The 121,896-nt window shown below is 32.7% G+C and overlaps 14 protein-coding genes, 2 non-coding genes and 1 pseudogene across 19 annotated transcripts; 13 read left to right on the top strand and 4 right to left on the bottom strand.

The window, feature by feature from the left end:
• The first annotated feature begins 11,062 nt into the window (after positions 1-11,062).
• Positions 11,063-19,645, top strand: LOC108323409 (histidine kinase 4). Of its 2 annotated transcripts, XM_017555857.2 has the most exons (12): positions 11,063-11,883; positions 12,639-12,999; positions 13,153-13,386; positions 13,475-13,644; positions 14,183-14,401; positions 14,476-14,662; positions 14,751-14,802; positions 14,904-15,133; positions 15,338-15,436; positions 15,636-16,351; positions 16,743-17,240; positions 18,168-19,645. In XM_017555857.2, exons 2-12 carry the CDS (start codon positions 12,679-12,681, stop codon positions 18,463-18,465), a joined length of 3,024 nt encoding a protein of 1,007 aa, XP_017411346.2. In that variant the 5' UTR covers positions 11,063-11,883; positions 12,639-12,678; the 3' UTR covers positions 18,466-19,645. The 2 variants fall into 2 exon arrangements, with proteins under 2 accessions (XP_017411346.2, XP_052731656.1); XM_052875696.1 differs by lacking the exons at positions 11,063-11,883; positions 12,639-12,999 and having other exon boundaries at positions 13,249-13,386; positions 13,454-13,644.
• Positions 19,646-21,265: 1,620 nt separating this feature from the next.
• LOC108323407 (26S proteasome non-ATPase regulatory subunit 1 homolog A) lies at positions 21,266-28,118 on the bottom strand. The gene is made up of 13 exons (XM_017555854.2): positions 27,792-28,118; positions 27,248-27,317; positions 26,854-26,959; positions 26,593-26,704; positions 26,330-26,498; positions 25,473-25,945; positions 25,233-25,368; positions 24,880-25,128; positions 24,575-24,795; positions 24,247-24,505; positions 23,909-24,141; positions 23,320-23,836; positions 21,266-21,963 (listed from the first exon to the last, which is right to left on the bottom strand). The coding sequence occupies exons 1-13, from the start codon at positions 27,935-27,937 to the stop codon at positions 21,634-21,636; spliced, it is 3,021 nt and encodes a 1,006-aa protein (XP_017411343.1). The 5' UTR covers positions 27,938-28,118; the 3' UTR covers positions 21,266-21,633.
• A 1,175-nt stretch (positions 28,119-29,293) lies between these two features.
• Positions 29,294-32,484, top strand: LOC108323384 (receptor protein kinase TMK1). Its single transcript, XM_017555826.2, has 2 exons — positions 29,294-31,771; positions 31,889-32,484. Exons 1-2 carry the CDS (start codon positions 29,548-29,550, stop codon positions 32,374-32,376), a joined length of 2,712 nt encoding a protein of 903 aa, XP_017411315.1. The 5' UTR covers positions 29,294-29,547; the 3' UTR covers positions 32,377-32,484.
• Positions 32,485-34,997: 2,513 nt separating this feature from the next.
• Positions 34,998-55,490, top strand: LOC108323404 (THO complex subunit 2). Its single transcript, XM_052871821.1, has 32 exons — positions 34,998-35,329; positions 35,475-35,600; positions 37,396-37,437; positions 37,569-37,628; positions 37,769-37,831; positions 38,727-38,807; positions 39,005-39,076; positions 39,167-39,214; positions 39,314-39,382; positions 39,476-39,609; positions 40,304-40,379; positions 40,754-40,947; positions 41,447-41,527; positions 43,354-43,561; positions 43,663-43,899; positions 43,976-44,056; positions 44,150-44,269; positions 44,378-44,437; positions 45,174-45,301; positions 47,733-47,829; positions 47,933-48,061; positions 48,647-48,750; positions 48,824-49,004; positions 49,176-49,357; positions 49,518-50,124; positions 50,222-50,326; positions 51,294-51,449; positions 51,529-51,609; positions 51,680-52,102; positions 52,573-53,736; positions 54,320-54,624; positions 54,923-55,490. The coding sequence occupies exons 1-32, from the start codon at positions 35,195-35,197 to the stop codon at positions 54,990-54,992; spliced, it is 5,619 nt and encodes a 1,872-aa protein (XP_052727781.1). The 5' UTR covers positions 34,998-35,194; the 3' UTR covers positions 54,993-55,490.
• Positions 55,491-56,119: 629 nt separating this feature from the next.
• Positions 56,120-57,481, bottom strand: LOC108323400 (putative clathrin assembly protein At2g25430). Its single transcript, XM_017555843.2, has one exon. The coding sequence runs from the start codon at positions 57,479-57,481 to the stop codon at positions 56,120-56,122; it is 1,362 nt and encodes a 453-aa protein (XP_017411332.1).
• Positions 57,482-59,737: 2,256 nt separating this feature from the next.
• Positions 59,738-60,440, top strand: LOC108323395 (40S ribosomal protein S16). The gene has a single exon (XM_017555840.2). The coding sequence runs from the start codon at positions 59,826-59,828 to the stop codon at positions 60,267-60,269; it is 444 nt and encodes a 147-aa protein (XP_017411329.1). The 5' UTR covers positions 59,738-59,825; the 3' UTR covers positions 60,270-60,440.
• Positions 60,441-65,280: 4,840 nt separating this feature from the next.
• LOC108323392 (40S ribosomal protein S16) lies at positions 65,281-65,984 on the top strand. The gene has a single exon (XM_017555835.2). The coding sequence runs from the start codon at positions 65,345-65,347 to the stop codon at positions 65,786-65,788; it is 444 nt and encodes a 147-aa protein (XP_017411324.1). The 5' UTR covers positions 65,281-65,344; the 3' UTR covers positions 65,789-65,984.
• Positions 65,985-68,992: 3,008 nt separating this feature from the next.
• On the top strand, positions 68,993-74,264 carry LOC108323415 (mitochondrial import receptor subunit TOM40-1). The gene is made up of 11 exons (XM_017555864.2): positions 68,993-69,245; positions 69,331-69,412; positions 69,498-69,600; positions 69,683-69,778; positions 70,126-70,176; positions 70,363-70,428; positions 71,903-72,004; positions 72,290-72,358; positions 72,435-72,518; positions 73,689-73,784; positions 73,893-74,264. Exons 1-11 carry the CDS (start codon positions 69,137-69,139, stop codon positions 73,947-73,949), a joined length of 915 nt encoding a protein of 304 aa, XP_017411353.1. The 5' UTR covers positions 68,993-69,136; the 3' UTR covers positions 73,950-74,264.
• A 4,519-nt stretch (positions 74,265-78,783) lies between these two features.
• Positions 78,784-81,077, bottom strand: LOC108323398 (protein RGF1 INDUCIBLE TRANSCRIPTION FACTOR 1). The gene is made up of 4 exons (XM_017555841.2): positions 80,939-81,077; positions 80,224-80,487; positions 79,377-79,568; positions 78,784-79,288 (listed from the first exon to the last, which is right to left on the bottom strand). The coding sequence occupies exons 1-4, from the start codon at positions 80,939-80,941 to the stop codon at positions 79,070-79,072; spliced, it is 678 nt and encodes a 225-aa protein (XP_017411330.1). The 5' UTR covers positions 80,942-81,077; the 3' UTR covers positions 78,784-79,069.
• Positions 81,078-82,755: 1,678 nt separating this feature from the next.
• On the top strand, positions 82,756-82,827 carry LOC128195072 (small nucleolar RNA Z159/U59; annotated as a pseudogene).
• A 1,591-nt stretch (positions 82,828-84,418) lies between these two features.
• Positions 84,419-90,755, top strand: LOC108323379 (vacuolar fusion protein CCZ1 homolog B). Of its 2 annotated transcripts, XM_017555819.2 has the most exons (10): positions 84,419-84,813; positions 84,909-85,002; positions 85,939-86,122; positions 86,223-86,261; positions 86,372-86,481; positions 87,680-87,775; positions 87,876-88,334; positions 89,427-89,582; positions 89,801-90,030; positions 90,557-90,755. In XM_017555819.2, the coding sequence occupies exons 1-10, from the start codon at positions 84,644-84,646 to the stop codon at positions 90,585-90,587; spliced, it is 1,569 nt and encodes a 522-aa protein (XP_017411308.1). In that variant the 5' UTR covers positions 84,419-84,643; the 3' UTR covers positions 90,588-90,755. The 2 variants fall into 2 exon arrangements, with proteins under 2 accessions (XP_017411308.1, XP_017411309.1); XM_017555820.2 differs by lacking the exon at positions 86,223-86,261 and having other exon boundaries at positions 84,420-84,813.
• Positions 90,756-93,611: 2,856 nt separating this feature from the next.
• LOC108323393 (uncharacterized) lies at positions 93,612-96,415 on the top strand. Of its 2 annotated transcripts, none has more exons than XM_017555836.2 (6): positions 93,612-93,755; positions 95,055-95,104; positions 95,229-95,247; positions 95,690-95,770; positions 95,853-95,957; positions 96,030-96,415. In XM_017555836.2, exons 2-6 carry the CDS (start codon positions 95,100-95,102, stop codon positions 96,144-96,146), a joined length of 327 nt encoding a protein of 108 aa, XP_017411325.1. In that variant the 5' UTR covers positions 93,612-93,755; positions 95,055-95,099; the 3' UTR covers positions 96,147-96,415. The 2 variants fall into 2 exon arrangements, with proteins under 2 accessions (XP_017411325.1, XP_017411326.1); XM_017555837.2 differs by lacking the exon at positions 93,612-93,755 and adding an exon at positions 94,419-94,452.
• LOC128195071 (small nucleolar RNA Z159/U59) lies at positions 94,060-94,143 on the top strand. Its single transcript, XR_008246645.1, has one exon. It is a non-coding gene; the product is annotated as a small nucleolar RNA Z159/U59 (small nucleolar RNA).
• Positions 94,362-94,444, top strand: LOC128195070 (small nucleolar RNA Z159/U59). Its single transcript, XR_008246644.1, has one exon. It is a non-coding gene; the product is annotated as a small nucleolar RNA Z159/U59 (small nucleolar RNA).
• Positions 96,416-97,259: 844 nt separating the features above from the next.
• Positions 97,260-100,656, bottom strand: LOC108323390 (uncharacterized). Its single transcript, XM_017555834.2, has 7 exons — positions 99,961-100,656; positions 99,627-99,713; positions 99,447-99,491; positions 99,274-99,369; positions 99,073-99,174; positions 97,716-97,870; positions 97,260-97,623 (listed from the first exon to the last, which is right to left on the bottom strand). The coding sequence occupies exons 1-7, from the start codon at positions 100,519-100,521 to the stop codon at positions 97,542-97,544; spliced, it is 1,128 nt and encodes a 375-aa protein (XP_017411323.1). The 5' UTR covers positions 100,522-100,656; the 3' UTR covers positions 97,260-97,541.
• Positions 100,657-103,713: 3,057 nt separating this feature from the next.
• On the top strand, positions 103,714-105,766 carry LOC128194623 (uncharacterized). The gene is made up of 4 exons (XM_052870166.1): positions 103,714-104,296; positions 104,380-104,603; positions 104,703-104,960; positions 105,055-105,766. The coding sequence occupies exons 1-4, from the start codon at positions 103,769-103,771 to the stop codon at positions 105,626-105,628; spliced, it is 1,584 nt and encodes a 527-aa protein (XP_052726126.1). The 5' UTR covers positions 103,714-103,768; the 3' UTR covers positions 105,629-105,766.
• A 4,938-nt stretch (positions 105,767-110,704) lies between these two features.
• LOC108342980 (disease resistance protein RPV1) lies at positions 110,705-117,078 on the top strand. Its single transcript, XM_052875390.1, has 4 exons — positions 110,705-111,334; positions 111,706-112,771; positions 112,907-113,212; positions 114,953-117,078. Exons 1-4 carry the CDS (start codon positions 110,841-110,843, stop codon positions 116,912-116,914), a joined length of 3,828 nt encoding a protein of 1,275 aa, XP_052731350.1. The 5' UTR covers positions 110,705-110,840; the 3' UTR covers positions 116,915-117,078.
• The last annotated feature ends 4,818 nt before the right edge of the window (positions 117,079-121,896 follow it).

The raw sequence follows: 121,896 nt of genomic DNA, 5'->3' as shown, positions 1-121,896 counted from the left end.
TTGGAATCAACAAAAAAAGTAGATAATCTCTGCACAATATTCTGATTCTTGACACGAAAAATTAAAATGCTTTTTATGAAGTATAGATGAAAAAGATGATGCCAAGAATGGTTTTATTTGCGACAAATTTGGTATGTTATGGAATCTTTCAATCTATCTCGGTACCTTGTGGGAATTAAGCATATAATCTCTATTGCCAACACTTTATGTAGTTTCAAGTTTCAAACCATAATTCGGATTCTCACTCTTTATCGTTTTCTTTTCAACTCACTTTCTGTCTTACATGTATTATGGCAATACGCTACTTATAAATTTCGATGACAACTTCACATCAATTTCTTACTCACTAATTTTATCTTAATTTTGAAAGCTACTAAAATTTAATTGATTTAAAATAAATGTATTAAATTAAAGACAATTATTGTAATAATATGTTTATGTGTCACATGATCCATATTTCGTAATCAAAATTTATTTATGTCCGTCTGTTTATGGTTCTGTTTTGCCGACACTTTTATTGTTTAAACACTATATAATTAGCATCATACCTAATGATATTAAGTACAATTATTTTTAATTTCTTTTTTATTTTATATAAAAAATAAATACACACTCTATATCAAAATTTTAAATTTATTTAATTTAGAAAGAACGTTGAAAAATGAAAAGTAAAATTTTGAGAGTGGTATCTGAACTCGTCAATTCTATAATGGGCCCACTGCCTTTTAGCTCAGAGAGTCCTTTTGATACCCTCCTCACAACTTACACCTCACTATCAATATATTTATATTTTGATATTAAATATATCTTTTGCTTCTTAAATTTATATTTTATTTTTTATTCTATTTTTAAAATTTAGCTTTTATTTTATATATTTTATTTTATTTTATCTCTTGCCTTTCCCTAAAAACATTGTAAAATAAATATTAATGAGGTATTTGACTATAGGAATACGATATCAAAGTGGGTCTCACAAACCATTTGTAATTATCATTCATATAAGTGAAATCTTTGAACTAAACAAGCGCTTTTAAAAAAAATATAATATTATTGTTGTAGCAGTGAAGAAAAGTTTATAATATTATTCAATTTTTGAAATTATAATCTTAATCGTATATCTCTTATTTTATATTTTTTTCACAAGAGTTGTTCTCGTAGTTCTTATCCATATTTATCTTTCTTAAAATCAAAAGTGATTATACGAATATTATGATATCATAATTATAATACTTTACAGTTTTTAATATCGAATTACAATATAAAGATTATTCATCTAGTGCTAACTTAAACGTTAATAGTAAATATTAATCTTTTAAGTAGAAAAATCAAGATAGACTTTTTTTACGAAAAAAAAAAGTTATTAAAAAACATAAAATTTTAATATTTAATTTATTGTATTGTCAATGTTAAGAGATGTTGTGATTTGTACGATCAATTAAAAGTGGATTAATGTATTGAAAGAACAATAAAGTGAGTGGCATGGGTATGAGCAGTCAACATAATCTAAATGTCATTTTACAAAACCATCACCGTTTAGACTTTTGCTTTCTTTTATGATAACATTTTCTAAACAACTTTACTTTTATGTCATAATTATTAGTCTTTTAGTGTTTTACTCGATCTATGATTCAAACTCATTATTTTTTAAGCATTAACCATATCCAACAGGAAGATTGACCCTTCTGAAAATGTTCAAAAATTGTTGAAACTTAATTTGAGAGATTTACCCTAATTTTAGTGATTAAATTCATGGAAACTATTATAAGTTAAAAAGAGAAAATAATTAAAAAATAAAGTGAAAAGCACACTAGCTAGATATTTACTGGAAAATAATATATTAAATGTAAGTATATCTTTGCTTTTTGGGTGGAGTGAGAAGATATGTTGGAGGGATAGTGTTAGAATGAATCTTGACTTAGGCATTAGAGAATATGACCCAACTGGAACTTGGAAGGTCACATTTTCTCTTTCATGTAATCATTAGGACTCCAATAATTTCTTTCTCAACGTTGCATTCGCCTAATCGATAAAGCCACACACTTTTATTTTTTTCTCACGGATTAGGGTTTACTTTCTAAAATATTAGGGTTTTCTTCGATCCTAGGGTTGTAGTTATCATCTGATGAATAATTATTTTGAATAGAGTAATAATATTATGATACATTTTTATATTCAATTTATACACAGTATAAGATAAAATATTATAAAAAAAAATTATATTTAAAAGAAATAAAAATAATAATAATATCAAATTAATATAAAAAATTTATGTGTTATAGTGTTATTTTTCTATTGAATAATAGTATTTATATATTTAACTTCTTTTTTAATTACTCACTGAAGGGATATTTCTTTTTAACTTCATACAACTTGATTGTAATTTGTGATTTCTATTTAAAACATTTATGTAGTAAATTATTTTTCGTTATGTGATTTTACATTATGGTTTAACTTGATAGCTGTTTTTTTTAATGTAAGATGAGTGACATAAATGACAGTGTCACACACACACACGTATATTAAACAAATAAATAATGAAATTTAATATTAAAAATATAAATGATATAATTTTAGCTCTGTAGTGTAATTTAGTAATTTTGTTGACTCTTTTCTTTGTAAAGGTTTAAGGTCCCAGCTTCGTTAAATACATTTATAGTCAAAGCAAACCTGATTGAAGATTAAATTCATGTTAAAAAAAATTAGAAGCGCTTATAGAAAATGGAAATTAAATAATATAAAGATGTTTTTTTTTTCTGTAATTTAAAATTTCCCATGCGTAAATTAAAAAAAATCTATTGAAAAATTAATGAAAGAGACCTTTTTTTTAATCAGTTTTAGTTTTAGAATTTCTTTCGTTTTTTTCCTTCTCCAAATATATACTTATATATAGAAAATCTATCTAAATAAACTCCAAATTACCTTTCCAAAATAGATTTATCCATATATTTACGAGTACATTTTATATGTTCTAACAAGAGATGGAATCAACAACTATAATAATAATAATTATTATTATTATTAATAACTCATTCATTTATCTCGTTTTTTTGAAAAAAAATATTGTTCTTTATTGGTGAAAATTCCCATAAAATTCTTTTTGCTATTTTACCCTAAACTCAAAACACATAAATACATATATTGCGGACATATGGAATGCATCAGAACCATATTCGTATATATAAATTCAATGGATCGATCATTGGAATATATATATATATTTTCATAGTTTTAAGAAAAGGAGAAACATAATTAAAATTGCAATATTAAAACAGTTGATTTAGATTGCATTGAAGATATGATTACGACGTAATTCGTTGGAAGTTCTAGATGAACCCTAACAAATCGTTCTTCTACAACTGCCATCACGGACTTTTATAAGATTAAAAAAGAAATTAAAACATTGCCTATCTAATTGAAAAGAATAATGTCAAACACTTTTAAAAATAAACATTTTGCATGTCTCTCTAATTATATATACAAATTCAAAGCGATTTATCCACTTGAGTTATCATACTATGTTTTAATCTCACCATAATGATTTCATTCCACCAATAGAATATTTTGTCCCAAACAATTGTCCTTGATATTTATATTTTATTTCTATTAAAGAATTGAGAAGAAACTTAGGCTTACATTAGGGGATGTTTGGTTAGAGAATCAGGTGTGAGTTTGAGTGAGAATAAGAAAATTAGAGAACATGTAAGAAAAAAAAATTATAAATTTATTATCTTACAAATTTTGGATTAAATAAAAAAAATTTGATATCGTATAAAAAATAAAACTTACAAACATTGAGTTTTAAAACTTTGGGTTGAAAGAGATGTCTTAACGTGATTTTGACTTGTCATTGATAAAATAAAAAATAATAAGGTATTCCAAATTTTGCAATATAAAGCATAGTTTAAGTTAATTATCAGCATATTGATTATATTTAGTATTTGGTATTTTTCATATGTAAAAATCTCTTATCACACTTCTCAAAAGATTTAAATATATTAACCAATTTATTTAGTCAATTAAACTTATTATACGAATCAAATTTCAATATCATTAAAAAATTCAAGTTGACTTATTTGATCATAATTTCCTGGATTAATAATATAATATTTGTATAAAAAATTAAAGAACGTTGTTAAAGATAATAAAAAAAATTAAAAATGATTGTTTTTATAAAGTAAAACTCGATTAATATAAAATTTTAGTTTTAATTCAACTGTAATAAAATCATAAAAAATAATCGAATATATTTTTAAAAATCATTACTATTCTTAACTATTTTTTATTTCCTTACACAATAAAGTTTATTATGGTTGAAAAATGATATAAAAATTAAAAATAAGGCATACATATACATGGCAAATACAATCATCCTCCAACAAAATTATAAAGATATAGAAAATACGTGTTATTATAATATAAAACTCATATCTTAAACACAGTAAATTTTCTGGAACGAAAGATCATCTAACACGAAGCCAATGTGTCATCAGATGAAAGAAAGAGTGAACGACAGGAGAGTCATGGGACCACAGAAAAGAGAGGGAGAAGGAAGGCATTTGGAGGGCATCACGCATGCAAAAATGTAAGGGCAGTGCCCTTTTTACGGAGGGAACCTAATCTAGCTACCTAAAAAAGAACTCCTAACTCATCAATAATAATAATAATAATAATAATAATAATAATAATAATAATAATAATAATAATAATAATAATAATAATAATAATAATAATAATAATAATAATAATAATAATAATAATAATAATAATAATAATAATAATAATAATAATAATAATAATAATAATAATAATAATAATAATAATAATAATAATAATAATAATAATAATAATAATAATAATAATAATAATAATAATAATAATAATAATAATAATAATAATAATAATAATAATAATAATAATAATAATAATAATAATAATAATAATAATAATAATAATAATAATAATAATAATAATAATAATAATAATAATAATAATAATAATAATAATAATAATAATAATAATAATAATAATAATAATAATAATAATAATAATAATAATAATAATAATAATAATAATAATAATAATAATAATAATAATAATAATAATAATAATAATAATAATAATAATAATAATAATAATAATAATAATAATAATAATAATAATAATAATAATAATAATAATAATAATAATAATAATAATAATAATAATAATAATAATAATAATAATAATAATAATAATAATAATAATAATAATAATAATAATAATAATAAGGTGATGGACATAAACATAGACACAGTGTGGCCAAGCAGAGGAACACAGACACCTGCCCCACACAAACATCATCATCTTCATTTATTAACTCACAAAACATAGACTTTTGTTTGGGAAAGTGCTCCTAAGTTTGCCTATTTTAATAGCACACCACATGGCCGACAACCCCACATTTCACACACTTTCAGTGGCACCAAAACTATATACCCCATTTTAACTACAGGACAACCATCCAAACCAAACAAATTATCGTACCATTTCCACTCTTCACTTCTCTTCTTCCTTCCTTTTCAGATACCTTCTGCTTTCTTTCGAATTACACAACTTTAAAAATAACTAAAATACACTAATCAACACGAGTACGTCGAATAAAACTATTGTTCACTTTGAATTAAATCCTTACGGATTAACTGGTTTCACTTTATTACAGAGGGACTTACTCGTCTAACTTTGGTTTCAGGTCGTGATACCATTTATAGAGATGTTCAACACATTCATAGATCTTTACATTAATAAAATATTATCTAATTTGGATAAATCTTTCCAAATTTGTTTTTAATATTATTCTAAAAAACTTCTTATCAATAAAAGTATTTTATATGTATATAAACACATGATCATCTTTTATTTTATCTGATTTGAGACTTTGTTTGTATCTAAATACCATGTGTTGAACTTCTGTACAAAAACTATTCATTCATTGTATTAAAACAACACATACTTGATGCTTAAACCAATATACTTATAATAATTTGGTTTTTAAGGGTAAAAAAGAATGGTCCCCATGCAATCTTCCCTCTCAAATATTAATTCTTTTTTGCATGTACCAAACTATATATTTCAAATATAATTGCATACATGTAATTATATATAAACTCCTCAGATTAAGAGGGGTGTGGGTTTTGTTGGACAAACACTTTTGTTGCAATTTCAACATCTTCTTCTCTTACGTACTTGTCCTTCCTTCTCCTTTTCCACTTCAGGTAAATGAACACAAAATCTTCTTCTATTCTTACCTTTTATCTCTTCTCCTTCTCTTTTTCCTCACTTCACCTTCATGTCTTCTTTATACGTATACAACCTAATTAGATTTTTGCTGTATAAATAACATACTATGTGAAGGTTTTGTAAGAGATAGTAGAAAATTTGACACTATCAATTTTTTGTGAGTAAATTTATATAAAATATTACAACATTAATTTTAATTTAAAATCTTAAGGTAAATAATGATATTTCTTTGTGTTGTTATTTATGATATCATTGTAAAGTTTTTTTTTTAAAAAAATCTCAAAAAATTTAATATTAATAAACTGTGAACAAATCCAGAATAAGAAGATTAATTCTATATAAAATCTTAACCTAATAAGTTTATGTATTTTTTATTTAAGATTAAATATATTTTTATTTTTTAATTTTAATGAAAATTAAAATTAGTTTTTTTTCAAACTTTAATTCAATTTAGTCTCTTAATTTTCTAAATATACGTAGATTTAATTCTTTTAATAAATTTTAATAAATTTATCTGATATTTTAAGACACGTTTTATTATAGCATATGAATTTTTTATGTTTGATATATTTTTTTCAAATATTAATTAAGAAACACGTTGAAAATCTAAAATAAATTTAACAAATTTAGATTAAAATAATTAAATTTACACAATTTTAAAAATTAGAGACTAAATTAATTTTAAATTTTAAAAATAAATTAATTTTAATTTTTATTGAAAATTAAGGACTATTTCAAAGATTAAAATGACTAAATTTACAAAATTTTAATTTTAATTTATTTATATACTAATATTGTTTCATTTTTATATTTTTCAAGTTACCTAAATTTTGAAAATTTGGATATAATATTGGTTGATTAATTACTTTTCGATGATTATGTTAAAGTTGAGCCTTTTGTTTGAACCTTTTAGCACATTATTTGTTGCAGTGGATGTGAAGCAATGGTGGATATAAAAGACAATACTCTCTGTACGTGAAGAAGTCAGCTTCCTTTCAATCAATCAAACATAACATCAATTATTTTTTCTTTCTTTCTTTCGTAGACACACAAATTTTTTTAAGGCTGAATGTCACCACTATATTTGTCCTTTTCAGAACCATACTGTCACTTACAAAAGATCACCGCTCAGTGATTATTGTTATTCCCAACTTCTCTGTATTCGTGAATAATGTTGTATATGTTAGAATTTTAAATTTTCAGTCTAAGTTTTGTATCCAACAGAAATAAGAAAATAAAATATTGTATAAAATTAAAGATTTATTATTAATTATCTTAAAATTTTGAATAAAAGATGACGTGACTTTATGTAATTAAGCTCAGATCATTTGGTATATCAAATATCATTATAATCATTAATATTTTTGTAACGATTAGAATTTTAAACGTAAGTTTAATAATTTTTGTATTTGATATAAATGAAAAAATAAAATATTAAATTAAAAAATTATTATTTTAAAATTTTGAATAAAAAATAATGTTAATTTCTTATGTGATTGGATTTTTTTTTAATAAACTCAAAAGTATCATGATAATGTTTTAATAATTTATTTTCAATTATAAAATTAATAAATGTTATAAAGCAAGGCATTCAAATCCAAATTATTTGAATGCGATGCAATAAATGGTGCCTTTTGAAGAGAGAAATGTGACAGAAAAAGTACACTGAAGTGAAGAAAATGAAGTATCAAAGTATCAAAGCATATATGTATAATAATAAATAAAAAGGGTCCTTTTGATGACAGATATTGGAGGTTCATGCACATGTTTAGTCAAAAACTACTTCTGCTGTTGTACTTATGACTTGTTTTAAAGAGTAATAGATAACTTATATCTTAAAAAGTAATTTTGGTAAAAAAAATGGTGTGTCCAATTAATGGATAATTATAATTTATAATTATTTAACAAATTTTAATGTTGACAAATGATACTTTTAAAAAGTATTAATATTATTTTTTTAAGAATATACCATATATAAAAATAAGAACTTAATTAAAAAAAGTATAATAATCAAAATAAATCAAAAGTATAAATGTAAAAACTAAAAACTTTATATAACATTGTTTTTTAGATATTAGAAGAAGAAAAAAAAAGGGTTTTTGTTTGGATATTTTTTGTTTAGGTAAAAGGGAGGAAATAAATTAGATGAAAAAAAAATTACTTTATTCTTGTATACATTGTGTAACACTAACCCGTATCATATGTTAAAAAAATCATAAATTGATTATGTAATAATAGTTATTAATTAACATGATGAATCATATCAACTCATATAACTTTTAAATTATTTTCACACACTTGTCTTTCTCACATTTTCTTTTAATTATATAAGACAGTCTATTATTTTTTATATATTTCGAATACTAATGGATTAGACTGATGAAATTGCAAGTCTAAATTTAAATGTATTACGTAGAATAAATTAGTGGATAAAATCACGTCTATCTATTTTAACGTATTTTTTAGACTTAAAATGTATTTTTTCTTTGTTCGCATCTTCCAAATTAATTGTAACCAGTTTATATACAGTTAATAATGAAATGACAAAGACAGTATTTCAAATACATGAACTATAGAAACAAATTAATCGAATTATTAAATTCTATACAAAATAAGTTATAAGCGTTTGCTGTTAACATTTTTTTTCCCTTTTTTAATTTACCATTTTTATATAACATTTTCAATGTCAGCTCTTAAAATTGAAACTATAGTTTTATTACAAAAATAGAAAAGTAAATTACATAGTGAAAATTGATCCCAAATTTTTCCAAGAAAATCAATAAAAAATAATGATTTTATTAATTATTATTATCTCAAATGAGTTTGTTGCCAGCTAGTATCTGCATTTAGAAAGGGATATAACATGTTAATTTGGTCGTATTAGAGCCACATGCACGAGAAGATTAGAACAATAAAAAAACTACAAAGTTCTGTAAAGTAACATGTAACCAAGCTTCTATTAAGGAGATGATAAAATAAAAAAACCAATTAACAACTTTATAATTATCATTGTTAATCATGTGAATCATTTTGCTTTGGTGAGACATGGTTTTATTATTTATAAGCTTCCCATAGTTGTTTACAACTCATTTTCAATAATATGTAACTAGTAAAAACTATCATTAATTTGTGTAATTTTGTAAAATATGGATTAAATAAATAATTGAAACACAAGAAACTTAAGTTTCAATTGACTTCAAAAGAGTCCTGGAAACGAGAAATATATATATATATATATATATATATATATATATATATATATATATATATATATATATATATATATATATATATATATATATATGGAAATTAGAAATCATTATCTTATAAGTGTTTATTTATCTGTATCTAATTTAATTATGTTACGTTATCATGAATGAAACCAACATAAAAAAAATAGTAAAGTAGGTTATGTAAAAACTAAAAATTAATCTTAAATTGTCATCTAGATAAATGAAAATAAAAGAAATATTCTTTAACACAGCTAAATTTTTTACATTTATTTAATATTATTTTATTTTTATTTTTTTAAACATTAAAAAAATTATATTTTTATAATATTTTATTTTTATATTCTATATTAAATAAATATAAAAAATTTCATGATTCCTCATAAAAAAAATTAATCGGAAAGACTATTCATATTTTTTAGTATGAAATTAAACTTAGTATATTCGCAATGATGTAAATCAGAAGGAAATAAACACTGTAGTTGTGATTTGATTAAACTTATTGAGAAGGATGTGAAATCTAATTTTGACCCGCCACTTACGATAGTTGACATTTAACTGTTTGGTGTTAAAATTGAAAAGAAGTTAACAACACATTGAAAATTTCATAAATAAACACTTTATAAAAATGAAAAGAAAAATAGTTCATGTGTTAAATTTCTAAAAAATAAAATGAACATTTTTTATGCAGAAAACTATAATTAACTAATTAGTGCTCTCAGCTATATTTTAATAGTTTTTAATTATTTTTTACGCTTTTTTATCATGGTAAGATAAATAAAATATTAAATAATAAATAAATGTATTTAGTTTTTTTATTTTCATTCACATTTCTTAATGTAAATAATTTTATTTAATATTTTTCTTTTGAAGTCTTTTACTTTCTGTCCTCGCCAAAATATAAAAAATTGCGAATTTCATAATTTTATTAATGAATTAAAATTGCGATTCATTAATAAAATTATAATTCAAATAACAACAACAATATTAGTTGACTTTGACAAAGTTGATAGTGGAACACAGTGGTGGAAAAAGTACATATTGTACCAACCAATTAAACCGATGTTCACGGGTAAAAGACTCTTTTATTTTGATTATTAGTTTTAAAAAATAAAAACATTATTTAAAACAAAATAATTTTTTGACAAACATACAATTTAACGTAAAAATGAAGGAAATAAATATTACTGCATCTTTGATTTTTTTTTCCAACAATGGCATTTAAGCAAAAAGTTTAATCAAATAATCTAAGGCAAAGTAGGAATTTAGCAAAAGTACAAGGAGGTAAGGGCATCACATTTTTATAATATAAGGTTATTTAATAATGAAACATTAACTAATGTTGTGTTAGTTTGACAAAGAAAACCTAAAAAAATAACTAAAATAACTGCTTGTACTGTGTGAAGGTAACATTGGCGTATTAGTCTTCAAAGTCACAATAAGAGCAAAGACAAGCCAACTAATTAATTAATTAATTAAGTAATTAATATGGTGAGGGTATTTCCGGTAATTCAGGCGGGAATAAGATCCGCGCCTTGTCGCCATGTCATTATCGCTCAGATTTGTGATTGCGATTTCCAGTTTCTGGTTTTTCTCTCTCCTCCTTTTTGTTTCTCTCTCTTTGCCGTTTCAATTCCTAACGTTGTAACGCAACAGAAGTACAAGAAAATGGTGAACCGAGAAAGACCCAGGTGAGGGAAAAGATAAAAATGATTCGGGTTGCATGAAAGTGTCGTGCTTGAAGTGAAGATAGTGTGGAGGAGACTGTAAAGTTTCAATCTTTTCTGTCATACAGGTTCCAAAGTTGGAAAAAACACCAAAAAGGTAATTAGTTAACACTTCATTCACTCACTGGTCACGATCCATAATAGTCCATACCAAACGCTTCGTGCTTCGTGGTTCTTTGAATTGGGAGGTTGAGTTTCTTCTAAGCCTGTTGAAAAAGATTACCAACTTGGGGAGCAGACAGCGGGACACAGTTGGTGTGAAAAGAAATTCATTAGCATTGTTGCAAAGAATGAGAGAGAGAGAGAGAGAGAGAGAGAGAGAGAGAGAGAGAGAGAGAGAGAGAGAGAGAGAGAGAGAGGTCTTGACTTGACTGATGTACTATATTTTTTGTGTTGTGTGTGTGAACTGTGAAGTGGAAGGGGGACAACAGCGTATCTGGGAAAATCGGGAAAATTCGATTTAGTTATGTTATGTGCTTAAATTAAGCCAAGAAAAAAGTAAACAAGAGAAAAGAATAAAAAAGGGTATAAAAATTGAACAAGTACATGGTGTGAGAGAGAGAAGGGGGGCACACTCGGATCAAGACCAAACCAAATTGGTTCCAATTGTTCATTGTACAGCCACCTTGTTCTCTTTCCTGTACAGACAGGTAAACATGGTTTTTTATTTTCTTTCTTGCTCTCAAGTCTCAACAACCCTCTTTACCATCTCTATCCCTTTCTCATTGGGTTGTGTGCTTCGCTGTGTGTGTATGGTATTTTTGAGGTCAATCTCTGGCTTTGATTATTATATAGAGGAAAGAAGGTGAACGTGCTGTTCTTTGTCCTTAAGCAAACACTAGTTTCACGCCTACTCAGCATGATTATTGATTATAGTTCTCTTTAATTTTTTTTTTATTCTGATCCTTAAATCCTAAAACGCTGTTGAAACACAAATATTGGCTGTTGGGGGAGGGGAAGGTGGTTCTTTGGAAATTGAGCTTTTTTTTTTTAACAGCTTTTGAGACTCGTGCTTGTTTATCAGATATTTTTCTTTTAAATTCTGGGTCTGTGTGTGACATTTTTTTCTTTTCTTTTTCTTTTTCCTTTTTTGGGTGGTGGATTTTGAAATAGACTTGGTTTCTTTAATAAGAGATAAAACAAAGAAAATAATTTACCCAATTGGTCAATCATTCATTGTGCTTGGTTTGCTTTTGTGTCTTCTTTCTGAGTTTTGAATCGCGCAAAACAATGCCGCAATGATGCCGTACATAGAGTTTTGATTTGTGACCTTTTTGTTGCAACCATCAGAGAAAAGTGTATGATTTTTTGCGAGCACTTTCAGCTTTAAGCTTTAAGCAAAGTGTAGTACTCCTACATAAGCACTAACCACAATTATTTTTGGGTTTCTTCGGAAATTTTATAGATGATGAATAGGGAAGAAAGATAGGGGCAGAGAGAAATTGATGGTGATAGGTCTTGGGTTGAAGATGAAGAGTGAGCAAGCAGGGAGCAATGGAAAGAACACTTTCATTCAGGCACATAGGGCATGGCTTCCCAAGCTTTTGATGCTGTGGATCCTTCTCATGGCTCTAATTGGTTGGTGCATCTATACTAAAATGGATGCTGACACTAAAGTCAGAAGAAAAGAGGTGCTCGGTAGCCTCTGTGATCAAAGGGCAAGAATGCTGCAAGATCAATTCAGTGTTAGTGTCAACCATGTCCATGCCCTTGCCATCCTTGTTTCAACCTTCCATTACTACAGAACACCTTCTGCAATTGACCAGGTTTGTGTTTGATCTTTCATTGTGCTCTGTGCTTAGAACTAATTATGACAAGTTGGGTTTGTTTTTTTCTCATTTCTGATTTCTTCTAATGCAATCTTGTGGTTTTTCTACTCAGATTTTTGCATATCTTGACTATTGTTTGTTGCTCACCAGGAAACCTTTGCAGAGTATACAGCCAGGACAGCATTTGAAAGGCCATTGCTCAGTGGAGTGGCCTATGCACAAAGAGTGGTTAACTCCGAGAGAGAATCATTTGAGAAGCAACATGGATGGGTTATAAAGACAATGGAAAGAAAGCCTTCTCAGGTTAGAGATGAGTATGCACCGGTGATATTTGCACAAGAAACTCTTTCTTACCTCGAATCTCTTGATATGATGTCCGGGGAGGTAAATTGCAAACCTTTTCAACATTTTTTTTTGCTTATATAATCAGTCTATAACTTTCTGACTTTAGTTTATCTGATGCGTGATGCAGGAGGACCGAGAGAATATTTTGAGGGCTAGGGCCACTGGGAAAGCTGTTCTCACTAGCCCTTTTAAGCTGTTGGGTTCTCATCATCTTGGTGTGGTTTTGACATTTCCTGTTTATAAATCTAAGCTCCCTACAAAGCCAACAATGGAAGAGCGTATTAAAGCAACAGCAGGGTATGTCCTTGTCAATACTTTAATGGTTTGTGCCAAGTTTGTTTTCACAACATTTTGCTGTCTGTCTTGTGGCTCACGAGTGGTAAGAGGATGAGGGATGGTTAAAATCTTAGGTGGATTAATGCCTAAGTGATGCATTTTTTTTATATAGTTCAAAATAATGAAAATAATTATAACTCTACTGAATACTTCACCTATTTCAAGTTCAAGACTCAGTTTGTAACCCTTATAATTCCTCTAAATGTCAATACATGATAAAGGACAGACTTACTCTGGCTGCTGTGTCCATTACTACTGCATTTACCTGTAATGAAGACCTAAGACATGATACTCACTTCTGTTTCATATCCATTGTAACAGTTGCTTTTGTGCTACTAGTCTTTTTAATTTCTTTTCTTTTCTGGTTTGTGGTTGGAATTCCATAATTCCTCTATAGAAAACCTGTAGAATTTGTTAGTTTTGGTTCAATCTGATGGCTTTATATTATCCGTAAGCTTCTGAATTCCATGGTGTTGCTGAAACTTTTAATTGGAAGCAGATATGTTGGAGGATCCTTTGATGTTGAGTCCCTCGTGGAGAATTTACTTGGTCAACTTGCTGGTAACCAAGCAATTTTGGTGAACGTATATGACATCACAAACTTTACTGATCCCTTAATCATGTATGGGAAGCAAGATGAAGAAGGTGACATGTCTCTTGTCCATGAAAGTAAGCTTGATTTTGGAGATCCATACAGGAAACATAAAATGATATGTAGGTAGGTGCCTCTGGCTGTTGTACCTTTTGTAAAATGTTTGGTCAGCAGATGCTTATCATCAAGTTTTTAAACAGGTATCACCAGAAGGCACCAACAAACTGGATAGCACTTACCACGGCATTCTTATTTTTTGTGATTCTTTTATTAGTGGGTTATATTTTGTATAGTGCTGGAAATCGTATTGTCAAAGTAGAGGATGATTTTCATAAAATGGCAGAATTAAAAGTCCGTGCAGAATCAGCTGATATTGCCAAGTCACAGGTTCTTTTCCTTGCTTACGTTAGCACAGTTTATTAGTTCCTTTTATGGCTCCATGATCACTAAAACTATTTTTTTCTATAAATATCAGTTTCTAGCTACTGTCTCTCATGAAATCAGAACACCCATGAATGGCATTTTAGGTAACATCCGAATTTTCTCTACCCCTAAAAAGTAACATTCTTTTTTACCTACTTTCTCATTACTATTAGTGATACTATCTTCAAACTCCATGTTACTGTAGGGATGCTCGGTCTGCTTCTAGGCACAGAATTGAGTTCCACTCAACTAGATTATGCTCAGACTGCTCAAGCATGTGGGATGGCTCTGATAGCATTGATAAATGAGGTGCTTGACCGTGCCAAAATTGAAGCTGGCAAGTTAGAGCTGGAAACAGTTCCATTTGACATTCGATCCATACTTGATGATGTGCTTTCTCTTTTCTCCGAGAAGTCTCGGCACAAAGGTTTAGAGGTATGTCTAGTTGCTAAATTGTTGTGAAGGTCATTTAACTTTATGAGTTGCAGAATTCCATAATCTATTTTTGTATTTCTTGAACTAATGATCTCATTTCATTGTTATCTTTGTATTCGTATGTCTTTCGGTGGCAATTTGGCTACTGGGGTTCCTATTCACAATTCTTCTGGCTTGGACTTAATATGGTTTTGGGAACCATAGCTGGCAGTATTTGTTTCTGATAAAGTTCCAGATATTGTCATGGGAGATCCTGGAAGATTCAGACAAATAGTAACAAACCTTGTTGGCAATTCAGTTAAAGTAAGTGAATTTTTCAAAGTTAACTTCTCTAATGTTATGTGCATATTTGCATTACTAACATGTATGTGTGTTCGGAATGTGTTTCTAGTATAACTTTGTTCAATTTTTTAACTGTAGAGAGGATGTTTGAATCGTTATTGTAACAAGTAATTTATTACCATGGTAATTCACGGTAACATTACTGATTATAATCTTGCAGTTCACTGAGCGAGGACATATATTGGTGAAAGTCCATCTAGCTGAAAATAGGATGTCCACAATGAATGGAAAAATGGAGACGTTTCTCAATGGACGATCAGATGAAGTTGTGCATGTGTCTAGCGGTGGTTATAATTTCAAAACTTTAAGCGGACATGAAGCAGCTGATGAACGGAACAGCTGGGACAATTTTAAGCATCTGATTGCCGACGAAGAATTTTTCTTTGATGATTCAGTTAAAAAGGTGGCAAGTGAATCCTATGAGCAAGTCACCTTGATGGTGAGTGTGGAGGACACTGGGAATGGAATTCCTTTCATAGCTCAAGATAAGATTTTCATGCCATTTGTACAGGCAGACAGCTCAACCTCAAGACATTATGGTGGTACTGGGATTGGCTTGAGTATAAGCAAGTGCCTGGTTGAACTGATGGGTGGTGAGATCAGTTTTATAAGCCGACCCCAGGTTGGGAGCACGTTTTCATTTACTGCAGATTTTGGAACAATTAAGAAAAATTCAATAACTGACATGAAGAAACATAACTTGGAAGATCTGCGTTCCAGTTTTAGAGGGTTTAAAGCCATTGTGGTTGATGGAAAACCTGTTAGAGCAGCTGTTACTAGATACCATCTGAAGAGACTAGGGATTCAGGCCAAAGTTGCAAATAGCATCAATAAGGCTGTTTCTTTATGTGGGAAAAATTGGTCTTTGACCTCAGGGTAAGATTTTAGTTTCTCTTATAGTTGTCAATTATGAATGAACTGAATGTGATCACAAACAGCAGTATCAACATTTTAGTAATTCTCATTAGCTTTATAGCATGTGCTTATGAATAGTGAGTTTTCAAATGTTGTTATGGATGTTTTTACAAGCTTAACGTGGATTTTAACATGTCAAACATTCTATTTCAAGTTTCACATGCACTTGTTCTGTATTGTTTTAAGCTCTAATTTCATAAAGAAAATAAGAAACTGTATGGACTGGTTTTCTTTAATTACTCAAAGATAGTGATGTGGTGTCAATAAATGTTGTTCTAGCTAGATAGCAGTTTGGTTGAAGATATTGATGTTGTTCAGTTCATTCACTGCGTAAACTGGTTGTATATGGCAGAATATTTCAGCCTGATATGATTTTTGTTGAGAAAGACTCGTGGATTTGTGGAGAGGATGGGATCTTCAACGTGTGGCAGCTGGACTGGAAACAGAACGGGCACATGTTTAAGATACCTCAAATGATCCTTCTTGCAACCAACATTACTAATGCTGAATTTGATAAAGCTAAAGCAGCAGGTTTCAGTGATACTGTGATCATGAAGCCTCTGAGAGCCAGCATGGTGGCTGCATGTCTTCAACAAGTTCTGGGAACGGGGAAGAAGAGACAGCTAGGAAAGGACACGGGTTCATCTTTTGCACGAAGCCTTCTTTGTGGGAAAAAAATACTTGTGGTTGATGACAATAGGGTAAATAGAAGGGTCGCAGCAGGTGCATTACAAAATTTTGGAGCTCATGCAACTTGTGCAGAAAGTGGCAAAATTGCTCTTGAAATGCTTCAATTGCCTCACAATTTTGATGCTTGCTTCATGGATATTCAAATGCCAGAAATGGACGGGTACGTTTCTTATCATTTCCCTTACAGTTACATATAATTTATACTTAAGGGCCAAAAAATATAGTGCTTTTGCATCATCGGTTTTAATTTCGTAGCAGTGTTAAACAATTATAGTTAAGCAAGATACTTGACAACTGAACTACAGTTAGAACAAAAAGTGTTTCTATGAAGACTCAAACACAGTTTCTTGGTATAGGGACTAAAGTAACAAATTTGGCAAGTGTAAAAAACCCTAATATTAAAAAAGAAAGTTGTTCTATTAGAGATTGAAACATAAACTTCTATTTCGTAGGATCTTAAATCAAAAGGTTTGTGTTAAATACATGGACTGAATGAAGAATTAAATCTGCTTATAGTCATGCAGCATGTTGTATGGTACTATTTGATATTTTTTGTTGTATTATGAGCAGATAACCTAAACTGGATTGTGTACATTTTCTTTTATCAGACACTAACCAATTAAAAGTGTTAACATGATAGCTGCTGTATTAATATGAAATCTTTTTTTCGATTTATATGCATTCAACTTTTCTAGTTGAGGCATATTGACTAGTTGCGTGGAAGTATCATATCTTATAAACATGCTGAAGAGTATCATATCTTGATCCAGTATACCATCAAGCACGATCTATATTCTGGGTTGCGTTTAAGTTATAAAAAGATGCATAACACGAGCCAGGTTTTGATATGGTATGAGATTTAGGTACCAAACTCAACTCAATAATACTAGACGTGAGGAGATTTATTAAGAAAAATTCAAATCTTATAGTATATATAAGTGGGGTAATTCTCATAAGCCAAGCGTTGAGACTTAACTTTTGTGTAGCATGTGATGAAACTTGTTATTAAATGTTCCATGACCAACTCTTGATATTGAGATGGATTTGATGAAGCATCTAAATATGTAAATCATCAAATTATTTGCAGGTTTCAAGCAACTGGGAAAATTCGGGAAATGGAGAGAAAGGCAAATGAGCTTCTGATGAATGGTGAATGTGGTGAAGGAAATGGCTGGAAAAAGGAGTACCATTTACCTATATTGGCCATGACAGCAGATGTAATTCAAGCAACGTACGAGAAGTGTGTGGAATGTGGAATGGATGGTTACGTTACAAAGCCTTTTGAGGAGGAAAATCTGTATCAAGCAGTTGCAAAGTTTTTCAACCCCAAGCCTACCTCAGACAACTCATTACAGAATGGCAACAGAACTGGGAAAGCACCTTAATAATTGGACACACTCTCACTACTGGCATTTTTCATAGTTTGCTAGTGATCTGAATGTGCTTCAACATACAGAAGAAGAGCTTCGGTTGGTTTCAAGACATCTGAGATTATGCAGTATGCATGCAACATTACACACCCATATGCAGTGATCATTTCTAACCACCAGCTGAACATGATTTCAACCCGAAAAGATGTATACCACTACTACCCCAACTAGTGTACAGATCTCCCAAGGGATGAGAAAAATCATGTAAATTCAATATTTTTCTTTGGCATCTCGATACTCCCTATCAGAAGGGTTTCACTATAGTCTCTATTTTTTTAGTTTTGAAATCCTTTTTTTCTGTAAAATTGTCTTGTATAAGATTTGGTTAGTTACTACTATTATTGTTCAGAAGGAAAAAGTTGCCATATGTTTTTTCCTACACTTCCAATTCCTTCCAATGGCGTTTAAATAATTCACTTCATTCACACAATGGAATCATTCATCTCCTATATCAGACTAGTAACTTCGAGAAGCAAACTTGAGAGAGTTTATGCGAGGAAAGAGAAGGAAAAATGCACACGTTCAGCATGGTGATGGTGGTGGTAGCCACGTGGCAACCCCAGAAACAATGTGAAGCAACATTTGTCAACAGCTGGTAGCAAGCATAGTGAGGTGGCAACCTCTCTATATGACATGACATGCATATAGAAAGAATGAGTTAATGTCTGTATCAAGTGCATACATATATAAATTAGGTATGTAGGTGTGAAAATGGTAGAACTTTGAAGAAATAAAAGAAATGAATATGGAACAGTATCAGAATCAGTACGGTGCTGCTCCTACCAGTAAGGATTCTGTCCAGCGGGAAATGGAGACCACCGGAGACACCACCGGAGTTGGGTTTGGTGGCGGCGGCGGTGGTGGCAGTACACAAGTCATAGCTGAAGATTATGTTACCAGCAACAGCAACAGCAGTGGTGAGAAGCAGCAGAAAGGAATCATAGAGAAAATAAAAGAGAAGCTTCCTGGGACTGGATCACATCAACGCAAGTAGCTCTCACAATCATCAACACTGTAAAATCATGTCATGTTATGTGACAAATGTTACGCATGTTGTCTTTCCTACATAATGCTAAATACGATTATGTCCTTCCTTCTCTCACCAAATTAATAAAACTACTTCTGTTTTATGTTCTGTTCTGTTCTGGTTCATTAATCTTCATGGTAACCTGATTAAGTAATATAACAGTTATATTAATCACTTAATAATTACATTACACAGTTAAATGAATGTTTAGTAGATCATAAAAATTTTGTTGAGATTATTGAGTACAGACTATAAGATTAAAGCTTTTTATCTTTATTTATTAGGTACCTAAACTTTAGTTCAACCTATTATTTACTATAACTTTGTGAAAAGAAGGTTTTTAAAATTAAAATTAATAAAATGTTGAGTTTAAAAAAAAAGGATTACACAATTCTCACACAGTATATTTTGAGTTTAGAAGATGAGAAATTGAAATGCATACACAACATTTCTTTTGGAAAATGATGACATTGTATATAAGACTCTAAATTTTTTAAAACAAGAAAAAAGAGTTTTTCTATATTCTCAATATTGTATTATCATAAGTATTTTCAATTCATTGATTTCATTTAGAAAAGAATGGGAGTAAATTTTCCATAAATATAATGTTTGCGATTACAGTTAACTAAATTTAAACACCAATGATAATAATTAAGAGCTAAAATCATTTTAATATTATGTTAAACTGTTTTATCATTTGCTATTTTAAACGCAGTAAAAAAAACTTTTTTGTTTTTTTTCTTTAGAAACCAGAAGCACTCGTAGAAGGCATAGGCATAGGAGCAATTCTGGTTATTACAACAACTCAGTCATAATAGTAAAACGTCAAGTGGGCCATCGGAAACAGTAAGAAAATACTGTAAACATCTAAAGTTTAAATGTTATATAAAACAGATAAATAATTTTAGTATAAATACTGTAAACATATTTAAATTAATATTTATTAAAATTATATTATTTTCTATCATTTATTTTTTATTTAAGAAAAAATACGTCTGCATAAATATCTACTTATTTTAGCATAACAGTAAAAAAATTGGAACAATTCAACTTTCAAAATAGATTATTTTATATTCTTGAAATATCTCAACCAAAATTTATTGAGTTAACTTTTTATAGTCTTAATTTATTTGAAATATCATTATTTTTATCTTAAAAAGTTTATACATTTTTGTTCTTTATGAATATAGTAACTTTTCATTTATTTATGTGATTTGAACTTTATTTGTGTTTTTATTTTATTTTATTAAGAAGTAAGTACTCTAAATATTTTATGATCAATTACGAGTTAGTGTTACAATGAATAAAGAATGCGACACTTTCTATGAATATTCTACGAACCCTTTAATGTGTGTGAACTTTTTGAGATTTAGATTCTTGTGGCCATTCTGGAAACTTCATTTTTCAAATTTCTTAATAAAACATTCCATAATGTGTATTTTTTAAATGGTTACAGAAATCCTCTTAATTATAAAATTTATTATAGAATATTCTTAGTTTGATCAATCTTATTATAGAACGTTCTAAAAGGCTTTTAATAAATTCCAAGTTGCATTTAAAGGGTCATTCATATTAGTCGATTCACTGAAAACTCAAAGAAAACTTCAAAAAAGTAGGACTTCATTGATAGATTTATTGGCCGTTTTATAATTCTAATTAATTATAATTCCTTCTCTAATCTCATAACTATGGAGTACAATTAAGAAGCGATAAGAAAACTTAAATCAATTTTCAGAAATTCGTAATCTCGTGTTCTTGATAGTAAATATTAAAGTTTAAGAGAGAAAAACAGTGCCACTACTCTAGAAATTGGAGTTCGTCGAAAACAAATCGGAGACGATAAAAAACAAATTAACACATCAGGTTGGCCGCACGCTGCTTCTGCGCCGAACTGGTTCAGATATTAACTACATATTGGAGCAAATACCACAGTATAGTGCATTAAGGAAAAATGAAATTTATAGCCCCAGAAATCGACTTAAAATAGGCAACAGTGCAGTTGAGCTGAACCATTCAGGTACCTACTCTTCTCGGACGAACCAATTTATCACAAGCACCATGATGAATATTTGAACTTTGCGGAATCAGGACCAAACTCATGAGCTGTATTCAAATGGTTGAGGAGGTTGAGGTTCCTCATCCACAGCCATGGCTGATGAAGAACTCTGCAATCCAGTTGCTGACCCACCAGCAGCTGAAGTGGTGGTTGATGAGGGCGTATCAGTGAGAGCAAGAACTTCTGGCTCAGTAGGACGCAAGTCTTTGAGAAGCACAAATCCTGAAGGTGCCAACTTAACTGGAACATATCTGCTGTCCTGCAAAAATTTAATAACCTTCTCCTGCGCAGGAACCACCCTTGCAGGATTAGTCAGAATCTCAAAAGATGACTCGGGTTCTGATTTCTTCTCCGTCGTTGGGCTATCAACCTACAGAAAAGTGAAATTTTAAAAGGTCATCAAGCAAACATATACACATGTGATATGATAGGTCATGGATCTAACATTTTCATATCAACATTTTAACAACAATTTCTTGTATTCGTAAAATATAGATTTCAAGTCATATTTGTAGGACTTGTAAGGTCATTTTATATTATAAATTAGTAATATATCTAATTGATGTGAGATGTCCAACAAGTACAGTATCACCATTGCAATGAAGAAAATTTTATGCTAAACTCTGCCTACACACACGAAAAAAAAAGGAGAGACTCCAGCCATGAGCTTTCAGGGTCCATTGGATCTCCAGGACCAATCACAGTTCGATCATTTCTTAATAGCAATTTAGCCACATTCGCCGTCCTTACATACCAAGCTTTAGACCTACTTCATAACCACCAAATAAACAAAATCAGTTTCAGAACTGCGATCCCCAATCCCTATTCCCTTTACTCAAGCTTTCAGGGACCATTGGATCTCCAGGACTAATCATTTCCTAATAGCAATTTAGCTACATTCCCCATCTTTACATACCAAGTTCTAGACCTACTTCATAACCACCAAATAAAGAAAAGCAGTTTCAGAACTGTAATCCACAATCCCTATTCCCTTTGCTCAAAAGCTATGAAACATGGACAATGACCCGGACACGACACAGACCCGGACATGGACACTTTAACACGTGTAATCTCCAAAGTGTAGAACAAGGGGACACGGATCATTATGAATTATTTAAATTAACAATCAATATTAGTTAAATATAATAATCTAAACAAATTGTCACCTAATACAAAAATGAATTTAATTCATCTATATAACATCCAAAAAGTGAAAAGAGGATATAATTTATAATTTAAAATATTTCATCCCCTTCTTGGTCATCATTATTGAAAAAAAAAACACTTTAGTCGAGATTCATTTAAAGACAAATTAACAACTTTAAAATCCCACATTATATGGGAGATATGGTACGAGATTACAATACATATAATCTAAACATTTGTGATCATAACACAATGTCAAAATCGTGTCAAGGACAAAAAAAATGTCTATCGAATTAAACACTTCACTGATAAGTGTTGCTTGAGTAACATACATGTGTCGGTGTCAGACATGAGGACATAACATTAGAGAGGTGTGTCCGATACGTGTTAAACATAAGGACATACCATTTGAAAAGTGTGTCCGGGCTTCATAAGCTCAAAAGTGTTAACTTAATGCTAGTAAAGAAAATTTCTACTAAGTCCGCACACAATAAAAAATAAGTTTCGAATAGTCAAATAATGCTTTGAATTCAGAAACATGAAAGGAAGGCCTTCAATAATTAATTAAAAAACGCATTACCTGCATTGAATCTCCATCCTTTTCACTGGATGACTTCCCTTTTCCACCACTCGGTGCAGATGAAGAGTCAGGAGCGGATGAAATTTCAGCATTTGCCTTCTGCTCTTCAGCTTTCTTAGCCCTAGCTTTAGCCTTAGCTGATGTTGACAGAACAGCAGTGGGAAGCTTCACCGTCGAAGTAGTGGTAGGAACGGTAGTAGGCTTAGGATATTCAAAAAGTGAAGGCTTGGCATGTGACAAGAACTCAAATTTAGGAGATTTCAGGTCATAGTTCAGACCAATAAAAGCTGTGGGGGAAAAAGCCAGGCTTACAAAATAGATAAGAGGGTACCAATACCAAAATTGGCTAAAAACTGCAAGACCAACCACTGCAGTAATTTTATCATGTTTTGTCTTAGAAAGTAGCCTTATGGTCACATTTCTGCCACCAGCATCAAGGATTCCTGAGGCCAAAATTGCTCCCATCTTGCTCATGGTATCCTCGTGCTTGTCAAGGATAATTTTCTCCAACTGTCGCCTAGAGTGCAGGGTATGTCAGAAAATCACAAAATTATTGCCTTGCTGTACAAAATAAATAGGGTGGACTTACCTAAATGTTCCAACTCGTGAGTCACTAGCTTCACTGATCTGAACCATGACCATAGCCATTGCTATAAGAGCACCTTGACGAACAAAATCAACAACATCCGAAGTTAAAGGCTCCAATAAAGAGATAGCCTCACTGAGACCAGTACCAGCACAGGAAATACCCACAGCAAGTGCTGCCCCATATCGAACATGTGGATTGTAAGACTCTGATAGGAGGGAAACAATTCGTGGAGTCTGAAGTAGATAAACATTGCAAATATCAAAAAGATATCCAAAACAACAATAAAGCCACAAAAAGGCAATTCAGAACAAGGGAAAATCCAAAGATATAGAACTAACCTGTTCCGGATCAGAGTACAACACAAAACCTAAGGCTAGAACTGCAGTCCTCCTAACATCATCACTCACATCAGATACAGCAAAGTGCAGTAACTGGCGAATTGCCTTATTGTTTGCTGTTCCCCTGTACGCCAAGGCCAATGCATACATGCCACCATAACGCAATATTGGATCCTGATCACGAGTCATTTGCTCAATCAATGTGTCCGCTTCCTCTTCTCTCCCATAAACAGTAAGTGCTATTCCCAAAGCTAGCCCCCTGAAATTATTGAACAGTCATAAGCAAGAGAACCCAAATTTCACACCTTGTCATGCAAAAACCATTTACCTAATAATCTTTTCATGTTGGGTCTCATGCGCATAAGTGAGCATCTCATTTGCCTTGTCACTACCAGTTCCAACCATGAGTAAACCCATACTGATACCAGCAGCCTCACCAGCAACAGCACTATCAGTGTAGAGAACGTTCTTTATTTCTTCATAGATATCCTCATCAGCAGTTCCCAATGATGCCAATCCAAGACCTAAACATGCACCATGTTGAATGACCTGCCCATGAAGCTTGCATTAATTATAACCACAGGTTATTTCTTATTCTACCAAAAGAACATCATAAGGTTTATTAATGAGCACCTCAACACTGGTACTGCGCAGGCTATCACGAAGAAATTGTTTGATGCCCTCTCCATGGTTAGCATGAATAAGACCAAGGGCATACAGAGCACCGCCTTCTGAATATGGACTACCACCACCTCCAGTCCCACCCTGAGGTAAGTAGGGTGCCATCAGTGACCTTCCCTGCTGCAAATGGCCTCTATGGATAACACCGAGACCAGCAGTTGCACTAAATTTGGCCCAGTTAGTAGCTCTGCTCAACCAATCCTAAGATTTTCAAGGGACGATATTCTTAGGATGCGAAGCAATAAATATATATATGGGAAACACAAGGAGAGGGGATAAAGAGAAAATTAGCCATAATAACCAACCAGATTTTCCCTGAGGAAAGTATCCACAGTTGTTCCAGCATGCATAATTGCATTGGCATAAATTGTGGCACTGTGACAGACACTATTTCTCATCTCCACAGACTGCTTTATTGTCTTCAGAATAAGCAGGTCAGACCTAAATGCAGATTACATAAAAAACAGAATAAGAACAAAGAACAATAATTCAGTGAAACTAAAACCAACCACAAAATGAAGATATGACCATACAAACTGCCTCACTTGTTATGACTGTAAAGGAACTGCAGAGTCAGTTGTATTGAAGTTTCCCCAGACAAAATTCCCTTTATTTTGTTTAACCTCTCAGCATACATGGTTTCAATTGGATCCTCTGGCACATCAACTGTAGGCGCAGAATCACCATCCGTCATTTGAACATCATCCTGTCCACTCGCACTAGCATTTTGAGTAGAATCTGCGTCACTGGGTTTTGGCTGTGCAGCTTCTGAAGGCTGAGACTTAGCTGGTGATAGGCGATCTCTAACATTTAGAAGAAAAGCTTGGTGCTCATTCTCTACCAAATCAAAAGCAATTTGAAATGCCAAAAGAGCATCATCTTTGTTTTCAGAACGTAAAAGTTTCTCTAGTATGCTTGCAACACCCTCCGGCTCATCCAAGAACATAAGACACTGACAAATACTCAGATAATCTGGTGAAGGAAGCTTTTGAAACACCTTAACAAGAAGACGAAGAACCTAGACAACAAGAACAAGGATCAATATCACCCTTCCATCGTAAAAACTATTATTCACATTTTTATAAGTTGGAGGTCATGCCACAACCAACTAGTCATTAAAGAATAAATTTGAACAACTCAACAACTTTTTCAGTTCATTTTCAAGTACTATTCAGCTGATCTTCCTCTTGACCGTATAAATTCATGCAGGAGCAAATATTCATCCCATTTGAGTACACAAATCATAAAGATGTAAAATTCAAATTATGAAACATAGCCCAGAGAGATATTTCAAAGATAACTAAAACCATAATCCACCTCAATGATATACAACCCTCCAAATTCACCAGATACATACAGTGCTTAGGACTTAACACAAGCAGAAAACTTTCAATTCCCTTACCTCCTGTCTGTATTCCCTAAGGTTAACAAAGGAATGAGAGACATAAATGCAATATGATAGAGTTCCTTGAACATTGTCACTCCTTGTAATTGCCTCCTCTAGTTTATCCAATCTCCTGCATTCAATAGCCGTTCCCATAGCTTGCTGGTATTTTCCATCCACGATACACCTAAATTAGACAAAGCAACAAAAAGTGAGCGATTCCCAAGGGTTAAGATACATTTGATTTACAGAAACCAGAAGAATGATTATGGCTCACATACTTATCCAACAGTCTCTCCACAATGGCTTCCAACCTTGGGTCCACTTTGACAGATTCATCACTTGACTCAGCTGCCTTCGACTTTAGACTAGCATATTCATCTATGGCCTTAGCTGAAGATAGACGAAAATAAACAAAACATACATTGGAACTTAGGATGGCATGATTAATCATCGTTAGTTATATTCACAGACCACACTTTATATGTTGCCTGCCGAGGGCCATACAGTTGTCTTATAAAAATAAAGACTATAACTCTCACCAAGAAGTGTGTGAACATAATCAGAATCCTCTGAAACATCAAAAAGAGGACCAGCTCCGAGGGCATAGGATAACGAGTCATTAAGTTCACCCAAGTAATAAAAGACCTGAAGAATATGGAGTGATGCATACATAGATCATTAAGATAGGCAATGAAACTGACTTCAGTATCTAGGGATGAAATTTTCCAGATAGGAGAAAGAAAGCGTGTCCTTTTGGTGACTGCTTTAAAAATTGAGAAAGATAATAAAGAGATGAAAGCCAATACTTATTTTTTACATCTCAAATATTGTGAAAAATTATCCCTTTCAAAGAAAAGAATTTTGCAAGAAAAATTGCTGTCCCGCTAATTTTCCATTCGAAGTTGGTTCAAGATATTAACAGATCACAGATACCTTTGACACCAGAAGAGCAGCAAGTTGCCTTTGATGTTGATCAAACTCCTCATCTTCATGCAAACTCTCTCTGTTCGACACCCATAACAAACAAACAGTTAAATCCTCTACATTCCCACTTCTAACCACGCACACTAAATATTCAATTCAAGCAAACAACTTAGATCTTTGAGCAAAATAAGGACCATATGCATTAATAACAAAGTCTCCAGATTGCAGAAGAAGATGCAGCTAAAAACATTCCCCTTCCTAGAGAAGCCACGCTTTCAGGACCACGTTGACTCATGGATTTTATCACTATATATGGAAAGGGTGACCAAAAAAATACCCCTTTGGCTACTAAACCGCAATTAAATATAATACAATTGAATTACAACAATTAACCAGTTCTTTATTCTTCTTTATTGATCAATACACTCAGAGAAACTAAAAGCGCGCAGCAATTGAAACCATATTACTTTCGTGTAAACAAAAAGCACACGCAAAACCCAAATCCAAATTCGCAAAAAAAACAGAGATCGAAGGAAAAAAGGAGAATGCTCACATCTTAGGCAGACTAGTGGAGATCTCGGGCCAGAAGGTGTCGACCAAGTTGTTGAGGTTGGAGAGCGCGTGAAGCTTGAGCGAGAGGTGGGGCTCGTTGAGCATCGCCAGCATCCCACCTGCGGAACTCACCAAAGTCGTAGCCATGGTTGTGCGAATAGGAACTGAATTGGCGAATAATTGCAACAGCTAGGGTTAGGGTTAGGGCTTGAGAATGGTACTTAACGGAACGAGCGATCTGAGAGGGTTGCAGAAACAATTGCGAAAGGGTTTGGGTTTGGGTAGTTTTGGGAGTGAAATTGAAATGTGTACTTTGTTATATTAGGAGCATCTTCAATTCTTATTCAACACGAAATGGATCAATTAGTCAATTTTCTGTAAAATTTCAATTATTTTTTATCTTTTTATTCGAAAACACCTAATTAGCTAATTTCAGTATATGAGACGAAAATTTGAAAAAGTGGGTTAAGCCTTTATATACATTTATCATCAGACGGTGATCTTGATTTAATTTACTGACAATTTTTTTTTCAAATTTCCTGACAAATAAATATTTTAAAATTCATTATAAATATCTTAATATCTTGAAACAAAACAAAAAATGAATGAAGAAAAACAAAGTTAAGAAATAATATATGTTATTATAAACTACTTTATAAAAATATTGTATACCCAACACGTGTAATATAATTTAACAGACATTTTTAATAAATGGATCTCCTGTTTAACAATTTCAATTTATAAATATGCATTATAAAACATAAAACTTAAATTTAAAAATATGTAATCAAAAGTATGAATTAGAAAATAAATATATAGAGTACTTTTAATAATAGATTCTAAGAAATATTTAGTCTGTTATAATACACAATATATATATATATAATTTTATTTTCAAGTATATAAACACTTTTTTTTTTTCAAAATTGTACATAATCATAAAAAAATTATGAGAAAAGTGAAAGGATTAAAAGTAAAAAAACTGCTTCACAATAATTTATAAATGATATACCACTTTGGAAAGCTTTTATATTGCATCATTGAATTTAAGCTCAAAAACTGATATACTAGTCAATGACTGTCCTATTTAAAGTGTAAAAATAGAATAATTTTACTTTAATCATAAATATTATTTAGTCTCCACTTTGTGTAACAAAAGAAAATAGAATAAACATATTTCATAATTATCTATAAACTGTTATCTTAAATATAAATATAGGTATATTATTTGAAAACCATTTTGTTTGTCAAGTTGAGATCTTCCCATAAAGAAATAATCACTTGTTCATTTTTTTTGTTATACTTTAGTTTAACAAAATTAAGCATTTAACATCCAAATTAGCATATGTGTATAATAATAATAATAATAATTAAAAAAAGAAATATTTAGTGAGTATATAAAAATATGATTTTATTTAATTTTTTAATGTGAATAATTAATTTACTACAAACATTATGTTCAGTCAGAAGAGTGGAACTAAAACATGCAATGCAAACCACTGATTTTTGAAACTTCCAGAGAATAGGGGTCCACACATGCATGTGTCTGTCTTCCACCATTTTCTCCATAACCTAAACAAAACTTCGTCTGCAATTTCTTTCCTTCTGCATTTCGCTTCTTTCTTTGGAGGGCTTCTCCTCCTTGTCCTTATCAGATGCAATGTGATAAAGTCCCCCTTAAACCCTTTCGGGATTCTCCATCATCATTCCGACCCAGCTTTCTTTTTCTTCATATGATTTGAAAAAGGTGATTAAATATGAGGAAGCATGAACTGGGTTTTGGAGGTCTCTTCTTTTATGATCTTCTTTTTGTTCTCTCTTTCTTTGTTATCTCGATTAGATGTCAAGATGCAAACGTAATGGGAATTTTAAAGAGCACCATCAATGCCCCTCTTAGCTTCGAATGGATAGGTCAGGATATATGCAAATGGAAACATGTTGTGTGTGATTCATCAAAACGTGTGAAAGCTATTCAGATTGGGAATCAAAACCTCCAAGGGACTCTCCCCAAAGAGCTTGCGATGTTAACGGCATTGACCCGGTTTGAGTGTCAAGACAATAATCTTACAGGGGCATTCCCTTACCTCTCAAAATCCTTGCAGAAGTTGGTAATCCATGACAACAACTTCAACTTATTTCCCAGTGATTTCTTCAAGGGCATGAGCAGTTTGCAAGAGGTGACAATTGACAACAACCCCTTCTCTCAATGGAACATTCCTACCAGTCTCAAGGACTGTGTAGCACTCCAAACTTTTAGTGCTCAGAGTGCTGGCCTTGCTGGGACAATCCCAGATTTTTTTGGCAGAGATGGTCCCTTTGCAGGTTTGGTTTTCTTAGCTTTGTCTGATAATTTTTTAGAAGGTGGATTGCCTGCAAGCCTTTCGGGTAGTTCAATAGAGAATCTTTTGGTGAATGGACAAAACGGCAACTCTAAACTCAATGGCACCCTAGCTGTTTTAAGCAAAATGAAATCTTTGAAGCAAATATGGGCTAATGGGAATTCCTTCACTGGTCCTATACCAGATTTGTCACACCATGATCAACTTTATGATGTTAACTTGAGGGATAACCAGTTGACTGGTGTTGTTCCACCCTCTTTAGTTGCTTTACCAAGTTTGAAGTTTGTGAACTTAACAAATAACCTTCTTCAAGGATCCCCTCCTAGGTTCAAAGATGGTGTAGCAGTCGACAACAACATGGATAAGGGGAGAAATCAGTATTGCACAAACGTGGTGGAGCAATCATGTAGTCCCCTTGTAAATGTTTTACTATCTATTGTTCAACCTTTAGGGTATCCTTTAAATTTTGCTCAAAGTTGGCAAGGTAATGATCCGTGTGCAAATAGATGGACAGGTGTGATCTGTTCTGGGGGGAATGTTTCGGTTATCAACTTTCAAAACATGGGTTTGTCTGGCACTATCTGTCCATGTTTTGCTGGTCTTACTTCGGTGACAAAAATATTTTTTGCTAACAATAATCTCACGGGTACTATACCAAATGAACTTGCTAGTTTGCCTCATTTACAAGAGTTAGATGTTTCCAACAATGATATATACGGCAAAGTGCCATCATTTCGTGAAGGTGTGGATGTTAAATATGAAGGGAATCCTGACATTGGAAAGAATGAACAAACTAATTCAGGTCATGTAGGTCACGTAAAAAACAATAATACTGCAATAATTGTTGGAGTTACGGTAATGGTTGTTGTTTTACTTGTTGCTGGGGTTTTGATACTTGTTAAGTTTAGAAGAAAGGCAAAGTACGAGGGTAAGCTTCAACAGCAAAGCACAATTGTGATACCTCCTCGTTATGGGGATGGAAATGTTGCAATGATAAACAGTGGAAATATTAGTTCATTGTTAAGTCCTTCACAAAGTGTTTATAAAGGAGAAGCAAGTAACATGTTAATTCCAATTCAAATTTTGAGAGAAGCAACTAACAACTTTAGTGAGGGAAACATTTTGGGAAAAGGGGGATTTGGCACTGTATACAAAGGGGAATTGCATGATGGGACAAAGATTGCAGTGAAAAGGATGCAATCAACAGGATTTGTAGATCAAAAAGGGCAGAGTGAGTTCACGTCTGAAATTGCTGTGCTCACCAAGGTTCGACACAGAAATTTGGTTGCACTCTTGGGGTTTTGCTTAGATGGTAGTGAAAGACTTCTTGTGTATGAATGCATGCCTCAAGGTGCTCTTAGTAGACATTTGATAAACTGGAAAGAAGAGGGGCTAAAACCACTTGAATGGAAGACAAGACTTAGTATTGCATTGGATGTTGCTAGAGGTGTTGAATATCTCCATGGTTTGGCACAGCAGATTTTTATTCACAGAGATCTTAAACCATCCAACATTTTGCTTGGAGATGATATGCGAGCCAAAGTATCAGACTTTGGACTCGTTCGACTTGCTCCTGAAGGGAAAACCTCGTTTCAAACTAGACTGGCTGGAACTTTTGGATACATGGCACCAGAATATGCAGGTAGATTAAACATAACTTTGTTTCTCATGCATCAAAATACAACTAAAAGATACTCAAAATGTCTTTCATGTGTAAATATTCAATGCACTAATATGAGAATGTCATGCAATTGTGCAGCTACTGGGCGACTTACAACAAAGGTTGATGTGTATAGTTTTGGAGTTATTCTTATGGAGATGATAACAGGAAGGAAGGCACTTGATGACAGTCTACCAGAAGAGCACATCCACCTCGTTACATGGTTTCGCAAGATGTTAATAAATAAAGATTCATTCCCAACAACCATTGATCCAACAATTAAGGTTGATGATGAAACGTTACTGAGTATTAGCATTGTTGCAGGGTTAGCAGGACATTGTTGTGCAAGGGAGCCTCACCAACGCCCTGACATGAGTCATGTGGTGAATGTGTTGTCTCCTCTTGTTCAAGTGTGGAAGCCTTCGGAAACAAATGTTGATGAAGCATATGAAATTGACTTTGATATGACATTACCAGAAGCACTCCAAAGGTGGAAACAGTTTGAGGATAATAGCCACACCATTGACATTGATGTAACTTCTTCATCAAGACATCTTAACGCAAACAACACAAACTCAAATCCATAAACTCACTCTTTTGTAATTGCAACTTTTAAGAGTGATCTCAAATAAGCTGTAATGTCAACTTTAACTTTAATGTAGTTACTCACTTTTTTCTAACCTATTGTTTCTCTCCTCACACTCTCTCCTTATTACATTCTAGAAACGATATGTTAAGATAAATATGTTCTCTTTTTTCAATTCAAATATCTTAGAACTTTTAAAATACAAAATATAATTTATTTTTTCATTTATATATATGCATAACTTCATACAATGTATTACACGTTGTTTTATGCTTTAAGTTTTTTAAAATTCACTATATTCCCATTTTAGTAGTATACAACTACAAAAAAAAAAATATCACACAAACCGTTGAAAGACAAATAATTCCCAAAGAAAGTGTAAATAAGACTATTACACTTATCTCATATATAACTATAACAACAAATATACACACATACCAAAAACTTATACCATTGAGAGTTCCCTTACACTAAAACCAAAAGTGTAATGCTAGAGTTTTACAAAGGTCAAATTTATAAGGAAACAGAGACATCCTACTCTAAGCATCCTACTCTAAGCTTTCACCGCACTAACCAACACTTGATCCACCAAGACATCATCTTATACCATTTAGGTGATCATTCCAAAAGATAACACAAGCATTCAAACATACAAAAAAGAAATGTAAGCTAATGTACCAAAAACAATCATATAATTTAGATATATCAATTTCATTTTAACCAAAACAACATATTGTAGGTTTTGTAGGTTTTATTTATTTTTACTGTGCTAGTTTAGAAATCAGTTTTTTAGAAATTGAGTTTTGAACATGCTCTTGGAGTTTTTGTTAAAAAAAAACATGCTAATGCAAAAACATGTTCAAAATTAATCCGAAATATTGAACTAGAAAAGTAAAAGTGTGTTATCTTGGTAAATAAAAACCTATATTATGTTATTTTGGTAAAATAAAGTTGAGAGGGTGTTATCTCTGTGAACAGTTCACAAAGGTAGCCCCCTGTAGTCTCCCTTTTTAAGATGCTATCTTTTCCATTCGAAGTGTGTCCTTTTAGCAAAAGTAGGGGTGTGATGAGCACACTCCCTTTAGCTAGGCCCTTCGTTCTTATATAAATTAACAACCTCGAAAAGGGGATGCCATCAGCAAACCTACAAAATGAACACACCAAATTATAAACTAATCACAAAGAAAAATGGTAAAAAAGCTCAAAGAATGTGAGAAAAAGTCACCCTTTTAGTCATGCCCATAATGATCCTCCTAAGAATAATGTCTTTAGCCTCGTGAGGTGTCATTAAGTTATCAATAGGCAAATATGGATTATTAAGGTAATTTATTGGCAATATCATTGATTGATGAATTATGTCTTCATAATATCATTGATTGGGAGATTATGCCTCGTTAACATCATTATTTGGCATATCATAATTCATTGAATTTATGATTATGTCAATTTTGTTATTGACAATATATTTGATTATGTATGTTTTTAGTTTATATTAAGTCTTGAACCTTTATAGGACAAAACGACAAGTGTATCGATTGCACATAGCAAATGATAAATATCATTATCTTCAAAAGGACTTATACAACACATGATAACTCTTGCAATTAACAACTTAACCAGACAACAAAGTTTGTAAAAACCCAAAACATTTTTTTGTTACAGTTGGTATGCAACATAAATTTAAAGTAGAGTATGTACAAATGTCAAAAATATATTTCATTCACTTCATTTTATGCATTCACAAACACGTAAATTTTACATTCAAGTCAAAATTAACTCACAAATATATTTAAATACTGTTCATAATGATTTTGAGCATGTGATAATTTATGAAGTTCCAATTCATTAAATTCTCTATAAAAAAAAACCATGTATAAAATTCTATAATTTTAAGATTATTAATGAATTATGTTTTACGTCAAGATACAAACTCCATTTAAGTATTTAATTTTAGTTTTAGGTTTAAAGGATATTTTTCAACACCTCAAAAACAAAAGATCAAGTCACGGGATAAAGGCACAACAAGCATTAAACACATAAATCAAAGAATTGAAAAAAACTTCCACTTGTAACTAATTGTGTTATCCAAAGTTTTTTATGGCAATATACTTCAATCTTAACATGCAGAATGGATCACTGAAGTTAAAGATAATATCCACTTATTAAAAAAGTAATACACTTTTAAAAAAATGAAATTTTACATTTAATTTGAGAACTTTTAATTGCTGTTATTAAATTTTTGTATTATATTTAGTCTTTAAAATTTGAAAACTTCTCAATTAACTCTCCATTGGAATACTAGCACATTTTTTGTAATACTTATGCATGGAAAATAAATTATATTTTTATTTATTGCATCGACATGTTCTCATTGATTCTTTTTGCTTTTTTGAAGGAATGGACGTCATATATTTATATAAATTAATTCTAATTTTATTTTTAACAATATTTTACTCTGCTAGCTAAACTAGTTTAAATGATAATGGTTGAATTAAATAATTTTATTTTTAACAATATTTTACTCTGCTAGCTAAACTAGTTTAAATGATAATGGTTGAATTAAAAAAACGCGAAAGTTTAACCGAAATTATATAAATGTTCGTAGCTAAGTTTTTTTTTCTTGGGTAAAATAAAAATTCAATCACAATCCACATTGTTGTCCCAAAGGCTAACCCCTTCTTCCTTCTTTCTTCTCTCTTCTCTGAAAACCCTAAAATGGTCTCAATTTGCATTTGGTCCATGGAAGCATGATTCTTTCTTAAACCCTCCCTCTCGATTCATTCCCGAACCTCGAATCTCACGCTTCCACCTTCGTCCAAATGTCTCTTTCATCCACAGAGTCTGTATACGTAACAGAGGAGTGTGTTCGCGAATGGAGGAGTGGCAACCCTGCCCTCAAGGTCTCCCAAGCTGTCCCCATGCTGCGATTCCTCTACGAGCTCTGTTGGACTATGGTACTAACTAATCACGATTTTCGTTGTTTCTTTATTTTTTTATTTGGGGTTTAAATTGAAATTTTGGAATTTGGGTGTCGACTTCAATGCTACGAATTACTTCATTTTGTGATAAGGGACTGACTTTTTGTTCTGGTTCTACCAGGTTAGGGGTGAACTGCCGTTTCCCAAGTGTAAAGTTGCTTTGGATTCTGTCATATTTTCAGAACAAGCTTCCAGTGACAAAATAGCTTCGAATTTTGCTGATATAGTGACCCAGATGGCTCAAGATGTGAGTTATGCTGCTGCTTTGCTCTTGTGATATAGTTGATTGTCAGTCTTCTTCATTTTTTTTATCTTCCTTCTTTTTTCCTCCTAGCTATGTCTTATAGCTTATATTCTCTCTCTCACAAACACACACTTTTCTTTTCCGTATCAATCAACTAATACGTGCAAACATCTGAATATTAGCCGTGTCATGAGCAACACGAAATCTGCAGGGACACTTTGAAAGTTTTTTGTTTTATAATTATGTACTTATACATTTTAAACTTTTATAACTCTAGGATTGAATGCTGTAATAACTAACAAGCAAACAGTAGCGGCTTGTATTGCTTATATGTTGCTTGGAAATGTCAAATACACCTTTGTTGCATTTTATAAGTTTTTGTTTAATATATATTTTAACTTTTGTGTCAATAAGATCAAATGGCATAATAACTAAGAAACACAAACCCAAGGTTTCATTGTGATCCTTGATCTTGCGGGATATTGTGGACAACAAATGTGACCGAAGTCTGGTCACCAAGATCCCCAAATGTGAATGAATTTATTGTAACTGAGGTCACGGAGAATTCAAAATTCATGATGCTGGGTCACAGCTTTTTTGAAATGTTACATTAACCTTTTTTTTTATAGTAGCTGTGTTGTGTTGGACTTGTCAATTGCTTTAGTTTTGCTTGTGTATGTTTTTTCCTTATATTTATATTTAAACTTTTGTGTCAGTAACACTGAATGCTATATTAATTAGATAACTCTTACCATTTTATTATGTTTACTATGTCTAGTTCTATTTCAAAATATAAATTCTCTCCTGATTAAAAATATTCTTTTCTGTTAAATTTACATTGATTTATAGTCTATAGCTTTTAATTTACCCCATTATTTGGTCCGTGTTACATCTGCATCATGTGTTGTATTTGTGCCTCCTATAGAATTTAGGTGGTTATAACAAAAATGGTATCAAGGGTAATTTGTAACCCAAATTACTTATCAAATTCAAAGGGAAGTTTTATAGTTTTGCTATACAACCAATTAAATTATGATAGTAAATGATTGACTTTAGAAAGGTGAGGGTCGTAGAAATTAAAATGTTAAATGGATTTTGGGCCACTTGAAAAGGGCATGATGTTGAATGGCTCTATACAAAAAGATATTGGTATGACAAGTATCGAGTAAAGATGATAAGAACTTGGTTAAAATGGTTTCACCACATGCAGAGTAGGTTAGTGGTTGGGAGTTTAGAGTACTTGGTTTTTGGCATTTTGAAATGGTGTCAAAGGAGACTAGGAATAACAATGGTAGAATTATTGAGCAGGGGATCTCATGGTGAATACTATTTGTAGGAAGTTGGTTTTCATCTGTGGCCAATGATGTAATTTAATACGTTTAGCTGATTTCCCTTAACGGGATAAGGCTATTGTTATTGCTGTTTCATGTTTACTGTGACTTATTTTCATTTTTAAAACCTTAATTCACACCTGTATCAAGGAGAGTAAGAAAATTGCAATGAAAAAAATTTCCCTGAAAATACCAATTCTTGTTATGAAATCTCAGTTGTGTCTTAGATATATTATATATTATATATTATTTGAGATTTTGAACATTTAGTTGTGGCAATGACTTTTCTTACTTTTGATTAATGCCTTTGATTTTGAATGTTTGTAAATATATGAGCTCTTTATATGTATTGTCGGTGTTTCATTTGTGACTGGAGGGAGACAGTGAATACTGTTTCAATTTCTTACTGTATTGTTTGTAGTAAACCCACTTATTGTAATTATGTGCTACTGTCTCCTTGGTTACAGCATACAATGCCAGAAGATTCGCGTTCTCGTCTTATCAAGCTGGTCAGTATTTGATCTTGTATACTTTATTTGATGAAAACCTTAATTTGTAAATTTTCATCTTTTTGGAGTAAACATTATGTCTCTCTTTCCTTTATAATTTACTATTGATTTTAAAATTTTCATTTTTCCAGGCAAGATGGCTTGTGGAATCTGAAATGGTTCCAATTAGGCTACTTCAAGAACGTTGTGAGGTTGGCTCCACGTATCTTCTGTTTTTCCTGGCTTCTGTTTAGTTTGTGAGAAACTGAGCATAGGCAGAATATTTAGTGCATAGGTAACTTTAGTTTCTTGCATTTGCAAAATATTATTTATATGTGTTGTGCATTTGTAGGAAGAATTCTTGGGGGAGGCTGAATTGATCAAAATTAAGGCTCAGGACTTGAAGGGTAAAGAGGTTAGCTATTAACTTCTTTATATGATTGCTATAATACCAGGGACTTCTCTTTCTTTCCTTCTATTATTCCTATTTCTTGTGTTTTGTTTTTATTCTTAGACACTCAAATTTATTTTTAAAAGATGGGAATACATTTGGCCAAAAGAAAAGGTGGAAGCTCTTAATCTTCACAAAAGGAGAGGAGGTTATCTAATATGTAGATGGAAAAAAATATTATAATTAATGAAGCATCATTTGAAAAAACATCAAAGGAGAATAATGATAGCAAAAAAGAAAGAACTAACTCTCTGCATGATAAAACAGCTACATTTGTAGTCACACTCTTGAACAATCATGGACAGAAAGCAGGAGATATGCTAAAAATGCGATCCTATTTGAAAATATATTTAAAACCATGGCAACAGTCCCTGATGTATTTTTTTCAAATACTACCCAAGCTATGCACAGAATATTATCAACTGTACGCTGCTTGGGAATTTGCCATCTTTCTTTTCATTAAACCAAATATAATAACCCAGCAAGAACTTCTACGTAGTAGGACAAACCCCTAGTTAAGAACCCCAACAGATTATTCTATCATAATTTAGCTGACTTGTATTTCATAAATAAGTTTTAAGGAATGTTATACAAAGTCCTCTGTCTGTATCAATGTAAGTAGCATGTCAAAGTTATTTGCACATCTATAAATTCTCATAACACAGCTGATGAGAGCAGTAAGGAAAAGCCATATATATACAGGTGCAAGTAAGGCATCTAAATGCATAAAATGCACCCACATAGTTGATCTTAAGTTTATTTGTATTTGGTACTGTTGCTTGCATCAAACATCAATAATCATGTATCACCTTGAATTTCAATTCAATTGTATTTAATTAATTTGTGCTGCTGATTTCAGGTCAGAGTTAATACTCGACTTCTCTATCAGCAAACCAAATTCAACCTTCTCAGAGAAGAGAGTGAGGGTTATGCAAAGCTGGTATAATCATAGTCACCAATATCTGGAATTTTTAGGATATTTTCTATGAATTATTGATCACTTGTTACAGCCATAGTGATTTTTGACTGAAGATCATGCCATCTTCAACAATTGTTTTTAGTTGCATGAATTTATTTTATATACTTTGCATTGTCAGATGCTTTTGTATGTTTTATTGAATTTAGTTAATTGTGTAGGTGACTCTTCTTTGCCGGGACTCTGAAGCAACTACACAAAAATCATCTGCAGCAACCATTGGCATTATTAAGGTTTTGACGATTTTAAGTACTATGACTACTCCAGTATTGTTTTTTTCCCCATAAGGATGATCATGGTACTGATTTATATTACTTCTGCAGTCATTAATTGGCCATTTTGATTTGGATCCAAATCGCGTTTTTGATATTGTAAGTTGGATGTTTTTAGTTGATTTTTTTTATTAATTCACATTCCTATCTATGTTTCATTTCATGTTTTATCTAGCTACTGATGTATATTTTTCTCAGGTCCTAGAGTGTTTTGAACTGCAGCCTGATGATGATGTGTTTATAGAGTTGATTCCCATATTTCCAAAGGTGGACAATATACAGTCCTAGGTGATTCCTTTATTTAGTTTATGAAATTTAAGGGACAAATTTTTGTGTAATGGTCTTTTCTCTTCTATGCAGTCTCATGCGTCACAGATTCTTGGGTTCAAATTTCAATATTATCAACGCATGGAAGTTGTCAGCTCTGTTCCATTTGGGCTCTATAGACTCACAGCCTTGCTGGTGAAGCAGGATTTTATTGATCTTGATAGCATGTAAGATGTGTTAATGCACCACTTCAAAATCACATATAGCATTCTTGTATAGAAGTTTATACTAACAGTAATTCAATACTTAATCAATTTTGTCATCAGGCTGCATCCGAGGTTATTTGTAGTTTCCCTTGTGATCTTTTAATTGACAAACAATCATTACCGCTCTTTAATTGGAGTTGTGCTTTTAATTTTTCTGGGAAAATGTTGATGTATAAAATGGATGCACCATATAATAGTGCCAAAGTCTAAGTGGTAAGTTGTAGTTGGTTGGTTGGTGTCTATCAACAATGTCAACAGTTGGGATGTCAAGGTGCCCATTATATTGGTTGGTTGGGATCTTTTGGAGCATTAAGTTTTTTGATAGCATATAAGTTCTTATGTTTTTTTGGTTATTTTATCTATCTCAAAAATAAATAATGTATTTGCTTTTCTAGCAGTTGTGATCGTTTGATACTTTCTCTGTTCATGCATACTGTTATGGTATATTTTTCAGGTTGGTATTCCTTTTGTTTAGAAATGGAGATGTTTGTATTTAGATATTTAGGAATGGGAGAACTAAGCTTGTTGTCTGGGAACTAAGTCATGCTTTAATTAAGCTTATTTGTTTGAATTACTAGGGCACATGATGATTTCTGGACTGGAGCTATGTATCATGTAATATATGAGGAATTTTCTGATTATCATTTTAATGCAGATACACTCATCTACTTCCCAGAGATGTTGAGGCATTTGAGCATTACAATACTTTCTCTTCCAAGCGACTTGAAGAGGTATTCATGCTTTTATTGAATACATGGTCAACTTTAATTACTTGAATTTTATTATTATTTTGGGATGAAAAATGTTTCTTGTTAAGTATTTCTGGCTCAAGAGTGTGAAATTTGTTCTATAAGGAAAAGTGGAAGGAAATGAGCCAAAGTGTCTCGAGATTTCAACAAGGCTGTCTAATTTCCTATATGCTTCTGGTTCAGAACACTATTTTTCTGTGTTTTGAACTATTTGGTTTTGGTATGTGAGGAAAATAATTTTCACAAGCATGTTAATTTCGTTGCTTGAATTGAAACATGTCAGTGTTGAGTGTTGATCTTGCATAATATCAAAATACATGCGGCATTTTTTAAGAGGTTGTCAATGTTAACTATAGGCTAATAAAATTGGAAGAATAAACCTTGCTGCGACTGGAAAAGATCTAATGGATGATGAGAAACAGGGGGATGTCAGTATAGATCTCTTTGCTGCCCTAGACCTTGAAACAGAAGCAACTGAAGAGCGGACAACTGAGCTTCAAACCAGTCAGACTTTGGGCTTGCTCACTGGCTTTCTTTCGGTGGATGACTGGTATGCTTGATTTATGCATCTACTATAGCATGTGATGGGAAAGACTCTTATTACCTCTAGCTATCTTGTTTTTTCTCTTTTGACCTGGTTTGCTAATTGATGTCTTCACAGTGGATAAATTTCCACCTTCTATCTTAGTGATTAATGTTCAAACTGCTTTGTATGATGTGCCAAAGCATACTAAATATATTGATCTATTCGGACAATGAAAATAATGGAATTTCTCGTTGGTTCCGTGTGGTTGAGATATTTACCATTCTTCTATAACATCACCTATTTATCAGTATGTTTTCTTACATGGTAACTCTGTCAATATCAGCTACACTTATTAAGATATATTGCAGCTCTCAAACTATATAGTTTTTACTGAAGTTTTGATTTCACTAGTCCATAAATATTGATTTATGGCTCAAATAGTTTCTGTATAATATAACGTGTTCATATAATTGCTTTCTAGCAAATGTATGTTTTTGAAATTTTCTGCTTTTCCCCTCCCTAGGTATCATGCATATCTATTATTTGAGCGCCTTTCACCACTCAATGCTGTGGAACATAGTCAAATATGTGATAGTTTGTTCAGGTAAAACTGATGTATACTATTTCTCTTTCCCTTTCACTTTACATTGAAAAACTTCTATTTGGGTACATTTTTGGATTTGTGTTTCCAATTTCCATTGAATGTATTTCTTAGAAAGTGAACTTTAAGTCTAATTTAGTCTCACAATCACAAAATCAATTATGTATGGTATGGCTTGCACTTATATACTATAATTTGACCTTATATCTATTTAATGTGGATGTCTGACACACTCCTTCTTGTTGAAGACTGGACATCTCGAACGGAAAATTAAATATTTATTGGTAGTTTGATGACTGTCGAAACCTTACTAGGATAGATTTTGATACCATCATATTAATGAGTTTTAAACCTAATTTAACCTTTAAAGTCGATTTGTTAGGTGGAGTTTGTACTATATACTATAATTTGGTCTTATGTCTAGTGAGATTTCCAACAGTATTGATGATAAAGTGTTCTTTTGGGATATTGGATTTTCTTAAAAATGTGAACCCAGTTGAGGATGTTATTTTTAACAGGGACCCGAAGTCTAAAAGAAAAAAGGATAAGTAAGCCATAGGGTCTGAAAGACCAATGCTATCATCCCAAAATTGCATCCTTGCTGTCTAATGCCTCTGCATATTAGAAACTTAAAATATGCTATCAAAATTGTAATCCTATATAGGATCAGAGGTGTAGAAGAAACAAAATTCATGGGATCATAACATAGATATTAAAATGATACTAAAATACAAAATTATACTTAAAACACACATGGATATAAAGTAACATACAAGAAATTAATCATTAAATCTCAATCAACACTTAAGGTTGTGCATAAAATTGTTTAGTACAAGTGCAAGCATTGAAAATTATTGATTAAAACTCCAAGCAAATGGGGTACCAAATGTCTCGAACAACTTTCCATTTTTTGGACAGTAATCAATGAAGTTTCAATGGAAAGTGAGAGATCAGGAGAAAAAATTACACGATTTTGGCATGGGATAAGAACCACAACATAGGCATCGCCTTGTGGGAATTAACAACCCATACCCAAGAGAGGACACAAAAATGTAGGGAGAGAAGAGAGAGAAGTCTGGTATAAGTTGAGTGAGGGAAAATGTGAATTGTGTAGAGAGTGATGAAAGAGGAATTTTTGGGGAGACCGTTTTTGCTCTTTTTCCTTCATTAAGTCATGTGATCCAGATCTGATCTGCCAAACAGCATGAACCCCCTGGTTAGAGGAGAGTGGCAATCATGTGTTTTAGCTAGTGAATTCAATAATCCTACACTTATCTTATTTCCACTGGATCCTGCTTAGACTTGAGGACCATCTAGCTCCTAAACTTGTTGGACCGTTTGTCTGATCCTATGAGTAAATGCTCAATCTACAACCTTGGGAAACCTCACTTGAAACTGCTATGAATACCGGGCACTTAACGGAAGCCAGAAAATCTATCTTATCCTGAAGCGAGGCCAAATGGGATACCCTTGAAGATGTTATCTTGCATAGCGATAACTTATACCATTGAGTCACATAACAGAAATGTCATTACTTTCTTCCGAAGCTTTTTGAACTGGACCATGATACAGCATATTTGGAACTGTGATTAAACCAATGTCAGTGAGTGTTGGATGTTGAAACTGACTGGAGATATTAAACCAGTGTCAAACACATGACCTATTCCAAATTTACGTCCAATGTTCATGAGAGGCCTAGGTGTTTAAGTATGTGCGTGCATTTAATGCCCTGTATTATTAGGCCATTTACGTTTGAATTTTTATGCGGCTAACAATTTTTCTGAATGCCCGTATTTTCTCTGATCTTATAATATTGGGATCTCATCCAGACTTATTGAGAAGACCATCTGTTCAGCATATGATGTTGTCCGTCAGACACATCTTCAAAATCCTGGATCATCGTCAGGAGGCACTGATGTTATGGATGTTGATAACACTTCAGGATATAATTCTTTCATAGATCTTCCTAAGGAACTTTTTCAGATGCTTTCTTGTACTGGACCTTATCTCTACCGTGATACTATACTGTTGCAGAAGGTGTGTTAAGTTGTTCTGTTAGTTTGTTAACTTTGTCCTTGCTATTTTTTTTAATGCTGATAGGATTTCTCCTCTTCCATTTTCTCTTAAAATATGATTAGGTTTGTAGGGTCTTGAGAGGTTATTACCTTTCGGCTCTTGAGCTTGTAAGTCGTGGCAATGGTGCCTTGAATCCTCAATTGCATTTTCCTGGAAACCCTAACTTACATCTTAAGGAGGCACGGCTAAGGGTGGAGGATGCTTTAGGAGCATGTGTACTTCCTTCTCTGCAGTTAATTCCCGCCAATCCTGCTGTTGGGCAGGAGATATGGGAACTAATGAGTCTTCTTCCTTATGAGGTTCTTTTTATTAATGTTTAGCCTTTTACATGTTTTGTTGTTAGCTAAGCTTGGTTGATGAATGTTATGTATTTAGGTGCGATATCGTTTGTATGGTGAATGGGAAAAAGATGATGAGTGCATTCCTATGCTCTTAGCTGCAAGACAAACTGCCAAGGTGTGCAGATCTATACATGTTATGTACCATCTGCACTGAATGTTGCAAGCTTGATTCTTTGTTATTCTCATTTTCTTTACTCTTTCTGTACAGTTGGACACTAGGCGTATTTTGAAAAGGCTGGCAAAGGAAAATTTGAAGCAGCTAGGTCGGATGGTTGCAAAATTAGCTCATGCCAACCCAATGACTGTCCTCCGAACAATTGTTCATCAGGTGCTAATTTATTAGGACGTTTATACTTTGAGATACTGAAAGGACCTGATTGCTTTTAATGATTTCCATTCTATCGTTGTAAATTTTTTCAAATTATGTGATGTTCAGATTGAGGCTTACAGAGACATGATTACTCCTGTAGTGGATGCATTTAAGTACCTGACTCAGGTGTGCACATGTTTTTGCGTTTTTCTTTCCTTTGTGTTTGCTGAATCCATTAGTGACGTCTTAATCTGTGACCTCATAATAAGCAGTAAGACATGAAACCTATATTCTATTGTGGTAACTAAGTTCCATTAGTGAATATTTAGAATTTTATGGCCCTCAACTGATGAATTAAATCTTTGGAAATTGATTGTATTGTATTTCTGTACTCTTGCACAATGTAGATTCAAATTTCTTTTGTTAAATTTTCTTACTACCTTTTTAAGTGTAGATACTAAGATGTTAGGAGTTTCTAAGGACATGAAACGGTGTCTGTGGGAAGATGGTTAGTTGTAGTTTGCTCCTAATTTTGGAATGTTCTTTTCTAATTTAATCATTTAAATTGAGCTGTTATGCTTTTGTTTTGTTGTGGTCTTTTTTCTAAATATTTTTTAATAGACAACAAGAAAAATCAGTGGTCAAAACTGACTGACAGAAGTGACAAATGGTGAAAATAAGGACACTATTATTATCCTTTTGACACGTTCATGAGAAAATTTCACAATGACTAGAGTGAATAATATTTGTAAAAGTTGTTTTTAGTTGAACATAGGACGAAATAGTATTATGTGATCCATATAGCCGATTTCACTTGGTTGGATAAGGTTTTTGTGCATTCAGTATTTTCTATCGTTTGAAGTTGATTTGAAATTGGAAGATAGTTCTCCACCTGGAACCTTATTTACTTTTTTCTTAACAGCTTGAGTATGATATATTGGAATATGTTGTGATTGAGCGCTTAGCACTTGGTGGACGTGATAAGTTAAAGGACGATGGCCTTAATTTGTCAGACTGGCTTCAATCTCTAGCCTCATTTTGGGGCCATCTGTAAGTTATTTGTTGTTTCCTTGCCACTTTTATTATAGAATATTGAAATTTGTGGTTTGGTTTCTCTTTTTCTTCACATATTATTCTGCTGATTAAACCATCAATTTAATAGCAACGTGTTGTCTTTGCAACAAATTTAGGCTGTCTACAATCTGTTAGATGATTGTGTCTTTCTTTCTCTTCCAGTTTATGCAGACTCTTATATCATTGGAATTATGTATGATGCTTAAGTAATAATGTTGATAATAACATTTATTAGTCATATTTGTACATTTATATGTCTTCCTATAGAATTTAGATATATGCGGGATGCCTTCTATCAAATTCCAGGTTGCAGATCAACCTTAGCAGATGCCGGATTACTGGACATAGCAGCATTTTTATGTCCCTGAGTGGTACTGTCGGATCAAATTCGAACCATTTGCTAGTTGGTGGGCATGCACAGACAGCTGTATGGTGTTCAATTTCTGGTATCTGCTGACAGATTTTTCAGAATCGTTATCTATTGGTTGAAAGGGGTGAACATTCTGTGCTGTGGTTCATTTGTTACGTATAATTTGGTAAAGGAGACTGACAAGGTTAAGAAGTGTCATTTATGATATAGACGTGACATGTGAGCTGCGGTCACTGTACCATGATTGATGGAGAATTATCTCATTTGAATGAGTTGTTCATTAAGTTGGATCTTGGTCTTCCATATGTATCTTGGAATGGTCCGTACTGTGGCCATGTACAATTAGTTGATGGAGATGAAACAATGGGTACTTACAAAATGCAATGACATCAGTCAGAAGTGTTCAAGGTTTATTATGTGAAAGATGGCCTGTGTTGTATGCATGATATGTGTGCTGCACAATGATTTTTTGATCATTTCTAATGTTAATGACGGGATGGTCAGTTTAGTTGCATTTACGCAGTATGATGTGAAGGAGGGGGGCTGGTGCTTGTAACTATACATTACCGTTTTGTCTACACATAGTTCATGATGATTTTCAAAGTAATAAGGATACAAATTCATAAGTTGTTGCCCATGTATGGAACCTGAACTGTTTACCGAGTGATTGCAATATGATGACTAGTCATTCTTGCTAAAAGCCTACTGTTAGACACGAATGGTTGGTCCTTGTTGCTGGGCTGATAACATATAGGTTTGGATCCTTCTGATGAGCCTTCGGTTGTAGTAGCATTCTTCGAAGTTGTCCTCTTGTGATGCAAATGGTGATGAAAAGATGTCAAGGAAACCATTTACTCTTGTGGAAACTGTTCACTGCACAAATGAACCCAATGGACGACTAATATTGATAGATAGTGTATTCTTTCTTCAGAAAAGAGGATGATTGAAATTAAGGCTTTTCATTTGACCTAATCACCAGTAGTTTACTTGATTGGTGAACAATAGTTCATTGCATCAGGATGTTTGATTATCGTATTGACTGTATAGCACTGAGATACCCATCTTCTGATGAACGGATAGCATAACATTTCTAATATCTGGTCTTACTTTGCCATATACCTCAGTAATGAAGAATGATATGCTTGTGGCCACACTATTTTTGCTGGGCATACTTGTTAAACATTGACCAACTTTGGGTGCCAATATTCTGCTAGGAATTTGTTTTGCCTTGGTGGAGGGATGGGGATTGAAATGCCTGGAGCAGTTTGGTTTGGTTGTTCTCTTTCTCTCTCTACAGTGTTCCCTTTTGTTGAATATTATATTGAGTGTGTAATAATATAACAAAAAATTTGTGTTTATATTATGTATTAGCTTTTCTGAGTTCTGTTTGGTGAATTTAAGTATGGTTTTAATGGTCATCTCCTTCAAAAGGTGCCTTAATTATGTAATTAGTTTGCCTCTCAGAGCTGGAGCTGTTACCTACTGTGAACAACACTTGGAAATTGGAGGAATGTCTCCAATCTTTGACAATGCAGAAAAAAATGCTAGCGATCAAAGAAATAATTAGCAACACTTTTTCTAGTTAAAATAATAATCAAATTATATATACTTAATCAAGTAGCGTACAAACAAGAAAAGACAAAATTAATTGGTTGATGTTACTGTTAAATAATGCGAACAAATGTAGGATCCAATTAGGATTACGTCTTGAGTGAATATGTCATATGTCATGGGTTACGTTGTTGAGTTCATTCATCTTTTGTGGGTGGTGAGAGAACTTGATTTCCTTGCCATATGATTCTGCAATTTCATCCTATATGTTGGTATAATTGTCTGGTCTGTGTGGAAATTGATATATACTGACAGATATATGAAATTGTGCTTTCATTTTACTTTAAATTGTTTTCTGCTGATGTTGCCTATGATTGCTCGTTTTTATTATTGCCTCTTTATGTTCTATATTGAGTAGGATTTGTGTGATTACTGCTTGAAGAACAATTTTCTTTGAATGTTTTCATAGTCATTTTTTCATTATAGGTGTAAGAAGTACCCATCAATGGAATTACGGGGCCTCTTCCAGTATCTTGTGAATCAGTTAAAAAAGGGGCAAGGAATTGAGCTTGTTCTACTGCAGGTGTTTCTTCTGTCTCTTTTTCTAATAATGTATAATCTGAGCTATGGCTCGCAAGAAAAATCAAATGCTGGCTGCTAATGAATACTTTTGTGGGTTTGTTTAGGAGCTTATTCAACAAATGGCAAATGTCCAGTACACAGAGAACTTGACTGAGGAACAGCTTGATGCAATGGCAGGGAGTGACACTCTCAGATATCAAGCAACTTCTTTTGGTGTAACTCGGAATAATAAGGTACAAAATCTATGTCTTAGAAGATTCTCTAAAGCAAGACATTAGTGACATTGCTGTTTGTATGGATTGAAATTCTACTCCATATAATGGACAGTTTTTAAGTGTGGCAAATGTCAATTCCCTATGTTAATTTGCATTGGCCAAGTTTTTTTGCATGTACCGATACTGGTTACTTAACATATCAGATTATATTTTGGTTTTTGGAAAATTGTGAGACGTATGCTGAATGAAAATCACTTGATTTATCCATGATAATTGGAGGTTTATAGATTTAAATTCCTGAAGTAGATAAGTGTGAATTAGTTGAATGATCTCTTTTCATTAATTTCCTGTAAAGAAAGCAAACTAGTGCACTATTTTATTTAGAAGTATGCTTATGATCTCTTTATTAGCGTAAAGAAAGCAAAACCAGTGCAACTGCTATTGTTTGAATATTTTTTTGGTTGCATTGTTTTTTCTTTCGTTACAGCAAAATAATGAATTTTCTAGTGTTAATTAATTTTAGTTACTACTTATTTATAAGTTTCAACATCTGACTTGGGGTTGGCATGGTAAGTTGCTTAAGTTATCAACTAATAAGTGCAGGCATTGATAAAGTCAACTAGCAGACTGAGAGACGCATTACTTCCAAAAGATGAACCAAAGTTGGCAATCCCACTGTTACTACTTCTTGCTCAACATCGATCTCTGTAAGCTTGTAAACTTAAAAAAATGTTATAATTGTCTATCAAGATTCTTTTCTCAAAATTTAATGTTTTGCAGAGCTGTCGTAAATGCAGATGCACCCTACATTAAGATGGTTAGCGAGCAGTTTGATAGATGTCATGGAACTCTCCTTCAATATGTGGAATTTCTTGGCAGTGCAGTCACCCCATCATCAAGTTATGGCATTCTTATTCCCTCCCTCCATGACCTAGTCCACCTTTACCACCTGGACCCCGAGGTTTTGTTTCCCCTCTACCTCTATTTATATGAACTTCCTACATGATCTATGGTAGTTGCTACATTTTTTTATCTGCTATTCTGTCATGGTTTTCTCTTTATCTGCATCGGTCTTGCTACATCATTCTTCACTTGAATCTGTATTTACTGCCATTCTTTACCCCTGGACTAGGTTGCTTTCTTGATATATCGTCCCATAATGAGGCTTTTCAAGTCTCAGAGAGATCCTGATATTTATTGGCCCTTGGATGATAAACGTGGTGCTAGTGATGCATCTTCTAACTTTGAGTCTGATCCTCTGGATAATTCTGGTAGTATGGTACTAAATCTTGGCTCTGCCCAAAATCCTATAAGGTTATAACCCTAACCTTTTTCATTGCAAGATGTTTTAGATTCCATAATAGTTAAATCTGAAAATGTAAATTATTATCTGTTTCTGATATGCAATAAGATGTGTAAAGTTTATTTTCTCTATGTTGTGGATTACTATTTACTATTTTATTATTGTATCCAGTTGGTCGTATCTTCTTGATACTGTTAAAACCATGTTACCTCCAAAAGCATGGAATAGCTTATCTCCCGATCTTTATGCAACATTTTGGGGTCTTACGTTATATGATCTATATGTCCCGAAAAATCGATACGAGTCAGAAATAGGCAAGCTGCATGCAAATCTTAAATCATTGGAGGAGCTTTCTGACAATTCGAGCTCAGCAATTACAAAGAGGAAGAAAGAAAAGGAAAGAATTCAAGAATCTCTTGATCGGCTGATTAGTGAACTTCATAAACACGAGGAGAATGTTGCATCTGTTCATAGACGTCTTTCTCATGAAAAGAAAATATGGTTAAGTTCCTGTCCTGACACCTTGAAGATCAACATGGAGTTTCTTCAGCGCTGTATTTTTCCACGCTGTACTTTCAGTATGCCAGATGCTGTTTATTGTGCTATGTTTGTCCACACACTTCATTCCCTTGGAACCCCTTTTTTTAACACAGTCAATCATATAGATGTTTTGATTTGTAAGACCCTACAACCTATGATATGCTGCTGCACTGAATACGAGGCAGGCAGGCTTGGTAGGTTTCTGTATGAGACTTTGAAGATAGCTTACTATTGGAAGGTACTTGTGTTTTTCTTTACCGTTTTATTTTTCTAATATAATTTTAAGGAGTTCATTTTTTTAATGTTTGCTATGTTTTCAATTCCTTCTTTTCCAGAGTGATGAATCTATTTATGAACGTGAGTGTGGAAACATGCCAGGGTTTGCTGTTTACTATAGATATCCAGATAGTCAACGAGTTACATATGGGCAGTTCATTAAGGTAAGTTCTAATCTGTACTGGTTTTAACTGCGATGAATCTCTTTGCTTCCGTTAAGTAGATCTACTTGCTTTTCCACTCTATCTCAACTTGCATATCACCTGCGCATTATACACTAGAAATAATTACAAATATAAAATATTATTAGAAAGTCATTTTAATTGTGGACGCACTTAGCCCACTTTAGTTGTGGTCAGCTTGGAGCAATGTTTTCAAACTCGAGGATCATAAGGGGATCGAAAAGGGAATGAAAACTCGTACTTGAGGATAGTAACTCGACTAGTAAGAGTTAGAGTAAATAAAAAATTATAATCATAAATAGGTGCATCATTTAAAATAATATAAATAATAAAAATAACTCATACATAATTCATAAAATGGGCTCATAACAAGTAAAATAGGTTCGTAAGTTTGGAGAAGCATAAAAAATCTAATAAATTGTTCAATGTTTAATATAAACTATCCTAGGAAATCTTTCATATCAAAAGCAGGATAATCATCGTTGTCCTCTACATCATTATCTTCATTTTCGTTGATATTCTCTCCTCCAGGACCTTCTTCATTATCAATAATTGGAGGAATCTCCAAATCATCCAAAGGTGCTAAACACCACCTCTACTAGCATATTCATTCTCTCCAACTTGAACTAAGATGTCTTCATATGGAATAGATATGTATAAAAACAATTATAAGATATTTTAATTTTTACTGGTTATTAGTATAATTATACAATTAAATTATGCGTAATTTGTTTTAGATGGGTCATTGAAGAGAATGAGGGGTAAAAGAGGTAAAATAAATATGTACACGAAAAAACAGTTATAAAATCCAATTCCCATTATTAATTGTTATAAATTATATAGATTCTTTCTTAAGGCTTTGACTTATTTAATTGTGATCTATTATTAGTCTACTGAATGTTAAATGATGCTAAATGATAGATTTTGGTATTTACTTTTTGGCGGATAGGTACACTGGAAGTGGAGTCAAAGAATCACACGTTTACTAATTCAGTGTCTGGAATCTAGCGAGTACATGGAAATTAGAAATGCACTTATAATGTTGACAAAAATTTCTTGTGTTTTCCCAGTTACCCGGAAGAGTGGGATAAACCTTGAGAAGCGAGTAAGATATCCTTATTGTAAACTTTGCTTGTACTAGTAATTTATAATATTACATTTAAGTCGTTGCATCTTCCATGCAGGTAGCTAAGATTAAAAGTGATGAAAGAGAGGATCTTAAGGTGTTGGCAACTGGTGTTGCAGCAGCATTGGCTGCTAGGAAGGTATGTGTGTCACTTATTATAGGTTTACCTTTATTTTGTTTCAACATACTAATTCTAACTCCTTTTGCAGCCTTCTTGGGTGACTGATGAAGAATTTGGTATGGGTTATCTTGAGTTGAAACCTGCACCAACCGTGACTAAATCTTCAGCTGGAAATTCAGCAACTGTGCATAGTGGGATGAATCTCAATGTTTCACAAAATGAATCTGCCAGTGGAAAACATGTGGACTCTGGAAACACGGCCAAAGATCAGGTAATAAGAACAAAATCTGCAGATGGAAAGTCTGAAAGAACTGAAAGCATGACTGTGACAAAATCTGATTCTGGCCATACAAAAGTCAAGAGTGGTTCAATGGTAAATGGATTAGATGCCCAAACATCCTCGATCTTACCTTCTATGCAATCTGGGGTGTCAAAGTCTATGGAAAACTCAAAGCAAGTGGAAGAATCGATAAATAGATCATCAGATGAACATGGAACAAGAAATGCTGAGGTAGCAATTAGTATTTCAGTTTTAATAGTTTAGTGGCAAGGTTTCTTGCATAGATTTTGGGATTAAAAGTATAATATCGTTGGGTTGAAGAATAAGATTTAGGACCGAAGTTGGATATAAGTATTGATTGGTTGGCCAAATTGTGTAATAGTCAGCGAGAATTATTAAGCTCAAGAATTTTTAATACTGTATTGCAAGAAAATTGGGCCAGAAGGTGATAATAATCCTATCATCATAAAGACTTGATTAATTTAGCCCCAAGTTTTATTACATGATAAGAAATCTAGGACTGAAGTTTAATGTTGAATAAAATAATCAATTATTTGATAAACCTAATTGTTTTAAAACAATGTTTCTTAAATTATATGATAACATAAGATGCCATTTTATCCTTTCTCTTCTAATCTTCAATATTATTAGTTTTCCAATTTTATATTTTATCCAGAATAATTTGGTTCCCATGTTTTCAGTCAAGAGCTTCAGCAAAGCGATCGGTGCCTACTGGTTCACTTTCAAAACCATCAAAACAAGAGCCTGTAAAAGAAGATAGTAGGTCTGGAAAACCTGTTGCTAGAACTTCAGGCTCCTTGAGTAGTGACAAGGATCTACAAACCCATGCATTGGAGGGAAGACACGGTGGAACTACCAATGTAACTTCTTTAGTCAGTGCTAATGGTAACACCATTACAGGTTCTACTAAAGGTTCAAACCCACCAATAAGGATTTCATTGGATGGTCCTGGTAATGAATCAAAGGCTGAGGCTGGAGTTGCCAAGTCTTCTGATAGTAGAGCATCTGTGGTGAAGGATGAAGGAAATGATACCACTGATTTCACTAGAGGATCCTCTTCTCGCGTAGTTCATTCCCCCAGGCATGAAAACACAGGAATCACTTCAAAATCAAATGAAAAAGTTCAGAAGAGAGCCAGTTCTGCTGAAGAACCAGACAGACTAGGTAAACGACGAAAAGGAGATGTTGAGGTAAGAGATTTTGAAAGTGAAGTTCGATTCTCTGAAAGAGATAAGTTGATGGATCCTCGCTTTTCTGATGAAAAATTGGGACCAGAGGAACATGGTCTGTACAGGGCAGGTGATAAGTCACTGGAACGGCCAAAAGACAAGGGCAATGAAAGATATGACAGGGACCACAGGGAAAGATTAGACCGTATGGACAAGTCTCGGGGTGATGACTCTGTAGCAGAAAAACCTAGGGATAGGTCCCTTGAAAGATATGGAAGAGAACGATCTGTTGAGAGAATGCAAGAGAGGGGTAGTGAGAGGAGTTTTAATAGACTCCCTGAGAAAGCTAAGGATGAAAGAAGCAAGGATGATAGAAATAAGTTACGTTACAGTGATGCATCAGTAGAAAAATCACATGCTGATGATCGCTTCCATGGTCAAAACTTGCCTCCACCACCCCCTTTACCTCCTAATATGGTTCCTCAATCTTTGGGAGCTGGTAGGCGTGATGAAGATGCTGATAGGAGGTATGGAGCTACGAGGCACTCTCAAAGACTTTCTCCAAGGCATGAAGAAAAGGAACGGAGACGATCAGAAGAGACTGTGGTTTCTCAGGACGATTCAAAACGCCGTAAAGAAGATGATTTTCGAGATCGAAAACGTGAAGAGATTAAGGTATGGATAAATATTGATTATCAATCCTCACTCTACACTATCTGCTACTAAAGAAGGATATTTACTTTGTGACTTATACACGTTGTAGCCCTATGGATTAGTGTGAACGTTATAATACTTGTCAATTTGATAACAAATAACTGACTGTTATATTTTTAACAATCATGGTTTTCTATGAAGAACTATCGATTTCTTTGTTGAAGTCGTAATGGTTAATATATTTATTATCACCGGAAGCTGAAAGTGAGTGAAACAAATGAAAAAATAACTCAGTTTGAAAGAAATTATGATGATTTTATTGTTACAGTTTTAGCAGGGTTAAGTATTGCAAGAATATAGAATATCTGAATGTAAGATTTATTCCAGCTTGTTTTTCCTTGGAATTTATACTATTTCATTATTACATACTTAAATGTCTTGCATTGGCAGGTTTTTTCCCTTTTCTATGTTTGACTTGATATTTTACTAACTAGTACTAGCTTGTTTTCAACACCTTTTAGTCTCTTCTGGTGTTTGGAAAGACAGGTGATTAGCCGTTCTTTGTTCTTAAGATGTTAAATAGTCTTTCTGATCTGTAATGCAGGTTGAAGAGAGGGAGAGAGAAAGAGAGAAACCTAATGTGCTAAAGGAAGACTTGGATTTAAATGCCGCATCCAAGAGACGGAAACTTAAGAGGGAGCACCTAGCAACTGGTGAACCTGGGGAGTACTCACCTGTGGCTCCTCCACCTCCTCCCCCTGGTATTGGTATGTCACTGGGGTATGATGGAAGGGACAGGGGAGACAGAAAGGGACCCGTCATCCAGCATCCAAACTACATAGATGAACCAAATATCAGGATTCACGGTAAAGAGGTTGCCAGCAAGTTGAATCGCCGTGATTCAGACCCGTATCCTTCACCTGTTGATATGCACGCTTATTATTTTAATTCATGATTTCGTGTCTTTCAATATATTTTTGGTGGAGGGCATCACTAGACTGTTTACTTATGTGCCCTTCATTTGCATGTATTATGTCCACTACGTTTTACATCCTTTTCTTAGGGAATCGTGGTATGGAGTCCTTGTTTGATGAGTTGCCTAAACATGCATTATATTTTATCATTTATGAATGTTTGAATTGCTTAATGTCCATTCACATTTCCATTATTATATTTGTTCAGTGCTGTGACCTTAATTGAGTATTAGCTTGTATGATCGTGAATGGGATGATGAGAAGAGACAAAGAGCTGATCAAAAGCGGAGGCACCGGAAGTAGCAAATCAAAAGGGGCGATTTCGCAACTAAACTTTTTTGAAGGTTGTTTCATTTCATGCACGTGCTATAATGCTAACTTTGTGCGTGAGTTGAGGTGGTGGGTTCACAACACTTTTCACTGTCAGCCCTCACTGTTTTGGTAACTTCTGCCAGATTTCGGCAGAGTTGGAATTGTTTAGTCTTTCAGAAATGAGCATGAAATGTTATGAATTCTCTTATAGACTTGTATATAGTGTTGTATATTCTCGATAGCCGGTGGTCGTCAAATGTACTTCAAAAAATGTGATTATTTTTTTTAAACCTTCATTTACATCAATAGACAAACCTAGGAAACATAGATGTTGTAGACTTGGTGCAACTGTTCGGTGGTCTTTCATGAAGATGGTTTCGTTGCACCTGTGGTTACATATCCATGCATTTAAATTGTTGAACCCCAATACTGGATGTTTGTTTGGTTATTAAAACCAAGCTTCGGAAATTGAGCCTCTTAACATGATTATTCTGTTAGCACGTTCTATTGATGTGTTGTATGTATTATCTATATTTATACATTGGTATTTGTTTGTACACATTATTACTAAATTAAAATTCATTGACATAAACGCAACTTGTTTTTAATCAATGCGAGTATATGTATGATGAATTCATACATACATCTCTACTCAAATTATAGTTTCCTTTGTCAAATTCATTGACATAAACGCAACTTGTTTTAATCAATGCGAGTATGTGTATGATGAATTCATACATACACTTAAATACATGATTATTTATAGTTATCATGGAGTTTGTTCTCTATTTAATTAAACACTACTAATATAGTAGAGTTGTTTTGTGAAAGTAACTGATTTTAGGTTTGCTTGCCATTTGTTAGTAGGTTTTCAACTTCGCTCAGAAAATATATTATATATAACCAACCTTATTTACCTAGTCAATAGGATGATGTCTGGAGTACCTCTATTACCGAAGATATCTGATTTTTTTAAATTGAATGCATGGCAGATCCTGAACGAAGGTAAATCCAATGATAATGGAACTGCGATTTTAATTTCATGAATACAGGACATGTAATGCATTATGGACTTCATGTATTGCTAAGGGCTAGAATGATCTCTTAAAAATATCTCATTAAACTTGAGGGGAACAGCAATATGGTTCGGAGAATGGGTTGTGAGTAGCTGTAGGAGACTTGTGAACGGCGATATTCATTGTGTCGTATGCATGCTCGTGCTTGTGTTCTTTCTTCGCATTAAAGCTATGTTGCTCGATGCCATATCCTCCTTCCCATCCCAGCTGATAGAAGGAGCTGCATAGGTCCCTCTGATAAGCATGGCTAAAACTAACAGAGGATTCCAAAATTGTCTCCCAGCTAAGGTTCTCGTCGTCTTCTCTGTCTGGTTCAATCAAAGGCTTCTCTTCTTCAGCCTCAATCACTTTTCCTTTGATGTCATCAGTATCTCTTCTCGTCACTACTTGTCTTTCAGTGAAATCCGGAGATGCCGCAGAAGATGATGAATGGCTAGTTATTGGGGACGAAGACTCCGTTAACTGCCACATTCCACTCAGAAAACTTTCCAAAGCCTTGATTTGTATGTATGGAATTGGCTCCACCGAAGGATACTCGTACTGTCCACACATACCCTTTACCTTGCACCACTCATAAAACTCGTAAAGTTCATTAGTTTGAACTGCAGCTTTCTTGTATATATTGAAAGCGGCTATGCAGTTTCTATACGGCATCTCAAGCAGATTGTCCAAAACCCCAACTATTTCTCTTCTGAATTTTGTGTAACAAACGAAGCTGTCACGAAGTATGAGTTTCATGGCACACTGCACAATAAAACTTCGTGATGCAACCCCTACTGGATAACATTGCATCACCCTATCTATAAGGCTTTGTAATTGTGGCAATATTTCAAGCATTTCTCCCAGTCCCTTCATTTTCTCTTGAAAACTTTCAGTTGCAGCCGTAGGTTCCTCTTTCTCATCTACTTCCTGTCCTTCGATTGTGTTGTCATCAAAAGCAACGCAGTTAAGGGCTTCATCCAGAAGGTGTGCGTAGGATGTGACAAAGTTTGTGAAGGAAACCGGACAAGAGGAAGATTCATCCCTGAAATGGCAAGGGTGGAGAGAAATCAAGGCATTGGAACGTGTCCACAAGAGTTCATTCCAGAGGGTGCTTTTTCCCGGGACAGAACGAAGCAAACGGTGAAGAAGAATAAGACATTTGAGTGCAACACGCCAGCTACGAGTGGTTCCAAATCGACGAGTGAAGCTGACTGCGAAGGAGTGGCAGGTAGTCGGAGAAATGGAAAAGAGTTTCAAAAGCTGCTGTATGTACTTTTCTTGCAGAGGTACGTCATCTGGGGCTGTTGCTTTTATGATGATGATGTTCATGTCAGAGAAGCCACTCACTGCAGCAAACTTTGCATAGCTCATGAAGCTGCGTTCTTTTAAAGAAGTGCAAACTTGCCTGAACCGCCTCTGCATTGGTTTTTTCTTTTTTTTCTTTATATGCTTTTTTTCGTGTATGAGATGAGACGGTGATGTGGGGGTGGAAGAAGAGAAGAGAAGACAAGAAAGAAAGATTATTGTTTTCAAGGGTGAACCTTAAAAATGGTGTCCCAAGATTATTGTGTTTTGTTGTCGCTGTGTACTAAATGGACCTTTTTTTCGAGTGGGGTTTGGTCTTTGGTCCTGTCGGGGCTACAACTACGAGGGAAATTGTTGCGTAGCAGTTCACAAATGCCGGATGGAGATGTAAACTAATAGCTCTCGAAAGAGACAGAAAGCCTGCAAAATTTTAGCCTTATGCTCTAGATAATTTGGGTCAGTTTAGGAGTTATGCTATGGAAATGGGACGAGGGCCCAAATTGAAGAACAATTACAAAAGTCGAAAGAAAATCCTAATACTTTTTGTTATCTTTTATGGGAAATTCATTCCTGTTCGGAAATTTACTGAAGTGGTGCAAGTTTCTTTTCAAATGGGTATTTTTTTAACTGTTATTTATTTTCACAACAAAATTATGTGTGACACGAGTTTTATACAATTTTTTTTAAGTAGAAATCATGTTTCAAATGCACAAATGTTTTATTATATTTTTTACTATGATTATAAATATGAACATTGTTGTGTTATCTGTTAAGGAGACTGTTACTGCCAGTCTTGATATCCTTCACAATCCCATCATGATGCAAAGAAGTTAAAGATATGGTAAGTTGATGCTGTCATGGTAATTGTTTGTAATTGTTTGAACTAAAGTGAGTTATACGTGTTTTGTAAGTGACAACAATTTGAATGAAAGTTATAATGATAATAGTGACGGGGAAAAATAAATTAGATTCGTTGAGTGACTAAAATTAGTGACTCAAGTGAGGTTGAGAATAGTCTAGTTTAGTAACAAGTGAAAGAGGTTTATTTTCTGGTTCGTTTATAAGTGAGTACGAGAAAGAGAATGAAATTATCGTACTAATAAATGTGTGATATGTTGGGTTTGAGAGTGATCAAAGTATTTTAACGGTAGACGAGTCTATTATAAGTAATATAATACTTAATGAGTAGTAGTTGAGCTTAATGCGTAGTAGTTGAGCTTAATGCGAAATAGACATCAAGATTGTCGTAGGATTGTTTACAAGTTTGATGATGTTAATTAGACCTCTAATATTGTTTATATTGTGACATTTATTTAGTATTATGAAACTCAATGTGATTCTTACCTAGGAACATGTAGAAGTTTTATACAATTCAAAACATCTTCATGTATAAAAAAAGAATAAAGAAAAACATAAACAAAACTATGCATATGAAGCACAACTTTTGTTTTAGGAAAATTCATTGTATGACTAAATTTCAACATAAAAATATCTAAGTTATGATATTTAAACAATGTCAATTTAAATAAAAAAACCAAAAGACTTATGCTTTGTATGCACGACTTTCGTATACATAGTTAAAATTAACACATACTTAAATTAATCAAAGTTGTGTTCTTTTTACGTTAATTTGACAATAACATCAAAATCGTGGTTATGAACAATAACTTTTATACAAATACAAGTGAAAGAGTGTCCCATGAGAATGACTTACTTAATGACTTACTAATATATTTCAAGAATTCATGTTATAGTAATTTGAAAAATAAATTTGCATGAATTTAGTAGTTTTTTCCATATTTAGTATTAGTATACCACACCAACACACTTATATATAAATACAAAAAAAAAAATATTTTCACAAGCTTTAACGCACTTTCAAGTTTTCATAAGAGTATTTTTTTTACATCCTAAACTACCAATTATGTGTTTCTCTCGATTAAACATGAAGAAATAAGACTAATTTACCATATCAGTATAAATAATGTCTAACTTGTCTAAAATTACGAAAATGAGTCATCTATCAAAAACGTCCACGAATAACCTCAAACATGACAAGTTTTATACAAAAAATTTAATCATATTAACTATATGATAATAACAATTTTTTAACCTATAAAATAACTTTGTAATTGTTTCTTTAATTATAAATTTATAAACTTAGTCTTTTTAATAAAAAATATATTATAAATTTTGTTTTTTTTTATCAAAGGGGCAACATTAAACCAATATATAGAATATATTAATATTTTTACATAATTAAAGCATACATTATGACCTATTAATATATTTATTTAATTTCTTTTATAATGAGATAGTGTGGAAGGGGGCAACGAGGGTATTTCCGCAGTCTCAAAAGCCCTAATCCGTAGATGAATATATAAAGCCATAAACATTAGGAATCACAGATAGGTTTCCTGAGTGAGGCGCAGTGAGAGAAAACCAAACCCTAAGTGCTAAGATGGCGCAGACACCACCAGCATTAGAGCAGGTCCAGTGCTTCGGCCGTAAGAAGACGGCGGTGGCAGTCACCTACTGCAAGCGCGGCCGCGGTCTTATCAAGATCAATGGATGTCCTATTGAGCTTGTGGAGCCGGAGATCCTCCGCTTCAAGGCTTTCGAGCCCATCCTCCTCCTCGGCCGCCACCGTTTCGCCGGCGTTGACATGCGCATCCGTGTCAAGGGTGGTGGACATACCTCCCAGATCTACGCCATCCGTCAGAGCATCGCCAAGGCTCTCGTCGCCTATTACCAGAAGTACGTCGATGAGCAGTCCAAGAAGGAGATCAAAGACATCCTCGTCAGGTACGACCGCACACTCCTCGTTGCCGATCCTCGCCGCTGCGAGCCCAAGAAGTTCGGTGGTCGCGGTGCTCGCGCCAGGTTCCAGAAATCCTACCGTTGATTTCAATCCCTTTTCCCCTTTCTTTATATTTTATCGAAATGTGTTGATAGTACTCTCTGCTTTTTGTGTTTCGCAGAGTTTTTAATCGGATTTTGGATACTTTTATATAATGTTTTAGGGAAGTTTTAGTTTTGTCGTTAATTTAAATATAATTGTTTTAATTTAGTGAGTTATTGATATTTGCATGCGTTTTGTGAGGAACAGACAATTGAATGAAAGTTACGATAGTAACAGTGATGGAAAAAAATAAATCAGATTTTGTTGAGAGGCCAAATTAGTGAGTTGGGGACAATCTACTTCGGTCTTTAGTGAAAGAGATTCATCTTGTTCTCGTTTATAAGCGAGTTTGAGGAAGAGAAGAATTATAGTATTAATAAATGTGTGATATGTTGGATTGGGGTGATGAAAACATTCTTAATGCGAAATGATTGTAACTTTGATGATGTTAATTAGACCTCTAATACTGTTTAAATTGTGACATGAATTTGATGATTATAAAACTCTATGATTACTAGGAACATGTAGTTTTATACAACTCCACACATTCATGTGCAACAGAAAAGAATAAAGGAAAACATAAACAAAAATTATGATATGAAGCAAAGCTTTTGTTTTAGGAAAATTTGAATACAACTCGTGTCGAAAAAAAAAGGTAAAAAGTAATGTCACTTGTCGAAGAACATGTAGAAGTTTTATACAACTTCACACATATTCATGTACAACAAAAAAGAATAAAGAAAAACATAATTTTTTTATATGAAACACAGCTTTTGTTTTAGGAAATTTTGCATACAACTCGTGTCATTGTATGACTGAAAAAAAAGGTAAAAAAGTAATGTCACTTATATGGAACTTCAATTTCAACATAAAAACAATTAAGTCATGCTATTCAATCAATGTCAATTTAAATAAAAAACTAAAATACTTTGTGCTTTATATGTACTACTTTTGTATAATTAATACATGCTTGAAATTTATAAATGCTTAATTTAATCAAAGTTATGTCTCTTCTACATCACTTTGACAACACCACCAAAATCTTAATTATCAACTACGACTTCTATATAATTTTGATTCTAATTTCAAATTGACTTACATACTAATGAACTTACAAAAAAAAAAATGAATTAGTGTTCTACGTGGACGACTTATTTACCAATGTACTTTAAAAAAAATTACACGTTATGATAATTTGATAAATAAATTTGTACAAATGGTAGTTTTTTTCTTATTTGATATTAGTGTATCATTAAACTCTTGTGTAAATGTTGTGTTAACTTTTTAGTAAAGGATCAAGTCATACATGTAGTAATTGGAAATATTACACACACATATAAATATTATACACACAAAAATATTACACACACGAACCCCTTACTTATGCACTTACCTGCCCACAAGCACAAACATACACACAAAGAGAGAGACACACACACTTTCGGTAATCGTCGTGGTCGTCGTTGTCTTTGTTGTTGTCATTGTCGTGGTTGTTATAGTCGTCATCGTTATTGTTGTAGTCATCATCGTCGTTGTTGTCGTTCTCGTTGTGATTGTCCTCGTCCTCGTCGTCCTCAACACCTCCCCACACACACCACCAAACAAACAAACATTTACTTCCAACAAAAATGTGTTTAGCTTTCCATTATCTCGTAGAACCCAACAAAATAGATTTAGCTCTTTATTGTTATGAAGACCCTAAGCTTCCAAAATAAAATACAAAAGAAGAAGAAATGATTGTTTCCACAAGCTTGCATAAATGTATTTTTTTTGTATCCCAAACTGCCAAAGATGTGTTTCTCTCGAGCAAACATGAAAAAATAGAGCTAACTTACCACGTCGATATAAAGCGATGTCCAACTTGTTTAAAATTAGGAAAATGAGTCATCTGTCAAAACTGGTGTCCAACGTTTCTGAATAACATCCAACATGATAACTCCTTGAGCATTTGTATCAAATGACTCAGCATTTGCATCAAATGACTCTAGTTGGCAAAATTACACATGATATAATATAATGAGATTAGGATTATAGTTATACCAGTGTAACCTAAATATATGTACAAAAATAAAATAAAATTGAAAATTAAAAAAGTTAAAATTTAGAAAATAGTTGATTTTGTTAATAAAAGATAACTAAAATAATAGTAAAAATTATCGTTATCATGTTAAAAATATAATATTTTTTATTATAAAATAAAAGTTCAAAAGAATAAACATTAAATAATGACTCTTAACCATATCATTTTTGTTCCTTTAGAGTGATTATCTCATACATTATGAAAAATAGCAACAAATTAGGTTACCAGATCACACATGTCTAATTGCATAGTTCATAATCTTAATTCTATATAGTCATTTAACATTTCAATCCACCTAAAATAGTAAAGTTAAATTCAATTCAATCAATTTCAACCATTGACACTCGAAATTACTTCATAAATTTTGTTTTATCATGTATAAGTAATATATATGATTTTAAGAATATATTTTTAAAACATATTATCTTTCTCAATTTGTTAACAAATGTGATTCCGTAACTCATTAGAATTTCGTGTCTATTATTTTAAGTATTTTATATTTAGATTGATAATTTTTTTTAGTGTATTAAAGGGCACTATCTTTAAAAAGTTTGTCTTTAACCTAAATATTTACCAACTAAGACATTATGTAGCAACTTAAGTATCATAATTCATTATTATTTTTGTTTCAAGATATAATTACTTATGCTTCAATTTAAATTAAAAAAAACTGAATTAATTTACAGCCTCTGTATTCCCAAATCAATATTTATACTATGAACATTTAAAGTATTTTTATTAAATAATGGTGATTTGTATTTTTTTATTGACCCAATTTACTCTTCTTATATTTTGCCCTTTCACTTAACAAGTGAGATATTTGAAACTCTGCATTATTATTTTATTTTGTTTAATATTTATCTTATAATTATTTAACACTTTCTTCATATAAGAATAAAAATAAAAAGTTTAAAATTGTCAAATTTCCATATCCAATTAGTTTGGATTAAATAACATTTTACATTTAGGCCAAATTATTTAGATAATGATTTAAGAATAAAAGTAATTGTATTGATTTTTTTTTTCAATTAATCCAATTCAACATTAACTTATTTGTTGTACATATCAATGCAAGAAAATGAAAATTTTAAGTATTCAATACTTTGATTCAATATTTATCTCGCTAAGATTATTTCTGGTGGTTAACACAAATTCCATTATATATCAGAAGCCAAAAAATTTCATATATTTTCGTTAATAACTAACTTTATATTTTTAAACTAATAAATTTGGATGTCAACTCAAAGTAATATTATGAAACGTAATAATTCCAAATTAACATGCAAGTGAAATTAATCATTTTTCTTTTCATGATTTTCTTTTACATATTTTAAATAATTTTCTTAATGAAGAATTAGAATAAACCAATTTCATTTTCAAATTTAGTTTCCAAGTTAATCAACTTATTCTATGGTTCAAATATGACAAGTTTTATACAATTTTTTTTTAACGACATCAACTATATATAATAATAATATTCTTTTAACTTGTAAAATAACTTTATAATTGTTTTTTTAGATTTTTTTCTCATATACCATACTTTTTTATTTACCCAATAACACACTATAACCAATATTTACATAAATAACACAATAACCAATATTTACATAAATAACACAATAACCAATATTTACATAAATAACACAATAACCAATATTTACATAAATAACACAATTTTGTAAGAGGTTGAAATTCGGTTTTCAGGAAACCAAATAATAACTTCTTTTTTTAATCATTTTCGAAAGATATATTAGAAAATCGTTGAAGATCTAAACTATTTTCGAACACGCTAAAATAGTTATCAAAAACAGTTGAAAACTTCGTTTAACATATTTTTTTCAATTTTATTTTCTAATTTAAATTTTAATAAACAATTAATTTATTTTAATATTTTTTTTACTTTTAACAAAATTTTTACATTATTTTATTATAAAATTTAAAAAATACTTAATTTAATTCAATATAAATTAATAATATTATAATAAAATAATTTTTTAATATTTTAAATCGTATTAAAATATTAAAATAATTCATTCATTTATTAATTTTAAATTGTAACATAAAATTAAAAAACATGTGTTAAATGTTTTCAAAAGCTTAACATATGTTATTTTTAAAATTTTATTTTTAATTTAAAATTAATAAATAATTAAATTATTTTAATATAATTTAGTTTGTTAAAATATATTACATCAGGATATGTTATTATTTTTATTGTTATTATTTTTAGTTTAATTCTTAGTATTATAATTATCATAATAATTGTTAAAGTAATAAAATATATTAAATTATATTGAAATAAATTAAATATTTTAAATTTTATAATAAAAATTATTTAAAAAATTTGTTAGTTTCAAAAATTATATTAAAATAGATGAATTATTTATTAAAATTTTAAATAAAAATATAATTTAAAAAGTTATGTTAAGCGGTTTTTGAAAACAGTTATATTTTTTAAATTTTATTTTTAATTTTAATTTTATTAAATATTTTATTTATTTTAATATTTTAATACAAATTTTTATAAATTAAATGTTTAACATATTTTTTAAGTTTTAATATATAATTGTTTTATTATAATATATTAGTATCAGTATTTTTGAATTTAATAAATCTTTGATATTATTTTTATTACAATTTTATAAATATTTAGTTTATTTTAATATAATATAATTTATTTTATTATTTTAATAATTATTATGAAATTAATAATAATAATAATATAAAATTTGATTTAATATATTATAAAATATTAAATCGTATTAACTTATTAAAATAAATTTGTTATTTATTACTTTTAATATATATATATATATATATATATATATATATAATTTAATTCCTAATGAGATGGTGTGGAGGGGGGCAATGAGGGTATTTCCGCAGCCTCAAAACCCTAATCTGTAGATGAATATATAAAGGCATAAACATTAGAGAATGGCAGATAGGTTTCCTGAGTGAGGCGCAGTGAGTGAAACCCCAAACCCTAATTGCGAAGATGGCGCAGACACCACCAGCATTAGAGCAGGTCCAGTGCTTCGGCCGTAAGAAGACGGCGGTGGCAGTCACCTACTGCAAGCGCGGCCGCGGCCTAATCAAGATCAACGGATGTCCTATTGAGCTTGTGGAGCCGGAGATCCTCCGCTTCAAGGCTTTCGAGCCCATCCTCCTCCTCGGCCGCCACCGTTTTGCCGGCGTTGACATGCGCATCCGTGTCAAGGGTGGTGGACATACCTCCCAGATCTATGCCATCCGTCAGAGCATCGCCAAGGCTCTCGTCGCCTATTACCAGAAGTACGTCGATGAGCAGTCCAAGAAGGAGATCAAAGACATCCTCGTCAGGTACGACCGCACACTCCTCGTTGCCGATCCTCGCCGCTGCGAGCCCAAGAAGTTCGGTGGTCGCGGTGCCCGCGCCAGGTTCCAGAAATCCTACCGTTGATTTCAGTCCCTTTTCCCTTTTCTTTATATTTTATCGAAATGTCTTGATAGTACTCTCTGTTTTTTGTGTTTCGTTGAGTTTTTAATCGGATTTTGGATACTCTTATATAATGTTTTAGCTAAGTTTTAGTTCTGTCGTTAATTTAAATATAATTGTTTGGATGCTCTCTTTTATATTTTTAATTTTTGATTGGAAATAGCTCTTGTTTGCGTTTCTTCTTCTGTTTGGATGCTTCCGCTATACCGGTTCCCAGGGATCACAATTTTGGGCTAGGGCTTAGGCTTTCTCTAGTTTTTGTGTTATTTATGTTTAAACTGTTTTGGATTGAGGTCGATTCGTTCGCATTGGTACTTCTGTTATGAAAATTTTCATTGTGGCGTGAACAATTTTTCATATAAACTGAAGCAACACATAATGCCCTGAGTTTCGATTTTGAGATGTTGTGGCGTGCGATTATGACTTGTTTAATTCTATTGGGAATCAAGCGTGTGTTACTGTGGTTTGTAAATGTGGGTACTCCCAAGAAACACTTGAAACAGTTGATCGTTGTTGTTTTCTGCATGATCTCATGAAACACTTTTTTTTATCACAACTGCATAGCATAGACACCAGCATTATTAGATGGGATAGTTTTTTTGTTGTTTTTGTATTTGTTTCAGATAACAACTAGCATTGCTCCGAACAAATTTCAGATAACATGGTTTGTAACCGATTTTGATTTTAAACAAATTGGATTTTAAATTATTAAATTTTTATAACTAATGTTTTTTAGTATTTGAAATGTAGTGATATTCTTTTCACTTCAAAATTAAAGTTTCTATTCATTGTTTGTAAAATTCTTACTTTTGAGTTGTTTGCACCAGTGCGTCTCCAATGAATAGAAACTCAAAATTAAAGTTTCTATCAATGTTTAACCACGATTCATTTAGAAAATTAATTGTTGAGTTTATTTCAATGTTTTTTTTATAAAAAATGATTGGATTTAATACAAAATACAGCAGCAATTTCTTGAATCATTTGCTACTAAATACTAGGCTTTTACTGCTACATTGTTGTGGAAGATTATAAAATGGGAGGGGAACGAAATCATAAATAGTAAAAATTGCGGAAGAGAGCATCCAAAATAGAAGGTAACTAGAATTCAAGGTAGAGATGGATGCGTTCTCTTAAATATTTACAGGGTAAATAGAAGGTAAATAGACGTGCTGAATTTAAAATTTTGAAATGTGTACAAAGTTTCAAATTGCGTTTTTCATGTTTGGGTTGGGGATTCATGTTTAGGTTAGGGATTCGCATATTTTGATAATAGAAAAGGTTTTAGGAGTTTGTTAATTCGTGTTTTTGGGAACCAATTTTTGTTATTATTTATAACCTGTTATTAAACCAGAATCCTAATTTGGTGTTCTAAATCAGTTTCGCACTTTTTACTTCAAAATCTTTTCAAAACCTGAATTTTATACTGGTTTTGTATAAAAACCATTATTTTCACACAAAGGGTTTTATGATAATAAGGTTTTGCAATTCCTCCTTCGTTATATGTAATGGTTAATGGCAGGCTAATGTACATTACAGTCAATCAGTTAAATCGTGTGAACTGGATTTACAATCTTTCCAATGTTTCATTAAAAACAGGTCGAAGTTTTTTAAACTAAACTAAAACTGTTTTTTTGTTGTTGAATATTTGGTTCTTTTCCAACAAAATTAAGTCGTTTCAAATCATGGATTGTTTTTTGAAAAAAAAAAAAACTAGGAATGATAGGAAGAGATTAGAGAAGGAAAGAGAATTTTTTATGCTTTTTTACGTTATTAAGATATATTAATTGTATTAGAAAAATATTTTAAACGAAAATATTTATTTAATTTAATAAATCACTACTTTTTATTTCATACTTGTATATTATAAATAATTAAAAAACAATTTGAGAGTTTTTAATATGAATTAGAGTTGTGTGGAGTTATACCTACATAGAGATACATGGAAATGGATTTTGGTTTCTTACTATTACAAATGCTAAATTATGTCTGAATGGTAAAAGAGGAAGAGATGTTCAAGTTTCCAGTTTTCCATTCAATTAGATTTTTTCCATTTTCCATTCAATTAGATTTAAATTAGATTATTTGTGTTTGGACAAAAGAAAATTTTTCTCACCCTTAAATTAGGTTTTACAATACTAAACAAGGTGTTGGGTATATTGTTAAGGGAATACTATATATTGATCGCAATTCTTCCCTTAAATAGATAACTTCCAATTCTGATAATCAATTACTTTATTTCTGTAAATAAAGTAATGGGATTTTTTTTAATAAATCAAAATTTAGTATTTGCTCACAATGACTAATTGAGTGGTTTTTAAGATGGCTCTATTTTGTAAAAATTACAAAAAAATAAAAAAAGCTCTGAGTAATTGTAAAACCAATCTTGAAAAAACTCGATATTTGAAATTAAGTTGCCTAACTTAAAGTATGAAACATGCAAGATAATTTTAAAGATTATAAAATAACGAAACTTCAATCAATTGTGAAAAATTATAAGCTAAGTCTTCAAATGTAAACTAAAAAAAAATAAAGGAAATAAAATAAATAAATAAATGAATCATAAACCCCATTAAATATAAAAAATTAACTGTAGTTCTATGTTTAAATGTCACAATGATTTTGTATAATGTATTTCGTGGACTATTTAATCATTCCGTGTGATACAACGATCAGGGCAGTGATATTATAAATAATACATGAAAGATGAACTTATAAATTTTAAACAAATTACTTCAACTTTTTAAAGAGAAATAATCATATATTCTTTGGATTGTTATATTTTCTTTTATAGTTTATAATATTAAATGTTGTTTTTTACATTCAAGTGTAACAATATTTTAAATTAAATTATTATTATAATATTTCCATTACATAATAACGCCCAATGAATAATTTTACATTACCAAGTTAACCGTGTCAGTCATCTTGCTGAAAAAATAAAAACATAAAAATAACAGAATAAAAAAAATGACCGTATATCACTGGACCAAAGAGTTAATTAAGTAAGAAAATAGTTATTGGTAATTTGAAAATGGGTAGTGATTCGGGTCAACCGTGTGTAATGGCGTGATTGGGAGGAAGTAAACTGCTAGGTATAATGATTGAAAACGGGTCGGGTCGGTTCGGGTGGGTTAAAGTTTGAGATGGAAACACAATGTGGTGTAGTGAGTATAAGCTTGTCCTACTCGGAAAGTGAATTAGGGTTTTAGCAGTGGTGGAAGGTTGTTGAGGACTGAGGAGGGTTTTAGAATCAGATTTGTTCGTTCCTTCTCTCTCTCTCTCACTCTCTTTCACTCTCTCTCTGTGATTCCAATGGAGACTCCTGTTCCTCCTCCTCCTGCCGCCGCCGCCGATAAAGTGGTGGATTACTTCAATCTTCCATGTCCAATTCCCTTCGAGGAGCTTCATCGCGAAGCTATGAGTTAGTTCCTTTCTTCGTTTCAATCTCCCGGCTCAGTTTGATTTTTACTAGTTTGTAATGTTTTAATTTGTTCGTTTTCCGACAGTGTCGTTGAAGCCAGATCTTTTTGAGGGCATGCGTTTTGATTTCACCAAGATGCTCAATCAGAAGTTCACTCTCAATCACAGGTTTCTTTACTTTTCTCTTCTTTCTTTCTATTTTTATTTTAATTCGATTTAGTTGTGTAAAGCCTGTTTGTTGTTGGGTGATCAGCGTCTTGATGGGACCAACTGAGATTCCCTCTCAGTCGACGGAGACAATTAAGATTCCAACTGCTCACTATGAGTTTGGCTCAACCTTCATTGATCATCCTAGGGTAATTGGGTTTCGTTCAATGGCCTTTCAGCTTGTTTTTTTTTTTTGTATGGTGCTTTTTCATTGATGATGCTGTTCTACAGTTGTTGCTTTGGGGGAGGATTTTGACTGACGGGAGGCTCAATGCTAGAGTCAAGTGTGATTTGTCTGAAAATCTCACGTTTAAAGCCAATGCTCAGGTACGTCTGTGATCGTTTCAAGTATGAGTAATGCTGCCTGTAATTTGCCTGTTTTTCGCATCCTTTGTGCTTTGCTACATCTTTGGTTAGTTAACATATATTTTTTAGATTCTATCGTGAAAACAAGAGTTTGTACTATTTTCTGATTTCTACTTTCAAGCGGTGCCACTTGTGACTTATTAGTGCTAGGAAAAGTATGTAGAAGTGCCGTTGAATATTCGATCTATTTCTTTGCGAAGTATTTGGTTTATTCGACCTCTTACTCCTGCCCATTCTCATGTTTTTTTCACTTTTTCTTTCTTTTCGTCTTTTCTCATTATAATCTTCTCTCTTGTTTGCATGTACAGCTTACGAATGAACCACATATGTCTCATGGGATGTTCAACTTTGATTACAAGGTTAGCTAGTTTACCATTTCTTGACTAAGTCATTCAATGCCTCCCTACTCTCCTAGTCAATTTTTTTGCACGTTCTTTTCGTTAAATTTTATCATTTGATAGACATTTATTGCGACCGAGTTTCTCAATAGATGTTCTATGTATATCTTTTCCCTGTTTAAAGATTCATTATATTATATTTTCCAGGGAAAAGACTATAGGACACAGTTTCAACTCGGGAATGGAGCCTTACTTGGAGCAAGTTATATTCAGGTGTGGAATCTCCAGACGTTTTGCAGTATTTTTTTCTAACAAATAAATTGTGAAGTATTTGTTTATTCTGGTAAATACACTGATTTGGTTCTTATACTATTCTCTTGTTTAAATGCTTATTTTGAAGTATTTGTTCAATGACGTCCTTTTTATCTTGTTTCTGAAAATTTGCAACTTTTTGCAAGCAAAATGGTTGATGAGGGGAGGTGGCAGCTGATGGGAGAAAGAGGCTAGTAATTTTTTTTCTTGGGGAAGAGGGGCTGATGAGCGAATCTAGAAAGAGGCTAGGTATATTTTAGTTTTCCGAGTGATCCTGAATTGGGTTAGTCTCCACCCTAAACAATCCCACAATTGGGAGGTTTATTTTATTAGACATATTATCATGTATATGCTGTTATAATAGTATTAAAGAAGTACTGTACAAGACTTAGGAAATATTGAAAATATATTAATATGTAATTGTTGTGTCATATTACAAGCCAAATATCAAATAATATTTAAAAAATTATGAACACAATGTTACAAATAAAAAACTATAATTATTAAATCAATTAGTATGTATATTAGAGTTTGGCTATATTGCTGTTCTGCTAACCACTACAGCAATTTTTGGAGGTGGCTGCCCATGTAGCTGCCTACTATTAACTATGGGAAATTGGCTATCAGTCATCAACATTTCTTCTAAAAAAGTGCGTCAACATTTCCTTTAAAATGGTTTTCTTGTTTAGATCTTTAGTTTCATTCAGTTCCTGTGGACATTATATGCTTCCTTGGAAATAATTTTGCTTGTCACTTTTTTATTTTATTTTATTGTTTCCGGGGAAGGGGAGGGGTTAGATGATTTATAATTAGTGACATTAGATTTAACTAGCTATTAATATCATCTGGGTTTCAAGTAGCACCACAATAGCAGCGTAGCAATCCCTGGCTTCTATTGGTGCTGTAGTGAAGCTGTTCCTTTCTGCAGATGCTTTGGGGATAGTAGGAATTGTTTGCGATAGCTCCATTCCCACAAGTGCTGAGCCTCGCTCTTGTGCTGTTTTATTTGCCTCAATTTTACTTTTTCTATTTTACATTTTCGTTTAAAGCATAGTATAGTACAATAATAACGATAGTAATAAAAAAAATTCAGAGTAACTACTACATTGCTAACAAGATTTTGGGAAGACCACTCTGCACTGCTTCTCCTGATTTGACACTGATCGATATTTAATATTTGACAGTTGTAGAATTTCTCTCATCTAATTGGCCTATTGTTGTGTGAGATGCATTTGCTATTGTGATCAGTTCCTTCCTTCTGGTTTGCATTTATGCAATATTTACATTATGTCTGCTTTAGAGCATTATTCTTCTAAGAAATTGCTGAGCATTACTCTTTTAATTTCCTTAACCGCTTTATATTTTATAAGTGCTACAATTGATGCATGTCTGTGAACTTGTTTAAATCATTACTCAAAACATCATCTTTGTGCAGAGTGTGACACAGCACTTATCATTGGGTGGGGAGGTATTTTGGGCTGGTCAGCATAGGAAGTCTGGTGTTGGTTATGCTGCTCGCTACAACACTGATAAAATGGTATGCTTGTGCAAGACTTAGCCCCCTGTTCAAACTCTTTCATATTTGTTTATTGATCCTTAAATTGCTATATTGATATTGGCAAATTTTAATAGTTTGTTATTAAAAGCTGCCTGGACAAAAGCACCAATACACTTGCACAAATTATTTAGAGGATATGCTATGTTTTTATTTGTCTACGTGTGAACCATTGGTTATATTGCATTGTATCTTATTCTATTTTTCAGTGATTCCTTTTCCCTTAGTGATTACTACTAATTCTTTCGTTTGCATTCCTACATTTAGGTTGCTACAGGGCAAGTTGCTAGCACTGGAATGGTTCTTCTAAGCTATGTTCAGAAGGTATCTGAGAAGGTAAGTTGATAATCACATTGTAGATTTGTGTTGTTTTCAATTCAAATTTAGTTTTTACACAAAATGTTCCTTTCAGGTTTCTCTAGCATCTGAATTTATGTGCAACTACTTGTCAAGAGATGTCACGGCTAGCTTTGGTTATGACTACATCCTTAGACAGGTAGTTTTCTCTTTCATGAATTCAATCGTTGATTGGAATTTGAATGTAATACAGCATGAATGTGGTTATGTTAACTTGTGAACCCGTTAGACGTTTTATTTCACATTGGTTATAATAGAGATTTCTTGTGCATCTATATCCGTGCATTTGGGTTTAAAACTTGCAGGAATGGAAGGGATGAAGGAAAAATTGACATTTACCAACCCCTACATCACATCTAGATACCTTTTCAAGTTTCACTCTCCCTTGCTGTTCAATTCAATTTAACAGCAGACATAATAACACCATCAAAAACTTGCGAATTTAATATATGCCTCACTTCATTCTCCAATTGTCAAGAGGCAAATTTTCCACTGGAACAAGTGGCCATTAGCAGTAGGTAGTGCACTAAATGTGAAACTTTCCATATTATTAGTTTACTTTTTGATTCTATCATCAGTCCATTCTTTTTTGCATCTTTTTAAAATATTTACTATATAGAGTCAAGGCCTAACGATTTTTGCATTGTTTTATCATTCCCTGTATATTGTGTTGAGAATTACTTTTCTGGTTTTGTCCTTGTCAACAATTTTACATCAGGAGCTGTGCACTGGGGTATCTGCTAATTTGAGCCATAACTAGTCTTGAATTATTAATATCTTATTAGTTCACCTATGGTATTTAGAACATTGCTAATTTTTCATGTTATAGTCGTTACAAATGTTTGAACTATGCAAGGAACGACATGTTTGTTTTCCTTGGCCAATTTTAATGAGCCCAAAACTTGTGTCTTTTATGAAATTTGATGGGAGTTTATTACTTGAGCCAATTTTCAAGTTTGAAGAAGAGGAAAAGGAAAAAAAATGTTGAGCTGAATTTGAGAATATGCAGAAAAAGAAACTGACCTACCTTTGGGTAATTTCAATCAGAAGATAACGAAAAAGAAATTGAATTTTTTTTTCTGAGGCTTCCCCGCTTCAAAGGTGATTAGGATTATACTGTGACAGAAATGTTTCTTACAAGAAATCATGTGGATTATTTTGGATCAATGAGTTGATTACTTGACTGTAAAGCCATTTAAAGTTCTACTTTTGAACTTGATAAGAATGATGCATTAGTAATTGATATTGTCCACTTTTAAGGTAATCAGGTTTCTTATCTACTTTGCACATCTTGCCTTGGTTATTGTAGTGCCGCCTTAGGGGAAAGATAGATTCCAATGGCTGTGTTGCTGCTTTTTTGGAGGAGCGATTAAATATGGGTCTGAATTTTATTCTTTCTGCAGAGGTTAGGCCTTTCTCTGTACTCGTTTTTCCAATGCTATTTTGTTTCATTAACTGCTCGTTTCAGATTTTGCATTTTGTCTTGACATGTTTTCATATGCATTCATTTCAGCTTGACCACAGGAAAAAAGACTACAAATTTGGGTTTGGTTTGACCGTTGGAGAATAAGTAAGCAGGACTAGAATTGTGTTTCATTGCTTTAGGCAGCTTAGCAAGCTTCCTTGCATCTTTTTCCTTGTTGGAGATTTTTCTTTCCAAAAAAGAAAAGAGGAAATATCGTTTGTGTCGGGAAACACTATTTTCAATCCACAAGTAGCTGCAGAATTTTCAGTAGTCATCAATTTATTTGGAACTTGGGCTGAAACATCATTTATTTGGAAATATTGCCCTGTTTTCCCTTGAGGGGGATGTAGAGTGAATCAGATTAATGCATATTGTGAGATTCAATTTCAATAATGATTCTAGTGCTCGTGTCCATTTCAATATTGTGACATTCTTGTCCATCTCTTATACTTATGTTTAAATGACCCATGCATTGGTGCGCCATTTTCAGGGTAAAGTCATTGCATAATTAAGTGAGTATTAAAGATTTAGACTCTCTTTTACTCCCAGAAATTAGAGTCTATAAATTATTTGGACAACAGTCCGTTTTTTCTTACGCAAAATTGGTTTGTAAACTCGTGTCATAAAGCTTTCTATTATTTGCCTTCTTTAATTTGTTGGCCTTCTTTCATTAAGAAGGCATTCTCCAATTTTATTAGCCTACAAAAACCATGCTGTAATAAAAGTTTATTATTATCCTTTTGTTTTGACTTTGCTTTACAAGATTAAAATCCTCTTAATATTTATAAATAATGTATCGTTGTGGGAAGGATTTATTTGTTTTACCAAAATGAGAGTTATGATTAGTTATACGATAACGTTTACATGCTTAGAAACGAAACTACTATTTTCAGAAAAATAATGTTCTAATACTCTTATTCTTAAAATAATATAATAGTAAATTATTATATTCGAAGGATGATAATAAATATAAATGTACGTGATTATTGGATGATTGTATAAAATATGGAAGATGTTCAGTCTTATTTTATTTTGTATCTTATTAATTAAGACGTCATTCATTCTAAGTAAAGTTATTTTTACTTTTAAAGGCCTTCTAGTGTTACTAATGCCATAATTTCCCTACTACCATTTGTTAACTTTGACCGCTACAATTTAATTTGGTAGTAGAGAAACCTAATTTGCCATTTACATCTTATGGAATAAAACTGTATATTTATTAGGAGTTTGAAGGTATTTTTAGATGAGTGACTCTTTAGATTTAAAGTTGCTATGGTTGACATTTTCTTTTTTGTATGATTTAGGGGAGTTTTAAGCCCTAATTTTTAGGCTAAATCTAAGAATATTGTGAAAATAAACTCATATTTCTTATCATTATTACCAAATAATTTTTCACATATTTATTTAAACCCTAAGCATGTTTACTTTTTTTTTCAGTGCTTTTATTTTCACAACGTTTTTGATTTAAGTTTAGACTTTTTGATAAGAAACAAACACATAATAGTTTTATTTAAGTAGTGTTGTCATTTCTCTTTAAAACTTCGAAAAATAATTTAAAAAGCAATGATTAACTAAAAAAAATCATTTCCAATCAAAATATCTATAAGTCTTTTCTAAAAACGTGTTTCAAAACATAATTATTTTCACAAATTTTACATAAATAGAAGTCTAAACACATTTAAAAAACTGAAAAATTATTTACATATTTATTTCGATTTTTCTTTAAATATATTAACATTTGAAGTCAAAATATAATAACTTTTATATTATTAGTATTCACCTTAAACAAATTAAGAGATAAAACTTGACATGTTACGTTCATAAATTAAGTTAATTTATTCTTTCGTTAGTTTAAATATTAATAATTTAAAAACAAAAGAATTAGATATAATATTACTTATGATTATCAAATTTATTCTTAACCAAACATAAGACCTTTTCAATTAAAAAAATAGTAAAAGAAAAAGCAATTAAAATATGAAATCTATTATAAAATTTCATCCTCTAAATCTGAATGGTTTTTAGTTTTAAATCAAATTATTACCCATCACAATTTCACTTTTAATATTTGCTGTAATAAAAAATAAGAAAATATGTGCATCAACGAAACAAATTTTAGATGCTTCATATTTCATCCAAAAGTTTTGTTTAAAAATATGTGTAGTCCTAAATTATAATTAATATACATAAACACGTTTGAACATATTTCATTTCGAATATGTCCGACAATCCTTTTGAATAAATTTCTTAATGATTTTATAATTTGCTGGTACTTTGTTATTTTATCTTCTATTGTTGTAAAACTCTGTTTTATATAACAACAGAATAGATATATTTAATTTAAGAAAAAAATATAATTTTTAAAATAATTTAAAAATAATATCATATTTAACCGTTTTAACTGTCTCCTTTTATTACTAATACTTGAATTTCAAGTTGTTTTTTTATCTTTTTACCAGACTCACCTATATTACATTAATTATTTTTAGATTAACATATCCTAACAAAAAGATGAAAGGTTTGATTAAATAAATTAGAAGAAGTACTACTGAAAGATAATTTTAAGGTAACTTTAAAATAACTTAATCACTTTTTAAATTGTAGTACGATGATTTTCTTATTAAGAAGAAAGGGAGGATGTTAAACAAAACGAGAATTTAAATTCGTTAGAATATATAAATTATTAATATATGTAATGGGTGTTTATATTTCAATTTAGATTAACTTATATTAAAAATATTGAAATCAAATATAAAACTTAAACATAGTTTAATTCGGTTCAATTTTAATTTAATCTAAAATTCAATTAAAATTAAATATTTTATGATTTGATTTGGATTAAAATTTGAAGTTTTTTTATTTATTATAAAACTGTTAAATATTTAAAAGAACTACAAAATTATTAAACAAAATGATATGCTGTAAATCTGTTATAAGTGTTGTCAATTTTGATAATTTTTTCATTTCGATGGTTATAATTATGATATAATATAATCAAATCTTTAACATTTGTAATAGTCTTTTGTTACACTTATTAGGTAGTAATTAACTCGAATTATATAATATTATATTTTAATATAGTAATCCTCTCAGTTGGGATTAGCTTAGATTTTTTATTTTCAATTCAAAATCCTAACTAAATCTGTTATTGAGAAGAAGAAAAAAAAGGTAAAACGAAGTTTGATTTTAATCCATTTCTAGCTATTTTTTTATTGGTTATATTTTGAAGCCTAATAATATAAATAAAAGCATAACATAAAAATGAGAATTATATAATTTTGATAGTTCCAACAAAATAAAAATATCAGAGAATATGTCAGTAGGTTTGAAATGCATCAATTTTAAGGTATAAACTAGAAACAAGTGTCTTGAAAACATGGGTACGTGGAAGGTAATGGTATTATCCGACAAACCTTTCAATTCATCATCCACAAGCCATACATTTTGACCCATTATGGTGCAAAAAGTTGCACACCAACTCTTTTTTTTATTCAATTTTAATACAAAAAAAATAATCATGCTCTGTGTTCTTCACTTGTTTTTTTGACCATTCCTTCAATCTATAAATTAATTGAACTTTTCTCAATACCTAATTTTTTTCTGATTTTCCTTCTTTGGAGAGTTCTCCAGAGATCTATTTTCTTATAAAAGGTTGATTTTGAAAATAGAAAGAAGTCTGAGACCCACCTAACAGAACCAAATGCAGAAACGTAATGAATGTGTCACTGCTTCTGAGTATTTCAGATAGCACCCCATTCTCATCTAACATTTCTTCCTTTTCCCATCTACCCAATTTAAAGCTACATTCAAATTAATCAATGTGTGAAAACAACAGCTTTCTCTTCCAAATCCAGCTGATGATGACTCAGGGATACCTTTCAGACTAAGCATTTCACAATTCTAGTTACATTCAACTTTTAAACTCAGTTAAATTTTATTTAGTTTATGGTTAATTATTGTTACCAAATTTTGTTGATTATTGTTAATAAATTCTTCTCATTCAATTTATCTTTTTCAAAGTTTTACAGATAAGAAATAAATATGAATTTATATGCATTATATATTCATAAGAGATATTTTAGAATCATATCAAAAATAAATCCATAAAGATTTAAATTTCAACGAATATCTTAATATCATATATCATGAAGGTGTGTGTTGATCCTTCTTCCTATATGAAAAAGAATCTTAATGATATGTAGCAAGAAGACTTTCACTTCTCACCTAAAGTGAATGTAAATTTTGTAGAGTTGATCAAGCTAAAATCTTAATAGGCTGAATTTTATTTCCCACTTTTTAAAGATTTGAGTTTGCAGTTCATTATTGGTGGGGACACCAAATCTTTGCCACCCTATTTCTTTAACGACCTTCTTGCCTGCCACATTGTACAGAAAATAATATGAACACAAGTTTTTGCTTGCCAATTCTGGGGACATGCTTCATTATAAAAATATACAAAGGATCTAAAGCACATTTTCATGCTTATAAATTTTTTTACTATATTCTATTTTCGAAAGGAAATTGCAACAATTTTAAAATACAACCATTAAAAGCACGTTAGATTAATAATGCACTTATAGACGCAACACAACACAACATTCCATTACTTATGTCAGGAACTGGAATTATCACTGTTAAATTACTTTGTCAAGTAGAAAAGCACAAATACCAGAAAATGACACCGATCGCTAATTAAAAAATATATAATAGAGCTTTGTTGAAAGAGTAATTTATCATAAGACCAGTCAGCCAACTATGACATTGATTTTTACAGGACCAGTGTTGGTGATATATTTGTAGCTATGTATAATAAGTGTAGAGAAATCAAGATGCATTACACTTTTATGTTTTCCAACAGAAACAGTGCTTAAGACTAATTTTTATCTATATAATAATATAATAATTCATTATTAAGTGATAACATAAGAAAGCTATATACTATGGTAAGGGAGTAGAGAATAAGACGCTGAAAACTATACAGAAAGTAGTAGTATCCCGAAGAGTGTTAGTAGAATATTACCCTTGTGCTGTACAAGCTGGGCTAGTAGTTACTTTGCTAACGGCAACTGAACCTCAAACTCCCATGTTATATACTTTAATCCCAATATGGGGCACAACGGGGTTGAGCTTCCCTCAAATGTTCAAGAAATATTATTCTTCAAAAATGGAAAATTAAAAAGAAATAGGAGAAGAAATGAAGAAAACCACTAGAGTAGTGATATCTTCTATGAAGTGAAAACGAAGACTGGCCTCTGAGGCGTACTTTTCCTTGGACGCTTTCTGAAATTCACAACTTCAACCCACCCATATGGCTCAGCTTCAGATATAGATGACTCTGGTTCTGAATTATGATTATCGTTCATATTGAAGTCAATGCCTTCAGATTTTGGAGTGAGCATGCCCCTACCACTTTGGTTTTCAGTCTCCATTGGTAGCACTGCGATCTAAAAGAAAATTGCACATAACAGGAGTTAACAAATGATACAAGTAAATAACAAAATTTTAACACTACATCAGATCAATGGTTGTTACCTTGCATGTAATGGAGCAGAAACGGTTACGTTCATCTTGCAAGTGTTTTCCACATTCTTCACACTTGCCTCCAGTTTTCGGTCTTATGCTGGGTTCTTTGGATTTAGACTCGGGACTTAGATCAGATTTAGATTTGTTGAGTGAAGGCCGAGGTTTGAGGTGCACAATCCTTTCATTATTGGATATATAAGTCTGTCAAATCACATCACCATTATAAGCAGAAAATTACATTCATTAATCAGTTTTCAGATAAGAAAACTATGTTCGGAGCTTCACTATTAAGAGGATTGTCAGATTTAATGAGTCAGATATACAAATAACCGATGGGGATCAGATATATTTCAACAAAGTTCAGTAAAAAAAGTACAGTGCAGTGGAAAACTAAACAGCTTATCTTGCAGATAACATTACTATAAAATCAATTATATCATTGGTTAAAGCTGATAGAGGATTTCAGGAGCCGAAGTCAATGATAGAATACTTCCTTCATTGGTTAAAAATCAATGTTAGACTACTTCATTCATTGAATAACCCATTGGAGAACTAGATCATTGTAAATCTAACAAGTTATTGTAAATCCAAGTTATCACATCATTAATACTAACTTGGACTAAAGAATAGCTTTATCATGTCATCATTCACTTGAAAATTTAAAATCTGCATGTAATTTTCATCAGATCATTAAAGGTTGAGCTGCCCTATGTGAGGCAAACAAGTCAAGCACGAGATAGGAAAAATGAACAAAATTAACATGGAGATATTTGAGTTGATCCAAGTCGGCAGAAAATTAATCATTTAATCGACCCCCAATAAATTCATTACTATCTTGTGACCAAGAATCGATAACCTGAATTTTAGAGCAGTCAAAATACTTCTGCAATTCGGCATGGCGGAAGACATCCTGATAGGAATATTTGTAAATCTGAAACCTTCTATGTAGGGAATGAGCTTCCTTACAGTGCCTACACATCCTAAGTGCACAGTCGACGCAGAAAACATTCTTCTCATTAGATCGAAGGTCATGGTGGTAATCGCAATAACCAAAGGTGCTGTTCATAAGAACTCCAACCCAATCTTTACTCCTTTCCTTGGGTGAAAGGTTCTCGCCCCCCTGAAAAATCCATTGCAAAAGGAATTCAAGAATCCTTCAATTCAAAAGCAAAACACAGTTCAACAATCAAGGATAAAAATGATGATCTTTCCTCAACAAGTTTGCAGCATATTACTCTCCAAGAAATCCAACCCCACCACCGTAAAATGGCACTCAAATGGCAATATTCAAGATGCAGTAACAAACTAACCTAATCTAAAGACACAATTTGCAAATTTGATGCAAACTTACTCCAAATTTATGATAGAAAGATTACATAATGATCAAAGTGAGTTTATACTAAACGGAATCAGCAAGAATCACACTCATCCAAAATGCAAGGAAAATTAGTTAGCTTTAATGATCATAAACTAATTGCAACCAAATCACAAGGAATCATAGAGAAAAATCAAAACTTTAGGAAAACCCATAATAATCAGAGTCCAAAGGACATAGATTTCGTCACTCTTACCATATCTTCAGCTTCAGATTGGATACACAGTAGCAGTTGCGGCTTGTGAACAAGTGAAGAAACAGAGACCTTTCTCTCTCTTTCTATCACTGTGAATGTGAAGGGATTGAAATAAAAAGGAAAAAGGATATTGTGGCTTTTAGAATTTTAAAAAGTTAGATAATTTAATTAAAAATAAATTAAATTAAAAGTTAAAATTTAAACCAAATGGTTTATCTTTCTTTTTCTTGTTCTGCAAAGAAGCGTTTCCGTACAATCGGCGGGAAATGAGCACGGTGGTGCCGTTGGATTGGAATGTGATCGTGCGGTCATAATTTCTTCAGAGTGAATGTGACGTGGGACCATACGAGTAGAAAAGAGTGGAAACCCCAAAAAAGTCGCTAGCTGCCCCCCACCCATTTCCCGCCAATTTAACCGAAATTCTCGGAATCCCTAATTTCTTTATTTATTTACATAATTATTTATTTAAAATTTTGAAATATAATTATGTGGTGGCCCAGCAAATACGATATTTTAATTATTATTTCTCGCTCTGATTTTATCCCTAAGTGGTAGTTCGAAGTGATAAAAGCCTTCACGGGAAGCGAGTTTTGACATTCAATTGTCAGAATGTGAACACTGTTTAGGAGGTGGAATTTATTTATTTATTCATTTTTATTTTTCATGTGTAAATTATAAAATTAATCTTTACGTTAGGGTCAGTGGTTTACAGTATAAATAAACTTTCCACATAATCTTCATTTCAACGGTCAAATTCTTGTCCTTCATTACTCATCAAAATCTCTCTCTCTCTTTCTATTACTTTAATATACATTTAATATCAAATTAGTTAGGAAAAAGGACGTTGACATACAGTAAAAAAAATTATATGTTTAAATATGACTTTCCGTAAATTAATTAATATTGAATTTTTGTTTTTTTTATCTTTACTTCATTAACCCTTATTGATCGTGTGTACATCATCAATATTTGATTTCTCAAAAAACTTTCAAATTTCAAAAACGAATATTAAATATTATTTATTTACCATAAATGAATTTTAGGAACCAAAATTTGTAGTTTTATATTATATTACAAAGAAATTTAAATCATTAAAAGTATTTTACCTTATCCGAAATAAAATCTTTGCAATTAATAAGAAATAAAGTTGTTAATTTAAATTTTTTGAAAGATAATATATATATATATATATATATATATATATATATATATATATAAATACGTTGATTTATAGAAACTAAAAATTAAAATATTTTATTAGTTCTCAATATTTCTTTGTGGTTCAATGTCGGACGACGTTCAGATATTCTTGATCCTGTGAATGAAGGTATGCTGCTTGTGCTTCTTATCCGGGCCGGGTCGAAAGAAAACGGATCTATCCAGCTATGTTCGGTTTTGAACCGAAACCTCCAAAAGAAAAGGGAATAAAATTAGGGTTTTCAGTCTATAATCAACTGAGTCTGCCCACTTTGCACATTCCGACCTTCTGCTTCCTCTGAAAGATACGCAGCTTTTGCTTCTCTTCGGGGTTTCTTCCAGATATGTGCTGCTGTGTCTGAATCAGTTCTACTGTGTGTATTTTCGCTATTGATTCTGCACATACATCTTTCTTCGAGGAGGCTCTCATTAAGCTGAAATAGTTTTTCCAACCGTTTTGTTTCATCATTTCTATATGTCTTGCATTCGATTTAACAAATAAAAAAAAATTGTGCTCTTTCAGCTTGAGATTTTTAGGGTTTTTGAGACATTTATCTATTGTAACTTCTAGGGTTTTTGAAAACCTAGTGTGTGTGGGTGAATGTTGAAACAAGCAATTGGCCTCTGAGGATGATGAAACGTCTACTGATTTTTCTATGCGGAAAATGTATGGAGACCTGAACTGAAGAGGAAATTTCTAAAGTTTGTCTTAATATTCCCCATCAGTTCCTTAGAGGGTGAACTGTCTTAACCGGTAGCCTAGGACAGATTATTTTGCTCCTGGTTTCATTTATGGACTCTCCATTTTCTTGTATGTGCATTGCACATCCTGTAATATTTGAGGCAGAGTAAATCAAATGTAGAGTATATAAATATAAATAAATATGAAGAAAATTAATTATAACAAATTAGTTTTATTTTATACACCAGTCAGAAACCAGAATTCCCATCAGTTTTGGACTGAAAATAGACTTTCTGAAGTTTGGATCTGTTACTTTATTTTGGGTTTTTTCAAATGCTTGTTTTGTGTCTTTATTTATAAGAATACTTTGCTTGAGGATAGTGATGGGATAATTTTTCGTCCTTTGGGGAAGAAATCTTGACTATTTCTCATAAAATGAAGTAGATCACTGTATCTGATTAATAATTAATAATTAATAATAGGCACGAATTATCCAAAACTATTGCAAGTTGATGCATGATAAAAATTAAAACTTATATCATCAACCAACATTAACAAAGGTTTTCATAAATACAATAGATATAATTTTCCTTTCAAATAATATTTACATGAAAACTTCATTTTTACTCAACTTTAATCAATCACGTGATGAACACAAGTTTACATTAAAATGATAAGATTAAAAACGTTAATTAATTTAAACTAAAGAATATTGATTTAAATCAAAAAGCTACTACTGATTTAAATTAAATACTTGAAACTATCATTTTAATTTTCTATAATGATTCTACATTAAAAATACACATTTTCTATAACAACTGCAAATATTTCACTTTTAAATGATAATAGAAATCAGTTAACAAGTGAAAATATGAAGCAAGTATTCTTGCCACATATACGCCAATAACTTTCTCCTTGGAATTGAAAATTAACTTCACAAAATTTCTTATACACTAAACATGCATTTTTATACTTTTAATTAATAAAAATACACTCACGACCAATATACATATTACATTTTTTTTTGTCTACAGGTTCTTAAAAGAAAACATATCATTTTTGTGTTAGAAAGAGAAAAAAAAAATACATAAAGTGATCAAGACTACAAGAAGTTTGTATAATAACTTATAATTAGGATTAAAAATTAATAGTATGCAAATTTTATGAATAAAGTATACACAACTATAAAGTAATGTGTTTTAATTTATTTTTTAAATTAAATATAAATAAAACAAGTTTTATAACAAAAAAGAATTCAAGCACACAAATATTTAGTAAAATCTATGCATGAAATCTGTTCTGCGACTAAACTCAAATTTTCTAACATCAAATTAATTGCAAATTATGTAAATTTAACGAATCAGTTAAAAAACTCAGTAGAATATATTTACGTAATATGGCGTTGAAAAAAAAAACCAAAAAATGTTGAAAAAAATAAGAAAAAATTGTTGAAAAAAATACATAAATTTAATACGTAAGATTTTGGTTTATATTTTTTAATTAAACTTATATTTCGACTTAACTAATTTTTTTTATTAATGCAAACATTGCCTTTTTTTTTCATTGATAACATTATTTAGGTGCGCACCTTTTTATTTCTTACATTGCATAGCAAAGAGAGGCACTAAGTTACAGTAGCAAACAAGAAAACAGTGGGAAAAATTGGACCCAGAATAGAACACACACGAGGTTCATTAATGGTTGAATGCTCAGTGGTAGCGGTTGATTCAGTTGAGTTGACTGTTAGTTGTTGATTAAAGGGAAGCGTGAAAAAGGAGAAAGCAAGGTTCTTTGAGGGCACTGAATTGTGTTACGATTACTAACCCATGGGCGTGTCTTCAAACGAATCGATTCAATTATGCATTTTTGATCTGAGGAGAGGCCAAAATGAGGGTCAAGAACTTGATAAGATCCTCTTCTTCTTCCCCGCGGGCTTCCCCTTCTCCAAGCAACTTTCTGTCATTGGCCTCAGCGAAGGACTCATCACCTTCACAAGGTTAGGTCATCCTTCCATCTCTCTGTCTATTTGCTTTTTAAACTATTCAACACATTAATTAATCGATTCCTTCATTTGTCTCAATTAATTTGCAGAATCTTCTCTCCTGAGGCTGCTTGCGAGGTCATCGAAGCTGAACTGCATTCTCATGTTTTCCACGAGGCAGAACCTGATATCTGGATGGTCATGGTCTGTTTTTTCAATTTCAGTTTTTCTTTTCGTTCACATTGTTTGCAGTTGAAGTATGTATGTATGTATGTATGTATGTATTCTGTTAATTCATTTCGTTCGAAGACTCTATTTCGGTAGCCTAGCCCCAAAGGGTCGACTAGTTATTTGTACTGTTAAACAGATTTACTAACATTAGTGAGTAAAAGCTTGCAATCCAATGCATTATCCAAACGAATAAATATATGTTAATTTTTAATAATTTTATACACCAAGAAATGGATTCTTTTTCTTTCTCTACAACATTCAAAAGATAATAGTTTAGAATCTTTGTGGGGTATCTTTGTTTGTTAATGCTGAGGTCACAACAGAGATCACGTCCAAACCTCTTTAAAAAACTCACTGTTTTGAGGTTTATTCTGTGATTACATTAGTTACTACACTGTACATACGAAATACTAATTGCTTCCGACACTGCACTGCCTATGAAGCTAGCTCATCAAATTAAATCAAATTAGCCATTTTGTCAATACAAATAGTGGGATATTGCTCCCATCTGATGGAGTCCTTCATTATCCAATCAAATTTTGCAATGTCAGAGATGTAATTCGTCTTGAACCTTTTGAGTTTAACTGTCATATTAATGTGAAGTTTATACACAGTCAACCATTTATAATTCACCCTTGGAATGACTTTTAAGGTAATTATTATAAAAAATTCCCAAATTTATCATATATGATGATACGTGATTGAATGAAAGTATAGAAAACTTTTCCCTCGTCAATACATTTCAATTAAATTCATACGTTTTAGGACTAGTTCATTCATTGCATTTTTGTTTCCTCGGTTAAATATTTAACTGGACGAAATTCAAATTTCTTTAGGATCGTGTTATTGAAGGGCAATGTTGCTTCACCTATGTATAATTTGGAGTAATACGAAGTTGTTACCTTGTAGGTGGTGGAGAAAAGCAATGATTCAGAGCCTATCTGGAGAGATGATGCATTAAGAAAAGTTCTCAAGGAAATTCACTCTCTTTTTGTAATGTTTCATGGATCTATAAGAGAAATGCTGGAGAAGGAACCCAGTGGAGGACTAACAAGACGGCATTTATATTCCTTTATCATGGATTATCTGAGGGGTAAGTCATCACACAATTGCATGCCTATGAAATTGATAAATTATTATGTTTACATTAGAGTTATGATTCAAAATATTTCATTGTAAGTCATAATTGTCAGCATGTAAAAAGCAGTCTCCGTGGGATAATTGCTGCTGTGGTAATGGTGAAGTTGCTGTGTCAAACGGTTTCCTTTGGCTCTGTTCTACCTGATTGATGCTGAAGTAGCTGTCTCTCAAACCTTAATTCTTAATTTTCTCTTTGAGGCAGATTTTCTTGCGGGGAAAAAGCTTCTTTTACCATCCTTCCGGGATTGCTTAAAGGAACGTGGAACTGTGCAGATGCTGACAATTAGTCGGGAGGCTGCAATTGAGGTTCAGGTTAGATATATTTAAAGTTGTAGTTTGTAAAACTACCAAAATTTTCCAAAACTACAGCGGTAGCGCTTCAGAGTTTTTAAGTTGTAAGTTTTTGATAGCTATTTCACGTGTTCCTATTTGCCCTGCCCTTGGGTCTGTAGTTGATTTGGGTATCATATATTGCAATTTGCCTCACTGTTTCTCTGTCCCTCTGCTTCATCCTTTTTCATCTTATTTTCCTGGTTACATATAGAGTCTGTTTGCATATATATATATATATATATATATATATATTGTGATGCTTTTATATTTTATTGTTGTTCTTTGGGAATGACAGACATTTGAGTTTAGTTTGATAGGCCTCTTCGGAATTTGGATTTTCATTTGAGAGGGAAAATTATGGTGTTTTAGTTTTATACTAAAATACATAGAAACATATGGAGAGTCTAAGTTGGTCTCTCTGTCTGTCTAATTTAACTTAGCAATGCTGTTTCTGAATCACAGCAATTTCTAAAAGTGATAGGATTATGAGTTGTACAAAGAGCAGAATTGTTAGTGCAGAAGTTTTGTGCTTGTCTAATTTCCTTTTATTCCACTTACCCTTTTATCTTTTTCGTTAACTTCCTTATTAGCCTGCAAAATCATTAACTAGTGTTTGTCGATAAATATTAGTACCAACTTTAAGTGTAAATATGAAATGAAAAAGATGAAATTACATACTTTATTGCACCTGTTATCATTTGTGATTCTTATATATTATTTTATCGCACCAGTTGTAAGTGTTAGCATATTTACAATGTTCTCAAAGTAGATTAAGTTTATAAAGTTAGACCCAAGAAGAAAAATAGGTGATGCTTTATGTCATCACTTATTTTTAATTTATAATATATTTTTAAAAATTATAATTTAATGTTCATCATTATATTATACTAAAAACCTATAAATGTCAAATTTATCTAAATTTTAATGTACACGAACGTCAAGATAATATTATGTAATCCAACAAATAGATTTGGTTTAATTCATGTTTAACAATTACCCATCAATGATTAGTTGATCAAGATGAAAAATGCTTGAATATTTACATTTTATGTATATGTTTGTGTTACGATACTATTTTTAACTTTCCATTTGTTATGAATTTTGTACGTTTTCATTCCGCCCTTCGGATGAAAAAGGAAGTTTGAAATGTTGATGTTGTTCTCTCTTGTTTTTGCAGTCCCTTGCCAGGGTGCTTGAATCTTCAGCCGGGAACACTCTCTGTTACTCCTTGATTTTATTTCAAGACCTGCTGGTGTCTACAACTCTATCTCCTGTATGGTTTATTACTACAACTTTTTTTTTTATTGAAGTTGAGTGGACAAAATGATTGGTCATTCATTAAGTTACTTAATTAACCTGGACCATGTTATCAGGATGACACCATAAATTTATTCACATATGCGGTGCTAAGGTTGACTCCCCGTGCTCTATTTTCTGGATCAAGTTCCTGGTCCTACGTAAGGAAAGGAAGTACTGCATCCAATGCTGCCTCTGAGTCTAACATGACCCATCCAAACTCTATGTCTGAAAGTTTTTATGGCTCATCTGATATATCCTCTGGCGAAGATGACCACTATCATGTTGTGAGGCCCTTACAGAGTGACAAATGGTCTAAAGGAAAAGATGGTTATCTTGTCACTGATTTATGGGGTGCAGAAGTTGGTACGTGGGTGTTTGCCACTCCAACAGTTTGGCTTCAACAGACAGGAGAGAAAATGTATCTCTGTGTTTACCAGCATAGGAGCCTTACTTTAATGCTTATGATTCCCGTATCATCTGTACCTAATGGGGAGCAAGGTGTGGCAGAAGTCAGGCAAAGAATCATTGAAAATGTCAGTCTTATACGGTTAATTTTTGGTGTCCTAATGATCTGTTGCTTCTGCACATAATATGAACTGACTCATCATTGTAGTGTTTTCTGTTATATTATTTATGGTTCAAGTTCAACTCCATGCACGGTAAAATTCATTGACAGCACCTCTTTTTCCTACACATGTCCCATGCAATTACTGTTTACTACTTCCATTCTTTTTGCTTTTACTGAAAAGAACTTCCAAGCATAGGAGAGTGAACAAATGTTACTTTTCATTTCCCTTCATACTCGATCTTCTCAGTCCAAGCATAGCCTTTAATACTATGAAGCTTTTTTGGACCCTAGATCACTGAATTCTCTTCCTAGCTTACTTACAAGTTACAAGGTTTGTATGTGTCCGGTGATTCAAACATCAAAGAACATTTCATTAAGAGAGGCGTCATAAATTATTCTGCTAGTTTATTCTAGCTGCATTCTGTTGTTTCCTCTGTTTTACTTTTCTATTACTTTGCGTGAAAATCAGACATTATATATGAAGGCATGTAATAGAGGAAAGTTGTTAATAAATGCACATATAGATCCTTAGAATAATAATAGTCTTTTTGCGTGTTTTTGGATTAATGAATCCTGCTATAAGGGCTTCATGTGACAAGACGAAGCTATAAAGGACAGGAAGATATATAAATGGATGTTGATATTGGTGACTGAGTATATAAGGGTGGTAATATACTACTTCTGAAAAGAAATTGTATGACTTGTTTTTCTTGTACTAATCATTAATTGAACTCCAAAGTTTCTGGTGCCTTACTCAACAAATATGACGTTGAGACAAGTACTATCATGTGCTCATTAAGCAGAATACGTGTATGACTATTTTAAACCAATCACTAGTATTTAATATTCTTGGATGGTCAGTTTTATATCTGCTGCTAAATATTCATCACTGAACATGATTCAACTTTGATCTGCTTGATGATATGATAATCTATGTTTGATTATGCACTGTGCAGCTTCAGTTGGAAAGCGCATGAAATTGAACTCGGATATTTAGCAACTGTATCTTTTTCCCTGATCATTATCTTTTTTTTTTCCTTTTGGCTGAATACATCAGGCATCACTTAAGATATTGAAAGTTGAAGAGAAGCTATCCAAAGGATGGGGCGGTGAGAATGCATATCACGTTAGTGGGTACCGTTACTTACTAGTAGATGGTGATAGATATGTATCCAGGGCTTCTCCGGCAACAAAAGTTACAACTTTAACAAAGGTGTGTGTTGGCATCTGACTGTGTTTTTATTTCCTTTTCAGATTCTTTTTTATCGATGTGATATTAGTTTTATAAACTGAAAGATATAATTTGTTATTCGTATGACACTTTTTTGTGTTCGGCACTATAATGATCATGTCACCAGAGCTCTCATTTGCCTGTGAGCTAACTGACTTGCAAAAATTTTAAAATTTGGTTCGTTTTTGTGTCTGGAGCAGGAATCCTTGCTTGCTATGAATAAGCTTAGGCAAGAGGTGGAGTTGGAAAAGAGTAGAGCGAAACTGGATAGGTGTAATTTTGAAAAAGATATAGAGATGTGCGTTAGAGCAAAAAATAATGCATGGGTTATTTCTCGAGTCACAAGAGGGAAGGAGCTTTACATGGTTCTAGAGAAAGCCAATGAAACCCTTCTATATGCCTCAGATGCTGTTGAGAAGTTTAGCGACAGGTATGCTATTGGTGTCCTATCTTTAGTATGGTCAATAGTATACTTCCATGCTCAAATTACTATCCTTATTGTGAAAACAATTTTTTCTTTAAATGAAAAAGTTTTTCTGAAGGACTTAGAAGATTTTGGTTTATACTTCTATTCCTTTTTTATTTGGGAATCCAAGATTCTACTACCCAAAAAACTTTAGCATAGAAGTAACTTCTAAGCTTACAATCATTATACATTTTCAAACAAATTTAAATTTGAAGCTTGTATTTTAATTTTAACTTTAGAGTTTAAGCTCTAATATGAATATACTAGCATAAAATCTTTTAAATTTCAAACACTTTTTTTCTTGTTACCTGGATCAAAAATATTCTTTGCTAGGTTATTTCTTTTACTTTCTGTTAGATATTCATCTGCAGTTTTTGATAAGTTTGATGATAACAACAAAATCCCATTAAACCAAACTTGGCATATCTGAGCATCTTTAAAATGGCTGAAAACACGAATTGTAATGTTCTTTCATGGTTGAGCATGGCAGGTATTGCGATGGAACATTTTCACTGGACTAAAGAAAACCGAGTATACGCATCCCGGAAACAGCACGTTAGATCTTCTAACTAAATTCGAGAAAGTAAGAAAGAATACTGCTGTTTGTATATCTCTATGTATATTCAAGTGTAATTCGTTTATACCTCCTTTTTTTTTCTAATAAGAAATTTGGTCAGTTCCCAGAGAAATAGTTTTACGTGATGTTTTCTAATAAGAAGTGCTGATAAAAATAATCAAATAACAATAATAACTTTTTTGTTTAGCACAGTATTATAAGAGGCTCTACACGTCGAGTTTCCCTTTTCCTTTCTTCAAAGTTGCATTTGAGATCTATTAGAAGGTGGGTTTAAGCCTAACTCAACCCCACAAACCGGCTTGGAAGGTGAGGTTTGCACTTCACTTATATATTATCATTTGGTCTTATCTCTAGTCGATGTGGGACTTCCAACACACCCCCTTCATGCCGAGGTATAGACATACCGTGCGTGATAGTAGAAATTGGGTGGTCCAATAGCGGCCCGATTGCGGGTGGAAGAGAAGAATAGAATGTCCACTTAGAACTCGCTAGGATAGGCTCTAACCATGGCTCTGATACCATATTAGAAGGTGGGTTTAAGCCTAACTCAACCACACAAACCGGCTTGTAAGGTGAGGTTTGCACCTCACTTATATATTATCATTTGGCCTTATCTCTAGTCGATGTGGGACTTCCAACAAGATCATTTCTTTGTTCAAAGTTTAGCACATTATTATGTGTTATTGCAACACTTTAAACATTTAGTTATTATAATTAAAAACAGTTATTAAAGTATTCAGAGTAAACTCATAAAAGAGTGTATATATAAAAAATAGTTATAAAATGAATTCCTTTATTAATTATTATAAATATCGTTATAAATCCATTAAGAACAAAATCATAAAAGTATGTATATAAAAGAACTTAAACATATAATCGTTTTTATTAACTGTTATAGAATATACTTACAAAATTATTATCACATTATGTTTGGAATAATTAACTAAAAAAACTAGTTGAAATCTGAAAACTAAAAAAGTAGACTATAATAATGTTTTGTAAAACTAGCTAAAGTTGTGAAATGGTAAAGAAACAAATTAATTATATTTTAATATTAATATTATGTACTTACACATTTTTAATTATAAATTTATATTTTTTAGTTTTTTTTAAACCTTTGTAATCCAATAAATTATAAAGAAATTAAAATTAAAATTTGTATAAAAACTTATTCTTCATTATAATTTAAAATAGTTATATTTCTAATAAAAAAATGAATAATTCACTAAAATAAAAAAAATGAATAATTAAAAAATAATAAACAATTATAATATTAAATGAATAATGCAAAAAATAAAACACTAATTAAAATGAATAGTATGATAGCATAGCTTCGTGGTTCACTTTGGAAAATAATCAGCAGCACCTTCTCGTCCATACAAAATGGGGAGCTGTTGCTCACCACCACCGTCCCCCGATCCACCGCGGTGGGGCCGGACTACTTGCTGATGGAGGCGTCCGCGCTGAAGACCGCGATGTTGACGCCGTCGATGCACTCCGCCTTGAGCTCGAAAAGTGAGACGTGGAAGCAGTGTGTACTCAAACACGAACAACGACGCCACAAGCACATACACAGCCTCCGCGCTGGTAAATTACACAATAACTCGGTTTTTTATCATTTTCGCCCTTGCGCTGTTACCCATTTTGGTTCTTTTTTTGGTTTGTGAGGCATAGTTTTCAGCCGTGGGGACCTTCGGTTCTGGGAGAAATCGGAGAAGGAAAAGGTGAGAAAGCTTGAGTGCGGTGGAAACGGTGTCGTCCAGCTTCCGAATGCTTTGTCGTGTCTCTCAACACAAAAGAAAGAGACGGTGCTTTAGTATAAAAGGAAGTGTAATCAGTAATAGCCTAAAAAGACTTATCAAGCAAGAGCGGACCGGGCCGAATGAATATGAGCCTATTCAATTATGTTTGGTTTCAACTTAGGTGTTGCTCCCTCCACCACCCCCAAGTGCTTCTGCATCTTTTTATCTTGGATTTTATAAACTTTTTGCTTCTGCATCTTTCTATCTTGGATTTTATAAACTTAAAAAGTTAAATGCAAATACAAAATAATAAACATAATAATATTAATAGTAAATAATATATTATTATTATTGTTATATACTAACTTTATAATGACGAAAGAACTAAATAAATTTCAAATCTTTAACAAATAACTTTTTTTTTATATTTTAAGTATTTAATAATATTTTTATATTATTTATCTAATAAATTAAATATTTTATTCAAGTTATTTGAGTCAAACATGTAGGTAAGTTAAAACATAATATAATGTTAAAAATATGAAATGTAAAAAAAGACACACATATATATAAACACTTTTTTAGAAATTTAGAACAAAATTTTACCATTTATTAAGTAATTTGAAGAAAAAAAAATATTTTGAACAGTGAAAATAAGATTGAATCAAACTTATTTAAGGGAAAGTGTAAATAAAATTTTACAATATATTATAAGTTTAAATCTAAGTCATGTGAATGCTCCATTAATGTGGAGAGAGAAAGAGAAAGATGGTTGAATATAGTGGGGAGGTGTAGAGTATTTTTGGAATAAAAAAAAATAGAGGGGAAGTGTAAAGTATTTTTAGAATAAAAAAAATAGTAGAGAAGTGCAGGAGCACTTGGGATGATGGAGGGAGCAACACCCTTCAACGTAAGGCTATTGTTTCCACATTAATTGGAAAATAAAAATACTAAAATATCCTTTACTACTGCACGAAAAAAGCACATTCCAAACTACCTATTTCCTAAATACATTTTAGGTGGAGTGCTTTATTCAGAAAACATTACATGCATCCCGAAAATTTTATTCCAAAAATCAAGATTTTTTTAGGATATGTTTCGTGAAAATTTTGTTTCAGAAATTCTGTTCCAAATATCTTATTTCAAAAATTTAGGAAAATTTGTTCTCAAAATTATAGAAGGTAAAACAGTCGAGTTAAAAATATGGGGGTGCGTCAAGAAATTGTCGGGGTGGAGGAAGTAAAAGCCTCAACTAAAACCTCCATAAAATTCGAGGGAATATAATTAGGGTTTTCAGTATAAAACCAGCTGGGTCTGCATCTTCACACTCTACTTCGCAACTTCAGATCTTCTTCGTCGTCTGAATCAAGGTAAGCTGCTTTTGCTTCTCTTTGTTGTTTCTTCGAGATATGTGCTTCTGTGTCTTAGTCTGTTCTACTATGTTTCCGCAATTGATTCTGGACATGCTTCTCTCTTCGACGGGGGGTCTTTTAAGCTAACATTATCGTTTTTCTAACCGTTTGTGTTTCATCATTTGCATTCGATTTCACAAGAATAAAAAAAGGAAAAACTAATTCAGCTTCTAAGCCAGGAACCTGAGATTTTTAGGGTTTTGAGACTGGGATTTTTGAAAAATCTAGGCTGTGTGCATTGAATTTTGAAAGCATCTAATTGGCCTCTGAGGATGATGTAAAGTATAACTTTCGTTCTACCGATGTTTCTATGGGGAAACTGTATGGAGACCTGAACTGAAGAGGCTTTCTAAAGTTTTTTTTTTTAATATCCCCCATCAGACCTGTCGAGTGTGAACTGTCTATTGTGCACATTATTCAACTGTTTTTAATTAAACTATGTTGCATAGGACAAATTATCTGCTCTCAATTTCATTTTGTGGACCGTCCATTTTGTTGTATGTCTCAATTGCCTGTCCTTTAACTTTCGAGTCTTTTGTTCCATATTTTGAAAACAATCAATTAGTCTCTGAGGATGATGAAAACTATAACTTTCGTTCTCCTGAATTTTTCATGTGGAAGAATATGGAGACCTGAACTGAAGAGGCTTTCTAATGTTTGTTTTCTAATACATGCTATCAATATTCTTTTCTTTCAGTTGTGCTGTAGAGAATGGTTTTTGTTTGATTACTTCATGTATAGTTGCACCTTTTGCTTGTGCCTTTTTAGTCAAGTAATGGAAATCTATCCCTGATTTGATGGTTGAAATCAATCAAATTAGTCTATAAGGATGATAAAAAAATAGATCTAGATTCTCTTCTAGGTTTTTGGTGATGTCCCTTTAGTGTCCCATCAAAATATAGTGATGTTGACATATTGGGACTTATAGGATTTAGGGCTTCAAAATTCACTGATTTTGATATATTAAAAAATTAGTATATCAAAATCAGTGTATTTTAAAGGCAAAAAAGAGGGACAACATAAAGAATTCGGCAGAAAACCCTAAACATAATAAATGGAGAGGCTTGCTATCTCTTTTATTGTTATTCCATGAGGGATGTAAATGGAGACCTGAACTGAAGAGGCTTGCTATCTCTTTTATTGTTATTCCGTTGCAGTATTTCTTATTCTCTGCTTTTATTTTAGGTTTATGTTACTGTTTTATTCGATTCACGTTTTAATTTATCATTTGATTTATATATTTTTCTCTTATTTCAGTTTTGACTTCATTTGAAGAGTTTCTGAACTGCCATTCCTTCCAAAATGAGGTAATGGTTGTCTAACTCGTCAACTGTGAATTGACATCATCATTATTATTACTATGAATTTTTCACATTTTTTTTCTCAATTACTAACAATCTGTGTTCTTTTCTGTTTTTTTATCTTCTCAAGCCGGCCAATGGAGGAAGATGTAAGTTCTTTTAACCTTCATGCGTGTTTTGCTATATGCCTGCATGATCCTTGAACTCAAGTTGTTTTTGTTCCCTATACGTTTTTCTTTGACTGTATTTATTTGAATATATATCTGTTTATGCAAATTGAATCTCTTTTGTGTCATGATAACGTTTCAAATTTGTTTATAAGTAGGATGTCTTGTTGTCAACTAGTAAATGTTAATCTGTTACGTTTTGAAGCTTTAAATTTAACAGCGACCTTTCTTTACCATGTTATACTTGTCATAAGATGACATGGATCAAACAATGTCTTCTGTGCCAAAATTATTACCTGTTTCTTCTCAATTTTGAATGAGATTGGATTTCATGATGTAGTGTTTATTGTTTATTAATTTTCCTAGGGGCTTAGATTAGCTATGGGTTACTATCTTTGCCAAGCTAAGATACCTTCTTTTACAGACTGCAGCTAAGAATGAGGAAGAGGAGTTCAACACTGGACCACTATCTGTACTGATGATGAGTGTTAAAAATAATACACAGGTATATGTTCATTTTAAGTATTGTCTACTATTTCCTGGGGCAGCCGTTGAGGTATATTCTGTCTAACTCAACTCTACTTAAGGTATTGATAAATTGTCGGAACAACAAAAAGCTTCTGGGTCGTGTTAGAGCTTTTGATAGGCACTGCAACATGGTTCTTGAAAATGTCAGGGAGATGTGGACAGAGGTATGGTTTTTCTTTTATATTAACTTCCCTTGCATTTGTTAGACAAGCTTAATGATCTGTGCGGACAATCAGGTGCCCAAGACTGGTAAAGGAAAGAAAAAGGCCCAGCCAGTGAACAAGGATAGATTCATCAGCAAAATGTTCCTCCGTGGAGATTCCGTCATCATTGTTCTTAGGAACCCTAAATGAGATTTGTGTAATCACTTGTAGAAGGAAATGGCTCTGTAGTATTTGCCTTTGTTATCTCTTGAAATTCTTGACAACCTTATATGTAGACATTCTGCTGGCCTTAAAAGTTTATTTTTTAGACATTGACAGAGGATGTAGTTGGTATTTTGATGAGGGCGCCCCAGAACAATTTTACCAATATGCGGATCTATTATGTACCTATTGACGTGTACATCTAATGCTTTGTATTGTATGGGATAGTTTTAAAATGTATAGTTCGTTTTTTGTTCCTTCTTTTCTTCTAATAGCACCATACGTGATTATTCTGTATTTTATTTTATTGATTATCGTTGATATTATCAATATGGCCATTCTCAGTATTTTTCCTTTTATAAATTTTGGCAATATTAATGGCATTTTTGTATTATTGAAGAAAATTTAAAATATTTAGTACGATTTTCTGCATCAAGACTCGAATAATTTATTTACATTAGAAAATTAATTGCGTTGAATAGTAGTACTTGCTCAGGTTGACAATTTATTCGGTGATTATTGTAGTTTGTTTTTCTCAAGGGAACAATTTATTGATGATAAAGTAAATTATTTCGAAAAAAGTAATTTAGTTCAAATTATGTGCAATCATAAACTGTTAATGTATTAATTGATGCTTTATTTTCCATACCATTATGTTATCATAATAAATCATGTATCCCAAACTATTCTATTATTTATTATTATTTCACCATTGAAACTGTTCAATTTATATTTATGTTAAGCGAGTCAAAAATATATTAAACGGAGTTTTGTAATTAGAGTGCAAAATCTTTTTATATTCCCTGCTCAAAATATGTTATGTTCATAATAATGCTGGAAATTTAAGCAAATCTTGAATTTATTTTAACTGTAATTAATAAGAAATTTAAACATTTTTTAGATTATATTCTATATTATTGTTAAAAACTAATTTGATATTACTATTTCTTTTAACTTAGTGCGTCTATGTTGAAGTTGTCACCAACACAACTAATTGATTTACTTAAAAGGGCACCTAACTTAACTAACTAAATAGAAGAATTCTGGATTTCTATATTTTGATTAGGAGGCAGGTAGTGTCTTTCTAAGTGAGAAATAAAGTAACACAATAAAATTTATCATCAAATTCTTTATTCAAAAGATCAAACATTAGATGATTCTCCTTTGTCATAATCTATGGTTGTTCCCTGAAAAGGATTATATAAATTAGGCACGAAGCCCTTCGAAAAATTGTTTCCAGCTAAAGTACTTCCACATTGTTGAAAATATCCTTGGACTAGTTAAATGCCCAAAAGAAACTAATAACCTCATAAAACTAGCAGATACAAAACTGTTTCTAAAGATGAATGATCTTTAAGTACCACATCCTTGACGACGTAGAAGTCAAAGCAACATCTCAGCAATCTGGATTGCGTTAAGTGCAGCTCCCTTGCGAATTTGATCCCCACATACAAAAATGTCCAACCTGTGTGTATATATATGCACCACTTATGTAAAATGCTAGTGAGAAAGAACAGTGCCAATTGAAAATTGATAGTTGCCATGGAAGAGATTTACCCTTGATTCCCATCTTGAGACAGGTCCTGGCGAATCCTACCAACAGCAACATCATCCTTATTCGACACTTCCAATGGAGTGGGAAAATGATTGGACTCACGATCATCAATAACCACTACACCTGGAGCATTCTTCAGAATATCTCTTGCAGTGTCCTGGAATTAAAAAACAAATGAACTCATACATGAAAGATTGACTTCTGGAGAAGTTTTCTGACTCAATTCAAAAGTGCCTTTCAATTTTTCCCCATATAACCAGGATTTGGGGCATGCTAAGAAATACGAGACCTTGCATGTTCCAACACTGAATATATCGGTGAAAAAACAGAAACAAGATTCTCCAGATATAACAAAATGCAAAAGCCAACACATTATAATCAAGTTAATGACTACGGAAAGAATGATCATCTATAGTAAATGATTTTTGTGATGAAAGAACAAAATAATGCGTAGCATGATATTTTTCTATATCCAGCATCAGAAAGCCCACATGCAGTTTGTCATTACTGGAATAATCTATCAATAGAAAACCCAAAGACAAACAAACTTAGATGCTTCAAGAAGACCATTGACATGAGAGGTTTATAGGAAGTTGGGTTATACACTTTCCTATCTTCTATTTAATCCTGATTTTGCATATATTATCCTATACATATGTGATATTGATAAATGATAATCCTATATTTAATAAAGATAAAATTTTAGCCCTGCTGAATCATTTTTTATATAATAAAATAATCAAGGTATAATCCTAAATCCAATTCTAGCAACCCCTAGTATGTGCTATACACTTCAGATTTCAAAATGCTAATCAGTTTGATATTCTGAAAAATTAACTTAAGGCGTATGTCAACTGTGGGCTAGTTCTCTAGTCTGATCTTAGCTTCCTAGGTCAATTGTACAGGCAACTAAATTCACTAAACCAGGGTAGAAGAAAATTGCTAGTCATTGGTCCGCAAAACTTCAATAAAGTATATGAAACATTTTAGTTAAAAAATTTATTATATGAAACAATAATATGCAAGAACTTTTATTTGCAAACTGGCAACAATGAGGTTTGAAACAACAGCCCATGCAAACTATTAGAACCTCCAACCACTATGCTGATCTTAGTGGATTGCTTAATGTGCGTGTAATGCCGTATCAATTCAAATCCAGCAGATTAAACAACAAAGAATGAAAATTGCATTCCATTAAATTTTTTAGGTGGCGGGGTGGGGGAAGAGGGATTATGGAGCTTTAATCCAATATATTTAATGGATCTGGTATACAATTATCTACTCGGATATGGTACCCCTAAAGAAATCAACTAAAAGTTTGGCAAAGGCATAACAACACAGCATGACAGCATGAAGTACCTCGTCAAGTGGATTTTCAAATTGAAGATTCACACTCTCAGCATGAGCCCGCATAACAGGAACTCGTATGCATGTGGCAGTTACTTTAACGTCCTTGTCATTCTGTAAAAGAGCAAGAAAAATATAAGGAAGTATTACATAATGCGAAATAAAAATAAAAGAATCTAATAAACAATTTAAAAAGATTCAGTTGCAGCTTACCCATATTTTCCTTGTCTCCTTAACCATTTTCATTTCTTCTTCGTTATATCCGTTTGAAAGAACAGATGCATTATGCGAGAATAAGTTAAAAGCATACTGCAAAACAACAACTCCATCAGGAAGTAATTCTGGAAGCATCAATCACAAGAAAGGCATAACAGAATTGTGCTAACCTGTCGATTAAATATTTTACACGTGGGTGGTTTTCCTTCCAACACCTTTCAGTAAAAATGTCCAAAAGAAAATCACGATTAATACCATGAATAAAACAACTTTCTTCTTCACACAATCTCAATGGTAGGACAGCTCAAACCAAGCTAACAAACTACACAGACAAAGCTTTTAATCCAAACCTCACGAGTTTGCAGCTCGAGCTCTTCCATTGCAGCAGCACCAGCACCACTGGCAGCCTGATAGGTACTGACAACCATTCGTAACACCTATAGTATTCAAGCATAAAAGCATCACAAGACAAAGCACACGATTACAAAAAACATATAAATCTGCATTATATATAAACTAGTATTCTTTCTAAATTTCTAACCCCTGTTAAAAAATCATAATAAATAAACACTTTTAATCAAAAGATCACTTTTAACAACCAACAATATCATTTTAAAACATTATTGAAATTGAAGAATATTCTGATTTACAATATAAGAGTAGATTGAAAAGGCAAAGTTTGACCTTAGCTCGTCGATGGAGAGGGGTAGCGGCCATCAAGCAAATAATGGTGGAGCAATTAGGGTTCGCAATGAGCGCGCCTTTTCCCGTTCCAGCTTTGATGTGCTGCATCGCTTCGGGGTTCACTTCGGGAATAACCAGCGGTACCTTCTCGTCCATCCGAAAGGCGGAGCTATTGTCCACCACCACTGTCCCCCGATCCACCGCAGCGGGGCCGAACTTCTTGCTGATGGACCCGCCGGCGCTGAAGAGCGCGATGTCGACGCCGTCGAAGCTATCCGCCGTGAGCTCCTCCACGACGTAGTCCCTGTCCTCAAAGGTGATGCGGCGGCCGGCGGAGCGCTGCGAGGCCAGCATTTTGATGGAGCGGTAGGGGAAGTCGCGGTCGGAGAGGACGGAGAGGAACTCCTGGCCGACGGCGCCAGTGACGCCGACGACGGCAATGGAGGGGCCGTCATCGCGGAGGGACATTCGGACCCTGGTGGGCCTTGAGGTGGGCTTGTGCCGGGCCGGAAGGAGGCCTGATAAGAGGTGGTTGTGGCGCGAAACGGAGAGTGAAGCCATAACGCGGTTTTGCGTTGGTGTGGGTGAGTTTTTAGGGTGAGCAGATGTATGTTGTTATTTGACGGCTGACGGATGAGTAATAAGTAACTATGGTCTCCACTGAAGTAAGTGCTGTTCAATTTTGAAGCAAAGTTCAATTTGTGTTTTAAAACATACTTTATAAATATTTAAATCAAAGTGTAATATTTTATAAAATCTAAAAAAGTTATTTTAAATGTTAGAGAAATAACCTATCCACAACGACGTCATTGAAGATAATTATAATACATTAATTTATGAATAGACGGATGATATCAAATTTATTCAGAAACATTAATGTTAATATCTTGTTATTAGTAGTAATGTTATTCTTGATATTCTTACAAACATTTAATTAGAGACACTATTAATTTAGTTGGATTAACCTAATTTTATATTGGCCCGTCATTCTTTAAAGGGTTAAATATGTTTTTGACTTCTTAACTTTTAGCGAAAATTAAAATTAGTCCCTCTTCAAAATTTTGGCCTAGTTTAGTCTCTAAACTTTAGAAATGTGTGAATTTAGTCCTTTTAACTAAATTGTGTTAGGTTTTGATGTTTCAAGTGCGTTTCATGATAGTATTTGAGTTGTTTATACCGTTTGACACATTTTTGCTTTAATGTTCACTGCTAACAAAATTTGGTTAAAATGACTAAATTCACACATTTCTAAAGTATGGGGACTAAATTAGTCTAAAGTTTTGAAGAGGGACTAATTCCAATTTTCGCTAAAAGTTAAGGGATCAAAAATATATTTAACCCTTCTTTAAAAAAGAAACAAACTAATACTTTCTTTTAGAAATCACAATCAAAATAACATTTTTCTGTATAATATATTTTCTGTTTTGGGTTCAAGATTTTATGGATTTATTTTCAGTACTATTTTAAAATGTTTTTTTATCAACTGAGATATTTTATGTGTATATAAACTCATGTTCATCTCTTGTTTTATTCCATGTAAGACTTTGCTTGTAACATAACAGTTTTAAGGACCAAAAAACAAAAAACAAAATCTTAGTTCTTTATTTGAAAATAGGTTTAAACCCTTCGTTGGTCCTCAAGTTTGTATGAAAATCTCAGTTGGGTCCTCAAGTTTTTTTCTGTCTCAATTGGGTCATATTTTTTGTAAAAGTGAGCACATTTTGCCATAACCGTTAAGTGTTGTGAAACGGCGTTAAAATGGTGTGAGCTGGAGCACAGAGAATGTGGTGACGTGTTTAGGGTTTCTTACGTGGACTGTTTTGTTTAAAATAATAGTGGTGATGTGGCAACCCTTTATTCATATTAGGTATATCAGAATTAGGGATTTGAAAATTGGAATTGGGGATTTAATTTGGTTGTTGCGAGACGAAGCGGAGGACGAACAAGAACTCCAATCTTGAACAAGACGAAGAGGGCAGCTAATAGTTGACGCCACTAAGGTAAGATACCTCGTTTCGTCTTTGGTTTTGTGTTTCAGTGCATGTGATTTGTGGTCTTCGACAATTGGGTTTTTGTCTTGGTCTGTATGTATTTTTATAATGCTTTGTGGTCCCCATTTTGCATGTTCAATTGTTACATTGTTTATCAGTTGTAGTGGTCCCAAATTTTGTTTGTTGAATTGTTTTTCAGTTGTAGTGGTCCCCGTGTCTATGAGTGTTTCGTTAGTGGGGATGTTACTTTGTTCCCTGTCCCCCTGTCTTTGTCGGTGTGAGTGTTTAGTTAGTGAGTGAGTGTTTCCGTAGTTGTAGCAGTGTAATATTCGAAACACTTGTTAACCCCCATAATGTATAGGTTATAAAAGGAAGTTGTTGATATGGATGAGGAACGTATTAAGGTGGTGGTCCACCATTCTGGAAATTTTGTGAGTGATGATAATGGGAACTTAAGCTTTGAAGGAGAGAGAGCAGAATGGTCTTGTGATCCAGACTTGTTTAGCTATTTTGGCATAGTAGCGTCAGTCAAAGATTTAGGTCATATGGACATCAAAGAGTTATGGTACGGTTTAGGAGGTCAGTCTGTGCACCCAGATAGGTTAGAATTATTAACTGATGATAGGGGTGCCATGCACATGTTGAACATTGCTAGGTTAAATGATGAAGTTCATCTGTATGTGGTTCCTAATATGATGGAACCAGAAATAATAGAAATGATTGATTGGGTTGGTGGTCAAGTTAATGATGAAGGTGATGTTGCAAGACAAGTGGAGGAGGTTGAGGTTGTTCGTGATGTTCAACTTGGAACAAAAATGGTGGAGGGTGAGGGGGATACCCATGAGGGTGAGGTCCATACCGAAGTTGAAACAGAAATGGTGGAGGGTGAGGGGGATGCCCAGGAGGGTGATGGTCTGGATCATACTGCAGTAGGAAGAAAAATGGTTGAGGGTGAGGATGATGCCCATGAGGGTGAAGGTGATGGGTATGAGGGTGATGGTGAGGATCATAATGATGTTGGTAAAAAAATGGTTGAGGGTGATGGTGAGGATCATAGTGATGCCCATGAGGGTGAAGGTGATGGGTATGAGGGTGAAGGTGAGGATCACAGTGATGCCTATGAGGGTGATGGTGAGGATGTTGAGATCCATCATGAGGAGGAAGCTGAGGTACATGATGTAGATGATTTTGAGCTAGAGGATTATGAAGAGGATGATGATGTAGAAGACAGTGAGGGTGATGCACATCAGGCAGAGTCTGAGGACGAAGATGTAGATAGAAGTGAAGGAAGTCTAATTGATGTCAGCGTGCATTGTGACATTGGGACTTCTAAAGGAAATGTGGGAGAACAAGCTTCCAGTGCCTTACTTGAGTCTGAACGGTCAACAGATAATGAATTTATTCATGATATGTGTGGGTTGTCTGACAATGAGTGGTTATCAGAGGAGTTGTTGAGTGGATCAGATAGTGAGGACAATGATGTGAGGACTAAGATAAGGTTTCCCACTTTTAGTATGCCTAAAACTTTGGTGGATTATAAATGGGAAGTAGGAACCTATTTTCCTGAGAAAAATGAATTCACAGATGCCATAAGGACTTATGCACTAAGTAATGGGAGAAGTTTAAAATTTATTAAGAATGACAAGAAAATGATTTCTGTCAAGTGCTTGGGTGGAAGAGGAAATTGTAAATGGTATGCGTATTGTTCCTTTAGGACTGATATCAGTGCATGGCAACTGAGAAAAGTGTTTGATAACCACAACTGTAGTAGAGATTTCAATGTTAAGTTGATCACTTCAAAGTGGTTGAGTGAAAGGATGGAGAAAACTGTGAGAGAAAATCCTACAATGAAGGTCATGGACATTAGGGACAAAGTTACTAGGAAATGGAATGTAGGAATTTCAAGAAATATGGCGTTTAGGGCAAGAGCAATGGCAAGAGATAAGGTTGAAGGATCATTCAAAGATCAATATAGAAGACTTCGCGATTATGGTCATGAGCTGCTGAAAACAAATCCAGGAACAACAGTAAAAATCAAAGTTGATAACAGTAATGGTGAGGTCATATTCCAAAGATTTTATGCATGCTTGAAGGCATGCAAGGATAGCTTCATTTGTTGTAGACCTATTATTGGCTTGGATGGATGCTTTCTGAAAACCAAGTATGGAGGGGAGTTACTAACAGCAGTGGGAAGAGATGGAAACGACCAAATGATGCCCATAGCATATGCTATTGTTGAGGTAGAAAACAAAGACTCCTGGACTTGGTTCTTGGAGCTCCTTATTGAGGACCTTGGTGGGGCAGCTGTATGTGCAGGATGCACATTTATTTCAGACCAACAAAAGGTTAGTGAATGTTCAATATGTTTTACATATAACTGAATATCTTCATTAAACAAATGTTAATTACAATATGTTGAATATGTCAGGGTCTTTTGCCAGCAATCCAGGATCTTCTACCTGGTGTAGAACAAAGATTTTGTGTTAGGCATTTATATTCAAACTTCAGAAAAAAATTTCCTGGAAAAAACCTTAAACGTCTGATGTGGCGGGCAGCAACAGCAACACACCCACAACAATGGGAGACTGAAATGAGGAATATTAGAGACATAAATCTTGACGCATTTAAATATCTGATTGCCATCCCACCTAGGTATGCATTAAGTCTTCTAGTTATTAACTCTTAACCATATTTCAATATTTGCTTCCTTGCCAAGACACATAGTTGACTACTTATATTCACTTATCCCAGGTTTTGGTCAAGATCTAGATTCACCTCTAGATCACAATGTGACACTCTTGTCAACAACATGAGTGAGGCCTTTAATAGTGTGCTAGTTGATAGTAGGTCTAAGCCTATTATTAGCATGTTAGAAGACATAAGGGTTTACATAATGAAGAGATGGGCTGCCAACAGGACAAAGATCACATCATATCAAGGTTCAATATGCCCCAAGATTTTTAGCAGATTTCAAAAGGAGTCCTGGTTAACTAGACATTGGTTACCAAGGTAACTTTTATGATGTGTGTTTCCATTCATGTTAACTTTCTTTCCATTTATTGTGATCCATCTAATTGTGTTTTGAATTGTGTATTACATATAGGTGGTCAAGAGAAAAATTATTTGAAGTGAAACATCTTTCAGAATTTGGTCAGCAATTTGTTGTGAATATTGACACCATGGACTGCACATGTAGAAAATGGGCAATTACTGGCATTCCGTGTACTCATGCCATCACTGCAATGAAGTTTTTGAATATAAATGCAGAAGACTACATTGGCAACTGGTTTAGGAAGTCTACTTATGAAGAGACTTACAACACAATAATTAACCCTATCAATGGACAACATGTCTGGGATGTTACACCCTATGCAGATATATTACCACCAAAGAAGAGGACAATGCCAGGAAGGCCCAAGAAGAAACGAAGGCTAGAGGAGTGGGAGTTGAAGAAGAATAACAGTGAATTAAGAAAGGGTGGCCAGAGGAAAACATGTGGCATCTGCAAACAACTTGGACACAACAGAAAAGGCTGTCCACAAAGACCTCCAACAGTAGAGGTTCCTACAGCCCAATCTTCTCAAGTCACCCAACCTCCAGCAACACATGTTCCTATTGGTGACCAATCTTCTCAAGTCACCCAACCTCCAGCAACTATGCCTTTATCTGATGAATGATGTACTGATCAATGATCTAATGTACTGATCCTAAATTTATATTTTGTACCAAATGTTTGCTCTATCATTTTGAACACAGTCTGTGCAAATGTATTGTTATGATGTATTTTGGATATGTAAGACAATGTTGTTATCATTTTGAACAACTTCTGTTATCATCTAAGACAATTGAACAGCTTCTGTTATCATCTAATACAATGTTTGTGGTTATCAGAAAGTGATTACTGCCCAATTTTGTTATCACTCATCAACTTTATTTCTCATTACTTTATTGGTCATTGCTTTATCATTATTCCACTTAAAGTAACAATACAATTAAATGAAATTAAATGACACACATTATCACTGTAATAACTCACCAACATTAATAAAACACACATTACATATAAGCCAAGTTTCAAGTCTGATAACATTAATAAAAAACACATTACATATAACCCAAGTTTGAAATCTGATCACAGATGACACAGCATCAACCAACTTTCACCAACATTGCTAATACAATTACATTCAAAACAAATATGACAAAGATCATCCCCACCAACAATTTAAACCACTTATCTAACTTAACTAAACTTTTCTCTATACAACCCAGTCTGATCTTTGGACAATATGTTTCTTCCATTTGCAACACACTGTCTTCCATGCTCATCACACCCACTTCTTCAGTTCTTTCACTATCAGTCCTTTCTTCTACATTCAACCATTTTCCTTCATTTCCTTCGTCAATGCACCACTTGAAGAAGTTGCAACCAACCAATTCTCCACTCCCACCCTGTTCAACACCAACACACACACCTTCGTCAAAACCCAAATAAATAGACATAGATTTATTGTGATATCAAACTGACCTTGAAGTTAGGGCAACCCCAGAATTTTTTCCCCTTGTTCTTAGGGGTTCTCGCAGTACGAAACACTGCACTGTGACCACAGAGGCATCTTGGGTTTCCATCGAAGCTCCTAACACTGCCACTACTGCGTTGCATGGCCGAACCCAAACATTGGCAAGAGGAAGATGAACGAGACATCCTTACCACCTCCTCAACAGTGCTTGCCCAAGACGTAAGACACCAGCTCTGGTTCACCAAGACGAAACACGATCCTCTCCAACAGGAGAATATACTTTGGATGAGATGGGATGCCCTTAAATGTTAGGGCTTCGTAGCCTACGTGGATAAAAACAACAAACAGTCAATTTTAATGCACAATGCCACGTCCGTAAATTGAAAAATCCAGCTCACACCATTTTAACGCCGTTTCACAACACTTAACGGTTATGGCAAAATGTGCTCACTTTTACAAAAAATATGACCCAATTGAGACAGAAAAAAACTTGAGGACCCAACTGAGATTTTCATACAAACTTGAGGACCAACGAAGGGTTTAAACCTTTGAAAATATATTTATCAATCAACTAATATTATATATGAAAAAAAAATCTTATGTTGGATAAAGAGAGTGAGGAACCTAATTATTAAGAACGAAGTAAGGTATGTGGTTGATCAAATAACATATTGTTAGAATGACATCTCCCCAGAAGCGAAGAGGAATATTATGGTGAATAAGAAGAGTACAAGCATTTTCAACCAAGTGTCGATTCTTTCTTTCGACAACACCATTTTATTGGGATGTGTGAGAGCAAGATGTTTGATGGAAGATTTCATGTGTACTTAGAAAAGACTAAAATTGGAAAGACATGTATTCAAGAGTATTGTTAGTGTGTAAAGATTTAATAGAGATGCCAAAATGATTTTGAATTTCAATTCAAAAACCTTAAAAAATAGAAAAAAAAACATCTGAAAATGTTTTCATTAAGAATAACTAAGAACATCAAGAGAAATGACCAATTAAAGTAACTAAGTAATAGAAACCCAAAGCAAAATAAACACGACTAGGAGCCCAAATATGAGAGTGAGCTTAATTATGAAGATTAAATTAAAAGAACACCCGAAAATGCAAAGCACATGATCTAAGGTAAGATTAGAAGAATGTCGTGTTTGACCAATGCCATGAACATTTATTTGAGAGTTGTTTGCCATAGTAACATAGGGTAAATAATCCAAATAAGTCAGTTGAGAAAAGGAACTTGTTACTAGACATGTGATTAGAGGCATTAGAATCAAGAATCCAAGGTCCAAAGTTCAAGGGAGGAGGACTGAGAAATACAGGTTACAAGATTACCAGACTTAGCAATTCGGAGACAAGTTGTGTTGGTTGCATGGTTACCTTGTATAGGCACGCAGGTGAAACTCGACCAGTAGAGGAGAAGCTTGGTTAGTTGGGTAGAAGCTCGACCAGCAGAAGAGAATTTCGATCTTCTAGTCAGAAGCTCAGCCAGTAGAGGAGAAGCTCGATGGTAATGAGAAGCTCAGTCTATCAGGGAGGAGCTTAGCCAACAGAGGAGAAGCTTGGTCAGCTAGGGAGAAGCTTAGCCAGTAGAGGATAAGGTCGGTTAGTTGGGAGAAGCGCGACCAGCAAAGGACAAGCTCAGTCAACCAAGTGAGACATATGCACCAGAAGAGGCAACGAGTGTGAGCACGTGCAATGACAGATCGATGAATGAAGTGTGATGGTCTCTGGAGGAAGACAGTCTCAACTGGTAGTGGTCACCAAAGGAAAAAGACACTCATTAATAGATAAAAGAGGCACATAATGGTTATAGATACTATTCACCAAAAAAAAAAGAGAAAACAAAATAAACAAAGATCGAACCCTCAACTACTAATACCATATAGATTTGTTGTATATGCTATGAATGTATTGTGTGTATAATACATACCACAACATATGTATTTATATCATGATGCAAAATCAATTATAATAAAAATATCTAATAATTAGAAATTAATCATCTTAATTTCTTAAATTATGTAATGACTAATTTTCTACAAATGTGTGACTGTTAAATACATTTTAATAAAGGTCAAACAAGAAATACCACAATTGTCGTCAATTAAGACAAAGAAAAAAATACCATAGTATCAACATTAACAAAAAGTTTGTTAAAGTTGTAAAGGACACATTAAAGAAGAAAACCTCTTTACAACGTCATGCTTTACAACTAAATTCACAAAAAGATTAACTTATAATAAATAATGACTGAACAAACCATATAACTCATAATTGAAAATTCTTAAAAGTATTCAATGAATTTATAATTTCTAAAAAACTGGAACAAAGTAAATATTGTTGTGAAAGGTGGAGAAATAATTTAAAAGTCTTTCAGATCTTAATTTAAAAGAATTAAATTTGGTTAAAAGAATTAAATCAGTCTAAATTTTTGAAAAGAGATTAATTTAAATTTTTATTAAAAATTAAACAATCAAAAACATATTATAAAAAAGAGAGTAAAGAAACCTATTTCCATGTATAGTTAATACTTATGCATTTTACGACCTAAAGAAACATATTAAATAAGTTTAAAAACCTTTTTTACTTGTTAGAAGTTTGATTTTAGAGCGAAAAAACAGAGGAATTTCCAGCTTACTCATGTTGTGTATATATTCCACCCATTTGAGTTCTTATTATGTCCAAGCCCGACTGAACAAATGCCGCGGCAGAGGTTGGTTTTGTGAGACCAACATATTTAATTTAAGAATAATGATATTTTGAAAATATTTTTTTATAATATTTTATAATTGTTTATGTGTCATTATGTGATTGGTCTAAAATTATTTCATAATCAATAATAATAATCATAAATACTAATATAGACCAATCACAGAATAACACGTAAACAATGTTAAAATATTGTCAAAAAAATATTGTCAAAGTATCATTATCTTTGATTTAATTACGATTACAAGTATTTCATTAGTGTAAACAGAACTACATATTTTTCCTTTTATATAACATCAATCGCATTGAAACATCCATAGTGGATCATATCATATGAAGTTATGATTAATTTTACCATATTCAGTCTCTATTCTCTCCTTTTTCTCCCTCAACATCTTAATCCTATAATTCAACACCAGTAATTTTTATTTTAAAGAAAAGCTTTACAATTGAGACAAAAGTTAGGTTCTCTATGGAATCTGCAACTAATGAAAGTTCTACCAACCTTAAAGAAGTTTTTGAAATATTTTTCTGGGGTTATGAAAAGATATTATTGAGTGATGAGATGTTATCAACATTGTTGTCTAATTATGGCAATTAAGATATTGGAGATATTGAATCATCATTATAGGGAGATTGAGCTCTTTATATACTCTCTTCTAATGGTTTACTATCAATTTAATTGAATATCAATTTTCTTCTCAGTGTTTTAACTCAGATTATGACACTTCATACCATCAGTCCCCCTTCTATTATTCAACAAACTGTGAATTAAAAATAGAATCTCAATTAAATTTCTTTATGAGAAAATAAATTATATAAAAGTGGTAGATAAACTCTTAATAATTAACACCCTTATCTGCTGGAGATTTTTTTTTTAATTTTACTTGTGTTTTACAAGGAGAAAGTATACTTTACTTAATAATTTTAAAAAATTACCAATTTAAAAAGAGTCTTATTTTATCTTACACCATACCATTATCATAAATTTAGTTATGTTGGTGTAGTGGTTAATAACAACTTAATTATGTTAATTTGAACAAAATGACATAGTTTGAATATTTTTGAAGGTGAATAATAATAATAATAATAATAATAATAATAATAATAATAATAAAAAAATATGTTATATGTTATCGATCTTACTACAATCTATTTTATTTTTTTTAATGAAAAAGTATTGACAAAAAAAATTACTATTCTGTTACATGTTTTTACAATTACAATAGTATAAAATTTAATAAAAATATTTACTTTTATAACTGTTTTTTATATTAATTTTTTCTACAACTTTTATCTAATTTTTAATAATATTTTTTTGAGTTAAATATGTTTTTAGTTCCTAAATTATTAAACAAATTTATTTTTAGTCCTTATTTCAAAATAAGGTACATTTTAGCCATTTTATTTAAATAAAACGTTTGTTAAGTTTCCACTCAATTAAATGATCTAAATTTAGAGTCCATAATTATTCTCCAAATTGTTGAGCCTCAATACCTTAGTTATTGCCGTGTTGACTCGTGGTAGACCATAACAAGTGTTGACTACGTGGTAGACCATAACAAACAACACCAACAGATACTTTCAGAAAGGAGAGTTCTTCATAGATCTTCATCATTCCCTCTAGATCTTCATCATCTTTCTAATTGATTCAATGTCGGGAGGAAGTTCTTCATCATTCCCAGTGTCTACTTCTCCCACTAAGTATGATGTGTTTCTCAGCTTCAGAGGGGAAGACACGCGTTACAACTTCATCAGTCACCTTTACGACGCGCTGCACAGGAACCGCATCCAAGCATATAGAGATGACAGACTACAAAGGGGCGAAGAAATTTCGCCTGCACTCCAAACTGCAATAGAAGAATCAAAGATCTATGTCCTCGTTTTCTCCGAAAACTATGCATCTTCCACGTGGTGCTTGAATGAACTGACTAAGATACTGAACTGCAAGAAGATATATGAAAGGGACGTGATACCGGTTTTCTACAAAGTGGATCCATCAACTGTCAGGAAGCAAGAAGAAAGATACAAAGCAGCATTCGATGAGCATGAACAGCGGTTTAAGGACAACATGGACAAAGTGCAAGGATGGAAGGATGCTCTAACAGAAGCTGCTGGATTCTCCGGTTGGGATTCAAACGTTATCAGGTCATTATATTTCTTACATCCACTTTTCATATATTCAGAATCTCTTTTCATTTACTAAAATCTGTTGATTTCTCAGGTGTTTCTTTTTTTTCCTTTCTCTTAATCGGTCATGGATTTGATCATATCACTTTGTTATAGTTTAACTCTGTTCAGCTCTGTTCTTCAGTATCAAAAGTCACAAACAGTTACTGTAGAACTTTTGCGATCTTGATTTGAAATTTTTTAATCAACCAAGCTAATATATGAAGATAATGTCGTATGCTTACGTTGAACATCTCTTCAATGATGTTCACTATCTTCTGAATTTTTCTTTAGTTTAGTTTAGCTTTGTGCTTGAATACTAAAACTTTATTTTCCAAATTATCTGTCAGGTCAGAAAACACACTTGTTGAAGAAATTGTGAAAGATATTTTGAAAAAATTGGATCTTTATTCCAATAGTTATGATCCTGGAATTATCGGCATTGAAAAACATATTGAAAGAATTCGGTTCATGATGCATTTTGAGTCAACAGATATTCGGATCATAGGAATTTGTGGCATGGGAGGAATAGGAAAAACTACAATTTCTGAACAAATATATCACACATTTGCAATGCAATTTGTATCCAGAAGCCTTGTTTTAGACACTCAGAAAAAAATAGAAAGAGATGGAATAGACACTGTCAGAGAAAAATATATGTCTGAGCTTCTAAATCCTAGTTTATTATACTACAATGAAAGACTCAAACGAATGAGGATTCTCATCATTCTTGATGATGTCACCGATTCAGTTCAAGTTAAACAATTGTTAGGAAGGCGTGATAGTTTTGGACAAGGCAGTAGAATCATTTTAACCAGTAGAGACAAACAAGTGTTAAAGAATGCTGGAGCTGATGACATCTACGAAGTTAAGGAGTTGAATGAACTTGATTCTCTAAAACTTTTTAGTTTACATGCTTTTAAACAAAACTCTTCGCAAGAAACAAAGTACATGGACTTGGTAGAAGAGGTGTTGGGATATGCAAAAGGAATTCCATTAGCTCTCCAAATTTTGGGCTCATTACTTTATGGCAGAACAAGAGAAGCATGGAAAAGTCAGTTACAAAAGTTAAAAAAATGCCAAGATCTTAAAATTTTTAGTGTATTAAAATTAAGTTATGATGGGCTTGATGACGAGGAGAAGAATATTTTTCTTGACATCGTTTGCTTTTATAGGGGACACGAGGAGATTGTGGTAGTAGAAAGATTAGACGACTGTGGTTTTTCTTCTAAGATTGGAATGGAGATTCTGAAAGACAAATGTCTAATATCTATCTTTAATGGTAGAATTGTAATGCACGATCTAATACAAGAAATGGGTCAAGAAATTGTTCGTCAAGAGTGTCCTCATTATCCTGGAAAACGCAGTCGATTGTTCAAGGATGAGGAAATTCATGAGGTTTTAAAAAAGAAAAAGGTATGTTCTATTATCACTCAATTGAAAGAGTCAAATGGATTTACTTTTCTTAAATTGCAAACCACTAAGTTGTTATTAAACATTGTGGAACATTTCATGTTTATTTATTTTTCAATTACATTGATTTACTTTCAGGGGTCAGATGCAATTCAGTGTATCTTACTAGATTTGAAGAATATAAAAGAAGTTATAGTACATGGACAAGCTTTCCAAAAGATGGATAATCTTAGGATGCTTATGGTCGATAATTTTGGTTATGGGCGTGTATTCGAATCCAAAGTGTCTCTTGCATCATCTCTTGTAATTTTACCAGACACTTTAAAGATTCTTTATTGGAACGGTTTCCCTCAAAGATCTTTATCACCGAACTTTTGCCCACAAAATCTAGTGAGACTCGAAATGCCAAACTGCCGTCTTAAACAACTTTGGGAAGAAGATCAGGTTTTCAAGTTATCTATATTCCTTTATGTTCTAAACTTACTAGTATTTTTCTGTACTATATATCTACATGTTTTGATACTTCTTTTATTAGACCCACTCAATTATGCATATATCATTACAATCATATTTAACATGCTTCTAAAGATAATTATAAATCAAATATGTAAAACATGCATTTGTTTGATGCATTTTATTTTATGGTCCATGATTGTATTGTCTACCCATATTATGTGTGAAGTATGTGGATAAAGTGCTTGTTTTTTTTACTTTATAAGAGATACTTGTGTATGGGTATTCTATTCTAATTTATAAAAGATAAATGTTATTTTTTTCTTTTGTATTATTCGAAACGCCCCATTTAATATAATCATTCTTGCTTATAACTGCCATATACATTACTAAAAAGAATTAACTTTAAATTCTCAACATTATTTATATATAAATGTTACATCACCTATCATAAGTATATATTTTGGAAAATTCATTCCCAATTTCTTATGTCAAAATAGTTCTTTCCATCTACTTTATGATAACTTCATATAGCCAAACCTTCTTCAACCTCTCACCACTTCATACTTTAATTTTTGTGATTATATCACCAATGATGCATAAAATATCTTTTTTCTATAATAAGTTTTTGTATTTAAAATTTCTCAGTCATAATACAACCTTAGATATCTCTCACCACATGCTCATAAAATGATCAAAACACATCCTTAAAAGGGAAAAATACACATAAGGTACACGGTCATTAATGAAATCACATATAAAGTATTTTGTGTATACATATTCATGTATCTTATAATCATCATCATCAGCCTCATAAAATGACCTCGTTTTCTAATCCAAAGGGAAAACTTCTTTACTTCAATAATCATATAACTTATTGGAATATCTAATAAGCTCTTGAAACATGAAGCACATTGTTTCATTTGTTAGAAATTTAAGATAAATTGAAAGTCTTATATCTTATATGAGTTTGTTTATTGTTTATTTATGCCAATTATCCTTGAAGTTTAAGTGGTATTATAAATTTAAATATTTTAGTGAAGTTTCTATTAATTTTATTTATTAATAATTGACAAATAAACAAAATAACATTCATATCATATAATTAATTGAAAAATTAAAGAAGTAAATTATATAAATTTAATATCTTAATTAGAAAATATAAAAAATTTGAACAATCACTTAATTAAATAAATTTAAATGTATTAAAGACTTAAACTTAATTAATAATTTTTTATTATTATCATATAAGTTCAATATAACCTATAATAAATTATGTATTTAATAAATCACGGAAATATGGATTTATATATTGTCTGCATCACTTAACATTAACACACAATCTTTCTAAAGTTCAATTTTAACTCACTTTGTCAGTTTATTCTTATTCTCATTTAAATTTTTACAATATAATTTTATTAGAAAAAAAGAAGAGAGACGAGATAAGATAAATAAAGATAAATAGTTGATACATGCATAATATAAAGTATTTCTACATTGTCATCTATTATAAATTACTTTCATCAGGTTGAAATTATTAGGATGTAAACTTAGATAGGAAAGAAAACATGTTAAATTTTGTGAATTTTTATAATAACTATCAAATTCATAGCCACTGTAATTGTTTAACGTAAACTCAACCGATATGTAAGTAGGAGTTTATTGAAGAAAAGTAAATAAGCTTCATTTTAGTTTTTCTTTATTACCTGATTCATTTCCTTTTTGTGGCAGAGTTTACCCAAGTTGAAAAGGCTCAACTTGAGTTATTCTAAGAAACTTACTAGAATACAAGACCTTTCCATGTCACCAAATATTGAAGAAATAATTCTGAATGGTTGTCCAAAGTTGATTAAAGTTCACTCTTCCATATTCCTTAACAAGCTCACTTGTTTACGTTTAGAATTTTGTAGAGAATTGAGGAGTGTAAATATTCCCAGCAATATTCTATCCAGATCATCAGGATACATTCTTCTTTCCTCGTGTCGCAATCTTGAAATGTTTTCAATCAGTCAAACCCAAATATGTTATTCTCCTCCATCGTCATCATTAATCGCTCCAATATTCCCTCATGACAAACTGGAGCGTCAATTGCAAACTGGACTTTCCTTAGAGGCGCACTTTGCTAGAAATGAAAATCTCTTGATATCCTATGACAGTGAAATTTTCTCCATTAGTTTTGACGGATATTGGGAAGCAGATGAAGAAAAACAAGTAACGGATATTGGAGGTTTCATAGATCTCTCGAAATGTTCTTCCCTTACGATATTTCCATTTGAATTTTCTGAGATGAAATTCCTAAAGAAACTTTGTCTCAGTGGTTGCACAAAATTTGAAAATTTCCCCGAGACTCAGGACACGATGGAAAATTTAGCGGTAGGGCTTCAAGAACTGAGTTTGCGCAGTTGCTGGAATCTTGAGAGTATTCCATCTTCCATTGGAAGGCTCACCAGACTATGCAAGTTAGACCTTGCCTACTGTGAATCACTTCAAACTTTTCCAAGCACCATTTTCAAATTGAAGTTGAGGAAACTTGATTTGTGTGGTTGCTTAAGGTTAAGGACCTTCCCAGAGATCCCGGAGCCGGCACAAACTTTTTCTCACATAAACTTAACAGAAACGGCTATCAAAGATCTGCCTTCCTCATTTGACAATTTGGTTAATCTTCGATCCCTGCAGCTCAACAAATGCACGGATCTCGAATCACTCCCAAATTCTATTGTTAATCTAAAGCATCTCTGTAAACTTGATTGTTCGGGATGTGCCAAATTAACAGAAATCCCAACACACATTGGTAGCCTGTCGTCATTGATGGAACTGTCACTGAGTGAGAGCGGAATCGTGAACCTTCCTGAAAGCATTGCTCATCTTTCAAGCTTGAAATTACTTGATTTGAGTGACTCCAAAAATCTTGAATGCATCCCACAGATGCCCCCTTTTCTAAAACAACTGGTGGCATTGGATTGCCCATCCATTAGACAAGTGCTGTCAAATCGAAACCGCTCAGAGTCGAAGGAGGGTGTCTTCAAATTTCATTTCACCAATGCCCAACAACTGGATTCAGGTGCTCGTGCTAACATTGAGGAGGATGCAAGGCTCAGGATGACCCACGATACATATAGGTCTGTGTTCTTCTGTTTTCCAGGGACTGCAGTTCCTCATTGGTTCCCTTTTCGCAGCGAAGGAAGTTCAGTGAGTGTAAATGAAGATTTAAGTTTCTGCAGCGATGACAGGCTCATTGGTTTCGCTTTGTGTGTGGTTTTTGGATTGTTAGATAGCAATGATAGTAATGGTAGACGTGGTTCTTTTAGTTACCGCCTAAAATTGGAATCTGATGATGATGATGATATACATATTATTTCAGATGATGATGTGCTAATGAACTATTTCAATTGGAATGGTAAAGAGAGAGTTGTCAATCAAGATCACACATTCATGTGGAAATTTAACTTGGAGTCCCCAAGGAGGAGCGGCATGAGCCTTAGGCTCTGTGATACTCGAAGCTTCACTTTTGATATTAGTCGTCACTGGAATCCTCAAGATTACAGAGAAATTATGAGAGAGTTCCGATCAGTTGTGACAATAAAAGAATGCGGCTTATGCCCTCTTTATAGAAGCGGAAGCAATGTTGGAGAGTCTTCAAGGGAAACAAAGGAAGATAGGAAGAGGAAAACAGAAAGCTACTTAGTGGGCTAGTCTCTTGCTCTTCTACTAATTGGTCTTCCATTGGTGAGTGTGGCTTATCACCAATACTCGATAATTACTTTATAAGAGGTATTTGTGCGTGAATAATCTATTATATTTAATATAATCATTCTTGTTTATAACTACTAGATATATTACTAAAAAGAATTATTTTATTGTAACTTTAAATTCTCAAAATTATTTAAATATAAATGTACATCACCTATCATAAGTATATATTTTGGAAAATTCATTCCCAATTTCTTATGTCAAAATAGTTCTTTCCACCTATTTTAACTTCATAGTCAAACCTTCTTCAAACTCTTACCACTTCATACATTGATTTTTGTGATTATATCATTATTGATGTATACAATATATTTTTCTATAATAAGTTTTGTATTTAATATTTCGGTCATAAATATCTCTCACAACATACTTATAAAATGGTAAAAGCATACCTATAAAAGGCAAAAACACACCCATAAAAGGGAAAAATGCACATAATATTACACTCACAATGATCTTCAATGAAATCACATACAAATTACAATATATAACATCATGTATATCATACACTTGTGTATACATATTTATGATCTTATAGTCATCATCATCAGTTTCATAGAATGACCTCGTTTCCTAATCCAAAAGAAAAAATTCTTTACTTCAATGATCACATAATTTGAGTGACAATTGCAAAAAAAAAATTAATATAAACTCTCTCTTTCTCGAACCTTTTATGACTTGAATAAATATTTCTATAGGAGAGAGACTTCAACCTTAATAAGTTCTTGAAGCATAAAGCACATTGTTTCATTGATTAAAAATTTAAAATAAGTTGAAAATTTTATATTGTATAGAAATAAATAAGATAGAAAACATATAAGAACTCAAATCTATTACCTCAAAATTTTGATTAAAAAATTTATTTTAATGTCTTATATAAGTTTATTTATTGTTCATTTATGTCAATTATACTTGAATTTAAGTGGTATTATAAATTTAAATATTTTAGTGAAGTTTTTATTAATTTTATTTATTAATATGTTGACATATAAGCAAAATAACATTCATATCATATAATTAATTGAAAAATTAAACAAGTAAAATATATAAATTTAATATCTTAATTAGAAAATATAAAAAAAATTTGAATACTCACATAATTAAATAAATTTAAATTTATTAAAGACTTAAACGTAATTAATCTAACTTTTTTATTATCATATAACTTCAATATAACCTATAATAAATTATGTATCTGCATCACTTAACATTAACATACAATAAGGTTCAATTTTAACTCACTTTGTCAGTTTGTTCTTATAAGAGTGATGTCATTCTCATTTAAATTTTTACAATATACTTTTATTAGAAAGAAGAAGAGAGACGAGATAAAGATAAATAAAGGTAAACCGTTGATACATGCATATAATATAAAGTTCACTCTTCCATATTACTCAGCAAGCTTAGTTGTTTACGTTTAGATAGATGTTATAATCGCAAAAGTGTAATTGTTCCCAACAATATTGTATCCATGTCACCAGGTTTCATTCTTCTTTTCTCGTGTTGGAATCTTGAAATGTTTTCAACCAGGATTCCTTATGTGAAACTAGAGAATCGACCAGGCACTTTCTTAATACCCCGTTTTAGGCAAATGAAGTTTCGATGTATTAGAAGGTAGACTATTGAGACTAACTTAATCGATAAAATCGATTTGTAACGTGAGTTTTGCAAATTTATTTATATATTATAATTTGATCTTATTTTTAGTTACTTAGATGTGATAATTGAGAGATATGATGGAGAAAACGAAGTGGCTAATAATAGCTAATAAGAATATGATGAATTGCATATACAACTCATTGGAGGTGTGTCCTTAAACTTTGAAAGTCTCAAGAAACTCTGTTTCATAAATCTCTCGAACTGTTCTTCCCTCAAAATATTTCCATTTGACCTTTTCTGAGATTAAATTCCTAAAGAAACTTTGTCTCAGTGTTGCTCAAAATTGCAAAATTTCCCTGAAATAAGGACACGATGGAAGAAAGATCTAGCAGTGTTCATGATAGGAGGTTATTGGTGTATGAGAGAAGAAAGAAACGTTAGTTATCTAACTGTTTTACAGTTAGATAAAGGGCGGGAATGTTATTGTATAAATAGGAGTTTGGTAGTTGGAGAGAGGGCTTTTGATTCGTTATTGTTTGTCTGAACAGGATAGTTATTTCCTGTTGGGGGAGGTTAGGCTCCCATACTTTGACTCTTGTATTCTTTCTCTGTTCAATAATATTTCGGAGGTTATACAGTATTTTTGGCTGTTCTTTGTGTGTTGAGAGGGATATCGATTAGGTTTCTTTATAGGAAACCTATCAATTTGGTCCGACCTGCCGGATCCAAACCGTGGGGAGTTTGACGGGGCGTGAGAAAATGGAGGAGGCTACGGAGGCAAGATTGGAGGCTATTGAGATTACGATGGAAGGTATGAAGGCTGAATCGGCAGCAGTAAGACGAGACCTGCAACAGATTATGAGGATCTTGGGTGCGCGTGGAAATCAAGCGGAAGGGAGTTCGGATGACAGTTCGGTGAACGATAATCAGAATCGCGTTGGAGGAGGAAACGAAAATGGGAGAACCGGCGATAGAGGGACGGAACAGAAACCATGGCGGAAGAAGGTAGAATTATCGACATTCGAGGGGGAAGAGCCTCTCGGTTGGCTAAACAGGGCCGAGAGATTTTTCGACATCCAAAAAGTGACGAGTGACGAGGATAAGGTGGAAATCGCTTACGTTAGTATGGAGGGGAGTGCGGCATATTGGTTTACATTTTGGAAAGCGAAAGCGAAGAACCGTTCTTGGGTCGGTCTGAAGGCAGCGATGATCAATCGTTTCGGTGGAGGGTTTAGAGGATCGATTTACGAAAGATTATCGACACTGAGACAGGACGGTACGGTGGAAGAGTTCGTCCGCAATTTTGAAGTTCTAACGGGACAAACCAGGGAAATACCGGAGGAGCAAGTGCTTGGTTATTTCCTTGCGGGATTGAGGGAAGATGTAAAAGGGCAAGTGAGAATCCAGAATCCGCCCGATTTGATGGACGCTATGCGGATTGCGAGAGATGTGGAGGATGCGATAATGAGAGCGCAGGGGAGTTTCTTGGGTGGGTTCAAGATTAACCCGTTCGGTACCCGGCCCATGGGAAGCGTGACACGGGCAGACTTGAATAGGTCGACGATGCCGCCGAATGGAAGAACAGAGGTCGCGGGGTCAGTACGGAGAGACGCCGTCACGGCGAACTCGATGACTAGGGGAAGTAATGTGAATGGAGGAGAGAATAGAGGGAGATTAGTGAGGAATTTGCCGTACCCGGAGTTCCTAAAACGAAAGGAAGAGGGGCGTTGTTATAGGTGCGGGGGTCCATTTGCACCGGGACACCGCTGTCCTGAGAAAAGTTTGAGAGTCCTCTTGTTGGCTGAGGACGAGGAGGAGGACGATGGTGAGGAGGTGGCCAATCTGGAAGAGAAGCCGATGGAACTCTCGGCTTGTTCGGCAGAAGGATTAACATCCACGAAGACCCTGAAGCTGAAGGGTAAGATTGGAGATAAGGATGTAGTGGTATTAATAGATAGTGGGGCTAGTCACAACTACATCAGTAAAGGGTTGACGGAGGAGTTACACTTATCGGTGGCAGATACACCCGTGTATAATGTCAGCTTAGGAGATGGGCATAAAAAAATCGCACAGGGGAGATGCGAGGGAGTGACGCTACGACTGGAAAATGTTGACGTTGAGGAGGATTTCTACGTGTTTGAGTTAGGAGGCGTTGACGTGATATTGGGAGTTGCATGGCTGGCGAAACTGGGAGAGGTGAGAACGAACTGGGGTAAAATGACGATGGAATATGTAATGGGGGATAAAAAGATTCAGATTAGAGGAGATCCAACTCTAGCGCGCCAGCTGGTAAAGCCAAAAGGTCTCTTGAAGATGGTGGATGCTGAGTCATGGGCGGTAGTTTGGAGTTTGTGCGTAGTGGAGGCAGAGGGAAATACTGAGTGGGGAACTGATTTGACGGAACAGCAGAGAGGGGAATTAGTGCGCCTGCTGCAAACGCACTATGGGGTATTTCGTGACATGCAAAGCCTTCCCCCGACACGTAGCAAGGAGCACCGCATACAGCTGAAGGAAGGAAGTGACCCGATAAATGTTCGTCCCTATCGGTACCCGCATCTAATGAAGGACGAGATCGAACGTCAAGTGGAGGACATGCTTAAAGCGGGTATCATCAGACCCAGTTCCAGCCCTTTTTCCAGCCCCGTCATCCTTGTGAAGAAGAAGGATGGGAGTTGGAGATTTTGCGTTGATTACCGCGCTTTAAATAAAGCCACCGTCCCGGACAAGTTTCCCATACCCGTAATTGAGGAGCTGCTGGATGAATTGAAGGGGGCACGATATTTTTCGAAGATTGATCTGAAATCTGGTTACCACCAGATCAGAATGGAGGAAAGGGATGTGCACAAAACGGCGTTTCGAACTCACCAAGGTCAATTTGAATTTCTGGTGATGCCTTTTGGCCTTATGAATGCACCGGCCACTTTTCAAAGTACCATGAATAATTTGTTGCGGCCGTATCTAAGAAAATGGGTGTTGGTATTTTTCGATGACATCCTAGTTTACAGCCCGACATGGAAAGATCATTTGGAGCAGCTGGAAATGGTGTTGCAGGTGTTGGAACAGGATGGGTGGGTCGCAAATCAGAAGAAGTGTGAATTCGGGAGAAAAAAGATACGCTATCTGGGTCATCAGATCTCAGAACTTGGGGTAGAGATGGATAGTGAGAAGACGAAGGCAGTCGTGGAATGGGAGGAGCCGAGAACTTTGAAAGCTTTGAGAGGTTTTCTCGGATTGACGGGCTATTATAGACGTTTTGTAGAAGGGTATGGTAAATTGGCGAAACCTCTGACTGAGCTACTTAAAAAGGGGAGGTTCGAATGGTCATT

Source organism: Vigna angularis, chromosome 1, assembly GCF_016808095.1.
Source record: "Vigna angularis cultivar LongXiaoDou No.4 chromosome 1, ASM1680809v1, whole genome shotgun sequence".
Classification (NCBI taxonomy): domain Eukaryota; kingdom Viridiplantae; phylum Streptophyta; class Magnoliopsida; order Fabales; family Fabaceae; genus Vigna; species Vigna angularis.
Note: the sequence above shows the minus strand (reverse complement) of the source record. Positions and strands in the feature narration are given on the sequence as shown.

Bases quoted from the DNA above. Each gene is read 5' to 3' on its own strand.
- LOC108323409 (XM_017555857.2), top strand. From the start codon at position 12,679: ATGGTGATAGGTCTTGGGTTGAAGATGAAGAGTGAGCAAGCAGGGAGC. The intron at 13,387-13,474 runs GTAAATTGCAAA...TGCGTGATGCAG, and splicing joins TTGATATGATGTCCGGGGAG to GAGGACCGAGAGAATATTTT. The intron at 15,134-15,337 runs GTATGTCTAGTT...TGGGAACCATAG, and splicing joins CTCGGCACAAAGGTTTAGAG to CTGGCAGTATTTGTTTCTGA.
- LOC108323407 (XM_017555854.2), bottom strand. From the start codon at position 27,937: ATGGCTACGACTTTGGTGAGTTCCGCAGGTGGGATGCTGGCGATGCTC. The intron at 25,129-25,232 runs GTTGGTTATTAT...TGAAAATCTTAG, and splicing joins CTTTCCTCAGGGAAAATCTG to GATTGGTTGAGCAGAGCTAC. The intron at 21,964-23,319 runs GTAATGCGTTTT...ACTTTTCTGTAG, and splicing joins AGGATGGAGATTCAATGCAG to GTTGATAGCCCAACGACGGA.
- LOC108323384 (XM_017555826.2), top strand. From the start codon at position 29,548: ATGAGGAAGCATGAACTGGGTTTTGGAGGTCTCTTCTTTTATGATCTT. The intron at 31,772-31,888 runs GTAGATTAAACA...GCAATTGTGCAG, and splicing joins CATGGCACCAGAATATGCAG to CTACTGGGCGACTTACAACA.
- LOC108323404 (XM_052871821.1), top strand. From the start codon at position 35,195: ATGTCTCTTTCATCCACAGAGTCTGTATACGTAACAGAGGAGTGTGTT. The intron at 45,302-47,732 runs GTAAGTTATTTG...TTTTCATTATAG, and splicing joins GCCTCATTTTGGGGCCATCT to GTGTAAGAAGTACCCATCAA. The intron at 50,327-51,293 runs GTAAGTTCTAAT...TTTGGCGGATAG, and splicing joins CATATGGGCAGTTCATTAAG to GTACACTGGAAGTGGAGTCA.
- LOC108323400 (XM_017555843.2), bottom strand. From the start codon at position 57,481: ATGCAGAGGCGGTTCAGGCAAGTTTGCACTTCTTTAAAAGAACGCAGC.
- LOC108323395 (XM_017555840.2), top strand. From the start codon at position 59,826: ATGGCGCAGACACCACCAGCATTAGAGCAGGTCCAGTGCTTCGGCCGT.
- LOC108323392 (XM_017555835.2), top strand. From the start codon at position 65,345: ATGGCGCAGACACCACCAGCATTAGAGCAGGTCCAGTGCTTCGGCCGT.
- LOC108323415 (XM_017555864.2), top strand. From the start codon at position 69,137: ATGGAGACTCCTGTTCCTCCTCCTCCTGCCGCCGCCGCCGATAAAGTG. The intron at 69,246-69,330 runs GTTAGTTCCTTT...GTTTTCCGACAG, and splicing joins GCTTCATCGCGAAGCTATGA to TGTCGTTGAAGCCAGATCTT. The intron at 72,359-72,434 runs GTAAGTTGATAA...TGTTCCTTTCAG, and splicing joins TTCAGAAGGTATCTGAGAAG to GTTTCTCTAGCATCTGAATT.
- LOC108323398 (XM_017555841.2), bottom strand. The intron at 79,569-80,223 runs GTTATCGATTCT...GTGATTTGACAG, and splicing joins TTGACTGCTCTAAAATTCAG to ACTTATATATCCAATAATGA. The intron at 79,289-79,376 runs GTAACAACCATT...ATTTTCTTTTAG, and splicing joins TCTGCTCCATTACATGCAAG to ATCGCAGTGCTACCAATGGA.
- LOC108323379 (XM_017555819.2), top strand. From the start codon at position 84,644: ATGGGCGTGTCTTCAAACGAATCGATTCAATTATGCATTTTTGATCTG. The intron at 88,335-89,426 runs GTCAGTCTTATA...TGAATACATCAG, and splicing joins GGCAAAGAATCATTGAAAAT to GCATCACTTAAGATATTGAA. The intron at 89,583-89,800 runs GTGTGTGTTGGC...TGTCTGGAGCAG, and splicing joins AAGTTACAACTTTAACAAAG to GAATCCTTGCTTGCTATGAA.
- LOC108323393 (XM_017555836.2), top strand. The intron at 95,771-95,852 runs GTATATGTTCAT...ACTCTACTTAAG, and splicing joins GTGTTAAAAATAATACACAG to GTATTGATAAATTGTCGGAA. The intron at 95,958-96,029 runs GTATGGTTTTTC...GCGGACAATCAG, and splicing joins TCAGGGAGATGTGGACAGAG to GTGCCCAAGACTGGTAAAGG.
- LOC108323390 (XM_017555834.2), bottom strand. From the start codon at position 100,521: ATGGCTTCACTCTCCGTTTCGCGCCACAACCACCTCTTATCAGGCCTC. The intron at 97,871-99,072 runs GTACTTCATGCT...TTTTAATTCCAG, and splicing joins TTGAAAATCCACTTGACGAG to GACACTGCAAGAGATATTCT. The intron at 97,624-97,715 runs GTAAATCTCTTC...ATATACACACAG, and splicing joins TCTCAAGATGGGAATCAAGG to GTTGGACATTTTTGTATGTG.
- LOC128194623 (XM_052870166.1), top strand. From the start codon at position 103,769: ATGGAGAAAACTGTGAGAGAAAATCCTACAATGAAGGTCATGGACATT. The intron at 104,297-104,379 runs GTTAGTGAATGT...TGAATATGTCAG, and splicing joins TTATTTCAGACCAACAAAAG to GGTCTTTTGCCAGCAATCCA. The intron at 104,961-105,054 runs GTAACTTTTATG...TATTACATATAG, and splicing joins ACTAGACATTGGTTACCAAG to GTGGTCAAGAGAAAAATTAT.
- LOC108342980 (XM_052875390.1), top strand. From the start codon at position 110,841: ATGTCGGGAGGAAGTTCTTCATCATTCCCAGTGTCTACTTCTCCCACT. The intron at 112,772-112,906 runs GTATGTTCTATT...ATTTACTTTCAG, and splicing joins AGGTTTTAAAAAAGAAAAAG to GGGTCAGATGCAATTCAGTG. The intron at 113,213-114,952 runs GTTTTCAAGTTA...TTTTTGTGGCAG, and splicing joins AACTTTGGGAAGAAGATCAG to AGTTTACCCAAGTTGAAAAG.